The 137,799-nt window shown below is 46.6% G+C and overlaps 3 protein-coding genes and 1 long non-coding RNA gene across 4 annotated transcripts; 1 reads left to right on the top strand and 3 right to left on the bottom strand.

Annotated features, from left to right (window-relative positions):
• Window positions 1–7,778: 7,778 nt before the first annotated feature.
• SLAMF8 (SLAM family member 8) lies at window positions 7,779–29,738 on the bottom strand. The gene is made up of 4 exons (XM_060252155.1): window positions 29,354–29,738; window positions 27,358–27,666; window positions 17,568–17,681; window positions 7,779–7,957 (listed from the first exon to the last, which is right to left on the bottom strand). Exons 1-4 carry the CDS (start codon window positions 29,736–29,738, stop codon window positions 7,908–7,910), a joined length of 858 nt encoding a protein of 285 aa, XP_060108138.1. The 3' UTR covers window positions 7,779–7,907.
• An 11,455-nt stretch (window positions 29,739–41,193) lies between these two features.
• On the top strand, window positions 41,194–58,813 carry LOC132588184 (V-set and immunoglobulin domain-containing protein 8-like). Its single transcript, XM_060260531.1, has 7 exons — window positions 41,194–41,242; window positions 43,831–44,006; window positions 46,106–46,472; window positions 51,899–52,048; window positions 52,929–53,051; window positions 54,332–54,467; window positions 58,375–58,813. Exons 1-7 carry the CDS (start codon window positions 41,194–41,196, stop codon window positions 58,811–58,813), a joined length of 1,440 nt encoding a protein of 479 aa, XP_060116514.1.
• Window positions 58,814–89,204: 30,391 nt separating this feature from the next.
• LOC132588178 (uncharacterized) lies at window positions 89,205–91,814 on the bottom strand. Its single transcript, XR_009556496.1, has 2 exons — window positions 90,306–91,814; window positions 89,205–89,800 (listed from the first exon to the last, which is right to left on the bottom strand). It is a non-coding gene; the product is annotated as an uncharacterized LOC132588178 (long non-coding RNA).
• A 202-nt stretch (window positions 91,815–92,016) lies between these two features.
• LOC132580992 (V-set and immunoglobulin domain-containing protein 8-like) lies at window positions 92,017–134,961 on the bottom strand. The gene is made up of 7 exons (XM_060252037.1): window positions 134,878–134,961; window positions 115,190–115,368; window positions 111,018–111,219; window positions 108,403–108,564; window positions 106,156–106,275; window positions 101,078–101,294; window positions 92,017–92,491 (listed from the first exon to the last, which is right to left on the bottom strand). The coding sequence occupies exons 1-7, from the start codon at window positions 134,924–134,926 to the stop codon at window positions 92,017–92,019; spliced, it is 1,404 nt and encodes a 467-aa protein (XP_060108020.1). The 5' UTR covers window positions 134,927–134,961.
• Window positions 134,962–137,799: the final 2,838 nt, after the last annotated feature.

The following is a 137,799-nucleotide window of genomic DNA, read 5'->3' as shown; positions in this document are numbered from 1 at the left end:
CCAAGCAGGAGAGCTTCCCCCACGGGACTCTGTATGGGCTCAGAGACATGTTTTAAACAGTGTGTGGAAGTTTTAAAAATCTCATGGCCTAGTTTAACCCTCATGGCTACTGGCGGTATCCACAGTTTGTACTCAGCTGAGGAAGGGGGGGGGGGGCGGTTATTTATGACCTAACATGTTTTGACCTCAAACATTTCAGGGCCTGAGGCAGGAAACTCCAAAACATCATTCTCTCATGGTAGAAATAATAATAATAATTCAACAAATGCCAATTGGGCCACCTTTAATGGCATCCCACCAGACCTAGACACCTGGAGCAGTGCCCCCCCCCCCGCCCAATATTCATACAATGATGCTAATTGTAGGGTTAAGTTTTCAGGCATGAGGGCAGAATCATCAATAAAGTTGTAAACTGGAAGGAAGAAGTTCCTCCCCACCGCACTGGTGCCCGGCTCCTGAGGGAAAGACATCCAAAAAAGCAGCTACTTTGACAAACATGTTTTCCTCTATCTACAAAGTGAGGGGAAAAAATAAGGTCACTCCTCAGTGGGATGCAGCTGTGTGAAACTGTGGCCAGGACCATTGGGATAAAGGTAAAACATTTGCCTGAAGTTGGCTCTTTTTCAAGTGAAGTTTGCGTGTCAACGATGATGTGTAGGCCAAAAGCCTTGCTGAAATCAATTATCACTAAAGCATTTATGCCAGTAAAGAGACCTGGGTTTTTTTGGCCACTGTGTGACACAGAGTGTTGGACTGGATGGGCCTTTGGCCTGATCCAACATGGCTTCTCTTATGTTCTTATGGATTGGCTGACTGACACTAAAGCAACAAAATGACCAAGCTATGTCCATGGCTAGAGTGGGAAAACTGGAAAAATCGCACCAATTCATATTTTCATCCAGCAAAAGGAATAGCACCTCTTTAAAGAGACATTCCTTTTTGATAGCGGGTTGCAACTCTGAATGAAGGAATACCTGGAGATTTGGTGATGGAGCCTGTGGAGGGCGGGGCATAGGGAGGGAATGGACTTCAATGGGTTATAAGGCCATAAAGTCCACCTTCCAAGGCAGCCATTTTCTCTGGGGGAACTGATCTTGCTCATCTGGAGCTCAAGAGCAGGAGGTATTTGTTGCTTGCTAAAGCAACAAGAACATCACTATCCAGTGTATTTCTCTTTTAGCTGTATTGACATACTCAAATAGGGATATTGACGGTTTATCTCATTACATATACTAAACCCATCTTCCACTAAATTTTAATCTTCCACTAAATTTTAAATTTCTTCTAATGGCAAACTATAAGTATGTTACATGTTAAAAGGTAAATTAGTTGGATGGGAAAAACTTCTGAGAAAGAAATGCCCTCATTCTGGTCCAGGCTTATAACAATACAGTGATTAGCAGACATTCTCACATTTTGACATGTTATTGTTTTATTGGTTTCTCAGGTTCATGTTACCCAGGTTTGTTCAATTTGATAATTTTGCTTTTCTGACATTGGATCTTAGATTTGTACCATTTTGCATTCTGAACCACTGCATACCAGCTATGTGTAGCTCTGCTCACTGCACCTGTTTCCTTGTGCTTGGAGCACACGAAAGCTTACATTCGGAATAAAAGTCTGTTCACATGAACGTAGCCGTTTCCTTGGTGCATGTGGCCACTAGGGGGTGCTATTGAGAAGCCAGAACTGACTGACAGGTGGTGAATTGAAAATGAAAGGGGAAAAACAGTTTTGTAGAACTGTCCCGTTTTGCTTAAAACTGAGGAAGGGAAAAATGTGGCGAAGCAAAATACGTGTCCCGAAGACACCATTTTCACCCATTCTGTCCTTACAGAGCATGACTTTTCTCACAGTCCTGGACCAATTCTACCCCACCCTTCTTTGAAAGTCATATGAGAACACAGTACTCTGATAAACAAAAGAGGGTTGCTTTCCTTTTTCCGAAGCAAACTTTGTCCTCTGTGAGTGGCTTACTCAATAACTGTGAGAGTGTAACTTCCCCTCCCCTGAAATCCTTGTAGGGACAGGAAGTGAATGATTGTGACAACGAAGATGGTGAGGGGTCTGGAGACCAAGTCCTGTGAAGAAAGGTTGAAGGAACTGGGCATGTTTAGCCTGGAGAGGAGGCGGCTGAGAGGTGATATGATCACCATCTTCAAGTACTTGAAGGGCTGTCATCTAGAGGATGGTGTGGAATTGTTTTCTGTGGCCCCAGAAGGTCGGACCAGAACCAATGGGTTGAAATTAAATCAAAAGAGTTTCCGGCTCAACATTAGGAAGAATTTCCTGACCATTAAAGCTGTTCTTCAATGGAACAGACTTCCTTAGGAGGTGGTGGGCTCTCCTTCCTTGGAGGTTTTTAAACAGAGGCTAGATGGTCATCTTGGTGTAGTGGTTAAGTGTGCGGACTCTTATCTGGAAGAACCGGGTTTGATTCCCCACTCCTCCACTTGCACCTGCTAGCATGGCCTTGGGTCAGCCATAGCTCTGGCAGAGGTTGTCCTTGAAAGGGCAGCTGCTGTGAGAGCCCTCTCCAGCCCCACCCACCTCACAGGGTGTCTGTTGTGGGGGAGGAAGGTAAAGGAGATTGTGAGCTGCTCTGAGACTCTTCGGAGTGAAGGGCGGGATATAAATCCAATATCTTCTTCTTCTTCTTCATCTGACAGCGATGAAGATCCTGTGGATTTAGGGGGAGGTGTTTGTGAGTTTCCTGCATTGTGCAGGGGGTTGGACCAGATGACCCATTTAGGGGAGGGACGGTGGCTCAGTGGTAGAGCATCTGCTTGGTAAGCAGAAGGTCCCAGGTTCAATCCCTGGCATCTCCAAAAAAGGGTCCAGGCAAATAGGTGTGAAAAACCTCAGCTTGAGACCCTGGAGAGCCACTGCCAGTCTGAGAAGACAATACTGATTTTGATGGACCAAAGGTCTGATTCAGTATAAGGCAGCTTCATATGTTCATATGTTCATGACCCTGGAGGTCCCTTCCAACTCTATGATTCTATGATTGTAAGCCACTCGGAGACTCCTTTAGGGAGTGAAGGACAGGGTATAAAATAAACTCCTCCTCCTATCTTTCTTAGGTGCTGGCATTTGGCAGGGAAAAGAGAAAGTCTCAGTGTGGTGGAATTCACCAGATTTTTTGCCTAGCCAATGTTCAATTGAAGACAACTGGGTAACAAGCTTAAAGATTTATTTGCCTGGCATATGTGTGACCCCAGATGCTACTAATCACACCCTTTTGGGAAGCATACTTACAGATGTTGGTTACACAGCATGAGACATGCACAATCAGAGCTTTGGTAGGGAGTTTCCGCTGCTTGGAATCCATACATTCTGTGAGATCTGTTCAGGGAAACTGCACACTTCTCAGACAAACTCAGTCAGAGAGTTGTTCCGAAACAACTTCAGCACAGTCCTTGTACTTACTTCAGCACTCTCTTTCATTCCGAATTTTTCTGAATCTGGTGTATGCTTCAAAATCACTCACTAAATTGCAGGCATGCATAACTGCTCCTGGATTCTGAAGTACATATCAATTTGGTGTGGTGAGAGCCAGTTTGGTTAGGAGAGTCTTGTGAGCAAAATCGTTAGGAGAGTCTTGTGAGCAAAAATTTTACGTCATGAGCTACTGGCATTAAAGCTGTGAGCTACTGTATAATTTACTTTGTTCTGGGGCTATTTTTTCTGAACTAAGAAAAAATGTGTGAGGTGGAGGCTAAAAAACTATGAGGTAGCTCACACTGACTCAGCTTAGAGGGAACACTCGTGTGGACTCTAATCTGGGAGAACTGGGTTTGATTCCCCACTCCTCCTTCACATGCACCTGCTGGTGCGACCTTGAGTCAGTCACAAGTTCTTTCAGAGTTGATCTCTCAAGAGCTCTCTCAGCCCCATCTACCTCACAGGGTGTTGTGGGAAGGGTAAGGGAAAGGAGACTGTAAGCTGTTTTGGGACTCCAAATGAAGGGTGGGGTATAAATCCAATATCTTCTTCTTAACTTGCAAGCAGATGCTGGAATGACACTTGCAGGAACAAACAAATCTGCCCCCCCCCCCGTCTTAGAATCCTTAAATGAAGGCCAAGCAACTGCACCATAGGGGAAAGGAAACAAGATAGTACCTGTTAATTTGGACAAACTGCTAAATGTGTCCTATTCTGTCTGCTTCAACCTGGCTTAAGTTAAAATGCCATTAAATGGTTTTCCGAGAGGTGAATACAAATAGATTTTTATCCTGCTTCTGTTGAACAGCAGCTTGGTGCTTAAGCATTTATGGGCAATATGGCTTATTACCATGCATGGCAGTTCTGTACAGACTTAGAATGGGCTGCTTTCCACTGTGCAAAAGGCCCCCTTAACAAAAAATCCCCCATCTACCCCAATTTCTGGCTACAGGCCTGTTTTGCACATTCTGAGCATTCAAAGGGTTTCTCCCCTTTGTTGTTGTCAGATGCTGTTGAAGATTGCCACTGTTACTGACTCTCTTTCCAGACGCTGAGCAATAGAAAAGTTTCTCCCCTGCGTGGGTTCTTTGGTGCAGTTGAAGAGTTCCCCTCTGACTGAATCTCTTTCCACACACTGAGCATTCAAAGGGTTCCTCCCCTGTGTGGGTTCTTTGGTGCAGCTGAAGATCACCACTCCTACTGAACCTCTTTCCACACTCTGAGCATTCAAATGGTTTCTCTCCTGTGTTAGTTCTCTGATGCTCTTGAAGATGGCCACTTGTTCTAAATTTCTTTTCACACTCTGAGCATTCAAAAGGTTTCTTCCCTGTGTGGGTTCTCTGATGCTTTTGAAGATTGCCAGTCCTCAGGTGGGGGTCAGCTCCAACCGACAGATCTCCTGGAATTAGAACTGATTCCCAGCCCAGGAGACAGAAAACAGCTAGTGGCAAGGTGGAATCCATGAGATTATACTCAGTGGAAATCCCACCCCCAAAATCTTAGGTATTTCCCACTTGGGAGTTGGCAATCCTAGGCAGCTGGCTAGAAATGTTGCACACAAGAGGTGGGGTGTCGAGGTGTCAGTAAGCAGATCCCCTAGGTTCTCAGGGCAAGAGCACAGAATAACCAGTCCGATGATGTTATTATAAAAATAATTATAAAGTTTATTGGAAAAACAGAAAAGTCAATATAAACATAGCCAACAGATTACCAAAAGTCACCCAGGACATAAAACAATAAAGTTATTTTCCATCTACATAACACTACTGAAGAATTGTGTTTGGCGGTACCAGGGGGTTTTTTGGTAGAAAAAGCCCAGCAGGAACTCATTTGAATATTAGGCCACACCCCCTGACAGCACCATTGTTCCACACAGGGCTTTTTTTGTAGAAAGGGCCCAGCAGGAACTCATTTGCATATAGGTCACACCCCATGACACCAAGCCAGCCAGAACTGCGTTCCTGTATGTTCCTGCTCAAAAAAAGCATTGAGCAGTACTAACTTACACCCAAATGAAGGCCTCTAGCCTGAGAAGCTACAATTTCAGCAAGGCCAGATTGAAGGCCACCCGAGATAGGGCCTTCTCTATTGCTGCTCCACTGCTGTGGAATCAACTCCCGGAGGAGGTGCGGGCCCTGCGGAGTTTGGAACAATTTCGCAGGGCCTGTAAGACCCACCTCTATAAACTAGCCTTCAACCAGTGATAAACTAGGAAATGCCTTTAAAAAATTGCTCTTGGTTACTGAATTTTATGGAATTATTGAAGATCGAATGTTTTAGCACTATATTGTACATTGTAAATTTTAACTTGTAATTTGTCTTAACTTGGATTTTATTTGCAATTTATGTTATTTGATGTATAATGTATTTTATGTTGTGAGCCGCCCTGAGCCTGCTTCGGCGGGGAGGGCGGGATAGAAATTAAAAGTTATTATTATATTATTATTATAACTGCTAAGCATGGAATCTGGCCTCTGTCCATGAAGTCTCAAAGCAGGCTGGAGGGATATTCTGATGCTACTTTTCGACCCCTCAAGTCAGGTGATGGTAGCATCCAACCTTAACAAGAGAGTTCTCCAAACTTCACATCATCTTTTGGTCTTCCCCTCTCCCGACGGTAAAACACGTCCTCATGAGAAGCCAAGGGCTCTGACCTTGGAACTGATAAGGTGCCAGGCAGGCCAAAATGCTTAATTGGCAGCACTTAATTAGCAGCACTTGCCTGGAAGAACCAGGCCTGTTATTATATTAATTAATTCTTGTGTGTGTGTGTGTGGGGAGGGGAGAATGATGCTTCGCCTCACATGGAGGGGGGAGGATTAAAGAAAATGCATTTGGGGTGGGTGGGTCCTTAGGGCTCGGCAGGCTCCCAGGGAAGGCAAAGCAGCCCCTTCCCAAGCTGCCAGTCCTCAGTGAGGCCACCTGCTAGGAGGAACTGTGCAATGGTGTGGGAAAGGCTGATCCTAAAATGGATCCTGGTCTCCAGTCACAGCCCTCCCTCTCCCCCAGTGCCACTACTGGCATTAAAGTTGTGAGCTACTGCATAAATTAGTGTGCTTTGGGGCCATCTTTCGTGAGCTAAGTCAAAAATGTGGGAGCTGGAGGCTAAAAACCTGTGAGCTAGCTCACGCTAACTCAGCATAGAGGGAACACTGCAGGTAAGTGATGCTTATTTGATTGCAAAATCCATCAAACCTCCCCCCACAGCACCGCTCTTCTCTGTTCTCCTAAATTAGGTTGCTAACCAGCAGGCGTGGAATTCTAGCAGGAGCTCCTCTGCATATTAGGCCACACACCCCTGATGTAGCCAATCCTCCAAGAGCTTACAAAAAAGAGCCTTGTAAGCTCTTGGAGGATTGGCTACATCAGGGGTGTGTGGCCTAATAAGCAAAGGAGCTCCTGCAAGAATTCCACCCCTGCTAACCAGCCTGGATGGCCCAGGCTGGCCTGATCTTGCCACATCTCAGAAGCCAAGCAGGGTCAGCCCTGGCTAGTGCTTGGATGGGAGACCACCAAGGAAGTCCAGGTCTCTATGCAGAGACAAGCAATGGCAAACCACCTCTGTTCGCCTGTTGCCTTGAAAACCCTACAAGATCACCAGAAGTCGGTTACAACTTGATGGCATTTTCCACCACCTGCTGGTTGTCATTTCGTTAACTCAGCCAGCAAAACGGCATTCTGGAAAACTCTGGAATCCAGCCAAACCAACGATTTCTGATATCTGCCCAGGCTTCAGCGACCACATTTTCTTCTGCTGCCACCAGGCTACCCCCTCAGGTCTCTCCCCTAAACATATGAACAGGGGTGGCCAAACTGTGACTTGGGAGCCACATGTGGCTCTTTCACACATATTGTGTGGTTTTCGAAGCCCCCACCACCCTGTCGCCAGCTTCAAGAAAGCATTTGACCCTCTAAATCACTTCTCCAAGCCAAACCAGCTAGAAGCTTGGAGAACGCATTTAAAGATGCTTTCTTTCTTCTTCTGCCTCTCCCCCCCTCAACTATTTTCCTTCCTTCCTTGGCTAAATATTTTGCCCTCGAATTGGCAGCGTCCCTTGATTGTATCCGGGAGAGTCAGGTCTTTTTCTGCTCTCTGCTAGCTGAGACCCTTGGAGATGCCAGGGATTGAACTGGGGACCTTCTGCATGCAAAGCAGACGCTCTACCAGCGAGCTACAACACCACCTTGAGCTCTGCCCTGGTTCCACATCCACCCATCTCAGTCCTTCCCAAGGTAGCAAAAATGCATGTATTTTAAAAATTAAAAACTGGCAGTTCAGAAAGCCTAGTTTCTGTCTTTCCCCCATATCCAGGAGAAAGGCAATCCGTACAGTTCCAAAACTCCCAGCCAAGTGAATGAGGCATTTCTTCCCAAAACAAAGTCTAAATGTTGTCAGTTTCTCCCACGGCAAGCACGAGGACAATTCTGTGGAGAGGGCAGCTCTCTGCTCGCAGAAGAACCAGCTAAGCAGGAAATGGCTCATTTGCTGCAACTGTATATGACATTTGTTTTCCTGTGAGAGAAAAGAAGAAAAATACAGTAATTATTCATCTGGAGGAGTATGTGGCTGTGCTGTCTGTATTTACAATTACCTTGTTCTTATTAATTATTATTTATTAGTAATATTGCATCATCCATGTGAATGATACTGTACAGAATAACAAGAACCTTTGCTCCAAGAGGCCTATAAATCTAAAATTTGATGCAGAGGAAATGACATAAGAACATGAGAAAATAAGAATGGGGAGTGGTTGGGGCTTAGTGGTAGAGCATCTGCTTGGCATGCAGAAGGTCCCAGGTTCAGTCCCTGGTATCTCCACTTAAAGGTTCAGGTAAACCCTGGAGATGTCAGATTTTGAACCTGGGGACTTCTACTTACAAATTATGGGCTGGGGCTCAGTGGCAGAGTGTCCCCTTGGCATGAAGAAGGATCCAGGTTCAATCTGTAGCCTCTCCAGTTAAAAAAAAATCAGGCAGGGTTTTCCGGGTTTTGGCATCTTGGGCTCGGCGGGGTTTGCAGAGCTCACTGGCAGTGGCCCCCCTGAACCGGGCGGTAGAAGATTCTGGAGGGTTCTGTATCCTCCCTACAGGAGCCAGGGAAACCTGTACCCTACAGGAGCCAGGGAGATGGCGGCAGCCGATCCCTGTCTCTTCTGTCTGCCCCGATGCTCCTCCGTCGCGGTTGCCATAATGGCAGCAAGAGATGAATACCTGACTGCTTTCTTTTTCTAACAAGCTTCTACTATACTATATCATATTTCTACCTTAAACATTGAGATGCTACAGTGCAAGTAGGTCTTTCTTTTTATTACCACCAACTAATGGATCTTCTGGTATAACGCCCATCGGGACAGTTCAAAAAAAGGGGGAAGAGGAGGCTATTCCCCCCCCCCTTTCTCTTTTCTCAAGTGAGGCTTCAAAAAGCCAAAGAACAAACTTAACAACTCTTAAGAATTTAAATTGATCTGAACAGGGATATTTGAATGGATTTGGCTTACAACTAAACAAGCTACAATAAGAGTATTATTTTATCTTAATATGGTCTGAAAAGTCACGTATATTTTTAAGAGAAATGCTTCTGATATCTGATTGGGATGGAACTGATTACAAGCGGACTGTAAGAGGAAAGCACACAGCCGGAGGAGATTCAGAAAGATAGATTATCCGGGACTTGGAGTTGGTTTTTTAACTTTGATTACTAGACTGAGTTTAACTGTAGAGAAGATGGCGATTCAACCAAATGAAGCGTTTGAAAAAAAAAAAAAGATATTATGGCTGCCATATCTTTCTTTAAAGCAGAAAATTGGTCTGTTGACAGAGTTAATATGGGACAAGGTGGAAATCTTTGTTTTAAAACACAGCGAGATGGAAAATATATATGAGTGGAATGATGAAGGGATCCCAGTGATGTCTATGGAGATGAAAAAACTGGATAAAGACCCAGTAGAAAAGGAGTTGAAAGAAATCAAAATGGAGACATTGTGTGTAGCTACAGAAAGGAGGCGGAAATCAAGCTGGATTAAAGTTTTTGCAGGAGGAAGTGACGGCGTGGAGATCTCATCGTTTTCAATAAAATGGATATATGTGCTAAAGGGAGAAAAGGCAGACTACTTTAAGAAGATCAAGTCACGGAAAGCTTTTAAAAAGAAGGGATTATAGATTGTTGGTCTTTCTTGTAATTGGCTAACATGGAATTAATAAAAGGGAACTGGCGTACGGCCTTGAATGTTTCAGAAACGACAAGCGAGACTTCCAGAGAAGCGGGACTTTGAAATGGCAAAGAGACTCTTAAAATCAGAATGCTTCTTTTCTGTTTGCTATTTGATTTATGAAGCGCATATTTTAAAAGTTAAATAGAGCAATTTAATAGAGAGTGGATTATAGAGAGGTATGATTTTTTCTATGGGTTAAAATAAATACGGGTGAAAGAGGAGGCCGTTTTCACTTAGAGATTCTATTTTTTTAAAAGTCAAATAGAGTATTTTAATACAGAGTGGATTATGGAGAGTATATGATTTTTTTTATTTAAGAAAAATAATAAGTATGGACAGGGCCTTTTTTGCAGGAAAAGCCCAGCGGGAACTCATTTTCACATTAGGCCACACCTTCTGACATCACCATTGTTTAGTATAGGGCTTTTTTGTAGAAAAAGCTCAGCAGAAGCTCATTTGCATATTAGGCCACACCCCTTACGCTAAGCCATCTGGAACTGCGTTCCTGTGCGTTCCTGCTCAAAAAAAAGCCCAGAGTATGGAAAATGAGACTGTCATTGCTTATTAAATTTGTCTCTGTTGTTTTCTCTCTCAGGGTAATATGGAAATAGGAGATATAGTCTCCAAAAAGTTTAATGAAGTTACATACTTAAAGTTAAATACTTAAATATCTAACAGATAAATAACTAATTTGGGTCAATTTATAATAATCTAGACAACACAGGTATTTGGAAGCTTTAAAGATCTGCTCCTGCTTATTTTTAATTTTTTTTAAATAATAGATCCTATTGATATTGTAACAGATAAAGTACTGTCTACTAGTTTTATTTTGGTCTTTTGTTATTTCTATTTTTATTTTTTTATGTTGGAAACAATTAAGGTAGTATTAAGGATAAAATGATCTTCTCTGCTTATGATTATGTTTATTACTGTTAAAATTAGTACTTATCCCTAATATGGTCAAGATTACTTAGTGGCTTTTATTTTGTGGTTGGCTTTGATGCTTTTCTCATTTGTTGGTATCAAAGATGAATAGTTTAAATTCATTTTATAAGCATAAATAGCAAAAAAAAAACCCTATAATAAAATAATATGACTGTAGAATGTAATGGTTGTATTGGATTAAAATGTAAGACTTGCAGGTAGAAAAAAATTTAATATCAGGTTTGAAAGGTAGACATGTAACAGCTATATCTATTGCTTTTCTCTGTTTTGTTTTCCCCCCAATCCCCATCCTTCTTTGCTTCTGTATCCCCGCATTTTCCCCCTTTATACTGAAAACTAATAAAATTTTTAAAAGTAAAAAAAAAATTAAAAAAAATCAGGCAGTAGCTGACATGAGAGACCTTTCTGCCAGAGACCCAGAGAGCGGCTGTCAGTCTGAGAAGACAGCACTGCCCTTGATGTACCAATGGTCAGCTTTAGTATAAAGCAGCTTCATGCATTCATTTGAATTGCCTTGCTGGATCGGGCCAAAAATGCATCTGGTTCAGCATCTTGGTTCCCACAGTAGCTCATCAGATTCTGGCGCATCAGCAGAGTATGGAGACCAATACCTCCCTGTTGTTCCCCCATCCCACAAATGGCATTCATTCAGTCAACATGACTAACAACCACTCAGGGCCGGATTAACAATTAGGCCAAGTAGGCACTGGCCTATGGGCCCCCACGCCTTTAGGGGCCCCTGGCCAGCTCCCCCCCCCCCGGTTTTCCCCTCTGCTTACAGCCCTTGGAGTCTGTATGCACAGCCAGCAACTGAGCCATTCTTTGCCCGACTTGCCTGGTGCGGCTGCTGCTCATGTTGCCAAGTTTGCCCCTCTCTGCCTCTCCCCCGCAGCTTTGTCAAGGGGGCTGTTAAGAAGGTGCCTGCAGGCTGCAGCTGGGGGCCACGGGCGGCAGCGTGGGTGCTCTGACTCTGAGATAATTTGCAAGGGGGCCCCCAAGATTTTCACTGCCTCGGGGGCTCCACAGGGTTTAATCCAGCCCTGCAACCACTGATGACCCATGAATTTGTCTGAACTCCATTTATACTCAACCAAACTGAAAGCCATTGCTACATCTTGTGGCAGAGAATTCCTCAGGCTAATTACAGGCTAATTGGGAGATGATGCACTTCTAGCAAATGGAGGTGAGGGGAAATGGGGTAGGGGGATCATCCCTTTCAGTGAAGGTACTTAATATTTTGAATTTAAATGTTCAATGCACTTTATATACATTATCGTCTATTAATACATACAAGTGCCCTCTAAGACACATCAGTAGAACTATACACCCCTATTGCAGATGGAAGGATGAAACTGCAAGCTTTTCTGCATTCTCATTTTCCTCACTTGTAAATTCCTGTTTAGGAATATCAATATTAAGTTGATATTACAATACATATCATATCCACCATAAAAACCTGCAGTATACATCTGCAGGGAGATATGCCAGACATAAACTGGTGTATTATCCAACCAGCCACTAGAGGGAGCAAAATACATGTGGAACAGACACCTTCCCCCAACATAAAAAAGCAGACAGTTAAAAGTCATGAAAATGAAACTGTGGAAAAGCCCTGAGAGAGTTTGTGTGGATCGTCTTAGGGGGTTTGTGGCAAAGGCAAGAATTAAACCAGAGATGGAGATTGTAGTTCTTTTGGGCCAGGATAACTTGAAAAAGGGGATGAAGGATTGTTTGGTGTAGTGGTTAAGTGCGCGGACCCTTATCTGGGAGAACCGGGTTTGATTCCCCACGCCTCCACTTGCAGCTGCTGGAATGGCCTTGGGTCAGCCATAGCTCTCACAGAGTTGTTCTTGAAAGGGCAGCTTCTGTAAGAGCCCCACCCACCTCACAGAGTGCCTGTTGTGGGGCAAGAAGATAAAGGAGATTGTAAGCCGCTCTGAGACTCTGGTTTAGAGAGAAGGGCGTATAAATCTGTGGTCTTCTTCTTCTTAAGGGGATGACCCAAAAGTTTTGCAGAAGAATTGGAGCTTGTGGGGCTGGGGCAGTGGGGGGAGACTTGAAGGAGAAGTGAGAATCTGTATCAGGAGCAGACCGGTAAATTAGAACTACCCTGGTCAAATTTAGCCAAATGGCCTCTCTAGCATTGGTTATACCACAGGGTTGCTTCACTGAGACCTGTGAAATGCACTCCTCATACAATTCAATATATCACAGTGAAATTTTTATGTGTTATATACAACAGTAAATATAAAGCTATATGCAATTACTCTATTTATATATCTCCAGTAGTACAAAATATTCAAATCCTATGTCTCCAACAGTAACAAAGCACTGATAAGTATCCAATCCACATCTCATTAAAGAAGTCCACTCTATAAAACAAAAGTCCTTCAAACAGAGTGCTCAAAGAATGATTTAACAAGACAAAAAACTCCGGCAGACAGTGAAACTCTCAGAAAGATGCTGAAGTCTCTTGCTCCTGGGGTCCCCTGCCCTACGATCATTTCCACTGGAAGTATGGTCTTTTTCAAGCGCTGGGATTTCCTCCTCCACAGTTGCAAAAGTGGCCACCCTGACCTACAGTTAAAGAATCTGACATAGAATTTGAATATTTTATACTACTGGATATATTGGAGTAATTGCATATAGGACTTACCTTTTTTATATTTACTGTTGCATACAACACATAAAATTTCACTGTGATATAAGATATTGAACTGTATGAAGAGTGCATTTTCTTGTGTTCTATAATGCTGTGTACTGTTTCAACACAGGAGCCCATTTTTGCTATTGTTTCACTTAGACCCAGCTAGCACAGCTGGAAGAATTTATCTCCACTGCTGCAACCACTGCCTGGGGCCAAAGTGAGTGGTCCCTCTGACCTGTGGCTCTTTTGCGCCAGGATAACTTGAAATTATTAGCTGACCCTTAGCTGCCCTCCAGGGTAGCTGCCCACTGTGAATTGTCTGGGTAGGTGAAAGGGCCAGTCCATTCCTGAGCTGCATAAGTTAAGTGTTCTGAATGGGTGGCCTCACCACCCGCAGAAAAGCATATAGGGTTAGCTCCTACCTGCTTCTCAGCTAGCCAACCAGGGAAGAGGAATCACCCCAAAGACTATGTCAGCCATCATGTGACCCGCATGGTGCAAAATCCATGAGGGATCATGAAGGCTGCAATGTGGAGGGAAATTTGGGTGAGATCAAGGGGAAAAATTGGTTGAATCCGACCTGTACTTTCAAATTGCATCAGACTTTGCTCTGTGGTAGGCTTGCCAGGTGCCTGCTAAGGGTGGGGAAACTCATTACAATTTTGACCAGTGTCTACACTCATAAGAACATAAGAGAAGCCATGTTGGATCAGGCCAATGGCCCATCCAGTCCAACACTCTGTCACACAAGTGGCCAAAAAAACAGGTGCCATCAGGAGGTCTATCAGTGGGGTGAGGACACCAGAAGCCCTCCCACTGTTGCCCCCCCTCCCGGCACCAAAAATACAGAGCATCACTGCCCCAGACAGAGAATTCCATCAATACGCTGTGGCAAATAGCCACTGATGGACCTCTGCTTCACATGTTTATCCAATCCCCTCTTGAAACTGTCCATGCTTGTAGCTGTCACCACTCCTGTGGCAGTGAATTCAATGTGTTAATCACTCTTTGGGTGAAGAAGGACTTCCTTTTATCCGTTCTAACCCAATTGCTCAGCTAGGTGGCAGGTGGAAAGAGGCCAGACAAAAAGGAGAGGTGGAGATCACTGCCCTATGACATCACTTTCAGCATGATCTGGAAGTGTTGACGATTATATAGCACTCACCTCAAAACCACAGCATTTTTGGTTGGGTGCTAGAGCATCACCTAAGATTGTCACCTCTGCATGGAGAAATACCTGGAGATTTGGGGGGTGGAGCTTGGGGAAGGCTAACAAGGCTACTTCAAGGATAACCATGGTTAGATGGTGGAATTATCAGTGTTAAGCCTTGAAGTAGCATCGCACTGTGAAATTTCTTTGGAGGAGCTGAATGAGTATTTGCATTAGGGAGCCAATTTTCCTGAAGAGACCGGAGAAAGGACTTTTGTCATACAGCCAGGGCTTTTTTGAGCAGGAACACAGTTCCAGCTGGCTTGGCATCAGGGGAGAGCCAGTTTGGTGTAGTGGTTAAGTATGCGGACTCTTATCTGGGAGAACCGGGTTTGATTCCCCACTCCTCCACTTGCACCTGCTAGCGTGGCCTTGGGTCAGCCATAGCTCTGGCAGAGGTTGTCCTTGAAAGGGCAGCTGCTGTGAGAGCCCTCTCCAGCCCCACCCACCTAACAGGCTGTCTGTTGTGGGGGAGGAAGGTAAAGGAGATTGTGAGCCGCTCTGAGACTCTTCGGAGTGGAGGGCGGGATATAAATCCAATATCATCATCATCATCATCATCTTCTTCTTCTTCTTCTTCTTCTTCTTCTTCTTCTTCTTCTTCTTCTTTATTTATTTATTTATCTGGGATTTATATCCCGCCCTTCCCATCGAGTGGCTCAGGGCGGCTTACAACATATATAAAACTAACATAAAGGTATAAAATTACACTTTAAATTAACAATTCACAATATATAATTAAAATAAAACATTTGTTATAACTATACATAATTAAAACAGCCAGCAGTCGTAAAGCTACACTCCATTCAGCTTCAGGTAAAAATTCAGTATACAATATACAGCATTCGGTAGTCGGTATACAGGGCCGTTAGTTGTGGGCCAGCCGGAAGAGGACTGTCTTACAGGCCCTGCGGAATTGGGTGAGATCCCGCAGGGCCCTTACCTCCTCCGGCAGCTGGTTCCACCAAAATGGAGCCATTACAGAGAAGGCCCGGTCTCTTGTGATCTTCAAGCGGGCCTCCTTTGGCCCGGGGACAACCAAAAGATTTTGAGATCCCGATCTCAGTGCTCTCTGGGGAACATGCGGGGAGAGACGGTCCCTCAGGTAGGCAGGTCCTAGACCATATAGGGCTTTAAAGGTAATAACCAGCACCTTGTATCGAACTCGGTAGGATATTGGCAGCCAGTGCAGCGCCCGAAGTCCCGGCTGAATGTGCTCCCACATGTGCTGCTTCTTCTTCTTCTTCTTCTTCTTCTTCTTCTTCTTCTTCTTCTTCTTCTTCTTCTTCTTCTTCTTCTTCTTCTTCTTCTTCTTCTTCTTCTTCTTCTTCTTCTTCTTCGCAAATAAATTCTTGCTGGGCTTTTTGTACAGAAATCTCCCAGAATTACAATTTACCTCCAGATTACAGAGATCAGTTCTCCAGGAGGAAATGGCAACTTTGGTGACAACTAGAGATCTGCTCTTAAAATTGATCTCCAGACAACCAAGAGGGACATGATAGGATTATACTCTTCTGACATCCCTCCTCTCCCCAAACCCTGCTTTCTGCAGATTCTACCCTTTAAATTTCCAGGTATTTCCCAAGCCAGAGCTGGCAACCCTACTGGTATTTGGGCAAAAACTCTATGGCAAAACCAATTTCTGCCATAGAGTTTTTGCCCAAATACCAGAGTGTCACTGGTGTGATGATGTCATCTCCCGTATGACACCAGTGACATGAACCAGGCAGCAGGGGATCCCCAACTCCACTAAGGGATTCTGGCAACCCATCAGTTGTGAATTGTTTGCTTTTTATACTTTGCATTTTATACTGTTTTGCTTTTTATACTTTGCATTTTATACTGTTTTGCTTTTAACTACATTTGCTACATCTGTTTTGTACTGCTGTGAACTGCTCAGAGCCTTACTTTGTGAGGGAGGGGCTATATATAAACTGAAACTGATTTGATTTATTTGATTTATATCCCGCCCTCCCCGCCTAAGCAGGCACAGGGCGGCTCACAACATATAATAAAATCACAATAAAACAGTTAAATTGAGCGTTAATGAAACAATTAAGACAATTAAACAGTATAAAACAGTTCAGTGCTAATTACCGTTTGGTTACAGATGGCCTTCAGTACTCTTATGCATCCTTTAAAGCTGATATATCAGCAGTTTCAGTTAAAAGGTAACTGAAATAATGTTGTCTTGCAAGCCTTGCGGAACTGGGCAAGGTTCTGCAAGGCTCTGACCTCCTGCAGCAGTTGGTTCCACCAAGGGGGAGCAGCGATTGATAATTAATAAATATATAAAAATAATCAATCCGTCTCCTTTTGTTGCCATCTTCTGCCACTAGGTGAACACTTTTGTTTTGTTTTGTATGAAGAAGAAGACTGCAGAGGTGGGTGGGGCTGAGAGAGCTCTGACAGAAGCCGCCCTTTCAAGGACAACTCCTGCGACAGTTATGGCTAACTCAAGGCCATTCCAGCAAGTGTAAGTGGAGGAGTGGGGAATCAAACCCGGTTCTCCCAGATAAGAGTTCGCACACTTAAGCGCTATACCAAACTGGCTCTGCTCTAAACTGGCTCTATGGCCTTCCCTCTATAATCCCTCCATAATCCCTCCTTCCTGATCCTGTTTTTAATGATGCATGGGGTTTTTTCGGAGGGGTTGGTTTTAATTGTCTTAAACTGTGATTTTATCCTGCATGTCTGAAACTGTTAGCCACATCAGTGACCCTTGAGAAGTCAGAAAAGTAGATAACAATATTGTAAACAAATAATAAATAAAGCCTACCTCACAGGGCTGTTGCAAGGACAAAAGGTTTAGGTTTAATTAGATTTATATCCCGCCCTCCCCGCCGAAGCAGCCTCAGGGCGGCTCACAACCCATAAAATCACAATATACATAAATAACACATCATAATTAAATTGCAATTAAAACATTAAACAGTGGCAGTGGGAAGAACCATGATTTTTAAAAAATGGATAAAGATGATTCTGATAGCTCTTGGAACAAAAACAAACTACCATGTTCCAGGAAGCAACTCCAGAGCCTGAACACAGAGCCCTCTCTGTTCTTGACACACTACATGTAACCATATTCCTAGAAAGGCGACATTTTTACCTGAGTGATGTTTAGAGCGTATGATCAAGATGGCTGCCACAGACAGGAGTAAACACGTGAGGGGCACTACGATGAGGAGGATGTCCCTATAATCATATGCCATGTCTTCAGCACCTGGGAACAAAGAATAAACAACACTAGGTCAGGAATTGGCATCTTTCACTGGCAAAGCCTCACCCTTTGCCATGGAAACCACCCGCCCCTCGGTCAGGGTACATGAGGAAAGAGGGCTCTGGTCGATGCGCAGAGAACCCTCACGCACCCAGCCAATGGCTAGTCTTTAAAAGCATCACGTTAATTGCACTCAAATGGCACTTTTAAAAAATTGCTCATATAAGGTCAACGGAAAGTCCCATTTGTGAGACAGGAAGCGAAAGGGAAACACCAACGTTTCTTTCTCTGCAGAAGGGGAAACCTGTGAACGGGAAAAGAATTCAAGGAAGCCCTTTGGGGTTTCCATGTGGTGTTTTATGCAAGACAGACAATTGTTTTGGTTAAAACAATTTTATTTGGTAACATATGGTAACAAATTATATTTCTTTCATCATTAATAACTTCTTTTATCTATCCCATATATTACTTTCTACCCACCCCTCCCCCCGTTCCTTGACCCCCGCCGGTGTTATTTACTTAAAGTTCTAATGTTTAAAGGTACCCTTAACTAATACAAACAAAAATTTATATTCTTCTTTTTAAAACTTAATCATTATCAAAAATTGTCCAGTGTCCTTTTATTTTCCACTCTTTTTCTACATATGTTCTGAACTTTTAAAAACTTCTAAATCATAGTCTCTTAAAATTCTTGTTAATTTGTCCATTTAAATCCATGTCCTAACTTTTACAATCTAATCCCATTTCTCTGGTATTTTTTCTTGCTTCCACAACTGCGCATATAATGTCCTAGCAGCTGAAAGCAAGTACAAAATTATAGTTCTATCTTCTTTTGGAAATTTTTCCATTTGTAATCCCAACAGAAAAGTCTCTGCAACTTTCTTAAATTCATATCCCAAGATCCTAGAAATTTCTTGTTGAATCATCTGCCAATACTTTTTTGCTCTTTCACAAGTCTACCACATTTGATAGAAAAAACCTTCATGTTTTTTACATTTCCAACATCTGTCTGGCATCTTATTATTCATCTTTGCCAATTTCTTAGGAATCATATACCATCTATACATCATTTTAAAACAGTTCTCTTTAATACTATGACACGTCGAAAGCTTCATAGAATTCTTACACAAATATTCCCAAGTTTTCATCTGTATTTCTTTATTACATTAATTGCCCACTTAATCATTTGAGATTTCACTACTTCATCTTCTGTAGACCATTTTAAAAGTAATTTATATAATTTTGAAATTAATTTTTTGTTGTCTCCAAGTAGAATTTTTTCCATTTCTGTTTGCTCTTTTCTTATTCCTTCAGTTTTAATGTCACTCTCCACCAAACTCTTTATTTGTTGCATTTGAAACCAATCATATTTATTATTCAGCTCTTCAGCAGTTTTCAATTCTATTTTACCACTTTGTATTTTTAATAGTTGATTATATGACAACCACTTTTCTTCACCCGTCTCAGCTGTTATTTTTATCACTTCGGCTGGCACTATCCATAACGGTTTTCTCTCATCTCTATAGTTCTTATATTTCATCCATGTATTTAGCAAGCTGTTTCTTATATAATGGTGAGAGAAAAAGCCGTCTATCTTTTTTTCCCATAGTACATATAAGCATGTAGGGTTGCCAAGTCCAATTAGAGAAAAATCTGGGGACTTTGGGGGCGGAGCCAGGAGATTTTGGGGGTGGAGCCAGGAGACACTGGGGGTGGAGCCAAGAACAAGGATGTGACAAGCATAATTGAACTCCAAGGGAGTTCTGGCCATCACATTTAAAGGGACAGCACACCTTTTAAAATGCCTTTCTTCCATAGGAAATAATGAAGGATAGGGGCACCATCTTTTGGGGCTCATAGAATTGGACCCTCTGGTCCAATCGTTTTGAAACTTGGGGGTATTTTGGGGAGAGGCACTAGATGCTATACTAAAAATTTGGTGCCTCTACCTCAAAAAATAGACCCCCCCAGAGCCCCCAATACCCACGGATGAATTCCCTATTATTCCCTATGGGAATCGTTCTCCATAGGGAATGATAGAGTGCCCAGTAGACATTTCCCTTCCCCCCCACGCTTTCTAAAGGGGGGAGGGCCTCCAAACCAGGGAATCCCCTGTCCCCTCCCTCTCTCACACACACAAATACTTACCAGATCTTCTTCCGGAGAACCCTTGCTGTGAAAACGAAAGCAAAAGAAAGGGAGGGGCCGTTCTCCCAAGCCCTTCCTGCTTCCTGCCCAGCCTTAAAGGGGCATACATTTTACAAACGGCTCAGGAGCTCTATAATAACATGAAGCCTACAGGTATGTTCTCCCCCCCCACCCCCGCTTCCCAATTTTTGAAGAGCGGGAGATGAGGCTGCGAACCCGCCAGAGCGGGAGGTTTGGGAAGCCTATAAGCATGCCAGCCAAATTTATTTCCATGACCTTCCAACGCTAAGAGTTTTTTGTTTAACAACATTATCCATTCTTTTATCCATACTAAGCAAACTGCTTCATGATATAATTTTAAGTCTGGTAATTGAAATCCGCCTCTCTCTTTTGCATCTGTTAAAATTTTCATTTTAATTCTTGGTTTCTTCCCCGCCCACACAAACTCTGAAATTTTTCTTTGCCATCTATTAAATTGTTTACTGTCTTTCACAGTTGGAATAGTTTGAAACAAATACATTATTCTGGTAGAATATTCATTTTAATTGCGGCTATTCTACCTAACAGTGACAAATTAAGTTTATTCCACTTTAACATATCTTCATACATTTTACGCCATAGCTTCTCATAATTATTTTTGAACAAATCAATATTCTTCATTGTTATCTCCACACCCAAATATTTTACCTTGGAGGTAACTTCACAGCTCTTTAGTCTCTGCAATTCTTGTTGCTTATTTATTTGCATATTTTTACATAGAAGTTTTGATTTTTCTTTATTAATACAAAGTCCCTCCAACTCCCCATATTCTTGTATTTTGGCTAGCAACAAAGGTGTGACTTGTATGGGGTTTTCATTTATAAACATTATATCATCTGCACATGCTCTGTATTTATAATTGCTGCTTCAATTTCTATTTTTTTCAATTGGATTGTTCAAAACTTTTTGCATATTTTCTGCTAAGGGTGCTATTTTTATCTTTTGTAAGTACTCATCCATCTTTCCTTTCCTTATTTTAACACCTTTAAATAACTTGGCATAATACTTAAAGAATTCTCTTTTCATTCCTTCTTGATCTACCACCTCTCTTCCATCCACCACAATTTTATTAATGATTTTACTTTCTCTCTTTTTCTTCAGTTGCCAGGCCAAATATTTTCCGGGTTTGTTTGCTCCTTCGAAAGATTTCTGCTGCAATCTTTTCAGATTCCATTCCAGTTCTTTATTTAACAAATGTCTCATTTGCGTTTGTAATATTGTAAACTCCCTTATAATTTTCTTTTTCCCTGGCCTTTTTCTCAGTTCCCCTTCTTTTTTCTTTATTTCATTTTGAATGTCCAACATCTGTTTTTCTTTTGCCGTCTTATCTTTGTTATTCAATCTAATCAATATTCCTCTCATTACTGCTTTATAAGCATCCCAGACCATCTGAAATTCTATATCCTCTTTATCGTTTGTTTGGAAGAAAGCTTTAGTTTCATTTTCTAGAGATGTCACTATTTCTTTATTCTGTAGTAAATCTTTATTCAATCTCCATCTTCTCAACTTCTTAGACAATTTTGTAATCCACATTATTGGGTTATGGTCAGCCCCAATTTTAGGTAAAATCTCTATTTTCTTTGTTATAAGGCCTAAGTCTTTAGTGCCCCACAACATGTCAATTCTGGAAAAAGTTTTATGTCTTGCAGAAAAAAAGGTATAGTCCTGCACTTCAGGATTAAATTTCCTCCATATATCCTCCAAATTTTCTTGTTTGACCAATTCAAAAAAAGACTTTGGCAATTTTCCCTCCTTATTATTTTTTTTTACCCCCAGACCTATCCAGTGTGTTCTTAATTGTTCCATTAAAGTCCCCCATTATCAAAACTTGGTCATAAGTCAGTTCATCAAATTGTTGTATAATGTCTTTTAAAAAAGCATCCTTTGCACCATTTGGTGCGTACAGTCCCAATAACAACGTTTTTTTTTGCATTTAATATTATTTCTACCGCTACAAATCTTCCATCTTTATCTTTAAACACTAATTTCGGCTCCAATTCTTGTTTAATATAGAAAATCACTCCACTTTTCTTCTGTTCAGCCAATGAATAAAATTCTAGTTCCAGTTGTTTATTCCATAAAAATTTGTAATCCTTTTGCTTGATATGCACTTCTTGTAAACAAACTATATTACAATTTTGCTTTTTAATCCAATGAAATGTTGCCTTTCTTTTTTGTGGTGAATTTAGTCCATTTACATTCCAAGATAATAGTTTGTAATCCATCACGGTGCAAATTCTTTATGTTATTCATAAAACCTACGCAGTTCCTGTGTGCTTGTAATTGTAATCCTTTTACCTTGCAGCTCAAAACTCAGACCTTCAGGTATTATCCATGTATTATCCTCATTTCATTGTCACATAGTTTTTCTGTCAATTTTTTGTATGCTTTTCTGTCATTTATCACTTGTCTTGGCAATTCTTTCATGATTCTTACTCTGCTGCCTCCCACTATCAATGTCTTTTCAAAATTTTTATTCAAGATTTTTCCCACCGTTTCTTTTGTCATATATCTTATAACCACATCTCTTGGTAGATTATTTTTCTTGGCATATAGTGAGTTCACTCTATACATATAGTCTATGCTTCTAGTTCCTTCAGGATCTTCCTCCAAAAATTCTGCAATTATTTTTATTATATATCCTTTCAAATCAGTCCTCAGGTACTCCTCTCAGACGTATCTGGGTTTCCATCAATTTGTAGTCATGAATTGCCACCTTTTCTTGCATTTTTAGCAAGGTGGAATCATGTACTTTCACTCTTTCTTCCACCTCTTGCACATTCTTTGATGTTACCACAGTCTCATTTCTGAGATCTTCTGAGCCGCCTTGGCGGGAAGGGCGGGATATAAATTGAAATAAACAAACTATATCTTTCCTTAGCTCTTCAATGTCTTTTCTAATTTCTTTTTTAGAAGCAGTTATCATGTCTCTCACCCCTTTCATCATCCTGGCTTCCATTGCTTCTAATTGCTCTTGCATTTTCTCCATTGAGGCAGTCCTTGCACGGGTTAACTTATGCTCTGACATTTAAAAAAACACCAAAATTTCTGACCTCTCCAAATTAAATTTAAACTATCAGGTTTGATAGAGTAAGGCTTGCCCTTTTCAATAAGCCTAATTTTGCCGTCTTCAGAGCCTCCTGGGCTCAGATATTAATTTTTAAAGTTTTTATTTCTTCCAAAATGGCAGTCGTGACTTTCTGCTTCCCTTTAAAAAAATTTTCCTTCAAAAGGCTTCTAAAATAATTGTCAGCGATAATGTCCAATAGTATTTACCTTATAATTGTCACTTCTGTCAGCTTCACTAATTTTTAATGTCCCTAACACTTTAAAAACTTTGTTTAAATTTTGACCTCCTAGCAATGGCCGCCGATGTTTTTCTATGATATTATAGTCCTAGAGTAGGCTAGCTGCTTCAATGATTTCCCTTTTCCATCCGACACTTCCTGCTTTTCTTGCCACCAAATCCCGTTTTCACTGGTAAAAAGATCTCGCGATGTTTGACGTATTTCCTGTGTTGGCTGTGAGAGCTGCAAATCTGTGACGATGGGGCTTTTCACCAAAACCACAAGTAGACAAAACAATAAATTCCTTTCCACTTTTTAGCATTGTCCTTTAAATTTACAAAGTTCAAATTTTGCCCCTTCTCCCCTTCTTCTTCCAAACTTTCTGAATCTCTATTTCCCACCTTCTGATTTTATTTTGTTTAACTTTAAATAGTCCCGGAATGAAGATAGTCATCAGTACCTTTTTCTGCAGTTATCGAGATCCAACACCGGTCTTGTATAGCTTTAGACGTTTAGCAGTCTCAAAGAAGGTTAGGATCCTGTCGAGCTTATGTCAAATAAATGACTCTGGAAACTTCTGCAGATGATGAATATGCAACTCGTCTCTGGAGACTCCTCAAAGCCTCAAAGGAGCCCCCCCCCCCCCGGGACTCCCTTTTAGCCAAGGTAAATCTCCTCAGAGTTTCCTGTGCATATCTTGGACTGATCTCTGACTGAGAAAAGTAGGCAGTAGGCATTAAATTGCCCTCCACTACCCCGAACAGAAGCCCCAGCCTGCTCCCCTTCTGAGAAGCAATTCAGCTCAGCATTTCCCAATCCCAGAAGTCCCATCAATAAGACAGATAATCTTTTTGAAGAGATATGAAGATAATTCCAGGGGCAGCTTAATGATATGTACACATTCCGCAGTCTCAAAGCATTTGTATCATGTGAGGGCAAGGAGGAATACCATTATACCAATTTTATGACTGAACTGAAAGAGGTATTCCTTCCTTCATATTAGGGAAGAGAGAACTCTTTTCAAATGATGTTAAAAGACACTATCCTGCGTGTGACACACAGAAGAATACCTCCTCTCAGATTTTTAAAAATTAAAATATTTCTATCCCTCCCTTTCCCCATATAAACAGAGTCTCAGAGCTGGGTGAAGGATGACATGTGCCACTCACAGCTTTGTGGAAGAGTTTAAAATTATGAGAGCCAGATATATAGCAGTTACAGCGGGCACCCCCAGCATCACCCATGGGCCCCATGGTACCTACCAGCACCTTTTCTGGTCATTGCAAAGTATTTTTGGGGGAAGCAGGCAAGGCCAGCAAGGCTTCTTATTGGGTACTGGAAATTTTACTAGCTATGAAGGTTTTAAAAAACTTTGCTTAGGCAGCAGCTGTCACCATACCACAAGGATCTTCACTGCGTGACTCAAAGGGGAACAGGATTGTCTCCCTGTCCTGTGATGGCTACATTATGGCAGCAGTTTTGTGACTGTGTCCTAGGGTTGCCAAGTCCAATTCAAAAAATATCTGGGGACTTTGGGGGTGGAACCAGGAGACATTGGTGGTGGAGCCGGGAGCAAGGGTGTGACAAGCATGATTGAACTCCAAAGGGAGTTCTGGCCATCACATTTAAAGTGACCACACACCTTTTAAATGCCTTCCTTCTATAGGAAATAATAAATAGGGGCACCTTCTTTTGGGGATCACAGAAGTGGACCCCCTGGCCCAATCTTTTTGAAGCTTTAGGGGTATTTTGGGGAGAGGCACTGAATGCTATACAGAAAATTTGGTGCCTCTACCTCAAAAAACAGCCCCCCCCCCCAGAGCCCCAGATACCCTGGATCAATTCTCCATTATTTTCTATGGGAATCAGTCTCCATAGGGAATAATGGAGTGCCCAGCAGACATTTCCCTCCCCCCCTGCTTTCTGATGACCCTGAAGCTGGGAGAGGGCCTCCAAACCCGGGGATTGGCAACCCTACTGGTGACCTCAGGGGTGTGGCCTAATATGCAAATATGTTTCTGCAAAAAAAAAAGCCCTGATAACAATCATATAATTGTCATAGTCATGGAATGGTCTAGTCCAGCTCTCTACTCAGTGCAGATTCTCTTGTGTTCCCAGCTTTTGGGGTGTGTTTGTATGTTTAAATAAGCCTTTACCCCTTCCATTGTAGTTGTGGAGATATAAGGGGAAAGGTGTATCACTGCAAGTGAGGGAGATAGAGACTTACTTTAAAAAACAAAAGCTGGGAATTCACATATTGCACTAATTGTTACACATATTGTTACAACATTATCACAATATACAATTGCTGTTTTTAAAAAAAAAAAAATAAAAAACAAAAAGCCTCTATCCAGTAGTGGGAGGAGGAAGTGGTCGCCATGGGAACAGGGAATATGGCTGTCATGTAAATGGGAAAATCCCAACTTAACTGAACTGTCCAGCAATTTTCCCCCAAACTGTGGAGCAAAGTAGGTTTGAGAAAGATGGGAGAAAAGCAGAAGAATGCAAAATGATGTTGCAGGGAAACAGGAAATAAAACCAGATTTGCAAAAGCACATTTCAACACATATGAAGCTGCCAGATAACTGAAATACTGTGTACAATTCTGGTCACCGCACTTCAAAAAGGATATTATAGCATTGGAAAAAGTGCAGAAAAGGGCAACTAGAATGATTAAAGGTTTGGAACACTTTCCCTATGAAGAAAGGTTAAAATGCTTGGGGCTCTTTAGCTTGGAGAAACGTTGACTGCGGGGTGACATGATAGAGGTTTACAAGATTATGCATGGGATGGAGAAGGTAGAGAAAGAAGTACTTTTCTCCCTTTCTCACAATACAAGAACTCGTGGGCATTCAATGAAATTGCTGAGCAGTCAGATTAAAACGGATAAAAGGAAGTACTTCTTCACCCAAAGGGTGATTAACATGTGGAATTCACTGCCACAGGAGGTGGTGGCGGCCACAAGCATAGCCAGCTTCAAGAGGGGATTGGATAAAAATATGGAGCAAAGGTCCGTCCATCAGTGGCTATTAGCCACAGTGTGTGTGTGTGTATGTGTATATATATATATATATATATATATATATATATATATATATATATATATATATATATATATATATATATATATATATATATATATGTGTGTGTGTGTGTGTGTGTGTGTATACACACACAAACACACACACATATATTGGCCACTGTGTGACACAGAGTGTTGGACTGGATGGGCCATTGGCCTGATCCAACATGGCTTCTCTTATGTTCTTATGTTAGAGCAGGGGTGTCGAACTCATTTGTTATGAGGGCCCTATCTGACACAAATGAGAACTTGTTGGGCCAGGCCATGTGTATGCCTATTTAAGATTAGGTAGCAGAGATATAAACTTTGTAAAGGACACAGACCAACACAATCATTTTTTTTAAAAAAAAACCAACATTAAAACATACTTAAAATGTTAGCGCTCGTTGGTCTTAAAGGTGTTTTCTTTGTATTTCTCCCATGGGATCGAGGGAACAGGGCAGAGGAAGCTCTGGCTCTTTCCTTCCTTCCTCAGAGGACTGGGGAAGAGCCTCAGCCTGAGCCAATAGAAGGAAGAGAGACTTGGCTCTGCAGTTCGATTGAGAGAGCCTGGAAAAACAAGCTCTGCCTTTCCCCCTTCCTCTCCAAGGGAGGAGCCTTGACCAGCGGAGAAAATAGAGATTTTGCTCTGTAGCTTCTGTGCGATTGAGCAAGCCTTGCAAAGCAAGCTGTTATGCAGAAGGAAGCAAGAGAGGGAGAAGGAAGCAGATGACAGCCTATTGCTCGGGAGCTGGATAGGAGCCCTTGGTAACATGTTTAACACCCCTGATCTAGAGAGCCAAACATTCTTTCCCAACCACTTGTTGAAATCTAAAATAGCACCCCTGCTTGTCACCCACCTGATTGTTTCTGGTCAAAGCATTCCTCTCCAAGGGAGGAGCCTTGACCAGCGGAGAAAATAGAGATTTTGCTCTGTAGCTTCTGTGCGATTGAGCAAGCCTTGCAAAGCAAGCTGTTATGCAGAAGGAAGCAAGAGAGGGAGAAGGAAGCAGATGACAGCCTATTGCTCGGGAGCTGGATAGGAGCCCTTGGTAACATGTTTAACACCCCTGATCTAGAGAGCCAAACATTCTTTCCCAACCGCTTGTTGAAATCTAAAATAGCACCCCTGCTTGTCACCCACCTGATTGTTTCTGGCATGGCTCCTGAATGTTGATAGTAACAGATCTAGTGCTGACTGCATTGGCAACAGTGCAGGTGTAGCTTGCTGGAATCTCCTCTGAGGGGTCCAGTTTTGCCCTCAGTACCTGGCCATTCTCAAAAGCAGAGTGTTTTTCCACAGTCAGTGCCTTGCCCCTCGGTCCTGCCCAGCTGTAGGTAGTATTGGTCCCCCTAGACGCTGCACAGGCCAGGAAGAATTCGCAGGATCCCATTTGCCTGTTTGGGTTGCTCTCCTCGCTGAACACTCGGATGGTTGGTGTGGAAATCACATCTGGAAATAGAGCAGAGAGATTGGAAAAGAACCCAGAATTTCCACTTCACAGGGCGTGACCCTTCCCTATCCTTTCTGCCGTGACCCTTCCCTATCCCTTCTGCCGTTTCTGTGCCAAGCGTTTCCCTCCAAATGCCATAAACGGTGCAAATAAATCACACTTAAGTAGCAGTTGCAGGAAATGACAGCAGGGGGAAATCACCGGGGTTGTATGAGATGGGGATAGGGTTGCCAAGTCCAATTTAAGAAATATCTGGGGGCTTTGGGGGTGGAGTCAGGAGACTTTGGGGGTGGAACCAGGAGACTTTTGGGGTGGAGCCAAGATCAAGGCTGTGACAAGCATAATTGAACTCCAAAGGGAGTTCTGGCCATCACATTTAAAGGGCTATCACCTTTTCAATGCCTTCCTTCCATAGGAAATGACGAAGGATAGCGGCACCATCTTTTGGGGCTCATAGAATTGGACCCCCTGATACAATCGTTTTGAAACTTGGGCGATATTTTGGGGAGAGGCACTAGATGCAGTACTGAAAATTTGGTGCCTCTACCTCAACAAACAGCCCCCCCAGAGCCCCAGATACCCGCGGATCAATTCTCCATGATTTTCTATGGGAATACATCTCCATAGGGAATAACAGAGTTCCTAGCAGACATTTCCCTCCCCTCCCCCCGCTTTCTGACGACCCTGAAGCGGGGGGAGGGCCTCCAAACCGGGGGATCCCCTGCCCTCACCTGGGGATTGGCAACCCTAGATGGGGAGATGACATTGCATGCAGAAAATTTCCCACTAAAAAAGGATTGGAAATATCTGCCAATCCCAGCCTACAATTTCTCATCCTTTTAAAATGTGGTCTTGAAGCTTATGAGAGTTAGAAGCATCATTTCAAATAATTTTTTAAAACCCGAGATCCAAGAATTCAGATCAATGAACTCCTGATAACATTTCACATGTCCAGGATCTTAAGGGGCATACCTAAAAGACAAATGTCCTAATGCAGGGTTGTCAAAAATGCACCGCTGGGGCCAGATCAGGCCCCCAGAGGGCTCCTATCAGGGCCTCGAGCAACTGGCTGTTGTCTGCTTTCTTTTCCCTCTCTCTTGCTTCTTTCTGTAGCACAGTTTGCTTTGCCAAGCTTGCTCAATCGCATAGGAGCTACAGAGCAAAGCCTCTATTTTCTCCATTGGCTGAGACTCCTCCCTTGAGGAGGAAGGTGGGAGGGAGAGCTTGCTTTGCCAGGCTCTCTTAATTGCACAGCAGAGCTACTGAGCCAAACCTCTCTTCCTTCTATTGGCTGAAGCTCCTCCCCCTCCTGGTCCCCTGGGGAAGGAACTCTCTGTCTGGGGCAGTGATGCTCTGTATTCCTTGTGCTTGGGAGGGGCAACAGTGTGAGGGCTTCTAGTGTCCTGGCCCCAGATAGACCTCCTGATGGCATCTGGGTTTTTTGGCCACTGTGTGACACAGAGTGTGGGACTGGATGGCCTATAGGTCTGATCCAACACGGCTTCTCTTATGTTCTCTTATGGACACATGAATCTGGCTTATAATAAATAAGGCCCTTGGTCCATCAAAGTCAGTATTGTCTACTTGGACTGGCAGTAGCTCTCCAGGGTCTCAGGCAGAAGTCTTTCACACCACCTACTACATGATCATGACCCGCCACATCTTTCTTCCTCTGGGGGATCGTACCGTAGATCTCCAGATGGAAGATCTGCTTCTCAGTCTCCCCCGTCGTGTTCACCAGCAGTGCCGAGAAGATCCCGCTGTCTCCCAGGGCCGCTGGACTGATCTCCAAAGTGAAATTAGTGTGAAGTTGGTTCCTCCCATAGAAACGGGACTGGTACTGGATCTCTGGGGCTCCCTTGAAGGACATGGCCACCAGCTCTTCCGTGGGTGTCAGGAACCTCCAGATGGTATCCCTGACATGGAAGCCAGGAGGGACTTTGGCTTTCAAGAACACGGGCTGTCCTTCAATTCCTAAGATTCGTACCGGGGCCTGTGTAAGAACTGCCAGCACTGCCAGAAAGGAAGTTACAAGAGATGTTATTATTAGAGAGCGAAGGACACTGTTCATCGCTATCTGGATCAGCACAAGGACAGTTCATCCCCCTGGAATTATGCTCGGTTTGCAAAATTTCTGAAAAGCTTTGTGGGTGGAGATTTGTTTATTTCCTTTATTCGTTTTAAATTTCTATATGCGGTCTTTCCACCCAGGGCAGTGAACATCAACACATTTCAAAGGTAACCAAAGGTAACCTTGGAGGTTTTTAAACAGATGGCCATCTGACAGCAATGAGGATTCTGTGAATTTGGGGGGAGGTATTTGTGAATTTCCTGCATTGTGCAGGGGGTTGAACTAGAGGACCCTGGAGGTGCCTTCCAACTCTATGATTCTATGAAAAAGGCTGGAACAAAGAAAAAGGAAGTAAACTATAGCTAGGCATAAACTGCAAATGTACCAAATTTTAATTTAATGTAATTTAATTTGCGATTTATACCCCGCCCTATCCCGCCTGTGTAAGAACCATGTTTGATTCCCCACTCCTCCATATGCACCTACTGATGTGGCCTTAAGTCAGCCAGAAGTTCTCACAAAGGTGTTCCTGTCAAGAGCAGTTTCTGTCAGAGCTCTGTCAGGCTCAGGGTGGCTTACAACATTAAAACATTGCAATAACAATAAATAAAACATATAAACACAACAAATTTAAAATCTCATAAACATAATACATACAGATTACAATAGAGGACCATAACTCCAACAATAATACAGCCAGAGGCCATAGTAGTGCATATAATTTAATGATACATGCAGAAGTGCTAAAATATCATTTAAAAACAACCAAGAGTCATTTTGTAGGGAAAAAGGTGCAGGAGCTCAGTAGCATCTCATTTGCATTTGCGCCGGGATCTGTGTGCAGCAGGGAGAGCAATCTCCACTTCATGCAGACCCTGACTGGAGGTTCAGGAGCTGTGCTCCTGTGAGCTCCTGCTGAATTCAAACCCTGAAAACAACAATCCTATGGTTAAGCATATAACTACCTAATCCCAATATAAAGACAACTGTCCATTTACATAAATACAGGTTTAAAAGTACATATTGTCTCCGTATGCGAGAACCAATACCAAGTGTGCTTCAGCACCTGGCCTTCCTCATTGATATAAGTCAAACTGAACAATTCACTCATTTAACAAAGATGTACACAAAACTGATCATGTACAGCATGGACCTGATCAAAACATTTCAAACAGAATTAGCATCTTATCTCCAGTCTACAGAAATCAGTTTCCCTAGAGAAAATGGCATTGCACCCCATTGAGGTCCCTGGCCTCCCCAGCCTCCATCCCCAAATCTCCAGGAGTTTCCCAACCTGGATCTGGCAACGTAGCCTCCATCCCCCCATAACCAACACAGAGGGAAAGAGTTAATCCTTTTGCTATGCCCCCCAATCAAAATCCCTCATGACTACATCTCTAGTTTGGTGCAGTGCAGTGGTTAAGTGTGCTGACTCTTATCAGGGAGAACCATGTTTGATTCCCCACTCCTCCATATGCACCTACTGATGTGGCCTTAAGTCAGCCAGAAGTTTTCACAAAGGTGTTCCTGTCAAGAGCAGTTTCTGTCAGAGCTCTCTCAGCCCCACCTACCTCACAGGGTGTCTGTTGTGGGGAGGCAAAGGGAAAGGAGATTGTAAGCTGCTTTGAGACTCCTTTGGGTAGTGAAGGGTGGGATATAAACCCAATCTCTTCTTTCCTTCTTCTATGGCTTATATTTTTATTCCACCACTCCTCCAAGAAGCTCGGATTGATTAACATAGTTTCCCCTCCTTCATTTTCTCCTCACAACAGCCCTGTGAAGAAGGTTAAGAGGAGAAAGAATGACTGGCCCAAGAACCCCCAATGAGCTGAGGCGGGATTTGAACCCGGATCTCCCCCGTCTTAGGATAGCACTCAAACCACAAACTTAAAGCGTTTATCTTAATTTTTTTTTTTTTAAACCAGGAAAGGAGAGGGGAGTTTGGTTTTTTTCACTGAGAGGTGGGCAAGAATCAACAGTTATCTAGAGAGCAAAACATTTAAAACTGAATGTTAGGAATGTTGAGGGGAAAAGAAAGATGGATTTTTTAAAAGGCAGTTGTCTCCATACCTGTCTGCAGCACCAAAATGAGCAGAATCAACCCCATCACACACCACTGCTTCGGAGCTCAGCCACACAAAGAGTGAGGGGAAAGTGTCAGGCAGGGGTGACCTCTTCATGAGGCTGTCCCGTGATGGATGAGCTTTCATTTTTCCCACAGAAAACCCCCTTGTGTTTCTCTGAAGGGGGGGGGGGAATCCCACATGTTTATCAAAGTCTACAACAGAAAGCAGAAGTGAGGGGACGGTGTTTGCCAAAAATGGTTGTGGAATCCTTTTTGGCTGTTGGCCACTTTCAGGAAGAAATAAGGGCTGTCGTGTTAAAATATTGTTCCTGTCACGGTGACTTGCTCATAGGGCTGCCCTTCAAGGTTCTACCCCTTTCCCAAAATCTCCAGGGGTTAAACCACTAAATGGCAACATGGACAGGTCTTGTTTCCTGTGCACAGAATTAGGGCTGCCAGCCTCCAGGTGCTGGCTGGAGATCTCCTGGAATTACCAGGTGGCAGAGATCAAGTCCCCTGGAGAAAATGGCCATTTGTAAGAACATAAGAGGAGCCATGTTGGATCAGGCCAATGGCCCATACAGTCCAACACTCTGTGTCACACAGTGGCCAACCCCCCCCCCCCCCAGTGCCATCTGGAGGTTCACAAGTGGGGCTAGAAGTCCTTCCACTTTGTCCCCCCCCCCCCAAGCACCAAGAAAACAGAGCATCACTGCCCCAGATAGAGAGTTCCAACAATATGCTGTGGCTAATAGCCACTGATGGACCTCTGCTCCATATGCTTATCCAATCCTCTCTTGAAGCTGGCTATGCTTGTAGCCGCCACCACCTCCTGTGGCAGTGAATTCCACATGTTAATCACCCTTTGGGTGAAGAAGTACTTCCTTTTATCCGTTCTAACCTGACTGCTCAGCAATTTCATTGAATGTAGGGTGGGACCCTATGGAATTATACCCTGCTGAGGTCCTTTCCCCTCCCTAAACCCTGCCCTCCCTGGGCTCCACCCCCCAAATCTCCAGGATTTTGCAAACCAGGGCTGACAACCCTAGTACAGACATCCTGAGGGGAGTTTATCCAGTTAACCCCATTGAAATGAATGGGCTTAGACTGGAGTAACTCTCCTCAGGATTGCACTGTAAAACATGTGGTGGGCAGCCTGTCATTGTATGCTAGGGATGTTTAAATACCCTCCAGTTTTTCTCAGGTCCTGTTTTTCAGTTACAAACATGTCCTTGGTTGTGCAGGAAACCTCGAAGGGGGTTTTCAAGGCAAGAGACAGTTTGCATGGCTTGCCTCTGCGACACAATCCTGGACTTCCTTGGTGGTCTCCCATCCAAATGGTAGCCAGGGCCGACCTTGCTAGTTTCTGAGATCGGAGGAGATCAGGCTAGCCTGGTCTGGGCTGCTCAAATCCTTATGTAGCTCAACTGTTAAGCTTCCTTGGTTGACCATCGGTCTGTCACTCTCTTGCTCAGCCTAGCCTCCCTCACAGGGTTGTTGTGAGAGAAGAATGCAGGGAAGGGGGACGCCACATAAGTCATCTTCAGCTCCTGGGAGAAAGGGTGGGATAAAAATGTGATAGATAAGGGGCTAGCCCAGGGGTGGCCAAACTGCGGCTCAGGAGCCACATGTGGTTCTTTCACACATATTGTGTGGTTCTCAAAGCCCCCCCCTACCCCGCTGACTGGGTTGGAGAATGCATTTAAAGTTAAAGTTCCTTTCTTCCCACCTCACCCTCCCTCCTCCTTTCGCCATCTATTTTCCTCCCTTCCTCCCTCTCTTCCTTCCTTTTCTTCCTTCATTCTTTTCCTTCCTTCCTTCCTTCCTCCCTCTCTTCCTTCCTTCCTTCCTTCCTTCCTTCCTTCCTTCCTTCCTTCCTTCCTTCCTTCCTTCCTCCCTCCCTTCCTGTCTTGTGGCTCTCAAACATCTGATGTTTATTCGATGTGGTTCTTATCTTAAGCAAGTTTGGCCACCCCTGGGCTAGCGCAAAGCCAACCCACATAGCAGTCAACAAGCAGAGTATGTCCTTCAGTGTGATAATGGCAGGGAAATCCTGGATGCAGGGACGGCTTGCCACTAGGCAAAGTAGGCGATTGCCTAGGGCACCAGCTTTCTGGGGGCACCCCCAAGTGACTCAGTGATGTTATCAGTGTGGGGAGGGGGGCGCCAGAAGTTAGCCTCGCCTAGGGTGCCAGACGGTCTAGGACCAGGCCTGCCTGGATGTCCTCAAACTGTGTTCCTAAGTATGACAACCGGAGTGTTACAAGCCGAGCCATTCATTTTTATCTGTGATTTTCATCAGGAGACGGCATCAGGAGAGGAGCACCTGCCCTGTGTGCAATGAGAATGAGGTATGAAATGAGTAATCAAAATGGTGTTAGTGAGTGAATAATATTTCAGCAGGACATCTATTGGCACCTATTAAAATAATGTTAATGCTTTCTTTTTGCATGATGTCATGTCTGGGTTTCCCCAGAAAGAATGCAACGCCATTGCTGATGGCTAACCCCCTCACCTCCGATGTCCCTGCCCCATCTCATCTCCCACTGGTTGCCAGGCAAGTAGAGATCTGAAAATGTACCAGGTGGCCTGGGTTACAACTGTCCTCCTTAAATTAGGCTGTTAAAAAGCCCCTTCCCCCTATCTGCTGGATGCTGTAGTGCAAATTTGGTGCCTCTACCTCAAAATTTGGTGCCTAGCTCAAAAAACAGCCTCCCCCCGAGCTTCAGATACCCGCGGATCAATTCTCCATTATACCCTATGGGAATCAGTCTCCATTTTGCCTCCATTAGCAACAGAGCAGCAGCTGCAGAGAAATTGGGTTGAATCCTGCAGTTTGTCATACGCAAGGAGGGAGGAAGTGAAGCCCTGCCTTCCACTGAATCACCTTCACAATGACACCTCTGGAAAGACATGTTACCGTCGTCCTAGAGGCTCATACTCCATTCCCCAATGTCATCCATGCTCAAGTGACATAAATCTGGGAGGGGCCGCAAATACTTCTGAGGACGGTCTAATAAATCCTAGGATGATCTCAAATGGGAGGGCTGAGTGGACGAAACGATTTCTGATTCATTTATTTAAAACATGGTTGTGTTACCCTGAGGTATTTAGAACAGTTCCATTTATTTATTTTTTTTAAAAATCCACAGCTAGAAATAATAAGATAACTAGCAGATATAACAAACTGCTACCAAAAAAACCCCAAACCCAAACGGAGACAGAGGAAACCAATGCACACTTGGAAGCCAAGTTTACAAAACATTCAGGAAGAGGGAGTTAGCTGTTTATAAAGAGGGGGAAAAAACCCTTAATCACCACAAATCCACAAACTAAACCACCTCAAAGTAAATCACCACAAATTAGGACAGATTTTACCTGATGACAAAAAGATGGCAGAGATGTTACTGGATCCCTGAGTGTGTCTTGGATAAATTTACCTCACGGATTCAGGTGCGTAGCTGTGCAAAGCAACAACACAGTTTGAGTCCAGTGGCACTTTTAAGGCAACAAAGTTTAATTCTGTGTATAAGCAGAAGTGTCCTCTCACTTTTCACATGACCTTCCATGGAGACACATGACTCTGCACGTCTCTCCTGTAGAGACAATGCCCTCATACTGCTACACACAAGTTGTCCATTTGTGATAGGGAAAGTACCCTTTAGATCAGGCTTCCTTTCTCTTCTTTTGTCTGCATCCTGAATAAATGCAACCTTACCTTTTTTTTTTGCAATATACTTCTTGGGAGATTTATATACTTCACTCAGTATCACACTTCTGTGACTGGGCAAAACTCTGCTATATTAACCAAATGAAATACCCCAATATTCTCCACCTGGCTGTCCTACAGGGGAAGGCTACCCTGGGCCACATGAAGCAAGCTGAAGAAGCACGAATACACCACAAAGGCCAGAGAGAGGATTTTTAACCTCACACTTCCATGTATCAGCTGCTGCTGGAAACAATGGCCACCATCCCTGCCTTCCAAGAGCCAGTGAGACCCAGCATTGTACAGTCATTTGAGTGATGAAACTAGACTGGAAAGACCCTGGTCTCAGTTCCCAGTCAGCAACAAAGCTGTTTGGATATCCTTTACCATACTTGTTGTGAGAACTGATTTATAGCATTGGAGAAAGTCCAGAAAAGGGCAACTAGAATGATTAAAGGGCTGGAACACTTTCCCTATGAAGAAAGGTTGAAACGCTTGGGGCTCTTTAGCTTGGAGAAACGTTGGCTGCGGGGTGACATGATAGAGGTTTACAAGATAATGCATGGGATGGAGAAAGTAGAGAAAGAAGTACTTTTCTCCCTTTCTCACAATACAAGAACTTGTGGGCATTCAATGAAATTGCTGAGCAGTCAGGTTAAAATGGATAAAAGGAAGTACTTCACCCAAAGGGTGATTAACATGTGGAATTCACTGCCACAGGAGGTGGTGGCGGCCACAAGCATAGCCACCTTCAAGAGGGGTTTAGATAATAGAAATATGGAGCAGAGGTCCATCAGTGGCTATTAGCCACAGTGAGTGTGTGTGTGTGTGTGTGTGTATATATATATAATTTTTTTGGCCACTGTCTGACACTGTGGCCGTTTTCCCACTGAGCTTACCTCGGAGCGACGTCCCTCTTCACCGTGCAGCGTCTGCGCGGATTTCCCACCAACTGCTCTGAGGCTGCTCCGAGGAACCAGGAAGTTCCCGAACTTTTGCGTCACAAATGGAAACCGCTAAAAGCCAGTTTACATCTGTGACGCAAAAGCTGCGGCTCTTCCTGGTTGTGTGCAGCAGTTGGTGGGAAATCCGCGCAGACGCTGCGTGGTGAAGAGGGACGTCGCTCCGGAGTAAGGTCAGTGGGAAAACGGCCAGAGTGTTGGACTGGATGGGCCATTGGCCTGATCCAACATGGCTTCTCTTATGTTGTTATTTGTTTTATTTCATATAGTTCTGTGCTGCTTCTTCAGAGACCTCTGTGAGGTGGCTTACAATTAAAAATCACAGGATTAAAACACAAGCCAGTTTGGTGTAGTGGTTAAGTGCACAGACTCTTATCTGGGAGAACTGGGTTTGATTCCCCATTCTTCCACTTCCAGAGCTCTCTCAGCCTCACCTACCTCACAAGATGTTTGTTGTGGGGGAGGAAGATAAAGGTGATTGTAAACCACTCTGTGATTCAAAGTGAAGGGTGCGGTATAAGCCCAATATCATAATCATCACCATTGGGCATAAGCACAAAAAACTATTCATCAAACAGAAGCAGATTGTTAAAAGATAATAAGATAAAAACCCTAAGTAGAAGTCTGGGCCAAAAAAAAGCGTCTTTTGGCTTGGCATCTAAAAGACAAAGTAGGTAGCAGGTGTGCCTCAAGGTGGAGGGCATTCCAAAGGCAAAGGTGCCCTCACCAAAAAAGCCCTGTCTCTAGTCACCAACATGCCTTGCCTTTAAAGGCGGGCACACAGAAAACAGGGTTTAACTGATGGGCTGGACAGTATGCGAAAAGGTAGTCCTTTCGGTACCCTGGCCTAAAGCCATTTAGGACCTTAAAGGTAAGAACCAGCACTTTGAATTATGGCTGGCAACAGATGGGTAGCCAGTGCAGATCTTTCAGCAAAGGGGGGATTCCATCCATGTAACCAACCCCGAATAGTGGCCCGGCCATGGCATTTTGGACCAACTGAAGTTTCTGTAACTGTTTTCAAACCATGTACACAGTCCGAATTCCTTCAAAATTATGCCTGCTCTCCAGTTTCATAGCCTGAGTCTAACTCTTAGGGAGTCACCCAAACTCATTTATTACAAGGCCTGGGAATAATTGCAAGGTGGATGAGAGCTGAGCGCATTCACTTCCTGCACAGCGAATGGTAAAACAGACAGAAAAGAGAGAGTCACATCCTTTTTTTACCAAGCAATGCTGACCATATAATGTCCTACAAAGACTTTGGAGCGAGGATTCTTCTGGGTCAAGTCTTAGTCCCAGGAAATAGGTGCTATAGCAGCTTTGTAGTGCTCAGCTGGTCAAGGTCTAGTCAATGCCAAGATGCCAGCCTCCAGGTGGGAGGGCTGGGCTGGCCCTACACTGTCTGGCACCGTAGGCAAGGCTAACTTCTGCTCCCCCCCCCCCCCGCACTGATAATGTCACCCAGGGGCTGTTTTGTAGAAAAATAGATGGTGGACCTCATTAACATAACTCATTAGCATATGCCGTCCCCCTCCACTAGCCAAAAGCAACCTGATGCAAGAAAGGAGAGCCACGGGTGAGTGAGGCCTGCTTGGGCTGGCTAGAGATCCAGCCAGCCCAAGCAGGCCTTACTCACCTGGGGCTCTCCTGGGCTGCCCCCTGCCACAGTCAAAAGGCCAGCAAGCCACCTGTCACCCAAAATCGCATAAGAAGTGGAGAAAGGGTGGCGTGGGCTTCTCCAGGGGTTAATGAGGGCTGCTGGGGGCATGGCAAATCCCCTAGTGGCTGCCCGGCTGCCCGCTCTCCTAATCCAGGGATTGTTATGCAGCTGCACCTACTATTCAATGGACAAGGTAGGTGGGGAGGATAAGGGGGGCGTCAAAAAGGTTAAAGGGCTCCTGTGAGCTCCTGCTGAATCTGAGGCCTGATGTCACCACGTCACATGCTCTGTATTCTTGGTGCTTGGGGGAGAAACAGTGGGAGGACTTCTGGAGTTCTGGCCCTGCTGGTGAACCTCCTGATGTCACCTGGGTTTTGTTGGACTAGATGAGCCATTGGCCTGATCCAACATGGTTTCTCTTAGGTTCTTACTGGCCCTGCTTAGCATCCAAGATCTGACAAGATTGGGCTACACCATGCTGCCTTCCCTCCTGCTACTGGATTAGGTGGCCTATAAGACTCCACCCAGTTTTATGATTCCATGATCATGTCCAGAAAGAGAGTACTAGAGCATATCTTGCTGGCCACTGTAAGTAACAAAACACTGGACTAAAGGAACCTCGGCCTGATCTAGCTGAGCAGTTCTTATGTTCTCATATTCAGTGCAATAGGTGTTAACGACTCCACTTAAAAAGAAGATGATGATGATATTGGATTTATATCTCGCCCTATACTCTGAATCTCAGAGTGGTCACAATCTCCTTTACCTTCCTCCCCCACAACAGTCACCCTGTGAAGTAGGTGGGGCTGAGAGAACCCTTACGAGCAGCTCTCCTTTCAAGGACAACTCCTACAAGAGGCTATGGCTGACCCACGGTCATTTCAGCAGCTGCAAGTGGAGGAGCGGGGAATCAAACCCGGTTCTCCCAGATAAGAGTCCGCATACTTAACCACTACACCAAACTGGCTCTCTTAATATAGTTGTGGGGTCTGGCCTGGAAGAAAACTGAATGTTCAGTCTTCTTATTTCACCTTCAGCCCTTATTGAGTCTTAATGTCTTGTCAGTGAAGCAACGGAAGGGCTGAGGGGCTGTGCTTAGGGTACCAGTGGGCCTTAATCCAGCCCTGTCCCTGTCCTCCACCTCTGTTTGATTGCTGGTCTGTGAGTACAGTAGGGTTGTGCCAACCCTCAAGTGGGTTAACCACCTGCTTTGGGCTACGTTCCCAAGCAACCCAACTCTAAGAGGGCCCAGTTGCGGTTCACTGGAGCTACTCCCCGCCTCACACCATCCGTGGGCACCTCTTCATGGTTTCATGCCCTCTTGAACTCTCTCTTCAAAGTTCTTTTCAACTTTCCCTTATGGAACTTGTTGACTATCGGTCTCATGCAGGTATTTAGCTTTAGATGGAATTTACCACAGAAGAAGAAGAAGATGATGTTGGATTTATATCCCATCCTATACTCTGAATCTCAGAGTGGCTTACAATCTCCTTTACCTTCCTCCCCCACAACAGACACCCTGTAAGGTGGGTGGGGCTGAAGGAGCTCTCACAGAAGCTGCCCTTTCAAGGACAACCTCTGCCAGAGCTATGGCTGACCTAAGGCCATTCCAGCAGCTGCTAGTGGAGAAGTGGGGAATCAAACCCGTTTCAGCCAGTTTGGTGTATTGGTTAAGTGTGCGGATTCTTATCTGGAAGAACCAGGTTTGATTTCCCACTCCTCCACCTGCACCTGCTGGAATGGCCTTGGGTCAGCCATAGCTCTGGTAGAGGTTGTTCTTGAAAGGGCAGCTGCTGTGAGAGCCCTCTCCAGCCCCACCCACCTCAAAGGTTGTTTGTTGTTGGGGAGGAAGATAAAGGAGATTGTGAGCCGCTTTGAGACTCTGAGATTCAGAGTGGTGGGTGGGATATAAATCCAATATCATCTTCTTCTTTGTCCAAGCAACCGGACTCTCAGAAGACCCAGTCCTGAGAAGACCCCACCTTCAGTCGGGGCCTGGCGATCTCCTGGAATTGCAAGTGATTTCCAGACCACTGCTATCAGTTCTCATGAAGAAAATGGCTGCTTTGGAGGATGGACTCCATAGAATTATACCCTGCTGAGGCCTTTCCCCTCTCCATACCCTGCCCTCCCCTGGCTTCCATTGAGTTTTAACAAAAAGTTTATTCAGTGGAAGTTGGTAGCTACTTCAACAGCAAAACGCCACGAGAGAATTTTGAGGGAAGCAAAACCAGGCTGTGCAAAACTTGGTGGTGGTGATACAGAGTGGTGTGAGAGTTAAGGATAGACTAGAATCTGGGAGTCCTGGGTGTGAATCCCACTCTGCCATGAAAGCTGGCTTGAGGACTTTGGCCCAGTCCCTCTCAGCCTCACCAACCAAACCTACAGACAGATTAGAATGCAGAATCTGAAGCCAGAGGATGTAATGATGGCCACAGGAATAAACAACTTGAAAAGGGAATTATATAGATTCATGGAAGATCAGTCTAATCAATGGCACTAAACCTCTGAATCCTAGAGCCAGGAGGCAACGTCAGGAGAAGGAAATGCATATTCCTTAAATGCCACTGAATTTTGCCTGAAGCGAAATTTCACTTTGCATTTGTTTTCATCTTGTTTGGGCAAATCGCTTAAGGAATCTCAAAGAGTTTTCCTTCCTTGTTAGGTGGGATCTGCCCATCCCCTTGAGGTAATTTTTAAAAGGCCGCATCTAACCTTGACCATCCTGAACGCCAAACAGTCACGTTTACCCTCCTGTTAAAATGAGACCCGGCACCGCGAGCGAAAGGATGTCCGATTGTCATTTCGTTGCTGACTAAGAACGTGACTGGCGGGAAAACTAGGTGAGGCCCGGCTCATTCATCTTTTTCAAGTTGCTCTGTCACCTGACAATTCACCCCAAAGGCATCTCCACCTGTCAGGGAGGAGTCAGGCCAGGCAGATGAAAAGTGCTCAGCTCCTCAGGGCTTCTCCTCACAACTCTCCCTGCCTCAGCCTTCTTCAGCCCTCGAGGAAGGATTGTTTGGTGCCACTGTGTGGAGATACCTGTCAGAACCATGGCCGGGATGTGGAGTTTCCAGCTCTTTATTTTGTGTCTAGCACCAGGTAAGGCTTGTTTGGATGGGGGAAGATTGAGGTGACAGTGATGGGCATGAACCACTTTTTTTTTTTGGTTCATAGTTGAACTAAGAACTGAGCCACAAACTGATACAAACCAGGAGGTTGGTTTGTGAACCGAACTGGTTTGCAGCATTTTGTGACCCCTGCTTTCTGCTCCCCACTGCTTTGGCAGGGAGCAGAAAGCAGGGGTTCTATCCACAAAAAGCAGTGGGGAGTAGATGACAGGGGTTTAAATGGCTCTGAGCCATTTAAACCCCTTGCTTTCTGGTCCCCTCCCACTCAGCTTTTTTTTTGTGAAGAGCAGAAAGCAGGAGTTTAATGGCTTTAAATGGTTTAAATGGCTTGTCATCAATGGCGCAGGGCTAGTTCACATAAAGGACTGTAGTAAAATGAGTGACATACAGCATCCCCTCTCCTCAAATCATATTTCAACTTACAATTAAGGGCTCAGGGAATAAAGCTTTCCCTTTTTAACTGAGTGTTCTGGCTGGTTCTAATTTGGACTGCAAATCACTTGCATGGGTGCATTCTTGCATGGCTGCTTAGACACTATGGGTCATGGGCTAGGAAGGTGTTGCGTTGGTTAGGCAACTGTGTGGTGGTCTGTGTTGAGTGGGTGAAGTTTTCTGTTGGTTGGTGGATGCACAAAAATCCAAAAATGGATGGGCAAAACAAAAGCTTTATGCTTTTTCTTTTGTAAGGCCATATATTTTAATCAGGTATGCCCTGCCTCTTTTTTTTAGTTTTAAAACAATTTTATTCCAGTAACATATGGTAACAATCAATTCTTGCATTATTAATTGTTTCTTTTTAACTATCCCATATATTACTTTTCTAACCTCTCCTCCCCCCGTTACTTGACCCCCGCCGGTGTTATATACTTAAAATTCTAATATTTAAAGGTACCCTTAACTAACAAAACAAAATTTCTATTTTTCTTTCTTTTAAGACTTAATCATTATCAAAAATTGTCCAATGTCCTTTTCTTTTCCACTCTTTTTCTATATAACTTCTAATCTTCTTCCACTCCAACTTAAAAGTTTCTAGATCATAGTCTCTTAAAATTCTTGTCAGTTTGTCCATTTCACTCCATGTTATAACTTTTATAATCCAATCCCATTTCTCTGATATTCTTTCTTGCTTCCACAACTGCGCATATAATGTCCTAGCAGCTGAGAGCAAGTATGCCCTGCCTCTTGATGTTGGGCCATTAACTATTATCCCCGGAATTTGATACAATCTAATCATGCACCTACAGAAGCTATTCACTGTTTGCCTGGAATGATGATACGTTAAATTTTGATTATATTTGGCAAGATCATATAAGTAGATACTTTCTCTGGAATACACCACCTCAAAAAGTGTGCACATGTGTGTGAAGTGTGTACATGTGTATGCATGGGTGTGAGAGAGAGATGTTCAGATGCTTCCTCATGGAAAAAAAAATTCCCCGCAGTTAGAAACGTAGTATGTCAAGAAGTAGGCTATCTTGCCTTATTTACTTTGCTATGTATGGAGTTTGTTTATTTTTAAAAAATATAAGATCCCCCACGACAGTTTGTCTGAAGTCATGCAATTCGGGCACACTTTTTACTGGATGATGTACATGTAGAAGAAGAAGAAGATATTGGATTTATATCCCGCCCTCCACTCCGAAGAGTCTCAGAGAGGCTCACAATCTCCTTTACCTTCCTCCCCCACAACAGACACCCTGTGAGGTAGATGAAGATATTGGATTTAGAACCCACCCTCCACTCCGAAGAGTCTCAGAGCGGCTCACAATCTCCTTTCCCTTCCTCCCCCACAACAGACACCCTGTGAGGTAGATGAAGATATTGGATTTATATCCCTCCCTCCACTCCGAAGAGTCTCAGAGCGGCTCACAATCTCCTTCACCTTCCTCCCCCACAACAGACACCCTGTGAGGTGGGTGGGGCTGGAGAGGGCTTTCACAGCATCTGCCCTTTCAAGGACAACCTCTGCCAGGGCTATGGCTGACCCAAGGCCATGCTAGCAGGTGCAAGTGGAGGAGTGGGGAATCAAACCCAGTTCTCCCAGATAAGAGTCCACGCACTTAACCACTACACCAAACTGGCTGTAGCATAAATTGGTGTAAATTGCGAGTAGACAGCCAATGTCATTGAGACTGGATTCTGCAGACTTGTGACATGCATGATACATCAAGTGCTGAATCAGACCCCTTGGTCCATCAGGTTCAACACTGCCTACTCAGACTGGTAGCAGCTCTCCAGGGTCTTGGGCGGAAGTCTTTCACATCACCTACTGCCTGATCCTTTAACTGGAGATGGTGGGGATTGAACCTGGGACCTTCTGCATGCCAAGTGAATGCTGTACCACTGAGCCACAGCTAGATTGTAGGGCGTATGCCAGTTTTAGTTTTCAAGGCTATCCCCTCCCCCATTGGCCAGGACAAAAGACCATCTGGGTCTCTTGTTATGTCAGCAACTCATGTTGGGTCTACCAATTTGAGCATCCCTTCGTGAAAGCACTTTTCCATGATCGGCAGCCAAATCTTCACTCAGGGTGTCATATGCCTCTCTTTCTCCTGCTAGTTCTGGTACCAACTGTGAAAATCAACGCCAAAGGGCGGGAGGTGATCTACCTGGCCAAAGGTGATTCAGTCAAGCTTGGCTGTCCATACGAGTTGGAACCAGAAGACAATGGTCCGAATGCCCTGGACATTGAATGGACACAGATGAACTCTGACCCCACAAGCCTTGATAATGTGGTGAGTGTGTGTGGCCAGCCCCTGGAGGGGATGGCAGGTATGAAGAATCCGTTTTGGGGGGCAGGCAAAAATCAAGATGGTTTGCTTACAGTCTTGCATAGTCTATTTCTTTCTTAGCTAGAATCCCTCTGGCTTGAATATTGAGATTCCAAAGCAAGTATTAACACAGACCGTTGTATGCATGTCAACCGGTTTTTGGAGGAAAGCCTCCTTCTTCCAGATTCCAATGACTAGGCAGAGACGTTGTTCAGAGAAACAGTTTTAATTTTCACTTTTGCAAAAGTGGAGAGGAAGGCCAAGTTTGGATGGCTGTCTCCCTCTGGCTAATTCATGGTCGAGCCTGTGTTTTTATCCATTCCCGACGTCACAAAGTCCCTACCTTCTCCTGTGGCAAACAGCCAATCGAACGCAGGAGGCACAGTCTATCTTTTACGGCCGCTGACTCAGGCTATGACCACATCAAATACAAACATCCTACAACCATATAAGGTAAACATCCTTCAGCATCATTTTCCCTTTGTTTTATTTTATTAAATTCAAAGTTCTAAACCTAATATAACTCTACAACTAATACCTGCCCTAATGGCCTATTTGTTAAAATCATACTGATTTGGCTTACTAAGATTCTAAAAATGCCTTTTGCTTACTATATTTTAAACTTAACCCATAAAGAATAGAAAGCAATTAGAACAGATCTTTAGCTTTCATTTCTACGTTGCTATGAAACTTTAAGAGGAAACGCCTTGCCGCAAGCCACACTGACAAAAACCGGAAATTGCCAGCAGAGAGATAGGTACACAGTTTTAATAGGTCAGAGGAGCGATACTTGGCGTCTCTGCTAGTTATTCATTTATCCTTTTGCTTCTGCTAAATATTGATCTTGCCTTTGTTTCCTTAGCAAGCCTTAAAGCAAATGAGAAGCATTTATATTTACCTTAGATTATATAGGGCTAAAATCTATAAAGAAACAGTAAGCGACATATGTTAGCAAGCTATTAATAAATTTGCAAGAGGAAACGCTTGCCCACAAGTCACAGGAAACTAGCCTAGGCCAGATGCTCTGTGTTTGCGGTCTTGTTTTATAGGCCAGGTGCTATATTTGCGGTCTTGTTTTATAGTTAATCTTCAAATGTCAAAAAGAAGGTGGGGGCTCTCTGACTCCTAGTAGCTGAAACAAACTGCTAACAACACTTCCATAGAATATAGAGAAACATGATTGAATAAATGAACATTCTAATAATCATTATTAATTTCCTAACATGCAGGGGTGGAATTCTAGCAGGAGCTCCTTTGCATATTAGGCCACACACCCCTGTTGTAACCAATCCCCCAAGAGCTTACAAGGCTCTTTTTTGTAAGCTCTTGGAGGACTGGCTACATCAGGGGTGTGTGGCCTAATATGCAAAGGAGCTCCTGCTAGAATTCTACCCCTGGTTGTATGTGTGTGTGCATATAAAGTGCCATGAAGTCACAGCTGACTTATGGTGATCCCAGCAAGGGGTTTTCAAGGAAAGAGAGGCACAGAGGTGGCTTGCCATTGCCTTCCTCTGCAGAGTCTTCCTTAGAGGTCTCCCTTCTGAGTACTGACCTGCTTTGCTTCTGAGATCTGACAAGATTGAGCTATACCATGCTCTTTTCCCTCCCACACACAGGCAGATAATCAAGCTATATTGCGGCCATCTTCTCTGCCTCTCCAGCACTGGGAAGGCTGGTAAAGAAAGCCTCTCCTAAACCATAGGCAAATTTAAGCATGACTGCAGCTAGGGGTATCAATGCAAAAATCCAAAGGTGATTTTGGTGGTCTTTCTCAAGCAACATTTTTCTGGAGAGTAGATGCAGGGGTAGAATTCTAGCAGGAGCTCCTTTGCCTATTAGGCCCCACCCCTTGATGTAGCCAATCCTCCAAGAGCTTACAAGGCTCTTTTTTGTAAGCTCTTGGAGGATTGGCTACACCAGGGGGTGTGGCCTAATAGGCAAAGATGCTCCTGCTAGAATCCCACCCCTGAGTAGATGCTTCCACACCTTCCATAAAGTCCCGGTGCATGGCCCGCATGCAGTGACACAAGCCAATTTGCAAACTTTCTGTGTTGATTCAACAGTGCTGTTCTCTGGTTCCTGCCCACCAGATCCTTAGCTACCAAGGCCAGCAAGTAATCCGTCCCGGATACCCCTACTTACAGCAGAGAGGAGGTTCTGCAGTTCCAGAATCACGGCGTTTCAGTCATCCTGGTGTACAGCAGAATGTGTTAGTCGGACCACCAAGCGGCCACCATCTTGGATCCGTCGGCTCATTCGGCAACTGCTGCTTCGATCTGCAACAGAGAGTGAACTTTGTGATCCCGGACCCAAGCCAGCACGACGCCTCTATCAGTTTGCAGAATGTGGAAGTTACTGACTCGGCAACGTACGAGTGCAAGGTGAAGAAAACCACCGTGGCCTCCCGCAAGGTTACCGTCCAAGTGCTCGGTGAGTCCTGCGAAATTGTGACTGCCCAGGAAAGATACTTTGGGGTTGTGTGGACATGAACTCATGGAGTAGTATAGACAACAGCAAGAGCCCAGTAGCTCCTTAAACACTAACAGACTATGTGGCAGGGGAGGAGCCTTCATGAATCACTGCTCACTTCTTCAGATCCCCTGCCACAAATGTTGTTAGTCTTTAAGGCGCTCCTGGACTCTTGTTCATTTCTACTGCGACAGACACATGAACACGGCTACCCATCATGAAACTAGGGTTGCCAATCCCCAGGCGGGGGCAGGGGATCCCCTGGTTTGGAGGCCCTCCCCCCACTTCAGGATAATCAGAAAGCGGGGGGCGGGGAGGGAAATGTCTGCTGGGTATTCATGATTCCTTATGGAGACTTATTCCTATAGAAAATAATGGAGAATTTATCCACGGGTATCTGGGGCTCTGGGGGCCCTGTTTTTTGAGGTAGAAGCACCAAATTTTCAGTATAGTATTCAGTGGCCCTCCCCGAAATAATTCCTAAGTTTCAAAAAGATTGGACCAGGGGGTCCAATTCTATGAGCCCCCAAAGAAGGTGCCCCTATCCTTCATTATTTCCTATGGAAGGAAGGCATTTAAAAGATGTGCCGTCCCTTGAAATGTGATGGCCAGAACTCCCTTGGAGTTCAATTATGCTTGTCACACCCTTGCTCCTGGCTCCGCCCCAATGTCTCCTGGCTTCACCCTCAAAGTCCCCAGATATTTCATGAATTGGACTTGGCAACCCTACATGAAACTCAAGTGTGCAGCAGAGCTGAAAAAGGCAAATCGAATGCATGAAGCTTCCTTATACTGAGTCCAACTACTGGTTTATCGGCCTGACCTGGATGGCTCAGTCCAGGGCTTTTTTTGTAGCAGGAAATCCTTTGCCTATTAGGCCACACCCCTCCTCCAAGAGCTCACAGGGTTCTTATTACAGGGCCTCCTGGAAGCTCATGGAGGATTGGCGACGTAAGGGGTGTGTGGCCTAATAAGCAAAGGAGCTCCTGCTACAAAAAAAGGCCCTGGCTCAGACTAGCCCAAACTCATCAGATCTGGGAAGATGTGGCCCTGGGTAGGACATGGATGGGAGACCACCAAGGAAGTCCAGGGTTGCTCTGCAGAGGCAGGCGATGGCAAACCGCCTCTGTTCGTCTCTTGCCTTGAAAAACCCATGACAGGTCGCCATAGGTGGGCTGCAACTTGATGGCACCTTCCATCACCAAGGTGTGTATTTAAACAAAAATAAATAAATAAAGCCGGATTTAGACCACGGGTGTCAAACTCATTTGTTATGAGGGCCAGATCTGACATAAAGGAGGCCTTGTCGGGCCGGGCCATGTCAGACTGGGCCATGTATGTTCCTATTTAAGATTAGGTGGCAGAGATATAAACTTTATAAAGGACACAGACAAACACAATTAAATATCTTAAAAAAAAAAACTTAAAGCATGCCTAAAACTTAAAGCATCCCCTAAAATTGGAGGGACGGTGACTCAGTGGTAGAGCATCTGCTTGGTAAGCAGAAGGCCCCAGGTTCAATCCCCGGCATCTCCAACTTAAAAGGGTCCAGGCAAGTAGGTGTGAAATACCTCAGCTTGAGACCCTGGAGAGCAGGGGAGGGACGGTGGCTCAGTGGTAGAGCATCTGCTTGGTAAGCAGAAGGTCCCAGGTTCAATCCCTGGCATCTCCAACTAAAAGGGTCCAGGCAAATAGGTGTGAAAAACCTCAACTTGAGACCCTGGAGAGCCGCTGCCAGTCTGAGTAGACAAGACTGACTTTGATGGACCGAGGGTCTGATTCAGTATAAGGCAGCTTCATATGTTCAAAACATTGGCACCCTTTGGTCCTAAAGATGATTTCTTTGTATTTCTCCCATGGGATCCAGGGAACTGGGCAAAGGAAGCTCTGGCTCTTTCTTTCCTTCCTTAGGGGACCAGGATGGGGAGGAGTCTCAGCCAATGGAGAAAATAGAGGCTTTGCTCTGTAGCTCCTGTGCGATTGAGCAAACCTGGCAAAACAAGCAGTGATGCAGAAGGGAGCAAGAGATAGGCAGAAGGAAGCAGATGACAGCCAGTTGCAGGGGCCTGATAGGAGTCCTCCAGGGGCCTAATTCGGCCCCTGGGTTGCATGTTTGACACCCCTGATTTAGACTTTGATTAGTAGCTCTCTGAGATAGAGATCTTTCATGTCACCTATTACCTCATCTTCATACATCTGGAGATAACCAAAAATGGAATTTGGGGACTCGTTGCATGCAAAGATGTGCTTTCCACTGGGCTGTGACTTCGAGGGATACAAGATTAAAATACCCAGTATCATAGCACCTGTGCCTAAATCAACAATGCAGCCATATTTGGAATATTTTGTACTGCTCCAGTACATCCAGTAAGGCTACTGTAGTAGAGGAAAAGGCGTAAAAGGAAAATGATTGAGGTGCTGGACGCTATCCCTGAGAAGAAAGGCTAAGAGGTTTGTGGCTTTTCACGTCAGAGGAAAGATGACTAAGGGAAGCTGTGAGATTCACTTGTGTTGTTGTATGTTCCTATTTTTTGCCCTTCCACTCTTCTCTTTTCACTTCCCCTTCTGTTCCTCTTTATTAAAAAACAACAACACTGTACAACCTGTGGCCAGAGTTTTGTCCCTTGTAGCTTAATCATTGTAACAGTGTTCAGAATAATAGTAATAGTCAGGGCTTTTTTGTATAAAAGGTCTCACAGCAGCTGCCCTTTCAAGGACAACCTCTGCCAGAGTTAAGGCTGACCCAAGGCCATGCTAGCAGGTGCAAGTGAAGGAGTAGGGAATCAAACCTGGTTCTCTCAGATAAGAATCCGCACACTTAACCAATACACCAAACTGGCTTTTAACCACTACACCACTACACCAAAAGCCCTGCAGGAACTCATTTGCATGTTAGGCCACACTCCTGGACACCAAGCCAGCCGGAACTGTGTTCCTGTGCGTTCCTGCTAAAAAAAAAAAAAGCCCTGGTAATAGTAATACTAGTTGTTGTTATTACATTCTGAACAGTGTGAACAAAGAGAACTATTTATCATTCTCTCATAATATTAGGATAAGCAGGTTCAGGGCCGACAAGGAAAAGTGAGATCAATTCACTCTAAATTTTCTATCCTGCCTCCCCCTTCCCACTGCACCTCACTGATGTCCACAAAATGCTGCTGCTGGGGAATAGAGGAAAAAAAGGCCAACCGGCTCCATGTATGTTTGGCTCACAACCACTTCTTGTAGCTGAAATATTCTTCAGGGGAGGGACAGTGGCTCAGTGGTAGAGCATCAGCTTGGTCAGCAGAAGGTCCCAGGTTCAATCCCTGGCATTTCCAAAAAAGGGTCCAGGCAAATAGGCGTGAAAAACCTCAGCTTGAGACCTTGGAGAGCTGCTGCCAGTCTGAGAAGACAATACTGACTTTGATGGACCAAGGGTCTGATTCAGTATAAGGCAGCTTCATATGTTCAATAAAATCAATTTCACCACTCTTACGTTGCACTTCTCGTTTATTATATAGGCACAACACAATAAGCCATGAAAAGAGTGTGGAATATTTCAAGTTTCTATATATTTCACACCAAATACATTCTCTTTCTCAGGCTGCTTACAAAAGATGCTTCCGCAGCCGCTTAAAGCTGTAGCGGAGCGCTACAGGATCCATCCGTTTTTCCTGTTTCGCTTTTTTGCTTTATCACCAGCATAAGCTTATTCATCCAATGCTCTACTTTCATTCTTTTCGAATCACCAAGAATGAGAGTAGAGCATTGGATGAATAAGCTTATGCTGGTGATAAAGCAAAAAAGCGAAACAGGAAAAATAAAACCGATGGATCCTGTCGCGCTCTGCTACAGCTTTAAGCAGCTGCGGAAGCATCTTTTGTAAGCAGCCTGAGAAAGAGCATGTATTTGGTATGAAATATATAGAAACTTGAAATATTCCACACTCTTTTCATGGCTTATTGTGTTGTGCCTATATAATAAACGAGAAGTGCAACGTAAGAGTGGTGAAATTGACTTTATTGAAGAATATTTCAGTTACAAGAAGTGGTTGTGAGCCGAACATACACGGAGCCAGTTGGCCTTTTTTTCTCCATTCTGTCTGTCTGTGTGACTCTTTGTTGTGGCTGCTGGGGAATAGACAGTTCCAATCTCCAGGTGGGGCCTGGAGACCTCCCAGAATCATGACTGATCTCCCAACTACAAAGATCAGTTCCCCTGGAGAAAATGGCTGCTCTGGAGGGTAGACTCTATGGCATTATCACCTACTGAGGTCCCTCCCTAAACCTCATCCTCCCCAGGTTCCATCCCCCAAATATCCAGAAATTTCCCAACTGGGAACTGGCAAGCCTAGATAGGGGAGCCCAAGGAACAACATAGGTCTGCAGCGGGAAGGGGAAACTGTTGGAAAGCTACCTGATGGGAAGTTCCTGCCCCACATTGTGGAGATGGCCAATAGTTTCAGAGGGGAATAGATTAATTCACTGAAGTCTGGTTCTTTAGCTGCCATCATAAAAACTAGATGGAACTTCCCTGTTTCAAGGCAGTCTACTTTACAGGGGGGGCCAACATCAAGGGAAAGCTTTTGGGGGTTGGAGCCTGGAAAGGGTAGGGTTTAAGGAGGGGAGGGACATCAGCATGGTCTAGTACCATAGAGTCCATCCTCCAAAGCAGCCATTTTCTCCAGGGGGATTGATCTTGGTTGTCTAGAGACCAATTGTAATAGTGGGAGAGCTCTAGGTACCACCTAAAGGTCTGCAGTCCTATGTGTGGGACTTGGGGAGGGCTTCTAGCCCCATTGGTGGACCTCCTGATGGCACTTGGTTTTTTTGGCCACTGTGTGACACAGAGTGTTGGACTGGATGGGCCATTAGCCTGATCCAACATGGCTTCTCTTATGTTCTTATGGCCACTGTGTGACACAGAGTGTTGGACTGGATGGGCCATTGGCCTGATCCAACATGGCTTCTCTTATGTTCTTATGGCCACTGTGTGACACAGAGTGTTGGACTGGATGGGCCATTGGCCTGATCCAATATGGCTTCTCTTATGTTCTTATGGCCACTGTGTGACACAGAGTGTTGGGCTGGATGGGCCATTAGCCTGATCTAACATGGCTTCTCTGATGTTCTTATGGCCACTGTGTGACACAGTGTTGGACTGGATGGGCCATTGGCCTGATCTAACATGGCTTCTCTTAGGTTCTTATGTGACACAGAGTGTTGGGCTGGATGGGCCATTGGCCTGATCCAACATGGCTTCTCTTATGGTCCTATGTTCTTCTGTGTGTTGTGATGACTGAGCAGGGCCATTGCTGTATTTTTTCACAGTATCAGTGTTGACTGCCTTGCTCTCTGATCTGATCTTCACCAGCCTTGTTAACTGCTGTCGCTTCTTTCCATCAGAGAGACCGTCAGTCCCCCAATGTTCAAGAGACGGCCACGTGTCCCTGGGCCGTGACGTCATCCTGCGCTGCTCCTCCCAGGCCGGGTCAGCCCCCCTCATCTACCAATGGTCGAAAGTCGGTAGCTGGATGCCCTCATCCACCACAAAGGGTAAGAACAATTGACAAATGGATGGATTGACTTTGCTTCTTAGGGACTGGAAATGGCTTACATCAGCCTCCTCCAATTTATCCTCACAACAACCCTGCAAGGTCGGTTAGGCTGGGAGGATGCAACTGGCTCAAGGTCGCCCAGCAAGCGCAGTGGGGAATTGGACCTGGGTTACCCAGGCCCAAGTCCATTGCTCTAGCCACTGCACCACACAGCCTGGTCTTAGGTCCTCTGCTGTAGATTCTACAGGAATGCATCCGTGTGTGTAGGGGGCATCGTTTGAAAAGAAGGCAGAAAAGTGGTACAGGAAACACAGACGAGTGGAAATGCAAGACAGAATTCCTTGGAAAACACTAATAGAAATAGTACTCAGCACTCTTGGGAAATGTAACACTTGGCTTACTTATCGCCACAGCTTTTTTTGTAGCAGGAACTCCTCCCTGATGTAGCCAATCTTCCAAGAGCTTACAGTAGACCCTGTAAGAAGAGCCCTTGGAGGATTGGCTACATCAAGGGGGGTGTAATATGCAAAGGAGTTCCTGCTGCAAAGAAAGCCCAGCTTATTGCATCGGTGGCTTGCCAACCTCCAGGTGGGGCCTGGAGTTCTTCTGGAAATGCTATTGCTCTCCAAACTACAGAGATCAGTCTCCCTGAAGAAAATGGCTGCTTTGGAGACTAGATTCTTGGCATCTCTTGCTGTGTTCACTCTCCAACCCACCCTCCTTGGGCTCCATCTCCAAACCTCTAGCAATTTCTCAACCCAGAGCTGGCAACCCTACTTCAATGTGGGATGAAAGTCAGAGCTGTGTCTGGATCTCACATCCCAGGCAGACAAGCATCTTTCTTAACTGTCCTTCTCTGACGTCCCTCTCCCCCGAAGGTCCAAACCCCGGCGACCTGCTCATTCGGAACCTGTCCAAGGACCATGTCGGCTTCTACCAGTGCAGCGTGGCCAACAAAGTCGGATCCACCCAGTGTGTTCTGGAAATCTCTCTTGAAGAAGGTAAGCGACTCGCATTTAGTGCCTGGATAATTAATTCCAAATTGTTTGGTGGTGCCACAAATTCAGGAATGGAAACAAGTGGAGCTACCTTTCTAAGAAGTTAAGCTTCTAGCCCTTGAGGATGTAAAGATATGCCTTAAAACATGTGGGTGATGTTTGGTAAAATCTCTGGAGATGGAGGTCTTGTGGAAGGGAATCGCCAGAGCATAAGAGCATGAGTAGCAGCTGTAGAATAAATTATGCAATATCAAATAGGAAGAAAACAATTGTGCAAAAATATGCAAATGTGATTCATTCATGCTAGGGATGCCAGCCTCCAGGTGGGACCTGGGGATACCCCAGAACTACAGCTCATCTCCAGACTATGGAGATCAGTTCCCCTGGAGAAAATGGATGCTTTAAAACAGTGGTGACCAAACTGTGGCTCAGGAGGCACATGTGGCTCTTTCACACGTATTGTGTGGCTCTCAAAGTCTCCATTGCCCCATTGGCTGGCTTGGAGAAGGCATTTGTTTCTTTGAATCACTCCTCCAAGCCAAGCCAGCTAGCAGCTGGGAGAATGCACTTAAAGTTGTTTTCTTGCAACCTCTCTCACCCCCATCTTCCTTCCTTCCTTAATCTCCCTCCCTCCCTCCTTCCTTCCTTCCTTCCTTCCTTCCTTCCTTCCTTCCTTCCTTCCTTCCTTCCTTCCTTCCTTCCTTCCTTCCTTCCTTCCTTCCTCCCTCCCTCCCTCCATCCTTTCCTTCCTCTGTCCCTTCCTCCCTCCCTCCCTTCCTTCCTCCCTCTCTCCCTTCCTCCCTCCCTTTCTTCTTGTCTTGTGGTTCTCAAAACATCTGACGTTCATGTCTCGTTGCTCTCGGACATCTGACATTTATTCTATGTGGCTCTTAAGATAAGCAAGTTTAGCCACCCCTGCTTTGGACAGTAAACTCTCTGGCATTGTACCCCTCTGGCCTCTCCAGGCTCCTTCCCCAAATCTCCAGGAGTTTCCTAACCGAGATCTGGCAAGTGGCAACCTTATCTTGCCTCCCCTGCCCATGGCCAGGAGAAATCTGGCAACCCTCTTTACTTATCGCAGAATTTGGGCATGAGAAGTAAACCCTAAATTATTCAATGGGGTCAACTCCCAGGAAAAGCATCCTTAGGACTGCAGCTTTGGGGTCAGAATTGTATGTCTATATTTCTACTTTGAAAACCCAGCTAAATTAAGTCATGTGAGAGTCTCCGGTTCTATCTTAACTCAGCGTGCTTAAAAGCCTCCGTCTTCTCTTCCTCTGCAGCTGCCAACCAAGTAGGCCTCATTGTGGGGTCCGTCTTCGGCTCTCTTCTGTTGCTGCTCCTTCTTCTCTGTCTCATCCTGGGGCTCGTCTGGTGTTGCAAGAAGAAGCAAAGCAAAGAGCAGTGCAATCAGATCAGGTGACTGAACAAGAGAGGGAAACTGGGCTCTGTTGCAATGGTTGATGGGAATCCAAGGCCTGCCCATACCCAACTGTTGAAGACCGTAGAGAACCAGTCTTTCTCTTTCATTTCTAGGGTTGTCAACCAACGGTGATAGCAGGAGATCTCTAAGTGACCCCTGGAGATTGTTCCAGGTAGGGCTGCCAAGTCCCTGGTCCGGGTGGGGATTCCCCCACCCAGGAGGTTCCCAACCCACAGGGAACCTCCCCCTGTGTTGCTGGCGCAATGATGTCACCTGCAAGTGACGTCATCAGAATGGCAGTGCGCACGCTGGCCGCTTTAGGCATTTCCGGGAAAACTCTATGGTTTCCCTGGATGTTCTAGCCATTTGGGAGGTAAAACTCTATGGTACAATAGGTACCATAGAGTTTTAACCTCCCAAATGGCTAGAATGTTCAGGAAAACCATAGAGTTTTCCTGGAAACGCTTAGAGCGGCCCACGTGCATGCTGCCATTTTGATGATGTAACTTCTGGGTGACGTCATTTCGTCACTTGCGTGCAAAGAGCACACGCGAAAGTCCCTCACTGGAACTTGAAGAGGACTTGGCAACCATAGTTCCAGGTGTCCCCTAGAGATCTCCAGCTATTATAGTTGATCCCCAGGTAACCAGGAGAAAATGGCTGCTTGGAGGGTGGACTCTATGGCATGCTATCCCACTGAAGTTCCTCCTCTTCCCTGAACCCCACCCTCTTTAAGCTCCACTTCCAAAACCTCCAGGTATTTCCCAAACCAGAACTGGCAACTGTATTCGTTTCCTTCCTTCTTAGCATACCCTAAGTGGGTTCAAGCCTGAACTCTCTCTGGTGGAAGCCAAAATGACTAAACTGAGCTTATCGTAGTTTCATTACACCATGCGAAGACCAGATTCACTGGAAAAGACAATAATGCTAGGGAATTTCAAAGGCGGTAAAAGAAGAGAAAGATCCAGCGTGAGATGGATTGACTCAATCTTGGAAGCCACGGTCTTCAATTTGCAAGACCCGAGGAAGGCTATCAATGATAAGACATTTTGGAGATTATTAATTCATAACCAGGGCTTTTTGTAGAAAAAGCCTGGCAGGAACCTATTTGCATATTAGGCCACACCTCTGACACAAGCCAGCTGGAACTGCGTTCCTGTGCATTCCTGCTCAAAAAAAGCCCTATTCAGAACAGACAAGCCCCCTAGAGTTCAGTCCACTGAAACCCCAAATCTAAGGCAGTTTTAACCATCATGGCTTCCATTTTATGAGAATGCGAAAAAGTCTTGGTTAGAAATCTTTGGTTGCTTCTTACCACTGGAAATCCCATGTTTTTGTGGTTTGGAAGTCTGGGGTCTGGAATTAGAATTGCCAGCTCCAGGTGGGGAAATTCCTGAAGATTTGGGGAGGGAGCTTAGGGAGGGCAGGAGGTGGGGAAAGGGGGACCTCGGCAGGATATAAAGCCATAGAACTCCTCTTCCAAAGCAGCCATTTCCTGTGTGGTCTGGAAATCAGTTGTAATTCTGGGAGATCTTCAGGCTTCACCTGGAGGTTGACAACCCAATGTAGAACAGGGGTCAGGTCAGGAAACCGAGCGAAAAGGGCTCCAAACGGGAAGGTCACTGAGGTGTACGTGACTTTGCAGAACTTCCTGTACAAGGAAGTTGCAAGGGATCATTTCAGTTTATGCATAATAACTAAACAATGTGAGCAACGGAGAACTCTCTAAAGCAGCGATTCTGCCAGATCACAAGTCCTCAAAGCCAGACTTCTGTCTCTGTAACTGTCTATCTCCTGACCAATGTTCCCTCTGAGCTGCAGAGTCTTGTGAGCAAAAATTCTACTTTGTGAGCTACCGGCAGGGCCTTTTTTGTAGAAAAAGCCCAGCAGGAACTCATTTGGATATTAGGCCATGTCCCCTGACACCAAGCCAGCTGGAACTGTGTTCCTGTGCATTCCTGCTAAAAAAAAAAAGTCCTGGCTACTGGCATTAAAGTTGCGAGCTGCTGCATAAATGATTGTGCTCTGGGGTCATCCTTCCTGAACTAAGACAAAAACGTGTGAGCTGGAGACTAAAAATCTGTGAGCTAGCTCGCACTAACTCAGCTTAGAGGGAACACTGCTCCTGACTTTGCCAAATTATATTTGGTCCTTCCCTTCCCTGAATACAATGGGTCACACACATAAAACACACATGAAGACGCCTTATACTGAATCAGATCATCAGACCATCAAAGTCAGCATTGTCTACTCTGCCTGGCAGCAGCTCTCCAGGGCCCCAGGTAGATATCTTTCGTGTCACCTTCCTCGTACTTTTTAATTGGAGATGCTGGGGATCGAACCTGAGACCATCAGCATGCAAAACAGAGGCTCTTCCAATGAGCCACAGCCCATCCCCAGCTATGCCATCCTCCCAGCTCCCCAGCTGTAAGCCATCAGCCACCAAAAGCTATATAAAAACTGGAATATTATTATTATTATTTATTAAATTTATGAATCGCCTAATCCCGGCCAATGCCAGGCTCTAGGCGATGTACAACAAAAGGTACACATAAAATCAATAAAACCAGTAATTTAAAACAGTTGCAACCCAATGAACATATCAAAGATTTCAGGTTTTCACGGCTGGCATCATCATTAGGGTTTGTAGAATCTTTCGGGCTCAAGTGCCGTGTTCTTCTGGAGAAAGTTTTTCTTCCAGACGTTTCGTTCTCGGCTGCGGAGAACATCCTCAGTGGCGTTGCAGCCGGAGCAGGCGCTCTGACCTTCTTGGCTTCTGTGCATTGAGTGAGGCCAGGGCTGCTGGAGAGCTGCTATTTCTAGGCTGGAGGGGGTGTGGTTGCCCTTTCACCACACCACCACCTATTGCCCTTTCACCACACCCCCTCTAGCCTAGCAATAGCAGCTCTCCAGCAGCCCTGGCCTCACTCAATGCACAGCAGCCAAGAAGGTCAGAGCGCCTGCTCCGGCTGCAACGCCACTGAGGATGTTCTCCGCAGCCGAGAATGAAACGTCTGGAAGAAAAACTTTCTCCAGTAGAACACGGCACTTGAGCCCGAAAGATTCTACAAACCCCAATGAACATACTTTATAATGTGCTGTAATTCTGCTTTCCAGGCATTGGGAGCAGTTCCCCCCCAAGTAGAGGGTGGAAGGGGGTGCCAGCCTGGTAGCCGTTGCTGTCCTCAAACAAAAGCCCAGCAGAACATCTCTGCTTTGCAGGCCCTGTGGAATTGTAAAAGAGCCCGCAGGGCCCTGGTGTCTTCCGGCAGAGAGTTCCACCAGGTCGGGGCCAGGAGTGAATAGGTGCCTCTTCACTTGACACATTGCAGTAATTTTCCCGTTATATTACATGCAAGGTGATCGAGTCACGTTTGCAGAGAGTTGCTGTCTGTTTGTGTTTGATTAGTGTGGTCCTTTGTAAGAACTGGTCAAGCCCACTGCAATGTGCAGAAACAGCAAGTGGAGTAATTGCCTGTCTGAATACTGCCTCATGGCAAACTCTTCCCGCAAGCTGGGGATGGGCTGTGGCTCATTGGAAGAGCCTCAGTGAAGTGACATAATTTGTCCCTAAGGTCAGGGGTGGAATTCTAGCAGGAGCTCCTTTGCATATTAGGCCACTCCCCCCTGATGTAGCCAATCCTCCAAGAGCTTACAGGGCTCTTTTTTGTAAGCTCTTGGAGGACTGGCTACATCAGGAGGGTGTGGCCTACTATTCAAAGGAAGTCCTGCTAGAATTCCACCCCTGTCTGAAGTGCTAACTTTCCAAGTGACATTCTGGCTGGGGAAGGATGAAGCATTCAAATTTGCAGGATCTTCTGCTAACTGCAATGTTAAATGTGCCCTATTGGTGTGGAATCCTACCTCAAATTAAACCTTCTCGCCATCTCTTCCTGCTCACAGAGTTGACGCAGCACCACCGAGAACAAAATGTTCAAGCAAAAACAGCAGCCTGAGATCCGTCCTGGGCTACATACCCCACAACCTCAGCTTTTCGCAGCGCCGCAAATACGATGCGCCCAAAGAGCAGGAGGGTGTCGAGATGATCACCCCGGCCAGGGAAGCCGACACCAGCTGTGCTGTGGATTCCAGTGAAGACCAAGATGGCGTCTCTTCCTCTGTGGTCACCACCAAGGCCAGGGTTCACTACGCACCCAGCGTTTCTTCTCATTCACAAGGGAAAGGAACCTCTTCCACACCATCGGCCACAGGTACGAATCCTGGAGACAACAAATCCATGCCTGACCAGGATTCAGCCTACGGGAAGCGAGGCCATCCAAGAATCTACGGAGGAGTCCCTGTGATGGTTCCGGCCCAGAGCAGAGAAGACCTCGTAATATAAGCTCCTACAGCTGAGGATTAACTGTTATACTTTGGATTCAATCATTTCTGAACTCTGTGCCTGGGGCACCATTAACAGCCTGCAAAAGAATTACAGGTGTCCTTAGTAATAATCATTAAGGATGCCTATGAGTCCAGAGCACCCACTCACAAAGGAGGCTCACCGCAGCCTCTCTGCACGATCTCCTGTTCTGCACTTCCAGTGAGCTTTTCCTGGAGATGGTTTATTCCACTGCCTGTCTGCCTCAGATATTTAGTCAGTCACTCCTGATGCAGAAAAGCAGTAGAATAACCCTTGGGGAGGCTGCTTATGTCTTTCTATGAGTCCCTGCGTTTTCCAGCAGTTGGAATTTCCATGGCAGACAGGGCCAGCCTCAGGGCGTTTGGCATCCAAGGTGAGGCCCTGCCTCGCTGCCCCCCCTGTCCCTGCCCCCTTCCTCCCTTGCCCCCAGCAAGGACGAGCACCATGGTGGCAGCACAGCACCTGTGCCTCAGTGTGCGTGCGCCGCCCAGCCACTGACGCTCAGCCCGGCTGCTGTCACTTCTGGAAGCTTCTAGCAACAATGGCTAGGCGCTTGCCCATTTCCCTCACCAAGGAGGTGAGGGTGGGGGAGGGCCAAAATTGGCACCCCCCAGCCCACGCCCTAGGCAGCCGCCTAATGGACAAGCCGACACTGATGGCAGCAACTTGTGCTGCAGTTCTTACTCCTTCTTGTTTTAAAAGAATACCGGAGTGACCGGAGTGCAATAGAACAATTAAAATTCTGAAAGCGGGTGCCATCAGATGGTCAAGAAATATTACACACCAGTTTTACCACACACCTCTTCTACTTACTGTAAGGCCTTCAAAGACCTGGACTGGCCTTAAGCTTTATGGGTTACTTCACTAATGGAACTCCATGCCACAAGAAGGCCTCCAAGTCTGGTACTTGCCAACTTTTAGTTTGCATTCTGCAAGGCGCTCAAGAAGGATAGTTTTATTAGGATCTTGAGGTTGTATCTGGTACTGGTGATGCAATTTGAGTTGTACCCCTGTGGTTTGCGGATGCTTCAGATGTTCTGTGTTTTATTTATGTCACTGTAAATTGTTGTAAAATAATTGTTTGTTGCAACCTGCTTTTGGAAGAAAAGAAGGATATAAATCTTGTAAATAAATCAGTTCATAAAAGAAAGAAAATGGAACCTTCCTCATTCAACCAATGAGACTAGTGAACATAAGAGCATAAGAGAAGCCATGTTGGATCATGCCAATGGCCCATCCAGTCCAATACTCTGTGTCACACAGTGGCCATAAGAACATAAGAGAAGCCATGTTGGATCAGGCCAGTGGCCCATCCAGTCCAACACTCTGTGTCACACAGTGGCCATAAGAACATAAGAGAAGCCATGTTGGATCAGGCCAATGGCCCATCCAGTCCAATACTCTGTGTCACACAGTGGCCATAAGAACATAAGAGAAGCCATGTTGGATCAGGCCAGTGGCCCATCCAGTCCAACACTCTGTGTCACACAGTGGCCATAAGAACATAAGAGAAGCCATGTTGGATCAGGCCAATGGCCCATCCAGTCCAATACTCTGTGTCACACAGTGGCCATAAGAACATAAGAGAAGCAATGCTGGATCAGGCCAATGGCCCATCCAGTCCAACACTCTGTGTCACACAGTGGCCATAAGAACATAAGAGAAGCCATGTTGGATCAGGCCAGTGGCCCATCCAGTCCAATACTCTGTGTCACACAATGGCCATAAGAACATAAGAGAAGCCATGTTGGATCAGGCCAGTGGCCCATCCAGTCCAACACTCTGTGTCACACAGTGGCCATAAGAACATAAGAGAAGCCATGTTGGATCAGGCCAATGGCCCATCCAGTCCAACACTCTGTGTCACACAGTGGCCATAAGAACATAAGAGAAGCCATGTTGGATCAGGCCAATGGCCCATCCAGTCCAATACTCTGTGTCACACAGTGGCCATAAGAACATAAGAGAAGCCATGTTGGATCAGGCCAGTGGCCCATCCAGTCCAACACTCTGTGTCACACAGTGGCCATAAGAACATAAGAGAAGCAATGCTGAATCAGGCCAATGGCCCATCCAGTCCAACACTCTGTGTCACATAAGAACATAAGAGAAGCCATGTTGGGTCAGGCCAGTGGCCCATCCAGTCCAACACTCTGTGTCACACAGTGGCCATAAGAACATAAGAGAAGCAATGCTGAATCAGGCCAATGGCCCATCCAGTCCAACACTCTGTGTCACATAAGAACATAAGAGAAGCCATGTTGGGTCAGGCCAATGGCCCATCCAGTCCAACACTCTGTGTCACATAAGAACATAAGAGAAGCCATGTTGGGTCAGGCCAATGGGCCATCCAGTCCAACACTCTGTGTCACACAGTGGCCATAAGAACATAAGAGAAGCAATGCTGAATCAGGCCAATGGCCCATCCAGTCCAACACTCTGTGTCACATAAGAACATAAGAGAAGCCATGTTGGGTCAGGCCAGTGGCCCATCCAGTCCAACACTCTGTGTCACACAGTGGCCATAAGAACATAAGAGAAGCCACGTTGGATCAGGCCAATGGCCCATCCAGTCCAACACTCTGTGTCACATAAGAACATAAGAGAAGCAATGCTGGATCAGGCCAATGGCCCGTCCAGTCCAACGCTCTGTGTCACATAAGAACATAAGAGAAGCCATGTTGGGTCAGGCCAGTGGCCCATCCAGTCCAACACTCTGTGTCACACAGTTGCCATAAGAACATAAGAGAAGCCATGTTGGATCAGGCCAATGGCCCATCCAGTCCAATACTCTGTGTCACACAGTGGCCAAAAAACCCAGGTGCCATCAGGAGGTCCATCAGTAGGGCCAGGACACTAGAAGCCTTCCCACCGTGCCCCCTCCCACAAGCACCAAGAATACAGAACTAGTGCACAAACACTGACAAACCAACAGCATTAAAATATTGTTGACCTGACCTAGGGTTGCCAGTTCTGGGTTGAGAAATTCCTGGAGGTTTTTTTTTTGGGGGGGGGGGCGGGGGGAGACCCTGGGGAGGATGGGGTTCGGAGGGGAGGGACCTCACAGGGTACAATGCCATAGAGTCCACCCTCCGTAGCAGCCATTTCTTCTGGGAAAACTGAAATTTGTCATCTGGAGACCAATTGCAATTCTGGGAGATCTCCAGGTCTCACCCGGAGGCTGACAGCTCTGTTAACGTTGACTCTCAAAAACAGGTCTACAGGATACAGTTTTAATATAAATCACAGCATGGCTTTTTGGGTAGAAAAAGTCCAGCAGGAACTCATTTGCATATTAGGCCGCACCCTTGATGTCACCATTGTTCCACATAGGGCTTTTTTGCAGGAAAAGCCCAGCAGGAACTCATTTGCATGTTAGGCCATACCCCCATGGCATCAAGCCAGCCGGAACTGTTGAGCATTCCTGCTCAAAAAACATCCTGAATGCCAGAGCTGGTCTGCAGCCAAAACTATTTCTTTATTCACTTTGTTTCTAGCTTGCCTTCCTCAGTGAGACTCATGGCAGATTACAACAGATGTATTTTTAAACAATTGAGTTAGCATAAGAAAGGATGCAATAGAACTTATTTGTTATGAGGGCCGGATCTGACATAAATGAAACCTTGTCAGGCCGGACCTTGTGTGTACCTATTTAAGATTAGGTAGCGGAGATATAAACTTTATAAAGATTTTTTAAAAAAACACTTAAAACATGCTTAAAACATTAGCATTCATTGGTCTAAAAGGTGCTTTCTTTGTATCTCTCCCATGCAAACCAGGGAACTGGGCAAAGGAAACTCTGGCTCTTACCATCCTTCCCCAGCGGACCAGGATGGGGAGGAACCTCAGCCAATAGAAGGAAGAGAGGCTTGGCTCAGTAGCTTTGCTGTGTGATTGAGAGAGCCTGGCAAAGCAAGCTATGCCTCCCCCCTTCCTCCCCAAGGGAGGATCCTCAGTCAATGGAGAAAATAGAGGTTTTGCTCTGCAGCTCTTGTGCAATTGAGCAAGCCTGGCAAAGCAAGCTGCGATGCAGAAGGAAGCAAGAGGGAGGGAAAAGGAAGCAGATGATAGACAGTTGCTTGGGGGCCTGATTGGAGCCCTCCGAGGACCTGATTCGGCCCCTACACCGCACGTTTGACACCCCTGCGTACATTATTCCACTATGAAGAAAGTTGATGACAAGAGTTAATTACAAAGGAGGAAGACCATGCAGTAAAAGCAAAGTGAGACCTACAAGAAGTTTTGCAACAGACTACAATCCTATTCCCTTATAAAAACACCCTCCTGGACTCCTGCATCAGAGAGCACTTCTCATTCCTATATAAAAGTGCTTTCTTAAACATTTCTGTTTCATGCATTCTGCAGAATGATAGAAGCGTGGGAGTCTAGAAGCATAAGCATCTAGAGCAGGGATCCCCAATGTGGTGCCCATAGACTGCAGATTAAGAATGCAGATTTATACCCCACCCTTCTCTCTGAATCAGAGACTCAGAGTGGCTTACAATCTCCTATGTCTTCTTCCCCCACAACAGACACCCTGTGAGGTGGGTGGGGCTGAGAGGGCTCTCACAGCAGCTGCTTTTTCAAGGACAACTCCTGTGATAGCTATGGCTAACCCAAGCCCATAGGAAACCCTAGCTGGAAGTGGAGGAGTGGGGAATCGAACCCGGTTCTCCCAGATAAGAGTCCGCACACTTAACCACCACACCAAACTGGTGCCATGGCTAGGGTTACCAGCCCCTTGCTTGAGGTGGAGGATCTCCCACCTCTGGGTCCTACCACCAGATGCCAATCAGATGGCCAGCAGGGGATTTACCAGGAACAGGAGGGAGGCCCAGGCAACATCTCCGGCAATGAGATGACATCACTTCCAGGATGTACCGGAAGTGATGTAATCATGTTGGTGACATCCCCGTGACACTCTCAGATTTGGGCAAAAACTGTATGGTAGAAGCCCTTTTTACCATAGAGCTTTAGCCCAAATACAAGAGCGTTGCCCAAATACATGAGGAGGGGGCTGGAGAGGAGGCGGCTGAGAGGTGATATGATCACCATCTTCAAGTACTTGAAGGGCTGTCATATAGAGGACGGTGCAGAATTGTTTTCTGTGACCCCAGAAGGTAGGACCAGAATCAATGGGTTAAAATTAAATCAGAAAAGTTTCCGGCTGAATATTAGGAAGAACTTCCTGACCGTCTGAGCGGTTCCTCAGTGGACCTCAGGGCTCGAGCACTTTCCCTATGAAGAAAGGTTGAAACGCTTGGGACTCTTTAGCTTGGAGAAACGTCGACTGCGGGGTGACATGATAGAGGTTTACAAGATAATGCATGGGATGGAGAAAGTAAAGAAAGAAGTACTTTTCTCCCTTTCTCACAATACAAGAACTCGTGGGCATTCGATGAAATTGCTGAGCAGACAGGTTAAAACGGATAAAAGGAAGTACTTTTAGCCACAGTGTGTGTATATATATATGTGTGTGTGTGTGTGTGTGTTTATATATATAAATTTTTGGCCACTGTGTGACACAGAGTGTTGGACTGGATGGGCCATTGGCCTGATCCAACATGGCTTCTCTTATGTTCTTATTTTTGGCTCCGCCCACTACATCAGAACTGAAAACGTGAACGCAGGCTAAATGGGTTGGGGACACCTGGTCTAGAGGCACTCTTAAAGACCTGGGCTTTTTTGTGGTGGTATTGAGTGATATCAGCACCTTAGGGGAAGTGCTCTCCCAGTCCTGAGGAGGGAATTAGTCTAAAGTAGCTCAGCCTTATATATTACTGATGCATATTGTAAAAATAAAAAGCACAGCTAATGACTAACATGTTTATTTTAACAGAAGCTTCTGTTCCTATAAATGTGTCATGCTGGCACATTACTATCTGTTTTTATACCCTGGCCTAAATATTACTTACAGAGAAACTTTCTTAGGAGGTCATTGAAGAGATGTCTTTGCTATGACAGAGAGGAATTAAATAAACCACACAGGGATTTGAATTCATAACTGCGGTCACAGCAGGTAGACAGCCAAAGTGTGGCCTACATCTCATTTTTGTTACACCCTTTCACCGGTTCTCTGTGATTCTGAGGTAGAGATGGCAGCCTCCAGGTGGGACCTGGGGATCCCCTGGAATGACAGTGCATCCCCAGACTACAGAGATCAGTTCCCCTGGCTGGAGGAAATCGATGGTTTGGCGGGTGGACTCTGTGGCATTGTACTCCACTGAGATCCCTGTCCTCCCCAGGCTCCACCCCTAAATCTCCAGGAATTTCCCAACCTGGACTTGGCAACCCTACCCCCTAATTGAGTGGGGATTTGAACTCAGTTCTCCCTGAGTCCCAGTCCAAGAATCAACCCCTTCTCCCCCCATACTGTCTTTTGGACTCTCCCAGACTCTGTCCAGAATAGATTAGGGGTCCCCAACTTTTTTCAGCCTGTAGGCACCTTTGGGATTCTCTGACACAGATTAGCTGTGTCTTAGCCACAAAATGGCTGCCACAGGAGGCGGAGACAACAACAAAGCATCAGGACTTTATGTATAACCCTAATAGTAGCTCTTCAACATTTCAGGCAGAAGCTCTGTGTAACTGGATGCTTTTTTAAAAGGACCATATGATTTTAAGAAAACAAACAGTTTCTTGCATTTACACAGCTTCTCTTCAGTTACAGAGTAAAGATGCTTGTGCTGTGGTGGAAGCTGCTAGTGAGGCAATATTTTTAAAAAAGATTTATTTTATTTATTTATACTCTGTTATATAGTTAGACTACATCTGGGAGAAACGGGCTCGATTCCCCACTCCTTCACTTGCAGCTCCTGGAATGGTCTTGGGTCAGCCACAGCTCTCACAGCGCTGTCCTTGGAAGGGCAGCTTCTGTCAAGAGCCCTCTCAGCTCCACCCACTTCACAGGGTACCTGTTGTGGGGGAAGGAGATAAAGGAGATTGTAAGCCACTCTGAGACTGGTTCAGAGAGAAGGGCAGGGTATAAATCTACTGTCTTCTTCTTTCTTCCCAACGGGTACTCAAAGCGGCTTACAACATTATCCTCTCCTCCATTTTCACCTCACAACAACCCTATAAGGCAGGTTAGACTAAGAGACTGTGACTGCCCAAAGATGAGCTTCCATGGCAAAGTCAATCAAATCTCCAATGGCTAATCATAAGCTCTGCTGGGCAAAAGCCCTGTTGCGCCCACTAATTTTCTAGAAACACTTGGTAGGGACAGAAAAAGGGTACCACTTTGCGAATCTCTTCTCTAGACATACCGATTCTCAGTGACCTTTCTCAGCTACAACAATTTTGAACTGAGAACAGCAGCTTTGAACTCACGGCCCCGTGGTTTTTAACCAGCTGCTTCCGCCCTGAGGGCACTGAGAAACCTCAAGAAAGTAACCTCCTAGAAAGACTCCCTAGAAAGAGTTGCAAGCTGAGGAAGGGGAAAATGAAATATGCCTGTCGGCATCATGCCTATGGAACCCCCAGCGTCACAGAACGGTGCAACTCTGCCAAGTGACTGACAGAAGGTGGTGGGGTTACCAGTCTCCAGGTGGTGACTGGAGATCTCCTGGGATTACAACTGACCTCTGGGTTACAGAGATCAGTTCCCCTGGAGAAAACGGCTGCTTTAGAAGGTGAACTCTATGGTATTACATCCCAATGAAGTCCCTCCTTCCCCCAAACTCCACCCACCTCAGGCTCCACCCCCAAACATCCAGGTATTTCCCAAGTCAGAGCTGGCAACCCAAGAAGGTGGCCCTTTCCGACAGTTCTCAGCTCTGAGCAGCGAAATTCTTGGAGATTTGAGGGTGGAGTCTGAGAGGGTGTGGTTTAGGAGAGGGGAGGAGCCTTGGCGATAGGATAGGATGCCATTTTCCACCTTCCAAAACAGCCTTTTTCTCCAGGTAGGGTTGCTGACTTCAAGCTGGGAAATTCCTGAATATTTTGGGAGTGATTTCCAGGCCCTACTTGGAGGCTGGCAACCGCTCAGGGCGGTCAAACTGTGGCTTGGGAGTCACATGTAGCTCTTTCACACATATTGTGTGGCTCTCAAAGCCTCCACTGCCTCATTGGCTGGCTTGGAAAAGGCATTTCTCTCTTTAAATCACTCCTCCAAGCCAAGCCAGCTAGCAGCTGGGAGAATGCACTTAAAGTCAAAGTTGCTTTCTTGCAACCTCTCCCACCCCCACCTTCCTTCCCTCCTTAACCTCCCTCCCTCCCTCCGTCCTTTCCTCCCTCCCTCCCTCCCTCCCTTTCTTCTTGTCTTGTGACTCTCAAAACATCTGACATTCATGTCTTGTTGCTCTCGGACATCTGACATTTATTCTATGTGGCTCTTCCAATAAGCAAGTTTAGCCACCCCTGCTTTAGACAGTAAACTCTCTGGCATTGCACCCCACTGGCCTCTCCAGGCTCCTTCCCCAAATCTCCAGGAGTTTCCTAACCTGGATCTGGCAAGCGGCAACCTTATCTCGCATCCCCTGCCCATGGCCAGGAGAAATCTGGCAACCCTCTTTACTTATCGCAGAATTTGGGCACGAGAAGTAAACCCTAAATTATTCAATGGGGTCAACTCCCAGGAAAAGCATCCTTAGGACTGCAGCTTTGGGGGCAGAATTTTATGTCTATATTTCTACTTTGAAAACCCAGCTAAATTAAGTCATGTAAGAGTCTCCAGTTCTATCATAACTCAGCGTGCTTGAAAGCCTCCGTCTTCTATGTAGCTCTAACATTAAGCAAGTTTGGCCACTGGTCTGGCTATTGGTTGTAGTTCTGGGAGAACTCCAGACCTCTTCCTTGAGACTGGCAATCCTATACTTTCCTAGGCCAAAGACAGTCAGCAGGCCAGCCTTTTCTCCCAGAATCATTCATCAGACAAAAAGCTCGAACCACTAAACCCTCTTGCTTTCTCCTGCTGCCTCTCTGGCTTCAGCCGTGGGAGGAATGCTGTACAGCCACAAGCTGTGACTCACTTTGAACACTCTCCTTCAAAGGGGACAGTGATCTGGGCTCAGAAAACATCCTTGTCTTAGCACCAAAAATACCTAAGATGCCACAATTAGCAATTCTGCAAGCAAAACTGGTAATGCACATTGTTTTCAAAATGATTCAGCAGGGAGCAGCCGCGATCCTCCGCGTGTGCCTATTTTCTCAGCACGTAATGATTTATTGGTGTTAATAATGTGTGTCACAGATCCTGTGGTTCACATCTGGGCAGTCACAGATTGTTGTGGCTGAGAGGGGAAGGCAAGGGGGGGTAGGGTTGCCAATCCCCAGGTGGGGGCAAGGGATCCCCCATTTTGGAAGCCCTCCCCCTACTTCAAGGTAATCAGAAAGTGAGGGCGGGAGGGAAATGTCTGCTGGGCACTCCATTATTCCCTATGGAGACCGATTCCCATAGGGTATAATGGAGAATTGATCTGTAGGTATCTGGGGCTCTGTGGGGGCTGTTTTTTGAGGCAGATGCACCAAATTATCAGCATAGCATCTGGTGCCTCTCCTCAAAACACCCTCCAAGTTTCAAAAAGATTGGATGAGGGGATCCAATTCTATGAGCCCCCAAAGAAGGTGCCCCTATCCTTCATTATTTCCAATTGAAGACATTTAAAAGGCATGCAGTCCCTTTAAATGTGATGGCCAGCACTCCCTTCGGAGTTCACTTGTGCTTGCCACACCTTTGCTCCTGGCCCCACCCCCAAAGTCTTCAGATATTTCTTGAGTCAGACCTGGCAACCCTAAAGGGGGGGAGGCTGCCTCAAGGCCAGCTGTTGCAGATCCTACGCCAATCCATTTAGCCACCCATATCTCTGTGAATTTCCGCATGTTGGCAGCCTTTTCGTATTTCACCAGCTCTACCAACATTTGGGGCGGTCAAACTCGCAGTCGCCCTCTGCTTGCATTCAGGTTTCTGCTGTACAGTTGTGCTTCTTAGTGAGAGGCAGTGTGATACAGTGGTTAGAGTATCAGCCTTGGCTCCGCGAGACCCAAGGTTTTGGGGTTTTTTTTAGTTCAGAATCATTTTATTTCAGAAATCATACACAAGATAACAAAAAGCCAAAACTGACAGTTTACAAATAGATTGTTACATGTTAATATAAGATATAAAAATAAGTGGTACTTATTACTGCCAAACCAATAAACTAGAATTAGATGCGCCCTGTCCAAAAATACCACAAGCAAAATAATCTGGAAAAGGAAACCACTTAAGAAGAAGGGTATTCCTGCAACCAGTTGAGTACCAGGTCAGATTCAAGGTTTTGGTTATGACCTTTAAGGCCTTGAGCGGTCTGGGACCAATGTATCTACAGGACTGCCTCCTCCACTATGTCCCCGGAAGGGCGTTGCGCTCCAGTAGTCAAAACCTGCTGGTGATCCTTGGCCTGAAAGAGGTATGACTGTCCTCAACAAGGGCCAAGGCTTTTTCAGTCCTGGCCCTGACTTGGTGGAACGCTCCGCCAGAAGACACCAGGGCCCTGTGGGATCTTTTACAATTTTGCAGGGCCTGTAAGGTGGAGATGTTCCACCAAACCTTTGCATGAGGACAGCGGCAGTTGCCGTGCTGGTACCTTTTCCTCTCCCCCCCTCTTGGGAGGATCCCCCCACCGCTGATGTCATCCAATAAATGAATAAGAGTACTTTAAAGACGCCAGGGTTTGTAACTTTAATGTAATTTATATAGATATATATATATCAAAAAAGATATTATAGCATTGGAAAAAGTCCAGAAAAGGGCAACTAGAATGATTAAAGGGTTGGAACACTTTCCCTAAGAAGAAGGGTTAAAATGCTTGGGGCTCTTTAGCTTGGAGAAACGTCGACTATGGGGTGACATGATAGAGGTTTACAAGATAATGCATGGGATGGAGAAGGTAGAGAAAGAAGTACTTTTCTCCCTTTCTCACAATACAAGAACTCGTGGGCATTCGATGAAATTGCTGAGCAGTCGGGTTAAAACAGATAAAAGGAAGTATTTCTTCACCCAAAAGGTGATTAACGTGTGTAATTCACTGCCACAGGAGGTGGCGGCGGCTACAAGCATAGCCAGCTTCAAGAGGGGGTTAGATAAAAATATGGAGCAGAGGTCCATCATTGGCTATTAGCCACAGTGCGTATATGTAGTTAATATATATACACACACATACATATACTGTATATATATATATACACACATACATATACTGTATATATATATATATATATATATATATATATATATATATATATATATATATATATATATATATATATATATATGTATGTAACTGATTTCACTGTTGTCCATCGCCCTGAGCCTGACACTGGCCAGGATGGGGCAATTCATCACATATAATAAATAATAATAATAATAACCTGGTGTGAGACCCAAGTTCATACAGCATTGTTAAGAGGAATTCTCTTGATTCTTCTTTTCTCAATTTTCCCCAGAAGTCCAACAATCCATTTTTCTTCCTCTTTTTAGGAATTTGGCTTCTGTTTCCACCCAATTTCATTTCGATCAGTTCAAAGGGCATTTCCACATTCTCATTTCCCTTGTAAATTCCTATTTCTTTGGGCATTTTGGGGGGGGGGGATTTTTATGTTTTATTTTTGGTTTTACCAAAAATTCCAGATACCTCTGGAATGCCAAAATATACCCCAAAATACTGATAAAGTATTATTTGGGATACATTTTTGACTGGGGTAGATCCGAATGCACACCTCTGGCATATTTTCTGCAGATTCAGATTTCGGGTTGTTATACTGGACAGAAATGAATATCAAATCGACCACTAGAGGGAGCACAGCACAGAAACACCCACCCACAAACACACACCCACACCCCGAAACAGGAATTTACAAGAAAGAAAAATGAGAATGCAGAAAATTACAAAGAGACAGAAAGGGAGATTCTACAGAATTTCAGGATATCATTCTGCTGATGCTCAGATATAGGAAATGTCTTTCCTAACCTCCTGTTAGAGCACATGTGGTATGGAGTGTTAACCAATGACAATTCTGCAAGGACTGAATTTGCCAAAGGGTGCATAAAGGTGTAAAAGAAAACTGAAGAGAAATCAAAGAGAAATGTAAGATACATTTTTTCTTTTGAAAGAGAAGAAAAGTAATAGTTAATAATTATTGTAGGGCATTGTGTATAGTATAACCAGGAGATCCTAAGATTGTCTGGCAGCCGGAAGCACTAGCTCTTTTAGTGCCACACACACCACCAGGTAGTAAGTTATACTTGGATTTCAGGCAAGAGATAAGCTGAGGTGGTTTGCCATTACCTGTCTCTGCATCACAACACCCTGGACTTCCCCGGCAGTCTCCCATCCAAACACTAGCCAGGGTGAACTCTGCTTAGTTTCCAAGATCTGCCAAGATCAGGCTACCCTTGGCTATCCAGGTCAGAGTGAGAAAAAGAGTAAGAGGAAGCAATGGCTATATCCAGGGCTTTCTTTGTAGCAGGAACTCTTTTGCATATCAGGCCACACACCCCTGATGTAGCCAATCCTCCTGGAGTTTACAGTAGGCCCTCTACTGAGAGCCCTTTATGCTCTTGGAGGATTGGCTACATCAGGGGGCGTGGCCTAATATGCAAAGGAGTTCCTGCTACAAAAAAAGCTTCTAAAATATCTTTTAAAAAGCGAATTTCAGGGGAAAAAAAAAAGAAATCCCATTCCTCATGAAAACATTAAGTTCAAATCTCTTCTCGCCATGACATTTACCAGGTGACCGTGGACCTGTCACACACTCTTAGCCTAACCTACCTCACAAGGTTGTTGTGAGCATAAAATGGAGAAACGCTGTAGGACAGTTTGTGCCCCCATTAAGGAGAAAGACAGGGTAGAAACGGAGCAAATAAATAAACAATGTGATTTGTGCACTTTATCTGGCAGACGGGTGTCCCAGAAGGACGTGGGAAGAACGCTACAGGATTAAACTGGTGGTGAGTTTGGTCCAACATTATGTTTCCCTGTGTCTAATCAGGTGACCCACAAATGCAAGCAAAACAGGGCACGGAGCTCAAAGCTTCCCCCTGCAGTTGTCTCCCCCAAACAATATTTATTTATTTGTTTGTTTGCTTATTTATTTATTTCTGTAAATGTACAGTCTGCCCTTTCCCATAGTGGGCTCACAGATACACTGTCTCTGAATGAGGAAGTTCTACTAATAGCCATCGATCCAGGGGTCATTTTGTAGAAAAATAGGTGGTGGAGGTCATTAGCATAACTCATTAGCATACCCCCCCCCAGCCAAAAGCAACCCAATGCAAGAAAGGAGAGCCCCAGGTGAGCAAGGCCTGCTTGGGCTGGTTAGAGACCCATGTGTGGGTCAAAAGGCCAGCAAGCCACCCACCACCCAAAATCACATAAGAAGTGGAGAAAGGGTGGTGTGGGCTTCTCCAGGGTTAATGGGGGTGTGGCAAAGCCCCTGGTGGCTGGCTGGCTGCTCTCCTAATCCAGGGATTGTTATGCAGCTGCACCTGCTATTCAATGGACAAGGTAGGTAGGTGGGGAGGAGGAGGGGGAACCATTAGAAAAGTTTAGGAGCTGTGCTCCTGTGAGCTCCTGCTGAATCTGAGACCTGCATCGATCCTCCATGAATTTGCCAAACCACCTTTTCCCGCCCCACACTCTGGAGCCCGGCTGCCGGTCAGGATGGAGACTGCTGAACTAGCCAGGCCCACAAGCTGACTCAGCATCATGTGCTCTTCAGTGGGAATGAGAAAAAAAATTTAGGCAACGCACATTAAAATGCAGTAGTTCCCGGCTTTATTGGCCAATTAAAAGATCTCGGGTGTTGGGAAAGACCTTTCTCTGCCAGAGGACCTAGGAAGCTGCTGCCTATGAGAGAATACTGATGGGCCACTGGGCCAGTGTGTTGGTGCGGTCCAGGTATCTTCATCTGTGTAGAGGTGGAATCGTTGTGTCCTGATTATGCTGCCATATGTCAGAGTTGAGAGTCAGTTTGGTGTAATGGTTAAGTGCACAGGCTCTTATCTGGGAGAACCGGGTTTGATTCCCCACTCCTCCACTTGCACCTGCTGGAATGGCCTTGGGTCAGTCATAGCTCTCACAAAGCTGTCCTTGAAAGGGCAGCTTCTGTTAAGAGCTCTCTCAGCCCCACCTACGTCAGGGTGTTTGTTGTGGGGGATGAAGGAAAAGGAGATTGTGAGCCACTCTGAGACTCTGAGATTCAGACCGATTTCCCACTCACCTTACGCCACTCTCGAACTCCTCAACGGAACTTCCCTCCGATTTCACACTATCTGCCCCGGGGCTGCAGCTAGCGTCGGCTTTTTCGTGCAGCAAACAGAAACCTTAAACATCTGACCAATTTTGGACTAGACCTTTAACTCTGGTTTAACTCTGTCCCCAAACTGACATTCTACACTAGAATCAGAGACACAGAGAAACCAACTCTATGATTCTATGATTTTGGTATAGAATGTCAGCTTGGGGACAGGGCTAAACCAGGATTAAAAGTCTAGTGCGAAATTGGTCCCAGTTTCTGTTTGCAGCACAAAAAAGCCGATGCTAGCTGTAGGCCCGAGGCAGATTGTGTGAAATCGGAGGGAAGACCTGCTGAGAAGAGACGCTTAAGAGTGGCGTAAGGCGAGTGGGAAATCGGTCTCAGAGTATAGGGCGAGATACAAATCCAATATCATCATCAACATCATCATCTTCTTCTTCTCCTCCTCCTCTTCCTCCTCCTTCCAGGGAGCGGTTGTGGGCAGAAGAACTCCCTGCCATTTTCAACCCTTCAAGTAGCCCTGGTCCCAAGTGACAGTGAACAAATGTACAATCTGAATAAAGCATATGCTTGGTTTTTCCTCTGTGACATTGCCTGGGCCGCCTTCTTCTTTCTCCTGGTAAGCCACCAGCCAGCTGACTGGTGATGGGGAGCGGGGCCTGGTGGCTGAGGAGGGGGGCTGGCAACCCTATCCTGTGGCTATCCTTGCATCCTCTGGCCATCCTCTGGGTTGCCAGGCTGTGTGAGGGAGTGGCGATATTTTTGTCACATAAGCACTCGTGTGCCAACATGATAGTGGGAAAAGGGAGAGACACCATTCCCTGGCTTTCATCTTGCCCATTTCTACTTCTACAGCAGGACACCAGTTTGGTGTAGTGGTTAAGTGTGCGGACTCTTATCTGGGAGAACCGGGTTTGATTCCCCACTCCTCCACTTGCACCTGCTAGCATGGCCTTGGGTCAGCCATAGCTCCGGCAGGGGTTGTCCTTGAAAGGGCAGCTGCTGTGAGAGCCCTCTCAGCCCCACCCACCTCACAGGGTGTCTGTTGTGGGGGAGGAAGGTAAAGGAGATTGTGAGCCGCTCTGAGACTCTTCGGAGTGGAGGGCGGGATATAAATCCAATATCTTCATCTACCTCACAGGATGTCTGTTGTGGGGGAGGAAGGTAAAGGAGATTGTGAGCCGCTCTGAGACTCTTCGGAGTGGAGGGCGGGATATAAATCCAATATCTTCTTCTACCCCTACCCCATTGTGGCAGAGTCCCTGACATTCCATTCGCCAAACTCTGCTGTTGAACCCTTGGCCTCTACTTGACCACATTTTTACTGGTTTGCTTGGTAAGCCATGTATCATAACACCCAGGCCTTAGAGGCCAAAGATTACTTGGGTGGCTGGGTGGCTGGGAACGCTTGAAGCGCCACCCACAGCCTCGTGACGTGGCCAGGCCCAGTTATGGGCCAGGAATGTTTGGTTTTGGCTCATGAGTTCCTCTCAGCATGATGCTGGTTTTCCTCCTTGATTTAACTGGGCCAGTTTTACTTACTAATCGTGTGGGTGTCTTAAGCTTGCTGGCAGAATATGCCTGGCTTATGTGCAACTCTCTCCTTTTGTTTCCCTCAGTGTTTATTTGTTAAAAGATTACCTTCCCTCCCTGCTTTCCTGGTGGTTCAAGGTGGCTTACAGTAAGAAAAATGTTTCCAGTTGAAAGTGGAATAAAATAATAACCCCCAAAGTTAAGAATGCCAAGCCCCGGGTCTGGGTGACAGTTCTCTCGCCTGGGAAGTTCTCAATCTGCCGGCCCACACTGGGCCGGCGGGGGGGAACTTCCACTGACATCACCGGTGCGATGATGTCATCCGTAAGTAACATCATTGCACTGACGACATCGCGAGCTGGCTGCTCTAGGCATTTCCAGGAAAATTCTATGGTTTTCCTGGACGCTCTCGCAATTTGGGAGGGAAAACTCTATGGCACAAAGGTACCATAGAGTTTTCCCTCCCAAAATGCCAGAGCATCTGGGAAAACCATAGAGTTTTCCCGGAAACGCCTAGAGCGGCTGGCGCATGACATCACCAGCATGAGGACGTCACTTGCAGGTAACGTCTTTGCGCCACACATGTTTTGCGCGCGAAACAAGTCCCCCACCAGAGGCTGGGGGGGACTTGGCAACCCTACCCAAAGTAGGGATGCCAGCCTCCAGGTGGGACTTGGGGATCCCTTGAAAATAACAATAATAATAATAATAATAACAACAACAACAACAACAACAACAACAACAACAACAACAATAATAATAATAATAATAATAATAATAATAATAATAATAATAATAATAATAATTTATTTTTATATCCCGCCCTCCCCCGCCAAAGGCAGGCTCAGGGCGGCAAATTAGGGTTGTTAGGTCTGTGTTGGAAAATACCTGGAGACTTTGGGGGTGGATCGGGGAGAGGGCGGGGTTTGGGGAGGGGAGGGGCCTCAGCATGGTACAGTGCCAGAGAGTCCACCTTTCAAAGCAGCTATTTTCTCCAGAGGAGCTGATCTCTGCCAGCTGGAGAGCAGTTGAAAAAGCAGGAGATCTCCAGGCCCCACCTGGAGGCTAGCATAGTAACCCTACCTGAAATTACTGGTCACCTCTAGACTACAGAGATCAGTTCCCCTGGAGAAAATGGATCCTTTGGAGGGTGGACTCTATGGGATTGTATTGTCCTTCCCTGACTCCACCCCCAAATCTGCAGGAGTTTCCCAACCTGAACCTGGCAACCCTATCCCCCACCTCCTGCTGGTATCCAAGGGGAAGCTGGCAAAATGCCTCCCACCCTCCCTCTGTTACTGCCAAACTCCCTGCCTACTTGCTAGCTAGTGCTCGACCACCTCTGGTCCCAGCTGCACATCCTTCCTGGTGCCGCCAGAGAAATGGCTGTGGATGGGGCAGACAACTGTGACCATGGGAGGCAGGAAGGAGACAGGGAGGCAGGGAAGGAGACACAGGCATGTGGGAGACATGAGGATGGATGGGAAAGAATGAAGAGGTGAGCAGAGCCTTGTGGTGTGCAGAGGAGGGGAGGGGGTCCCTGGGAACTCTCTGTCCAGGGCCTCCCAAAATCTGGAATTGGTAGGGTTGCCAGGTCCCCCCTGGTCACCGGGAGTGTAGGTTGCTATATCCCACTTGGGAACTTCTGGAGTTTTGGGGATTGGGTCTGGGGAGGACAGGGACACCAGTGGAGCTACATAATGCCAGAGTCCACTCTCCAAAGCTTCCATTTTCTCTAGGAGAACTGATCTCTGTAGTATGGAGATGAGTTGCAATACCAGGAGATCCCCAGGTCCCACCTGGAGGCTGGCATCCCTAGGAGCCAGCCCTGGGCTTGTCCATATATCATTCCATTTGTTGCAGGCATAACTCATCAGAGAACAAAGCTAGGAGACCTAAATATTAGCCACCAGCTTCAGGACTTGAAAATGGGGGTGGGAACGGGAGGAAAAATTTGGTGGAGGGAGAGAGAAATTAATGAGAAAAGTGTGGGAAAGGGGGAGCTAAATTAAGGAAAAGAGAGGGAAAGGGAAAGGTCATTTTATCTTGCTGCAACACACTACCGCTTTGCAAGAACTGGCCGGGCAGCCAAAAGTTAACTTCAGAGCTGCATGCAAGGACACAAAGAGGGAAGGGACAGGCTGCTGGAGACGTTTGTAGGCTGGCAGGAACTATAGCAGCCGTCAGTCGTGCTGGCCTGTCTCAATGCAGTGATGGAGGTGCCACAGGAGGTGGTGGCAGCCACAAGCATAGCCACCTTCAAGAGGGGTTTAGATAAAAATATGGAGCAGAGGTCCATCAGTGGCTATTAGCCACAGTGTGTGTGCATATATAAATTTTTTTGCCACTGTGTGACACAGAGTGTTGGACTGGATGGGCCGTTGGCCTGATCCAACATGGCTTCTCTTATGTTCTTCATGTTCTTATGGTTTGGTTGATGGGCTTAGCATGATTGGTGAGGGCAGAGAGCTTCATTCTTGTGGGAAGATGAGTTTAACCTGCTAGTCACAGAGCCTTTTACCGTGCACAGACTTCCCTGCGCCCCCAGTGGCTCCAGCCAGAACTGCATGATAAGGAAAATAAACGGAAGGGCATTTGGCTTCAGGGGACCCCTCCGCTGACCTAGACTAGACTCCAGGATTTTTCTCCCGTCAGCCCCCTTCCCCTAGATCAGGGGTGTCAAACATGTGGCCCAGAGGCCGAATCAGGCCCCTGGAGGGCTCCTATCAGGCCCGTGAGCAACTCACTGTTGTCTGCTTCCTTCTCCCTCTCTTGCTTCCTTCTGCATCACAACTTGCTTTGCTCAATCGCAGGGGAGCTACAGTGCTAAGCTCCTTCCTTGGGGAGGAAGTGGGGGCAGCATTGACAGGCTCTCTCAATCGCACAGCAGAGCTACTGAGCCAAGCTTCTCTTCCTTCTGTTGGCTGAGGCTCAACAAGCCAGTGAGGTGGATTAGGCTGAATGTGTGTGTTTGTCTGTGTTCTTTATAAAGTTTATATCTCCCCTACCTGGCGTTACATTTGATGACACACATGGCCCAGCCTGACTAGGTGAAGATCCGGCCCTCATAACAAATGAGTTTGACACCCTTGCCCTAGATGGCTGTGTCAAGGTCACAAGTTCAAGCTTCCCTCAAGGCTTCCTCATCCCTTCTGCATTGGTGGCGCCTGAAATGTCTGGCCAAATACCACATGAGGAAGGATTTCATACCTTCCTCTGTTTCTGAGGAAGTGTGATGTAGTTAGACTGAGAGCCAGCAGTATGTCGTGGTTAAATTGTCGGTCTAAGTTTGAATCTCTGCTCTGCCATGGAAGCTTGCTGGGTGACCCTGGGCCAGTCACAGACTCTCAGCCTCACCTACCTCAGAGTAGCCATTTTAAATCTCATTTTAAATACCCCCTACTATGTAAGCTGTGATGATTGCTACTAACTAGGGATATTCCTAACCTTCCAAGCCAAAAAGAGGACATTTTCAACAGTTTTTTTAAACGATTCCTAAAGAGGACAGAAACTAAAACAAGTGGACATCTTCCCTAAAAAGAGGACATTTGAAGAGAAGAGATTGGACTTATACCCTGCCCTTCACTACCTGAAAGAGTCTCAGAGTGGCTTACAATCTCCTTTCCTGGGCCAGTCACACACTCTCAGCCTCACCTACCTCAGAGGGTTGTTGTGAGGATAAAATGGAGGAGAGGCAAATGATGTAAACTGCTTTGGGTCTCCGTTGGAGTGAAAGGCAGGATATAAATGAATAAATATTAAATTTATATCCCACTTTTCTCCCTCAGGGGACCCAGAGGGGCTTACAACACAATTCTCCATTCCTCCACTTTATCCATATGACAACAGCCCTGTGAGACAGAGACAGAGTGACAGGCTCCAGGTTACCCAGCAAGCTTTCAGACTGGACTGGAGATTTGAGTCCTGATCTCCCAGATGATTCTATGAACCGTTCTATGAATCCTAGTCTCACACTCTAGTCCAGGGGTGGCCAAACTGTGGCTCGGGAGTCACGTGTGGCTCTTTCACGCATATTGTGTGGCTCTTGAAGCCCCCACTGCCCTGTCAGCTGACGAGAAGGCATTTGTCTCTTTAAATCTTTTTCTTCAAGCCAAGTCAGCTGGCGGCTTGGAGGATGCATTCAAAGTTAAAGTTGCTTTCTTTCCACCTCTCCCCCATCTATTTTCCTGCCTGCCTACTCTCAAAACATCTGATGTTCATGTCTTGAGGCTCTCAAACATCTTGACATTCGTGTCTTGCGGCTCTCAAACATCTGACATTTATTCGATGCGGCTCTTGCGTTAAGCGAGTTTGGCCACCCCCTGCTCTAGTCTAACCATTACAGCTACACACTTCTGCACCTCTATGTGGTTCCCCCCACACTGCTGCCCTGAGAAAACGTTCCACTCTTCCTGTGGGAGTTTTTCTCCTTTGCCCCAGCTCTGCTTCCCCTTCCCTGTCCTTCCCTGCTGGGTGACCCTGGGCCAGTCCATTTTGCCTGTCCTTCCCTGTCCTTCCATTTTGCCTTTGCAGCCTCCTCAGTTTTCCCACAGCCATCCCAATTCTCATCCAGTTCCTAACATCAAAGAAGTCTAATGTGGGCACTGCCCAAAGACAATTGAGGTGATTTATCACGTCTGCTCTCGGCAAGGACAACCTTTGACAGTCGACCGTTCTTAAGAATCTTGTCCGGTGTGTGTGTGTGTGTGACCCTCCCTTCAGCGTTTTCCCAGATGAAAGGAGAGGCGTGCTTGGAACATGTCTCATTTCAAGGATCTCCATCCCACTTTGCTGCAGGCCCCGTTCTGACTAGTCTGTGCTTGGTGAATCAACACGGCAGTCGGATGTTTTGTTGTCGGGGTTTAAACACAGAGCTGAAGAACATCAGCGCCCTACAAGATATCATCAACGGTTCAAAATACACTTAGTTGCAGGGTGTGTGAAATAGCAGGATGTGCCAGGTACTTGAGGGTTCATGCCCATCTAATCCCCAAAATTATGCGCTGGAGACAAAAACTCCAGCCTTTCCCCCACTCAACCTCCAGGTGGAGCTGGACTGCTCCCAGAATTACACCAGTCTCCACTTCAAGAAGGGGCTGGATAAACATATGGAACAGCGGTCCATCCGTGTCTATCAGCCACAAGGTATATAGAGGAAACCCTTTGTTTTGAGCAGAGATTCTCTATATTCTTGGTGCTTGGGGGGCAACAGTGGGAGAGCTTCTGGAGTTCTGGCCCCGCTGGTGGACCTCCTGATGGCACCTGGTTTTTTGGCCACTGTGTGACACAGAGTGCTGAAATGGATGGGCCATTGGCTTGATACAACATGGCTTCTCCTATGTCCTTATTTGCTGGTCGCTAACAAAGTGGCAGAGATCCTCAGAGATTTGGCAGCCTGCTTTCTGTCGCTGCTTCTAAAGTATCTTTACCCTCCTATTGATGAAGACATTAGGAAAGACTTGCATGAATACAAGCATTACAACAGCCCTGTAAGGTAGGCCAGTATCTGCATCATCGAAGGGCAACTCGGTGTGTATTGAGGCTTAACAGTATGCCGCCTTACCACCGAGTGAGTGCACGAACCAAGGGCGTCTTGGCTGCCAACTTGGTCTCTTCCTTTTATGACAAGACAGTCAACATTCTTTTTTTTTGCTCTGCCAAGCAAGCAGTGCCTGGGTGATTAGGCTTTCAGAAAAGGGCACACTTGTTTCCCTGAATTGCAGGTGAGGTCGTTTTGCATGGTTAACGTAGCCTAAGCAAAGCTGATCCTAAAAAAATGTGAGGGTGTGCATGCTTCACCAACCAAAAGTTGCCACTTCTTGCCACAAGTATGCGGCTTCATACCTAAAGATACGTCAAAGCAGAGAAGTTTCCCTCCTTTGTGGCTTACCCTGGTTTTTATAAGAGGGAATGCTCTACCCTGTGTGTTGGCTGACTTCTCTTAAGGTAATGGGTGGCATTGCCCTGGTACAGGGAATGCAGGGCTACCCAGCAGAAATGGCAGTGCCTCGTCCTGGCACCTCCTCTATAACAGACTATGATTCACTCTGTGTTGTGATGATGGTACCCAGGTTTGTGTGTGGCCCCAGTCCTGCTGGCGGGAGGCAATGATGCAGAATGGGCATGAAAAAGATGCACTGTTCAAGACAACTAGTGCTTTCACATACACGAAATAGTGTGTTTTCAATGCACTGTGCAGCTGGATTTTGCTGCGTGAAATGGCAAAGTCCACTTGCAGAGAGGATTGAAATTGTAGTATCTTCATGTGTGAAAGTGCTGTAACATATTTAGACCTTGCGTTTCTCCCAAAGAGGGGGGGGGGGGATCCAAAGCAGCTGACAACATTCTTCTCCCCTCTTCTGTTTTATTTTCCTAATAATAACCCTTTAAGGTAGGTTTCCTGGAGAGAGAGACAGACAGACAGACACTGTACCAAAGTCACGCAGCAAGTTTCCTGGGATGACTGGAGAATCAAACCCAGGTTTCTCAGATCCTTCTCTGATACTCTGATTACTACATCACACTGGACTGCAGAGATGGGACCCAGGAGGGAGGGAAAGAGAGAGAGAGAGAGAGAGAAAGAGAGAAAGTAAGAAGGAAGGAAGGAAGGAAGGAAGGAAGGAAGGAAGGAAGGAAAGAAAGAAAGAAAGAAAGAAAGAAAGAAAGAAAGAAAGAAAGAAAGAAAGAAAGAAAGAAAGAAAGAAAGAAAGAAAGAAAGAAAGAAAGAAAGAAAGAAAGGAAGGAAGGGTGTAAATTGCTGAGCAGTCAAGTTAGAACTGATAGAAGGAAGTCTTTCTTCACCCAAAGGGTGATTAACATGTGGAATTCACTGACACAGGAGATGGTGGCGGCCACAAGCATAGACAGCTTCAAGCGGGGATTGGAGAAGCATATGGAGCTATTAGCCACAGTATATATATGTGTGTGTGTGTGTGTATACACACACACACACACACACACATATTGGCCACTGTGTGACACAGAGTGTTGGACTGGATGAGCCATTGGCCTGATCCAACATGGCTTCTCTTATGTTCTTAGTGGCAGGTCCTTCAAAGGGGTTCCAGAGAATGGTTGCTCTCTATATAAGTTTGTAAGCTTTATAAACATGTGACAGCGGATGAGCATGTGTGAGTCACTGCTCACTTCTTCAGATCTGAAAAATACACTGCCACAAATTTTGTTAGGGGGGAGAGAGAGAGAGAGAGTGCACAGGCAAAACATGTCATGTCATTGTTCACTCTTGAAACCCATACTTTCACTTTACTTTTAAAATTATCAAACTTTCCAGATGTTGCTCCACAGTAAAGCTGTCTTAAAGCTTCAGCTCCCTCTTCTCTGTGGCATAGGGCCTAGGAAAAACTGAGACTAGCTTTGGACATTGGGGGGCTGGGCGTGGCTTGATGATTCTGACATTTCCATGAAACCCTTCATCCCCAGCAGCCAGCTCAGTGGTGGAGTATCTGCTTGGCATACAGAAGGTCCCAGGTTCAATCCCTGGCATCTTCAGTTAAAAAGGACCAGGCAGGAGGTGATGTGAAAATCTTCTGCTTGAGACCCTGGAGAGCCGCTGCCAGTCTGAGTAGACAATACTGACCTTGATGGGAAAGGTCCCCTGTGCAAGCACCAGTTGTTTCTGACTCTGGGGTCTTTCACAATGTTTTCATGGCAGACTTTTTACGGGGTGGTTTGCCATTGCCTTCCCCAGTCTTTTACACTTCCCCCCCAACAAGCTGGGTACTCATTTTACCGACCTCGGAAGGATGGAAGGTTGAGTCAACCTTGGGCCGGCTACCTGAACCAGCTTCCGCTGGGATAGAACTCAGGTCGTGAGCAGAGAGTTCAGATCACAGTACTGCAGTACTGCTGCTTTACCACTCTGGCTAACGGGGTTCTTGACAGACCAATAGTTTAATTCAGTAGAAGGCAGCTTCCTGTTTCTGGAACATCTTCTATAGTGTGAAATATCAACTTCAGTTTGGGTAACTCCTGGAGATTTGGGGGTGGTGTCTGAAGAGGGGAGAGGAGGCAGCTTAGTGGGGATGTTACACCACTCTAGGACTTCCATTTCTCCTAGACTCAGTGGTGTAACACACACTACACCCTTCAAAGCTGTGTGTGCCCTTCAGGGAAACTGGTCTTGGTAGTCTGGGGTCCACCGTCATTTCAAGAGAACTCATGGCCCCGACCAGAGACTGGTTAGTCTGTCCCACATAACTAATCCTGGCTACCTTTTTTGTGATTATTTATGTTAGTTATAAGTTTCTGTGAAAAGGTTATAATTTTTCCATAGATAAGATGGAGCAGCTCGAGAATAGAGATGCTAGCTCAGTCTGTGGACCAGAAAGGACATGCATGTCCTTTGTTTCATTAGGCTAAGCAGGGGTGGAATTCTAGCAGGAGCTCCTTTGCATCTTAGGCCACACACCCCTGATGTAGCCAATCATCTAAGAGCTTACAAAAAAGAGCCTTGTAAGCTCTTGGAGGATTGGCTACATCAGGGGTGTGTGGCCTAATATGCAAAGGAGCTCCTGCTAGAATTCCAGCCCTGAGGCTAAGGGTTCCTGGAGGAAAAGCGGCATGGTATAGCCCGATCTTGTCAGATCTCAGAAGCTAAGTAGAGTCGGTACTTGGAAGGGAGTCCACCAAGGAAGACTCTGCAGAAGAAGGCAATGGGAAACCTCCTCTGCGTCTCCCTTGTCTTGCAAGTCTCTTGATGGGGTCACCATAGATTGGCGTGTGAAATAGTGTGGCAACAAAGGTCAGAAAGATCCCATCAGATACTGCGATGAATTCACAACAGGTTTAACTGTTGCCCTGTGGACCAATGCACCTATTCAGGAGATTGCAAGCTGGTTCCTACTCCGATCTGACCATCTCTTTTGTTCCTTTCACTGAACCTCCTTGCACTTCATCCACTGGTGAGGTCATATGTTTACTTCTTCTCTCCCCTTCCCCCTCCCTCTCTCCCCTCTCCCCCTTCTTTGAGACCCAGTGTGATGTAGTGATTAAGTGCACAGACTCTTATTTGGGAGAACCGGGTTTGATTCCCCCCCTCCTCCACATGCACTTGCTGATGGTGACCTCGTGTCAGTCACAAATTCTCACAGCTGTTCCTGTCAAAGGCAGTTTCTGTCAGAGCTCTCTCAGCTCTGAGGCTCCTTCGGGTAGTAAAGGGTGGGGTACTATTGGAGCCCTCCTTAACGATGGAGGCTCAGATAGCAGCCACTGCCAAGTCCGCGTTTTTTCACCTTAGGCGGGCAAGGCAGTTGGCCCCCTTCCTGGAACGTGACGATCTAGCAACAGTGATCCATGCCACGGTCACCTTGAGGTTGGACTACTGCAATGCTCTCTGCCTTTGTGCCGAACCCGAAAGCTGCAGCTAGTGCAGAATGCCGCTGCCCGGCTGTTGTTAGGGCTCCCAAGAAGGGAGCACATCCGGCCAGGGCTCCGGGACCTGCACTGGCTGCCGATAGCTTACCAGGTCCGGTACAAGGTGCTGGTTATTACCTTTAAAGCCCTATATGGCCTAGGACCTGCCTACCTGAAGGACCGTCTCTCCCCGCATGTTCCCCAGAGAGTACTGAGATCGGGAACTCAAAATCTCCTAGATATCCCCGGGCCAAAGGAAGCCCGCTTAAAATCGACAAGGGACCGGGCCTTCTCTATTATGGCCCCCTCCTGATGGAACCAGCTGCCGGAAAAGGTGAGGGCCCTGCAGGACCTCGCCCAGTTCCGCAGGGCCTATAAGACAACCCTCTTCCGGCTGGCCTATGACTAGCTGGTACAAGAAACTGAGCGTAGTTATACTGGATGTTTGCTGCCCCCAATGTTTTAAATGTTTTAAATGTTTAAATGGTTCTATGTTTTAAATGGTTTAATATTTAAATGCTCTATGTTTAACGTTTATCTATGTTCGATTCCTGTGTTGTAAGCCGCCCTGAGCCACTTGTTGGGAAGGGCGGGATAGAAGTCATAAAAATAAATAAATAAATATAATCCAATATCCTCCTGCTCCTTCTTGTAAAGTTAGTTACGGAGGGTTAGGCTTCCCAAACCTCCTGCTCTGGCGGGAGACCCCTGGCTTCGCAGCTTCATCTCCCGCTCTTTAAAAATTGGGAAGCGGGGGGTGGGGGGTGGGAGAACATACCTGTAGGCTTCATGTTATTATAGAGCTCCTGAGACGTTTGTAAAATGTATGCCCCTTTAAGGCTGGGCAGGAAGCAGGAAGGGCTTGGGAGAACAGCCCCTTCCTTTCTTTTGCTTTCGTTTTCACAGCAAGAGTTCTCCGGAAGAAGATCTGGTAAGTATTTGTGAGTGTGAGAGAGGGAGGGGGCAGGGGATTCCCTGGTTTGGAGGCCCTCCCCCCTTTAGAAAGCGTGGGGGGGAGGGAAATGTCTACTGGGCACTCTATTATTCCCTATGGAGAACGATTCCCATAGGGAATAATAGGGAATTCATCCGTGGGTATTGGGGGCTCTGGGGGGGGTCTATTTTTTGAGGTAGAGGCACCAAATTTTTAGTATAGCATCTAGTGCCTCTCCCCAAAATACTCCCCAAGTTTCAAAACAATTGGACCAGAGGGTCCAATTCTATGAGCCCCAAAAGATTGTGCCCCTATCCTTCATTATTTCCTATGGAAGAAAGGCATTTTAAAAGGTGTGCTGTCCCTTTAAATGTGATGGCCAGAACTCCCTTGGAGTTCAATTATGCTTGTCACATCCTTGTTCTTGGCTCCACCCCCAATGTCTCCTGGCTCCACCCTCAAAGTCTCCTGGCTCCGTCCTCAAAGTCCCCAGATTTTTCTCTAATTGGACTTGGCGACCCTACGGAGGGTAGCTGTGCTGGTCTGCTGTAATAATTAACAATTATTATATGGCATTGTGTGTAGTATAGCCAAGAGGTCCAAAGATTGTCCGGCATCATTAAGTTCTAACTCTTTTAGGTGGCCACTAGGCTTATTTATTTGGACTGACAGTGCTCTGAGAGCTGTGACTGACCCAAGGTCACCCAGCTGGCTTCATGCGGAGAGGGCAGAATTGAACCTGGCTCTCCAAAATAGTCTGCCACTCTTAACAACTATACCATGCTGGCTCCCTTGGTCTACAGTAGAACAGCTAGGTTCTGGACCCGACCAACAAGATTTTGGGGAGATGAGCTTCTGAGATATATGGTGAAGTTGTGACTCTCAAAAGCTTATACCTCCCAAATATAGTTGGACTTTATGGTGATACTAAACTTGAATCTAGCTTGCATAAGTTATACCAGGGGTGGCCAAACTTGCTTAATGTAAGAGCCACATAGAATCAACATCAAATGTTTGAGAGCCACAAGACATTAGCGTCAGATGACTGAGAGCTGTAAGGAAGGCAAATAGATGGCGGGGGGAAGGTGAGGGAATAGTGGAAAGAAAGTAACTTTAACTTAAAATGCATTCTCCAAGCCACTCGCTAGCTTGGCTTGGAGAAGTGATTTAAAGAGAGAAATGTCTTCTTTAAACTGGCCAACAGGGCAGCGGGGACTTTGAGAGCCACACAATATGTGTGAAAGAGCCACATGTGGCTCCCAAGCCGCAGTTTGGCTACCCCTGAGTTAGAGGATAGTAGAGACCCAATTTGGTGTAGTGGTTAAGTGTGCAGACTCTTATCTGGGAGAACTGGGTTTGATTCCCCACTCCTTCACTTACAGCTGCTGGAATGACCTTGGGTTAGCCATAGCTATCACAGGTGTTGTCCTTGAAAGGGCAGCTGCTGTGAGAGCCTTCTCAGCCCCACCCACCTCACAGGGTGTCTGTTGTGGGGGGAGAAGATATAGGACAGGGGCGTCCAACAGTTACTCTCCAGATGTTTCTTGCCTGCAACTCCCATCAGCCCCAGCCATTGGCCATGCTGGCTTAGACTGATGGGAGTTGTAGGCAAAAAACCTCTGGAGAGCTACCGTTGGCAACCCCTGATATAGGAGATTGTAAGCTGCTCTGAGTCTCTGATTCAGAGAGAAAGGCGGGGTATAAATCTGCAGTTGTCGTTGTAGAAGTTAGGATTTATAGATCATGGTTCTAGTGTGTGTGTGTGTGTGTGTGTGTGTGCGCGTGTGCATGTGCTCATGAGCACTTATTTTATATTGTATTCGCTCCTAATATCCTATGCTATTATAATTTTCTTACAGAACTATTAAACAGTCCACCTATGTCTGTTTTTTTCCTGGAGACAAAGCGGTGCTCAAATCCAGAACCCTGGTATATACCTGGCTGAAGGTCACAACAATAAGTGCTCAGGATACACATGCACAGGTGTGCTTGACACATACGGGGGACACACACGTGTTGGTCATTTGGGTAACAGAGCGTGTGCAGAAAAATATTACTTTGACAATAAAGAACCCAACCAACCACATTCTGAGGGAAATGGAGCATGTTCTAGAGATACTGAATACTAAGAGCATCTGAGAGTTGGTTAAGAACATAAGAGAAGCCATGTTGGGTCAGGCCAATGGCCCATCCAGTCCAACACAGCGGCCAAAAGAACCTCCAGGTGCCATCAGGAGATCCACTAATGGGGCCAGGACACGAGAAGCCCTCCCACTGTTGCCCCTCCCAAGCACCAAGAATACAGAGCATCACTGCCCCAGACAGAGAGTTCCATCAATTACGTTGTGGCTAAGAGCCACTGATGGACCTTTGCTCCATTTGTTTATCCAATCCGCTCTTGAAGCTGTCTATGCTTGTAGCTGCCACCACCTCCCGTGGCAGCAAATTCCTTGTGTTAATCATGGTTTAAAAAAAAAAAAAGAGGGGAAAAACAGAGAAGGCAGTTGGCTTGAGACATGGGGGCTGCTTTCAGCTGATAGTTTTACCAGAGTTTCTGGCGATTCCTAGAGCAGACTGATGTCACTTCAGGGACGTGATGTGATACAGCTAACAGCAATTTTTCAATGACTCCCCCCCTCTCCCGGCCTCTGGAATGGCAGTGGAAATAGGAAAATGGGAAAGGGATTCCCCTCTTCCCATTGAGGTCCTGGCAGCCTTACTTTTTAAGGGGCCTCACAACTCTTCCTTGCTTTAGCTGAAACAGGCTGTTGCAGAGAGGGCCAAATAGTTTCACTGTTACATAATAGCCCATTTCAAAACCCCAAATAGCAATTACTGATGCTTAATATGTTTTGTGTTCTAACTTCTAAGAAATTAAGCAGCAGTTAGAAATTAAATCCCTGTCCATTACTACCTAGGGTTTTGAAATATAGTATTATGAAATCAAATCATCCGTCTTTTTCAAGATAGGTATCCACGTTATCTTTTTGCAGGGAAAATAAAACATGTACTGTCACACCTTCAGCGCTAATAGGATGTGGTCCAGGTTTTCATGGCAAAAGAGCCCAATTTTAGATGCTTCTGTACGGGTCTGATGAATAAGAGTGGGGTCTAGACCAGGGGTGTCAAACATGTGGCCTGGGGGTCGAATCAGGCCCCCGGAAGGCTCCTATCAGGCCCCTAAGCAACTGACTGTCATCTGCTTCCTTCTCCCTCCCTCTCCCTTCCTTCTGCATAACAGCTTGTTTTGCAAGGCTTGCTCAATTGCACAGGAGCTACAGAGCAAAGCCTCTATTTTCTCCATTGGCTGAGGCTCCTCCCTTGGGAAGGAAGGGGGGGAGGGAGAGCTTGCTTTGCCAGGCTCTCTCAATTGCACAGGAGCTACAGAGCAAAGCCTTTATTTTCTCCATTGGCTGAGGCTCCTCCCTTGGGAAGGAAAGGGAGGAGGGAGAGCTTTCTTTGCCAGGCTCTCTCAGTTGCACAGCAGAGCTACTGAGCCAAACCTCTTTTCTTTTTATTGGATTGAAGCACCTCCCCTTCCTGGTCTGCTGGGGAAGGAAGGAAAGAGCCAGAACTTCGTTTGCTCAGTTCCCTGGATCCCATGGGAGAAATCCAAAGAAAGCACCTTTAAGACCAAAGAGTGCTAATGTTTTAAGCATGTTTTAAGGTTGTTTTTTAAAAAAATCTTTAATTGTGTTTGTGTCCTGTAGGAATGCAGGTTGAACAGCAGATAAATTTAAACTGCGCCACAGATTGTAACTCATGCAAGCTTGTTAGTGTTATCAGAGAAAACATGCTAGTTGGGAGATCTGCGCAGGTGTAATTTGTGGTCACGCTGACCAGAGTACGATAATTAATTGGTGGAATGTTGTGACGTTGTGTTTTCAATAAATGCTGGACGGACAAAGGCAGGAGGGGTCCTGTGAGAGGAGTCTTCTAAGACCACAGATTCCCTCGCAACCTTTGTGCGCACTTTTCTTTTAACCAGATGTCTCCCGGAATTTCTGTTGTCTCTTAAATCTCTCTTTCTACACCTGATGTTAGAGCTGGATTCTCTGGCAGTGTCCTTTATAAAGTTTATATCTCTACTACCCGATTTTTAAATAAGCACACGCATGGCCTGGCCCGACATGGCCCAGCCTGACATTGCTTGGCCCAACAAGGTTTCATTTATGTCAGATCCGGCCCTCATAGTAAATGAGTTCGACACCCCTGGCCTAGACTGTTTCCAGCTTTTGAGGTGCTGGACAGACAGAGGACTGCCAGTTTTCACTCCCTTTGCTAAAACACGAGACAGTCTTAAAGGGGCAACAGCAGATTTATTTGACCACAAAAATATTTGGAAGTCCAATACTGTTCAGTCTATACAATCTTTTTTTTTCTCTCTCTCCAGACAACTATCTTGGCAAAAAAAATAAAATTATCCATATTAAAATGATAGCAGGAGACTAACCATGTACAAATCTTATCACACAGAGAAATGAAGACAAATAATACTGAATCTTGGGTATAGTTATAAACACAGTCTCCCGGACTGTCAAGGCTTCAAAATAAAAACATTTGCTATCAAAAGGGCTCGCAAATGGATAAAGGTTTAACGGCTATGATCATGTACAGACAGAGAGAGCACGTACACAAATGGATCTTGCTACAGAGAGTTTACAGTCTGCAATCGCTGCGGTGGATTTCTTCTGTTTCCAGATAGGTATATATGCCTCTTTAGAAGACACACTTCCTTTTATAATATACATGTACAGTTTGTGGTGAGAGAAGGCCAAAGAGCACAAGACCACATCTGAAACACACATTCGCTCTTCCCGGACTACAAGTTATGAACAATCGCAGGGGCCAGGGCCAATTCACACATTGCAAAGCCCTCCTGTCCCCCATGGGTCCTATTGATAGGGTTGCCAAGTCCAATTTAAGAAATATCTGGGGACTTTGTGGGTGGAGCCAGGAGACATTGGGGGCGGAGCCGAGAGCAAGGGTGTGACAAGCATAATGGAACTCCAAGGGAGTTCTGGCCAGCACATTTAAAGGGACTGCACAATTTTTTAAATGCCTTTCTTCCATAGGAAATAATGAAGGATAGGGACACCTTCTTTTGGTGCTCATAGAATTCGACCCCCTGGTCCAATCCTTTTGAAACTTGGGAGGTATTTGGGGGAGAGGCACTAGATGCTATACTGAAAATATGGTGCCTCTATCTCAAAAAACAGCCCCCCCAGAGCCCCCAATACCCGCGGATCAATTCCCCATAATTCCCTATGGGAATTGTTCATAGAGGTGCATGATGGCTCTGGGGGCGGGGCTTCCCCCGCCGGCCAGCTGGCTGGGGGAGGGGGGAAGCCTGTAAAACCAGGGGATCCCCCTCTGGGACCTGGGGTTTGGGAAGCCTACCTATTGACCAGATGTGCTCTATGAATTCTGTGCTCAGAACAGCTAGATTCCACTCCAGCAGCCCGTTAGAGACCACCAAGATTTTTGGGGAATAAGCTTTTGAGAGTCAAAGCTCCCCTTGCCAGATACAAAGAGGAACGGAGATCCCTCTTATAGCCCAGTCAGAAAGTTAGAGGAGGATGGATATAAGAGCTGAGGTAACTCCGTTCCTGACAAGAACTTTGACTCTCAAAAACTTACACACTGGGCTTGAATCTAGCTATTGCCTGCAGACCCACCCTATGAAACTGTGCTCAGAATATAATTGCTGAGTGCATGCAGGCCTAACTTGGATTGGGACCACAGTCTACAGGGCCCCAGTATTTGTCCCTTGGGAGGAACTTCAGTCTCCCCAACAGGGCAAAAGAGATTCTTCCAGGGCTGTTCTAAGATGGGAAAACAGCACAGAGAGAAAACCTCAGCCTTCTCTCCCCACAGGCCACAAATGTGATCCAAATCAGACCTGTCTGCAACTGGACATGAAGTTCCAAGCATAAAACTCCCACAAAAAGTCTCTTGACAGGATACGTGAGACCTGAGCACTTTGTAATGTGTGAATCAAATACTGTATGCTCTACATCATTTAATTATTATCTTGATTTGTTATTTTGTTGTGAGAACCATCTGTTGAAAAAAAAAACACCTGCTATTTATCAGTGCTATACTTGTAACTTATCAGATGTCACTTTGAGAGAGAATTTGGCATCATGGCCTTAGATTCAAAATAGTCTTGAAGAAACCTCTCTCGGAGGACTCACATATATGTAAATAAAGTCAGAATTGCAAAAAATGCCATAAATCATCATAAGAAGAACAGCCCTGCTGGATCAGACCAATAGTGCATCCAGTCCAGCATCTTGTCTCACATAGTGGCCTCGACCATTTCCTCTGGGCGGTCAACTTCTGAGCATAGAGGCCGAGGCCTTCCCCTGATGTTGCCTCCTGGCTCTGGGATTCATAGTGCCTCTAAATGTGGAGATTCCCCTCACTCGTCAGTGCTCTCTCATCCAAAGGAAACCAAACCCGAGTGAATGAAGCAGGGAGTCCATAACATGGGTGGCAGCGGTGGGATTGTATTTCCTCGGAGAGAAGTAGTGAGTGAGCCAAGGGGGAGTAAGTTATGGTCACACAATAACAAACTTGGCACACTGTGCTCATAGGAGACCCTGCTGCCCATGGTCCTTCAGGGACCCTTGAAACTTTCCTTTGCCCACATGGAAATGGCTTGTCCGCAGCAGGGAGCGGATGCTGCTGATTCCATAAGGAAAAGCAGTGCAATTGGCTCTTGCCCATGTGATCGTTTCATTCACACGGTACCCAACAGCCACTCATAGAGCAGCAAATCCAATACAGTTATGGAACAACGTTGAAAAGGCCCCCTTGCTCGCTTAACGACAGAAGGTCTAGCTCTTGCTTGCCATAGAAACCCTTCCCTGCTTTCCCCCACACCTCTGCTTAGGTACCGTGGAGGTCTGCAGGCCGATACGCCACTTCCCTAATAAATAGATTAATTGACCATGTCCCACGCTGGCCGACAGGCTGAAATTTCATTTCCTGACCTGAAGGGCAGAAAGACGGCAAAGCCTTCTGCAAACGTCAGAGTCATTTCCACACACACACCCTTCCTCCCGTTCCCTCCCCCAGAGCCCTCCCCCCGTACCCACCCCGAGGCTCATATCAAAAGCCCTTCCTTGCTCGCCGATCGCATCATGACCACTGCGCCGTTGTAAGATCTGGGTGTGCTTCTGTCGTTCCACTGGGTGCTCTCCGAGTCCGAAGGAGGGTTGTAATTGCGCGGGTCGGTGTAGATTTGGGCTGGGGAAGGCGAGTTGTTGCATTGCCTGCCCTTGGTGTAGATGGGAGAGGAGTTCACGGGAGCGTAGGCCGACCTCCCTTTGATGTAGATAGGGTCAAGCTCATCGCTCTGATCGGAAACATTGGGAGATTGGATGTCAGCGGCTAGAATAAGACTCAATTCACTGGCAGGGGGAGAGGTCATCTTTACCTGAACGATGGGGGGTATATGCTTGCGGCCTTTAGTGTACTGGACTCCGTTCCGTGTTTGGTAGGGGATGAGGGAATGCATGCTGCTTGCTCGGCTGAAGGCCTGGCTACCTGGTCTGCTTGGGGGAGCTTCGGCATCCACGCTAGGGGTGGGAAGAAGACAAAAACAAGGATTACCAGTTAGCATAAGAACATCAGAAGATCCCTGCTGGATCAGACCAGTGAGGGTCCATTTAGTCCAGCATCCTGCCTCACACAGTGGCCAACCAGTTCCTCTGGAGGGCCAACAACGGGGCACAGAGGCCAAGGCCTTCCCTTGATGTTGCCTCCTGGCTCTGGGATTCAGCAGTTTTAGGCCTCTGCATGTGGAGGTTCCCCTCAGTCACCATGGCTAGTAGCCCCCGATAGACCTCTCCTTCATGAATCTACCTCATCCCCTTTTAAAACTGATCATTCTAGTGGCTACCACTGCATCCTCTGTCAGCGAATTCCACATTTTATTTATTTATTGATGCCCCTCTTTTCTCTCCATGTGTGTGTGGGGGGGGGGCTACAGCAACATTGTTCTCCCTTCATCCATTTTATCCTCACAACAACGCTCTGAAGCAAGTTAAGCTGAAAGAGAGTGACTGGTTACGGTTGCCCAGTAGTCTTTCATGGCAGAACGGGGATTTCCCAGATCCTCGTCTGACACACTCAGGGGTCTCCAGCCTTTCTGTGCCTGTGAGCACCTCTGGAATGTTGAGGGTTGTGAGCGACATCCCAAAATGGCTGCCACAGGAGGCAGAGCCAAATGGAATAGGTCCCTCCTCACAGGTCATGGGAAAAAAAGGTAGTCCTGAAGGGGGACTGAAATAGGATTGCCAGATCCCCTTGCCCATCTGGAGGGGGATTTGGAGGGCATTCCAACAGTTGGCAGGGATGTTGTGTGTGGGACACTCTGGTTTTTGGACAAACTCTACGGTTAGATTGGGCTTAAACCATAGAGTTTGCCTCAAAACCAGAGTGTCCCCCATATGATGTCCCCAATGCGATGTTACTTCCAGGTAATGTCAGCACATTGGGGATGTTGCTACTGTTGTTTTAGAGGAATAGCGGACGTTTTCAAGACCAGAGGTGAAAGCAGGCGTGTAGAGTTTGAGCGCAGTAAACCTGATAAGGGGACAAATGGACAAAAATTCACAGCAAACAGAACTCAGTATGAAGTGGTTCCTGTATTTTGGGAACCAGTGTGGTGCCGTGGTTTGAGTGTCAGAGCAGGATTTGGGAGACCCAGATTCAAATCACCACTCTGCCAGAAACCTCAGTAGGTGACTATGGCCTAGTCTCCCCTCAGATTTACTTACCTCACAGGACTGGTGTGAGAGTAAGATGGAGGAGGGGGAAATTCTGTAGGTTGGGAGAAACACACTAAATAAAACTGGCTGTACCAAGCGCTGACAATCATAAAGCTCCATTCTACCTTCACTCCTTTCTTTGCCTAGGACTTTTTCAGGTGCTTTTTTTAAAAAAAAGATGTATCTTAAAAACTACACTATTTACTCAAATACAATAAATACATCAAGAAAAGAGGGGGTCATCTTAAATTGGCATACAAGTTACAATTACACCCAGTAATATAAATTCTTTCTGCATATAACATTTTACGGGATGGTTGTATCACATTCAGGATGGTCTTCTTTTGGAATAAATACGATAAGCCATCATCATCATCCTTCTTTACAATCCAAAAATCAAGCCACATTATAGGGACATAATCTGCTCTAGCATACACAACATAAGGGCATAAGCTAGGGTTGCCAGCCTCCAGGTGGGGTCTGGAAATCTCCTGCTTTTACAACTGATCTCCAGCTGGCAGAGATCAGCTCCCCTGGAGAAAATGGCTGCTTTGAAGGGTGGACTCTATGGCATTGTACCATGCTGAGCCCCCCCCCCCCCCCAAACCCTTCCCGCTCCCAGCTCCACCCCCAGTGTTTCCAGGTATTTCCCAACAGAGACCTGGCAACCAATGTTCCCTCTAAGCTGAGTCAGTGCGAGCTAGCTCACAGTTTTGTAGCCTCCAGCTCACACATTCTTGTCTTCGCTGAGGGAAAACAGCACCAGAGCAAACTAATTTATTCAGTAGCTCACCACTTGAATGCCAGTAGCTCACAAATTAGAATTTTTGCTCACAAGACTACACAGCTTCGAGGGAGTATTGCTGGCAACCCTAGCAGAAACACTGAAAAGAAAATAGAAGAGAAAAACCTTCCTATACTTGCTAGGAATATTTAAATAGATAAACACGTTGAAGTGGGAGGGAGGAAGAAGTGGGGAGGTGCAAAAATCCACACTGGGGCCAAAACAGGTATGTGTCATATCCTCCAGCATTTTGCAAATGAAACTAAAGACAAGGTTGCTCAGTTGACAGCCGCATTTGTCTCACAACAGCCTCCCACTGCTGTCTAAGGCTGAAAGCTCAACGAGAAGCTGAGAGTTCTATTGCTCTTCGCTCTCTCTCTCTCTCTCTCTCTCTCTCTCTCTCGGCTTGGCTTCGCGAACGAAGATTTAAGAAGGGTGCAATAGTCCACGTTTGCTGCAGGCTCGCTGGTGGCTGACAAGACCAATGCGGGACAGGCAGGTCCGGCCACAGTGGCTGCAGGGAAAAGTCTGATTTGGGGTTGGTGCTGTAGCAGTGCGATTCTTCCTCAATCTCCTTTTGTCCTCAAGACCAGCTATGCGTGCGTTCTCAAAGGCAGAGCTCTTACTGTGTTAAATTTAGCCTGTAATACCCGGGTCTTCCGTTGCTTTAAAAACCAAGAGGATACTGGTTGTTTCAATTCAAGGACTACTGAGAAAACACAAATTGTCCTGCCAGATGCAAAAATCAGGAGACAACTGGGACATTGAGGGACGAAAACCAAAAAGACAAGAGAGACGGGGCTTTTTCACATGCTTAGTTTACGCTTGACATTCTTGGCAACTGATTCACAAGTGTTGGAATTGACCTTCCTCTACATTTTCACAGTTGTGGACTCAGTGAATTTTCTCTCATGCAGGGATTTTTAAAGAAACATGCTGTTGCCATCAGTGGTGCCGCAACACCCGCCTTTTTAAAAAAAGGGTCCCGAAATATCAATATATTGGTAGAGCACTGTAACAAGAAGGTTAGCTGGTTCTCTGAATTTCCAGCTTTCATTAGAAAAAAAGTAAGTCTCGATCCTCCTCCCATGTGGAGATATGCCCTTTTCCATGTATCTGCAAGGGAATGAGCTAGAGACTGACATTTTAAAAAAATGAACGTCGGGAGAACTTGCAAACCCTATTGTTACAGTGCTTCAGCAATATATCACTATTTTAGGAACTTTAAAGGAATGAATTCAAAACCACTTGTCTTCAGGGAGGGGCTGGGAGGAGAGGAAGTGGTTTGATCATGACAGTTCAAGCATCAAAAAGTGGGCTGGAGGTGGGTAGGAATGGGCAAGACAAAGAAAACCAATTATGCAACAGGAAAAAGTAGAGCTTGGTGGATTGGTCAATGTACTTCTGGGGAAATTTCCTGATGGGCCACTGCCTTGGAAGACCATTGGAGCAAGCCAAGCCAAACCCCTCTAGTTTTTGAGAACCAGTGACCCAGGGGCTCCTTAGCTCAGACTTAGGCGACACCCATAGCTGCTGCCGCCACTGTCCAGGTCTAAGACCTTTGGTTGAGGTAGCGGGCATCCTACTCCATTGGCTGGCACTATGCTACGGTACCATCTCCACTGTAATACGAATTTCATTTCATTGTTTAGACAAGGGGTGGCCAAACTTGCTTGACGTAAGAGCCACATAGAATAAACGTCAGATGTTTGAGAGCCACAAGATATAAACATCAGATGTTTGAGAGCCACAAGACAGGAAGGAAGGAAAGCGAATAGATAGGGGGAGGAAGAGAGAGGTGGAAAGAAAACAACTTTAACTGTAAAAGCATTCTTCAAGTTGCTGGCTGTCTTGGCTTGAAGGAATTGTTTACAGAGACAAATGCCTTTTCCAAGCTGGCTGGCGGAGCAGTGGGGCCTTCGAGAGCCACACAATATGTGTGAAAGGGCCACATGTGGCTCCCGAGCCACAGTTTGGCCAGCCCTGGTTTAGACTCTCAGTATATATAACAGGGGTGGCCAACGGTAGCTCTCCAGATGTTTTTTGCCTACAACTCCCATCATCCCCAGCCATTGGCCATGCTGGCTGGGGCTGATGGGAGTTGTAGGCAAAAAACATCTGGAGAGCTACTGTTGGCCAGCCCTGAATTATATAACATGTGCCAAATTGAGCCGCCATCAAACTGATTGTTCAGACTGTATTGTTTACACTGATTTCATTTTTAACTGTGGTTTTATACCGTTTTTAGAATGTTGTTATCTGCCCGGAGCCCATTTTTGGGAATGGGCGGAATATAAATTACCTGAATGAATGAATGAATTAATGAATGAATGAATGAATGAATGAATAGGCTGAGTGGCCTTGTAGAGAAAGCTTGTAGGGCTGCAAAGGCCTCTGGGCCATTTCTACCTCCCAGTTTGCTCCTGCCATAGAAAACCTGCCTCTAGTCATGGAGGGAGCAATGTCCATCCTTGCCTTAGCTCTGGGTGCCAGCATGCACAGCCTGCATAGCTGTGAATAAATGGATAGGGCAAAAGCAGGGTTTTTTTTGAGCAGGAATGCACAGAAACACAGTTCTGGCTGGCTTGGCATCAGGGGGTGTGGCCTAATATGCAAATGTTCCTGCTGGGCTTCTTCTACAAAAAGCCCTATGTGAAGCAATGGTGATGTCAGGGGGTATGAGTTCCCACTAGGCTTTTTTTTTTTTACAAAAAGAAAGCCCTAGGCAAAAGTACCCTGAGTGCCTGGTTTGGAGACCCTCCCTCTACTTCAGGGTTATCAGAAAGTACAAGAAGGGGGGAGGGAAATGTCTGCTGGGCACTCCATTATACCCTATGGAGACCAATTCCCATAGGGTGTAATGGAAAATTGATCTGTGGGTATCTGGGGGGAGCTATTTTTTGAGGTAGAGGCACCAAAATTGCAGCGTATCATCTGGTGCCTCTCTTCAAAACCCCCTCCAAATTTCAAAAATATTGGACCAGGAGGTCCAGTTCTATGAGGCTCAAAAGAAGGTGCCCCTATCCTTCATTATTTCCAAATGGAGGGAAGGCATTTAAAAGGTGTGCGGTCCCTTTAAAAGTGATGGCCAGAACTCCCTTTCGGAGCTCAATCGCGCTTGTTGCACCCTTGCTCCCGGCTCCGCCCCCAAAGTCTCTTAAAGCCACAGAGACCAGGCACAGGGTTTCTGACTGAAAAACCTAGCAATTTCACATTCACAGTTCTCGCGTCACCAGCTTGACCCATTTCTCCTCGCAGTTTCTCTGTTGACATAGCAAGGTGATGGGTGACAAAGCTATAAAAGCAGCAAGTCAAAACTGCTCTTTTTTTAAAAAAAAAGAGATACAGCAATTACTTTTCTGGTTTTCAGTGAGACATGAAAACAATATTTAATATGTGTTAAGCGCCTTAACCACCGGGTGTGTTACCAACAACTGCGCAATAGGCCTGATGGGTCTACCCTCGGGCTTCCAATCTTCCCGAGAAATAACGTGACAAGGGAAGGAAACCAACAGGTGATGATGGAGAAGAATGAGAACCTAATTATGAGCTAGGAGGAGTCAAACAGAGAGAGAGGGGGAGAGAGAAATGGAACCGCCCGTGTGGATCAGAAGAAAGGAACGAATAGGAAATGTGCAGCGTTGAACCGGGAAACGCAGAAGTAAACAAATAATCTTGAGGGAGGGGGAGGGAATAGCTGGCTGTGCATTCCTCCACTGGCTGTAATGCTTTGTAATGTCTCCCAGTTGGAAGTTCTCAGGAGGAAGCCACGACTGGGCTCTGATAGGAGTAGGTAGCGTTGCCAAGTCCAATTCCAGATGTATCTGGGGGCTTTGGGGGTGGAGCCAGGAGCAAGGTTGTGACAAGCATAACTGAGCCCCAAAGGGAGTTCTGGCCATCACGTTTCAAGGGACTGCACATCTTTTCAATGCTTCCCTTCCATTGGAAATTATGAAGGATAGGGGCACATTCTGGGGCTCACAGAATTGGACCCCCCTGGTCCAATCCTTTTGAAACACGGAAGGTATTTTGGGGAGAGGCACTGGATGCAATGCTGAAAATTTGGTGCCTCTACCTTAAAAAAACAGCCCCTCCAGAGGCCCAGATACCCACGGATCAATTCTCCATTATACCCTAAGGGAATTGGTCTCCATAGGGAATAATGGAGTGCCCAGCAGGCATTTCCCTCCCCTCACCCCGCTTTCTGATGACCCAGAAGTGGGGTGAGGGCCTCCAAACTGTGGGATCCCCTGCACCCATCTGGGGATTGGCAACCCTAATAGTAGGAAATGCCTGCTGGGCACTCCATTGGCAACCCTAATAGTAGGGTTGCCAGGTCCAACTCTAGAAATATCTAGGGACTTTGGGGGTGGAGCCAGGAGAAATGTTGTGACATACGCTTGAACTCTGAAGGGCCATCACTTTTAAAGGGGCTCCTTTTAAATGCCTTCCCTTCATTGGAAATAATGGAGGATGGGGGCACCTTCTTTCGGGGCTCATAGAATTGGACCCCTAATCCAATCTCTTTGAAACTTGGAGGCATTTTTTTGAAGAGAGGCAGCAGCTGCTATGTTGAAAATTTGGTGCCTCTACCTCAAAAAATAGTCTCCCCCAGAGCCCAGGATACCCACAGATTGATTATCCATTGTACCCTATGGGGACCAATATCCATAGCATGGTAGACAAGCTTGTTTAAAGTAAAAGCCACATAGAATAAATGTCAGATGTCTGAGAGCCATAAGACGTGAATGTCAGGTGTCTGAGCTCCGCAAGGAAGGAAGGAAAATAGATGAGGTAGAAGAGGTGGAAAGAAAGCAACTTTAACTTTAAATGCATTTTCCAAGACACCAGCTGGCTTGGCTTGGTGAAGTGATTTAAAGAGACAAATGCCTTCTCCAATCTGGCCAATGGGGTGGAGTGGGATGGGGGCTTTGAAAGCCACCCCTGCTCCATAGGAGAATTCAATTTATACCCTTCCTTTCATTACTTAAAGAAGTCTCAGAGCGGCTTGCATCTCCTTCCCTTCCTCTTCCCACGACAGCCACCTTTGCGAGGTTCTCACCTCGCAGAGCTCTGAGGCAACTGTTCTTGAGAGAACAGCTCTGAGTGAACCAGGACTGGCCCAAAGTCACCCAGCTGGCTGCACGTGGAGGAGTGGGGAATCAAACCCAGTTCTCCAGATTAGAGTCCCCTGCTCTTAACCATTACACTGAACAGGCTCTCTGTGGAAGCCAGTTCCTTTGCACCTAAAGTTGTCAGCTCTGGGTTGGGAAACGCCTGGAGATTTTGGGGTGGAGCCTGAGGAGGATGGGGTTTGGGAAGGGGAGGGGCCTCAGCAGGGTATGATACCATATAACATCCTCCAAAGCAGCCATTTTCTCCAGTGGAACTGATCTCTGTCATCAGGAAACCAACGCAGGGCTCTTTTTCTAGCAGGAGCTCCTCTGCATATTAGGCCACGCACCCCTTACGTAGCCAATCCTCCAAGAGCTTAGAGGGCTCTTCTTACAGGGTCTACTATAAGCTCTTAGAGGATTGGCTACAGGGGTGTGTGGTCTAGTATGCAGTTAAGTTCCTGCTAGAAAAAGAGCCCTGACCAGCAGGGAGATTTCCAGGGGCCACCTGGAGACTGGCAACCCTATTTGTACCCCCCCCCCATGTACCTGTCTGAGACAAAAGTCAGGCACTGGAAGTCAAGGCCTCGGTGACTTTCAGTGGAAAGACCTTCCCAGGATCATCAGGACCCAAACTAACCTAAGAGTAATTTCGAAAATCCTTCCATCATACCACCTGCATGGGGTGTGTGTGTGTGTGGGGGGGGAGATATTTGTGAATTTCCTGCACTGTGCAGGAGGTTGGACTAGATGACCCTGGAGATCCCTTCTGACTCTGATTCTATGATCGCTGTTTCTTTGCAGCTACGGGGCCTGAATGTACATCAGCATCTCCCCTCCCTGAGAAATACTAATCACAGAGTAGACTTGCCCAGATGTACAAAAAAAGGTCACTACTCACCTCAGGGTTGGCAAGGTTTTCTTGAAGCTGGAATCTCCCACCTGACACCCCTCCCCACCCCTGTACCTGAGATGACAGTTGTCAGTCCCAGTGGCTTTAGAACCTGGCAACGACAGGGTGCCCTGGATCTTTTGGCACTGAGGTTGCAAGTCTCCAGGGCCTTTTTTTGCAGCAGGAACTCCTTCGCATATTAGGCCACACACCTCTGATGCAGCCAATCCTCCTGGAGCTTACAGTAGGCCCTGTGTTAAGAGTCCTGCAAGCTCTTGTAGGATTGGCTACATCAGTGGGGTGTATAGCCTAATATGCAAAGGAGTTCCTGCTACAAAAAAAGCCTTGCCAGTCTCCAGGCAGAGCCCGGAGATGTCCCAGAATTACATCTGACCTCTCAACTAGAGATCAGTTCTCCAGGAGAAAATGGCCGCTTTGGAGGGCGGACTCTATGGCTATTTTGTCCCTGCTGAGTCCCACTTCCTTCCCAAATTCTGCTCTTCCCAGTGACCGCCCTCCTCTCTCCAGGAATTCCCCGAACTGGAGTTGGCAACCCCAAACCACCCCAGACCTGTGGATTTTCCCAGAAGAGAAACGCTTACCGGATGTCGTTGCCTTTGGTCCCCTGGTACTCCGGCTCATCCTCCTTAACGTCCCCACTGCCCCAGCAACAGTCCCAGCAGTAGCGGTCTCCACAGTAGCAGCTGACCCCCGACCCCCGGCAGCACCAGATGCCCCAGGAGATGAAGCCGATCATCAAGGCCGTGCCGAGGACGCCGCAAAGGACTGATCCCCCGATGATCCACATACGGCTCCACCCTGTAAGGGGCAGAAAGCATAAGAATGTCACTCTGTGTCACACAGTGGCCAAAAAACCCAGCTGCCACCAGGAGGTCCACCAGTGGGGCCAGGACACTAGAAGCCCTCCCACTGTTGCCCCCCGCAAACACCCAGAATACAGAGCATTACTGCCCCAGACAGAGAGTTCCAATAATAAGCTGTGGCTAAGAGCCACTGACGGACCTCTGCTCCATATGTTGATCCAGTTCCCTCTTGAAGCCATCTATGCTTGTAGCCACCACCACCTCCTGTGCCAGTGAATTTAACGTATTAATCATTTTTTGGGTGAAGAAGGACTTCCTTTTATGCATTTTAGGCAACTCTCGGCATTCCCTCTGGGTGAAAGCGAGCGCTCCCTCGCGTGCGTGCGAGGCAACCATTAGGGTTGACACCCCCATTTCGGGGTGCAGTCCCTTTTTAATTTCAATTTTAAAATATGCATTCTATTTTATATAATAAAACATTACATATGTTATCGTATAAAATGCATTATATTTTATGTTATAAAATATATAGTTATAATTTTAAAATAGACGCTATACAATAAGGAAAGGAAAAAGCAGAAAAACAACAGACTGAGTCACTTGGGGTAGCTTTTAGCATTCAGTTTGGTTAGAGTCTCATAGCAACTTAAATCATAGAATCACACAGCTGGAAGGGACCTCTAGGGGCATCTAGTCCAACCCCTGCACAATGCAGGAAAAGACCAACATTTTCAGGTAGGTATGCCAGCCTCCAACGTGGACCTCGGGACCCCCCCCCCCTCCAGTACATCTTATCTTCAGACTATAGAGCTCAGTTCCCTTGGAGGGGAAATGGATAATTTGGAGGGCAGACTCTGTGGCCGTGTCCCCCACTGAGGTCCCTGTCCTCCCCAGGCTCCATTCCCAAATCTCCAGGAGTTTCCCAACCTGGATCTTGCACTGCTACCTCCCTATCCCTTGCCATTGGCCAGGGGGGACCTGGCAGTCTTATTTTCAGGATATAAGCCAGGGGTGGCCAAACTTGCTAAGAGCCATGTCAGATGTATAAATGTCAGATGTTTGAGAGCTGAAAAACATGAGGTACGGGAAGGGTGCAAAGTGTTCTCTTCACGACAACCCTGTGAAGTAGGCTAGACTGAAAGGCAGAAACAGAGTGTTTGTGATTGGCCCAAGGGCCTCCAATGAGCTTTATGAGTGGGGGATTTGAACCTGTGTCTTTCCTGTCCTACTTCAGTGCTTGAAGCGCTACTGTGTACTAATGCTTGTCTGTCAGCCCGTTTATTCTCACAATGGGTGGGTTATACTTCTTACAGAATATCTGCAAGGCAAAGATACTCAGTAAATATCATTATTACATATTATTCGTAAAGAACCACACACATGGTTCTTTTGGCAGAACATTCAGGCCTCTATCCTGAGAGCATATGAACATATGAAGTTGCCTTATACTGAATCAGACCCTCGGTCCATCAAAGTCAGTATTGTCTACTCAGACTGGCAGCGGCTCTCCAGGGTCTCAGGCTGAGGATTTTCACGCCTATTTGCCTGGACCCTTTTTAGTTGGAGATGCCGGGGATTGAACCTGGGACCTTCTGCTTCCCATGCAGATGCTCTACCACTGAGCCACCGTCCCTCCCAGGTGAGAGGTGGAACAAGAATGACTTGGACTAGCATTTTAAAATCACTTCAGAATGGTGGCAGTGTTCTTGTGGTGGACATGAGGATGCTGTCACGTCTAGTTTGGATTTGAGCCCTACGGTTAAAAGTGCTGGGCCTGAGGAGACCTGGGTTCAAGTCCTTTCAAATAAGCCGTCCTATTTATAGAGTGGCCCTGAACCAGATTATCTGAGCCCTTTCAGCCTCAGAAGGTTGTGAGGATAAAATAGGTGACAGCAGAATTACGCTACACCCTTGCAGGAATGGAGGGGGAAAAGGTAGTTTCTGAGGAGAGGTTATCTGGAGTGAAAGAGAATGGAGGGCAGGGAAACAGCTCAGGCATTTCTTCTACCTACGAGTTTTTCTGATGCATTTTGATCATTATCAAGATGTACATAGTTTTGCGGCACCTCTGAGATAAACAAGTTTTGTATGTCATTTTATAGCTTGTTAGACTGAGGTTTTAGAATTTGGGAGGTGCTCTGAGAGAACTTAGGTCAAGAGGCAGAGTGGAAATAACATACATATATAACAAATCTGAGGAAAATATTAAAAGGATCTGAATTAAACAATTCCTTCCTTGTTTTGTTCTGAGAAAATTTGTAAGACTAACGGACACATTTACAGATTAGGATCACACTGTTCGTTTCTTAATATGTTTCTTAATCTGCCCATGCTGGAAATCTCCACTGTCCTAAATGTTTGCTTAACATACCACACGCTGCCATACTTTGTTAACATAGGTTAGCTCCTGAGAGATAACAGATAGTTCTTTGCCACAAGTTAGCTGGAAAAGTTATTGACCTAGGATGCAATGAAGAATGAATACTTTTCTAAGTAACCTATTCCAAATTTTTTCAGAACAGATCTGCTGAATACTCTATTCTTCTTGGCATTTTGAATGATCCTGGTGCTTTCCTGAAGAGATTGTAGGACTATGGAAAACAGTATTTGATAAGAACCTTGCAGAAGAGTTTACCTAGTTGACTACTCTGTTTCCCCACAGCGGAGAGCCAGAAGCCCACAACTAGGCCCTGAGGGCATCTGCCTCCCCCACCCACCCCTGATGGCTACCCCACACAAAAAGTGGTTTTCAGAAATACTCTGTCTTGGTACATAGAGGTTCCATTTTATAGTTATGTGTAATAGCCAAGGATGGATCAACTTTGCTCATGAATTTGTCTATGCTCCCTCTCAAAACAATCTAAATGCGATGGTTTACACCTTGTGGCAGTGAATGAATAAATATTTTCTTTGGCCAGTCCTGACTGCACTGCTGATCAATTTCCTGGGGCGGGGGGGTGTCTAGGCTGGGGGGGGGGGCTCTAGGCCTAGGATTTGAAAAGATGGAGGGGGGGGGGGAATTGCTGTATCTACTTTCTCCACATGTGGCATAATTTTATAAACTTTTATCATGACAGATCATCCCCCCCACCCCCACCCCTGAACTGAAAAGCCTCAAACTCTTTAGCCTATCTTCATAGGAAAGATGCTCCAACAGGTGATGATTTTGGTTGCCCCTTTCTGCCTCTTTTCCAGCAGTACAATATGCTTTTGGAGATAGGGGTGACCAGTAGGGTTGCCAAGTCCAATTCAAGAAATATCTGGGGACTTTGGGGGTGGAGCCAGGAGACATTGGGGCGGAGCCAGAAACAAGGGTGTGACAAGCATAATTGAACGCCAAGAGATTTCTGGCCGTCACATTTAAAGGGACAGCACACCTTTTTAAATGTCTTCCTTCCATAGGAAATAATGAAGGATAGGGGCACCTTTTTTGGGGGGGGGGGTCATAGAATTGGACCCCCTGGTCCAATCGTTTTGAAACTTGGGGGATACTTTGGGGAGAGGCACTAGATACTACACTGAAAATTTGGTGCCTCTACCTCTAAAAACAGCTCCCCCAGAGCCCCCGATCAATTCCCACAGAACCTCCAGATCAATTCCTCGTTAGACCCTATGAGAATCGATCTCCACATAGGGAATAATGCTCAGCAGACGTTTCCCTCCCCCCCACCCGTTTCTGGCGACTCTGAAGCAGGGGACTGGCCTCTCTACTCACGAATTGCTGCCAGCTTCTTCACAGCAACACAGACACAGCATCCCAAGAGGAAGTCTTTCAATCGGAGACTGAAGCCTCCGGAGGTGCAAAGGCACGTGGTCCTTTGGGGGCGGGACTTCCCTCCCCCCCCCGCCAGCCAGCTGACTGGGGGCGGGAAGGAGTCTGGGAAAGCGGAAGATCCCCCGCTGGGACCTAGGGATTGGCAAGCCTAGTGACCAGAACCGTACATATGACATATTCCAAATATGGCCGATACTTCAGACAAGGACATTTTGGTATTACCTCTATTAAACCTGACCCTAAAACCTCCTAGTGCAGAAATTTGCCTTTCCCTCCAAAAAAGAAACAGCATCAGGACTTCTCTCCCACAATTTCATCAGGATTATCTGAGTTTTGACAACAGGTTTTTCATACCTAGGGTAGCCAACCTTCAGGTGAGGTCTGGAGATCTCCTGGAATTACACCTGATCTCCACACGACAGAAATCAGTTCCCCTGGAGAAAATGGCTGCTTTGAACAGGGCTGACTTATCCATTAGCCACAATGCCTAAGGTCCATGATACTTTTAGAGACTCACAAAAATGTTTTAATTTCTTTTAAAATCTGAAGAGGGTGGGGAAGAACTTTTAAGGTTTTAGGGCTCACAGAAATTTTGCCTAAAACAAATTTTTGGGGGGAAGTATTTAAAGTTATATCAAAAATAATTTTAACCCTGACCTGGATAGCCCAGGCAAGCCTGATCTTGTCAGATCTCATAAACTAAGCAGGGTCAACTCTCTCAAGTACTTGGATGGGAGACCTTGGAATACCAGAGCTGGAAGCAGGGCAGGTTTTATTCAGCCATCTCTTTGAATATTCTCCAGGCCTCCAGTAGGAGTCAGTCATGAGAGGCCACCATGACATTCAGGTACTCACGCACACACATAAAAAACCCACAAAAAATATTTGTATAGTGGAAGGGGCAAGGCCCACAAAGGCAAAAGTGCCTAGGTCCCATGAAAGCCGTAATGTGGCCCTGGCTTTAGAGGGTGGACTCTGTGGCATTATACTCTGCTGAGGTCCCTCGCCTCCTCAGGCTACGCCCCCCCCCCAACCACCAGGCATTTCCCAACCCACAGCTTGCAAGTCTAGCCACACCTACCGCCTATGGTGATGTCCACGGTGCAATAGGCAACACCTACATTGTTAGTCACGCTGCACCGGTAAGTGCCCAGGTGCTCTTCCCTCAGGCCGAAGATGTGAAAGTCACCAGGCACAGATCCTATTGGACAGAAAGAGAGAGGGTTGAGGACAACCCAAGGGCTTTTGGCACTTTCAGCCGGCCCCAAGCAGTGCCTTCCCACTCCAGGAAGCATCTTTGAGTGCCCTTGATGCTCTCCTATCCTCTGGTGCCCTAGGCTATTGCCTAGGTCCTCCTAATGGGTTGCCCCTGGAGAAGAAGAAGAAGACGACATTGGATTTATATCCTGCCCTCCACTCCGAAGAGTCTCAGAGTGGCTCACAATCTCCTTTCCCTTCCTTCCCCACAACAGACACCCTGTGAGGTAGATGAAGATATTGGATTTATATCCCGCCCTCCACTCCGAAGAGTCTCAGAATGGCTCACAATCTCCTTTACCTACCTCCCTCACAACAGACACCCTGTGAGGTGGGTGGGGCTGGAGAGGCTCTCACAGCAGCTGCCCTTTCAAGGATAATCTCTGCCAGAGCTATGGCTGACCCAAGGCCATTCCAGCAGGTGCAAGTGGAGGAGTGGGGAATCAAACCCGTTTCTCCCAGACAAGAGTCCGTACACTTAACCACTACACCAAACTGGTTAAAGACTGGCAGACTTTCTGATTTTCAAAAATTCTGGCACCGCAGGCTGAATGTCTCCAAACAGTCACATGGAAAATCCGGATGAATAAGACTCCACTGGAATTTTACACTGAGACGTTTGATTAGGGAGGGGCATGAACCAGGAAAATATGGTTCGTGACAGCTCATGGATTGTGGCATGCCTTGTTTGTGAGCCATGAACCCTCAGGAACTTCTAGGCACCAAGAAAACCGGTTCAGTTTCTGATGTGATAGAAGCCCACCGCCCCCGTGTGCTAGAGTCACCAAATTCACAGGGGATCACCGGCTGATTCTCTTCTACTCCACCCCCCATCCAAAGGTGAGGATTAGATTTATGGGTTCTGAGTTATGGTCCCCCGAAGAAAAAGACAGAAGAAGATAATTGAATTTATATCCCGTCCTCCACTCTGAATCTCAGTCTCAGAGCAGCTCACAATCTTCTTTATCTTCCTCTGCCACAACAATCACCCTGTGAGGTGGGTGGGGCTGAGAGAGCTCTGCCAGAAGCTGCCTTTGCAAGGATAACTCTACATCAACTATGGCTGACCCAAGGCCATTCCTGCAGCTGTAAGTGGAGGAGCGGGGAGTCAAACCTGGTTCTCCCAAATAAGAGTCCGTGCACTTAACCACTACACCAAACTGGCACCCAGGAAAGTGCTTTCTGGGGAAATGATAGCTGCAGGTTCAGAAGTGTATAGAACAGACTATGGGCAAACTAGAGACATCAGACTTGCAGAGGACCTTCCCCTGATGCTCCTCTACCTGCCCTCCAATTCTGCCCCCCACCGCGGTAGCTCTGAAGGTTGGTATACATTTTGATTGAGCAAAGACAGTCTGTCTGGAAATGTATCTATTCACACATTTGCTATGAACCACTTGAAAGTTCGTGAAACGTTTGTGCCAGTTGACCTGCCAGAAACTTCTGTTCACGAAACAGCCAGAATTAATCACACACGGAGAGCCAGTTTGGTGTAGTGGTTAAGTGTGCGGACTCTTATTTGGGAGAACCAGGTTTGATTCCCCACTCCTCCACTTGCACCTGCTGGAATGGCCTTGGGTCAGCCATAGCTCTGGCAGAGGTTGTCCTTGAAAGGGCAGCTGCTGTGAGAGCCCTCTCCAGCCCCACCCACCTCACAGGGTGTCTGCTGTGGGGGTGGAAGGGAAAGGAGATTGTGAGCCGCTCTGAGACTCTTCGGAGTGGAGGGCGGGATATAAATCCAATATCTTCTTCATCTTCTTCTTTAGTTTGTGAGCTGGTTTGTGTCCATCCCTAACTTCTGATATACCTTTTTGGCTTTGTGACCACATCTGTGAAAAGAGCAATACTGTTGACCCACTCTTCTGGCCACTGAGGGGTGTGTGTGGGGGGGGGGATTACCAACAGCGTAAATAAACCTAGGCTGGCATTGCCAGCAATGTGGCAGCGTCACTTCCGGCGTGCACTGGAAGTGACATTGTTGTCTTGTGGCGATGAGTTCCGCAAGTATAATGCTGCACTGTTCCTCTTTCCAAATAATGTCCTTTGCTTCTCCGGGGCCTTTGTCACTTACCTATATCACTGGGAGACATCCAGTCTCTGAAGCTCGACCCGTGCGTCATGGTCCAACGGTAGGTGAGCGGTGGGGAGCCCGCTGAGGCAAAGCAGCGCAAAGTGATGTCGTTCCCATAATCCACCTCACCGACTATCAAGCACTGAGGAACCGCTGGCCGCTCTGGTTGGTGGTGAGGGAAACAAGAAGCCAGTATCAGGACAAGTTGGGTTTTATGCCCAAGGGAGATGCCTACTGTTAGAGGGCTTCCTCCCTCCCCCTTCGAACTGTATCCAGGGATCAGCAACACATCTCCCTTTTTCTCACACCCAGGGCTTTTTTTAGTAGAAGTCCAGCAGGAACTCATTTGCATGTTAGACCACACCCCCTGACATCACCATTGTTTCACACAGGACTTTTGGGTAGAAAAAACCCAGCTGGAACTCTTTTGCATATTAGACCACTCAGGGGTGGAATTCTAGCAGGAGCTCCTTTGCATATTAGGCCACAAACCCCTGATGTAGCCAGTCCTCCAAGAGCTGAAAAGGCTCTTTTTTTGTAAGCTCTTGGAGGATTGGCTACATCAGAGGGGTGTGGCCTAATATGCAAATGAGTTCCTGCTAGAATTCCACCCCTGCTGCCAAGCCAGCCAGAACTGAGTTCCTGTGCATTCCTGCTCAAAAAGAAAGCCCTGCTCACACCAAAACTCTCTGACTGATTCCCGTCTTGCACAAGGATGACCTGGTAGTCTGGGGTTGACTAGGCATGCAGGCCCAAGTAGGCTTAGCGAGTCTGGCCTGGGAATTTCCTGGGGATTTTGGAGTGATGTAGGGTTGGCAACCAGTAGGAGGATCAGGAGGTGGGGACATGGGGGACCTGCAACATTGTCTGCGTTGCTGCATCACTTCCAATGGAAACCTGAAGTGACATAGCGGGCCTCTTGCCCGAAAGTCTCTGGTAAAACATGGAGTTTCTGTCGATTCCTAGAGCTACCCGATGGGCTTTCCCTGGAAGTGACATCATGGTGCAGCTGACATTGCCTTAATTCTTTTTTCTCCTGCTGCCTCCCCAAGTGGCGTCAAAAACTAGGGCTGCTACTGGAGGACAGAGTTGGGAGAAAGGAGGAACCACAGAGGGACTGAGGTACCGCTCTAGGAGTGCTGTTTCTACTAGACTCTCTGGTGTACCATAGAGTCTGTCCTCTAAACCTGCCATTTCCTGCAAGGGAACCAGTCTCTGTAGCCTGGAGATCAGTCGTAATTCTGGGAAAACTTCAGTCCCCGGTTGATTTTTAACAGCAAGCTATACATTGGTGGTGGGGAGTGCCGTCAAGTCGCAGCTGACCTCTGGCAATCTCGTAGGGTTTTCAAGGCCAGAGGCGTTCAGAGGTAGTCTGCCTCTGCGTAGGAACGCTTAACTTCCTTGAAGGTCTCCTATCCAAGTACTAAACAGCTTCTGAGATCTGATGAGACGGGGCTACCCTGGGCCACCCAGTTCAGGACAAAATATGCATTAGGGCATTTTTGGCACCAGGATTCAGTTTCTTGGAAAACAATTTTTCCAGGGACTGGTGTGGGGGGGGAGTACTGTGGTTTTTGCCGCCTCCCACCCGGGCCCCTGTCCCTCAAGAGGGTCTGTAAATGGGGGAGGGGGGCTGGGGTTCTTCCGCCACCTCCCTGCTAGGCAACGAAAGAAACAAATACCGTGATGTACTGGCTAACCATATTTAATAAACCCATTTAAAAACCTTTTAAATATCCTTTTTGTACTTCACAAGAAATAACAATTTCACGGAACAATTTTATCCCAGAGGTCCATTCTCACATTCCGATATTACAAGAAAGGTCCTACGAGCACCCGGATATAGGCTCATTTCATCAATGGACTTCCTCAGGAGTAATCCTTCCTATATTTCTTCCAGGGTTGCCAGCCTCTTGTAACAACCCAATGTTAATGCTCTTCTGCAACATCTTCTATCTTAAGTCTTCTCATCCACTCAATTACACAAGTGCATATATTTATATTAGGCGCTTAAGCCAGTCCAAACGTATTCATTTAAGCAGATGCACAAGCTTTCTGGCGTTTGCTGGCCAAATAGCTCTCTGCGATATTTTTATTAGAAGCAAGCTGTTCTTAAAGATGGCCAATTGCTCTTACAGCCTCTACAATAATGATTCGTTCATTCATTCTTAATTTTGAGCAAGCCGTTCTTTTGACAGCAAATTAGCTCAAAGCCACTTAACGTGTAAAATTTTAAGCAGGCCAGTACTATCCCTCTTCTACAACTGAATGCAAAAACCTCTTAGAGGCTGCAAGGGGCAGAAGCAGCTGATCTGCTTCCCCCTCCCACTTAAAGACCTCTGCTGATCAGGCAGGGGACTTTAAAGGAGGGGTAGGGGTAGGGAAAGGTCTCCTGCAAGGGGAGGTAGCTTCAGAGATCCTGGGTAGCCAAAAAGGGGCAGTGCGGCCCAGTTCTATCAGGCCATGGACTGGTGCTAGTCTGCGGCCTGGTGGTTGGGGACTCTGCATGAGGGGATACAATTATAAATGCCAGAACAAGAGAGTCCTTTGGCTCTCAACCCTTCTTGAACTGGGGTGGGGGGGAACCTCACACATCCCACAAAAAACCCCCCCACCTTGTACGGCAATGGTCACTTTGTGGGTGGCCTCGGTGGTTTTCTTCACTGTGCATTCGTAAGTGGCCGAGTCGGTGACCTGCACATCGCGAAGCTGCATAGAGGCGTCGTACAGGCTGGGATCTGCAGAAGTGAAACCGACCCTCTGTTGGAGATCTGGAGGTCCAGGACGGACGATCTGGTGGTCATGGTAGCTCAGGAGCTTGTGGGAACAAGGAGGAGAAGATGAAGGGGGCACACCCTAAATGAAGCCAGCCAGAACTCTGAGAAAGGGTGCATAGACGCCATGCCCACCCCCTAAAACGCAAAACTGTCCACAGAAGCCAGCTTCTTACGAACCTCAGCTTCTGTTGCTCAAAGCAAGTTTCTAGCCCTCATGAAGGTAGTTTCAGAGGGTAGCCATGTTGGTTTGCCATAGAAGATCCGGACCCAACAAGTTTTTGAGAGTCAAAGCATCAGATATCGGATTGAGAGAACTCTGACACTCAAACGCTCATACCTTGAAAATTTTGTTGGTCTCTTCCAGTGCTACCGGATTCAAATCTAGCTCTAATCCCTAGCTGAATGCACTGCCCTGTGCTACCGGAGAAGGGCATGCAGTTACTGCACAATGGTGGAAACATTTCTGGTGGCCACTGTATGTAGTGTCCTACACTGTCATTGAAAGGGTAAGAGGTGCATGGTTTGTGAGCAGGCCAGAAGAAGAAGAAGACTGAAGATTTATACCCCACCCTTCTCTCTGAATCAGAGACTTCGATTGGCTTACAATCTCCTATATCTTCTCCCCCCACAACAGACCCGCTGTGAGGTGGGTGGGGCTGAGAAGGCTCTCACGGCAGCTGCCCTTTCAAGGACAACTCCTATGACAGCTATGGCTGACCCAAGGCCATTCCAGCAGCTGCAAGTGGAGGAGTGGGGAATTAAACCTGGGTCTCCCAGATAAGAGTCTGCACACTTAACCACTGCACCAAACTGGCTCTCATGGGAGTATGTAGTGGGGTGGGCAGGAGGGGAGTGCAAGCAGAAGGACTGGGGGTATGCAGGGGATCCTAGGCACTCTCCTCAGAGGCCACCCCTAAAAAACCTGGAACTGGCCCTGTACACAAACATATGAAGTGGCACTATATAAAGTGGCACTATATTTATTTATTTATTTATGTTATACTTATATCCCGCCCATTCCATACAGACTCAAGGCAGCTAACAGCATAAAATAGACAGTAAACTAAACAATATTAAAACAATAGAACAATCAGATAAATAACAATGGTGCTACTTCAGGCGAGCCAGTTTGGTGTAGTGGTTAAGTGTGCGGACTCTTATCTGGGAGAACCGGGTTTGATTCCCCACTCCTCCACTTGCAGCTGCTGGAATGGCCTTGGGTCAGCAATAGCTCTGGCAGAGATTGTCCTTGGAAGGGCAGCTGCTGTGAGAGCCCTCTCAGCCCCACCCACCTCACAGGGTGTCTTTTGTGGGGGAGGAAGGTAAAGGAGATTGTAGGCCGCTCTGAGCCTCTGTCCTTGAAAGGGCAGCTGCTGTGAGAGCCTTCTCAGCCCCACCCACCTCACAGGGTGTTTGTTGTGGGGGAGGAAGGTAAAAGAGATTGTGAGCCGCTCTGAGACTCTTCGGAGTGGAGGGCGGGATATAAATCCAATAACTTCTTCTTCTTCTTCTAAAGTCAGACCACTGGTCCTTCTGGTTTAGTAGATCTGCTTGCTAGGGTTGCCAATTCCATCTTGGGAGATTCCTGGAAGTTCTGGAGCAGTGCCTGGAAGGGGAAGAGTTTGCAGCAGGGATGCGCATCATCGCTCTAGGAATTCTGTTTCTGTGTCTGACCAATTTCCCACAAGTCTTATACCGCTCTCACACTCCTCTTCTCCATGGGCTTTCCATCGGATTTCACACTATCTGCCCTGGGGCTGCAACTAGCTTCACCTTTTTCGAGCAGCAAACAGAAACTAGGTTTTAGAGGATCTTGTTTGCTGCGCGAAAGAGGCAGAGCGAGTTGCAGTCTTGGGGCAGCTTGTGCAAAATCCAACGGAAGCTCGCTGAGAGTGAGAGCAGGGTAAGGCTAGTGGGGAAACGATTTCTGTCGAACACCACAGAGCCCATTCTCCAAAGTTGCCAACTCCTCCAGGGGAACTGATCTCTGTAGACTAGAGAGTTATTGTAATTCTGACACATCTCCAGGCCCTTTCGGAGGTAAAAAGGTGAACAAGTTTACAAAGAGATAACAGTATTAACTATTTTTATTAACCACTTAAGATACTCTGGGGAGGGACGGTGGCTCAGTGGTAGAGCATCTGCTTGGGAAGCAGAAGGTCCCAGGTTCAATCCCCGGCATCTCCAAAAAAGGGTCGAGGCAACGAGGTGTGAAAAATCTCAGACCCTAGAGAGCCGCTGCCAGTCTGAGTAGACAATACTGACTTTGATGGACCAAGGGTCTGATTCAGTATAAGGCAGCTTCATATGTCCATATAATAATTTTTAAAATTCACGTGCAATAAATTCATCCACATTTGTATAAAGTGGAATCTGTCTTCTCATCATTCTGAACTTTTGTTCCTAAAATTCTTACGGACTGTATTCAGAATTACTCCACAAGCACTTTAATGGACTGAGAGAATTTGCATTGGAAAGAGATGTGCACTTTATTTTATTTATTTACATTATATTTACCGTATTTTTCGCACCATAAGATGCACTTCCCCCCCCCAAAAAAAGTGGGGGGGGAGTGTGTGCGTCTTATGGAGCGAAGGTACGTACCTTCCTCCGGGGGGGGGCGCGATCCGCTGCCTCCGCCTCTGATCCCGGCACTTCCCCCGCGTCTGCCTGCCTGGCTCCAGCTCTGATGCTTACAGCAAGTGCCAGGATCGCTCCCTCCGCCCTCTGATCCCAGCGCTTGCTTTAAGCATCAGAGCTGAAGCCAGGCAGACAGGCACGGAGAAAGCACGCCGCCCCCTCCACAGCCAGCACTCGCGAAGCGCTGGGTTTGCGGAGGGGACAGGTGCTTCCCCCGTGCCTGCATGCCTGGCTGGGAGACAAGCGGCGAGATTGCTCCCTGCGAAGTGCTGGGTTTGCAGTGGGGACGGAGGGAGCGATCTCGCCGCTTGTCTCCCAGCCAGGCACCTGCGTCTAATGGTCCGGAGTGTCTAATGGACCGAAAAATATGGTATATCCCGCCCATTCCATACAGACTCAAGGTGGCTAACATAAAATAGACAGTAAACAAAACAATATTAAAACAATAGAACAATAGAACACAGGGCTTTCTTGTAGACAATGCCCGGCAGGAACTCATTTGCATATTAGGCCACACCCTGATGCCAATCCAGCCGGAATTGCGTTCCTGTGAGTTCCTGCTTTAAAAAAGCCCTGCTTTTAGGACATGAAAGCTTACATTTAGAATAAATTTTTGTTGGTCTTAAAGGTGCTACTGGGCTCCAACTTTGTTGTCCTGCCCCAGACCAACATGGCTGCCCACCTGAATCTTTTTAGTAAACTTATTCATGGCATATGCTGTGAACCTCTTCTTGGTTATTTCCCCCCTGGAGGCTGGCAACTCTGCATTCACTAAGACTTGGAAGCGCATCTTCATGTTTGAGGAGCAAAGCATTAAGATGGTATTAAAATGAATTAAATTGAGATTTACCAAAGCTATAAATACAGGTTGCCGTGAAAAGATCAGATCTGTGTTAACCTCAGCACGATGAGTTAGTAAGCTCTCTGGGCTCGCTGACAGGGAACGGTCTTTCCCAACACCGAGATCCTTTAATTGGAGACGCCAGGGAACAAGCCTGAAAACTTTGGCATGCAAAGCAGATATTTCACCACTCCTAGATTCAAGCTGACTTCTCCTAGAAATGTTGCTCATTTCCACTGATAAGAACACGATGCCGGGTCAAACTATTGGTGCAGATAACTCAGAACTGTCTACTCTGACTGGTAGCAGGCAAGAAACATCTTTCCCAACAGGGAAGGCCGAGGCTCAGTGGTAGGCTTAACATGCCAAAGGTTGCAGGTTCAATCTCCGGCATCTCCAGTTGTCCATCTGACAGCGATGCGGAACTTGTGAATTTAGGGGGAGGTATTTGTGAATTTGCTCCATTGTGCAGAGGGTTGAACTAGATGACCCTGGAGGTCCTTTCCAACTCTATGATTCCCACACTCACCGGGTTGCTCTGAGGATACTGTCCGGGCTTCACCTGCGTCCACTGGATATCCCAAGCGCTGTCGGGAGTGTTGTCTTCTGGGTCTGTTGAAAAGGGGCACCCCAGTTTGACGGACTCCCCCCTGGGCAGGTAGATGATTTTCTGCCCATCGTCAGTGATCCTCACGGCGGAACTCAAAGCTAAAACAGGAACCAAACAGCATCATTAAAACTGGTTTCTCCAAGGGAAAGAAGCCCTCCACTGCGGTGCCTTTAACAGTTATTGACACTCCCGACAGGATAGCGTCTTTGCCCAATCCTTTTCCAGCCTTGGATTAAGAATGCAGGAAGAGTCCTGCCGGATCAGAGCAGCGGTCCTTGTGGTGCAGCATCCTGCATCACTAAGGCACCAAGGTGGCCTCCTGGCCTGGACCCGTTTCTTGCCATGGCTTGATGGGGGTAGCGAGAGAGGAATAGGGGGCATTCAGCATTGTGCCAATGCCGTGACATTACTTCTGGTGTCATAATAGGATTGGCTACAGCTCTCCAAGATCTCAGGCAAAGAATGACCTCTCCAAACTCTTGCTACTGGGAATTTGTCCCACGCAAAGCACATACTGTACGGATGAGCTATGGCCTAAGTTGCAAACCAGAAGTGACATCATCACACTGGCACAATATTCTAGGGGTCAGCCAGAGGTTGGGTGACTCCTAGAGTATAGGGTTGCCAGCCTCCAGGTGGGGCCTGGAGATCTCTCGCTTTTACAACTGATCTCCAGCTGGCAGAGATCAGCTCCCCTGGAGAAAATGGCTACTTTGAAGGTAGGGTTGCCAAATCCAATTCAAGAAATATCTGGGGACTTTGGGGGTGGAGCCAGGAGTCTTTGGGGGTGGAGCCAGGAGACATTAGGGGCGGAGCCAAGATCAAGGCTGTGACAAGCATAATTGAACTCCAAAGGGAGTTCTGACCATCACATTTAAAGGGACGGTACACCTTTTCAAGTCCTTCTTCCATAGGAAATAATGAAGGATAGGGGCACCTTCTTTTGGGGCTTATAGAATTGGACCCCCTGGTCCAATCTTTTTGAAACTTGGGGGGTATTTTGGGGAGAGGCACTAGATGCTATACTAAAAATTTGGTTCCTCTACCCCCCAAAACAGCCCCCCAGAGCCCCAGATACCTGTGGATCAATTCTCCATGATTTTCTATGGGAATAAATCTCCATAGGGAATAACAGAGTTCCCAGCAGATATTTCCCTCCCCTCCCCCCGCTTTCTGACGACCCTGAAGCAGGGGGAGGGCCTCCAAACTGGGGGATCCCCTGCCCCCACCTGGGGATTGGCAACCCTATTTGAAGGGTGGACTCTAGGGCACTGTACCCTGCCGAGCCCCCACCCCTCTCCAAACCCTGCCCTCTTCTGGATCAACCCTCAAAGTCTCCAGGCCTTTTCCAACATAAACCTGGCAACCCTACTACAGCATCACACTGACGTGATGATGTCACTTCCGTTCTGCACTGGAAGTGATGTCATGGCATCAGCATGACAGCAATCACGTAAGTTCCCCACCTCCTACAATTTCCCACTGGTTGCCAGTGCTGGGCTGGAAACCCAAGGTATCATACCATGGCTAACTCATTGCCCCAGAGGGCAAAGAGTCCAAGGTCTTCTCTTGATGCTGCTTCCTGGCTAGGGTTGCCAGGTCCAATTCAAGAAATATCTGGGGACTTTGGAGGTGGAGCCAGGAGCAAACGGAGGTCTTGCCATCACATTTACAGGGACCGCACACCTTTTAACTGCTTTCCCTCCGTTGGAAATAATGAAAGATAGGGGCACCTACTGGGAGGGGGCTGTTTTGGGGGGAAGAAACACCAAATTTGCAGCATAGCATCCGATGCCTCTCCTCAAACTCTCCAAGTTTCAAAAGAATTGGACCAGGGGGTCCATAGCATCGGATGCTATGCTGCACATTTGGTGTTTCTTCCCCAAAAAACAGCCCCCTCCCAGCCCCAGATACCCACAGATCAATTCTCCATTATACCCTATGGGAATCAGCCTCCACAGGGAATACCGGAGTGCCCAGCAGACATCTCCCTTCCGCCCCCTCTTTCTTATGACCCTGAAGTGAGGGAGGGCCCCCAAATCGAGGTATCCCCTGCCCCCACCTGGGGATTGGCAACCCTATTCCCAGCACTGGTATTCAGCCTCTGTACATGGAGGTTCCCTTTACTCATCATTGCTAGTAGCCTTTGATGGACGTTTCCTCCATGAATCTTATTCCCCTCGAGGCCACCTATGCTCACGGCCATCACCGTGTCCACTGGCAGTGAATTCCAGTTTCATTACCCGTTGAATCCAGAAGCATTTCCTTCTATCTGATTGTATTAGCATCGCGGTGATTAACACAAAACATGTGAGCCACAAGCAAAACGCATCTGGTTTGCAGATCCCATTTGCTAAGGAGCTCTTAATGATTTTGTGCGTAATTTAAAACGAGACGCCTTTAGAATATATTTGCATCTGCCGCGTTAGCAGCAATAAGCAGCTGGATGCGAGGCACCCCTTGTGGGCGCATGAGCAGAACTCCCTGGGCCATTGGGGTTGATGGGAATTGTAGTTTTCTAAGCCTTCCTATGCAGTTTTGGGGGACTGCGGGGGTGACCAAAAGTTATGTACAGGGCCGGTGCGTGGGAGTAGGCAAAGTAGGCAGTCGCCTAGAGCGCCACCTGGCCTAGGGGTACCACTGACACCCCCTCCCCGATGCATGATGACTCTGGCTCCCGAGCACTGTCACCTTGTCCTCTCCCATCACCAAGCTGCCCTCAACAAAGCCAAGCCACCCCCCCTCTCCCCGATGTGTGACTTGGCCTCATCCTATCCCGCCATCCTCCTTCCTGGCGTAGCCGGCAAGCACTTATTCCCACCATTTTTAAATAACTTAGCATATTTTTTTTTTGGAAAAAATTAAAATTAAAAATCAGTAAATTAAAAATGTGAAAAGTTTCAAGTTTGGCGCTCTTCATTTTCCCTATATTTTTTAATAATGTTGGGGGGGAGCACTAGTGGGTGATTCGCCTAGGGAGCCAGAAAGCCTAGCACCAGCCCTGGTTATGCAAGGAAAGACCGGGAAGAATTGGGATTTGTCCTCTGTACGAAGAGTCAGTCCCCTCACATCAGGTTAAGCCTTCCCCTTTGGAAGGACAAGGTTTGTGGCTTGAGCAGCAGGTTTAGGGTTGCCAATCCCCAGGCGGGGGCAGGGGATCCCCTGGTTTGGAGGCCCTCCCCCCGCTTCAGGGTCATCAGAAAGTGGGGAGGGGGGAGGGAAATATCTGCTGGGCACTCCATCATTCCCTATGGAGAGTGATTCCCATAGGGTATAATGGAGAATTGATCCGTAGGTATCTGGGGTGCTGGGGGGGGGCAGTGTTTTGAGGTAGAGGCACCAAAATTTCAGCATAGCTTTCAGTGCCTCTCCTCAAAACACCCGGCATGTTTCAAAAGGATTGGATCAAGGGGGTCCCATTCTATGAGCCCCCCAAAGAAGGTACCCCTCATTATTTCCTATGGAAAGAAGGCATCTAAAAGGTGTGCGGTGCCTTTAAATGCGATGGCCAGAACTCCCTTTGGAGTTCAATTATGCTTGTCACAACCTTGCTCCTAGCTCCACCCCTAAAGTCTCCTGGCTCCACCCCAAAGTATCCTGGCTCCACCCCCAAAGTCCCCAGATATTTCTTGAATTGGATTTGGCAACCCTAAGCAGGTTGCCAACTCTAGATTGGAAAAATTCCTGGAGAATTGGGGGCAGAGACTGGGGAAGGTGCAGTTTGGGGAAGGAGAAGGAGTTCAGCAAGGATGTCATGCAAAGGACTCCAGCCTCCAAAGCTGTCATTTCCTTCAAGGGAGCCAATCTCTGCAGTCTAAAGATGAGCTGTAATTCCACGAGACCCACCCCAACCCACCCCGGTCCCATCTGAAGGTTGGCAACCCAGAGGCTGTGCTAGATGCACACATCTGGTTCATATCCCGTTGAGCTCTTGCAAAAGGCCAACTATTTGGGGACTGTTTGAACGGGATCTTTGCCAAAACATGCACACTTTTGGAACCATCTAGGGATGTTAGTTTGAAAGACACTACTGGGCTCTTTGCTATTTTGCAGCAACAGACGAACACGGCTAACTTCTCTGCATCAGAATCCATCTAAGTCAGTATTGCCCACTCAGACTGGCAGCAGCTCACCAGGGTTTTAGGCAGAGATCTTTTACATCACCTACTGCCAGATCGTTTAACTGGAGATACTGGGGATTGCCAATCCCCAGGTGGGGGCAGACGCTCCACCACTGAACCACGGCCCTTCCCACCTTTCACAAACACCCATGATGCAGAGGCAGGCAATGGCAAACTACTTCTAATCATCTCCTGCCTTGAAGGGTGTTTTTACATTCAGTTTGATCTGGAGTTTTAGAGTTTTCAAATCGTCTGCCACCGTTCTGCTTTAATTATTTTCCTTTTTCATTTCTGGATTTGCTCTGCTCATTTTGCGTAGCCAAACTTCTATATCGCCCGCTGAAAGTGTTTCAATTTGGGGGTGGGGGGGTCTCTGATCAGAGGGCAGCCAGAATACCAGTGCTTAGTTAAATGTATACAATTGCTTGGAAATCATGTCAACACTGCAAAAACCATACAAATTTAAATTACAAGAGGAGGCAAGCAATGATATGTTAAGATTTCAAGCGCTGTCAGTTCTCATGCAAATTACTGCGCCTTGTGGCTTTTGGAGGAGTCTTTTAAAATGCATGAAAACTGCAATACAAGTTTGAAACGCCTGTAGAGAAACGAACGGATCACAACTAGTTTCGAGAAAAACGTTGCAGCAGCAGCGCCGGAACCCATCTCACTGAAGCAAATGTAGATGCTTCGGGCAGCAGTGATGCAAAACAGTTGTGAGAACGTTAGGTAACGTAAAAGGTGAGTTTCCAATGCAGTGATAGAGAGTCACAAACTGTCCCCAAAAACACCCCAAAAAACGATGCTGTAAGTTGTCTGCAACTTGATGGCACTTTTCACCACAGCTGTGGAAGATTGGAAAATAGCTTTCATTCTCACGCAGTAGGAGATTAGCAAGTGGACTCGTGCCAGTGTTGCGAAACGATCCCTGCTTTATGTAGGATTCTTATCTCGCTTTACTTGCTGGTTCCAGCATGAATTTGGGGGGGGGGGGGGGGGAATTGTTCCTCTTTTGCATTTATTCAGCTGAACTATTTCTGCTCTGATATTTTTGACCCTTGCAGATAGATTCAAGTGGGCATCTAGGCTTCCCAATCCCCAGGTCCCAGAGGGGATCCCCCGGTTTTACAGGCTTCCCCCCTCCCCTAGCCAGCTGGCTGGCGGGGGAAGCCCCGCCCCCAGAGCCATCATGCACCTCTATGAACGATTCCCATAGGGAATGATGGGGAATTGATCTGCGGGTATCGAGGGCTCTGGGGGGGGCTGTTTTTTGAGATAGAGGCACCAAATTTTCAGTATAGCATCTAGTGCCTCTCCCCAAAGTACCTCCCAAGTTTCAAAAAGATTGGACCAGGGGGTCCAATTCTATGAGCCCCAAAAGAAGGTGCCCCTATCCTTCATTATTTCCTATGGAAGGAAGGCATTTAAAAATTTGTGCAGTCCCTTTAAATGTGATGGCCAGAACTCCCTTGAAGTTCAATTATGCTTGTCACACCCTTGCTCTCGGCTCCGCCCCCAATGTCTCCTGGCTCCACCCCCAAAGACTCCTGGCTCCACCCCCAAAGTCCCCAGATATTTCTTAAATTGGACTTGGTTGGCAACCCTATGGGCATCCGAGTTGGTCTGAAGCAGTAAAACAAAGTAGGCGTCCAGTAGCACCTATAGTTTTATTCAGAATGTAAGCTTTCGCGTGCATGTATACTGCATCAGATAATGGAATGGGATACAATGAGCAGAACTACCCACTGGCTATAAGTAGCTCTGCTCACTGTACCCCATTCCATTGTCTGATGAAGTATGCATGCATACAAAAACTTACATTCTAAATAAAACTTTGTTGGTCTTAAAGGTGCCACTGGATTCCTGCTTTATTTTTGGCCCTTGACAGAGAGATGTACCAATCGGCATCGACAGCCAGCAGACTAAATATAGAACAAGCCCTATAAAAGCAATGAATCAGCAAATTCGGGCAAGTGTGGACGTATCTGCCTTGCTGATCTTCAAGTCGTTCTAAACGCACACCGTAATTAATTCCAGCTGCCAATTAGCATCTTTCATTCCTTTTCAACTGCTAATAAGGGACCGAGAGCAGACCAGTAATTTACTAACTTCATTACATCCATTCAAAATAATAATTTTTTCCCCTTGTGGACATCCTGACTCAAATAGCGATGCCAACATTATGCAAAGCGATTCCGGGTTTCATAATAAATACGAATGTTGCTTGGGTGTTGCCAGCCTCCTCGAAATCATTCCAAACAAATAAAAATAACCATCGGTAAACAATTCCCAGATCTCTGGTTGTGTGATTGAGCGGATCCATTCAGACGTGCCATCAAATTAATCCGTACCCTCTAATAAAGTAAATGATTTACTATGCGATGCTGAGTTCCTGCAGTGTGTGTGGGGGAGGTATTTGTGAATTTCCTGCATTGTGTAGAGGGCTGGACTAGATGACCCTGGAGGTCCCTTCCAACTCTATGATTCTATGAAACCCCCCCTGGCATCAATGAGTGTAGACTGGAGTAACTGTGAAATGAGATCGTGCTGTTAAAGAAGCCATTGAAATATCCTTTCATTGCAGGACTTTCAGTCCAAAATGGACCTTCAACGGCAAGAGTATATATCACAGGGGTGGCCAAACTAAGAGCCACATAGAAAAAATGTCAGATGTTTTGAGAGAAGAAAGGAAGGAAGGAAAATAGATGGGAGAAAAGGTGGAAAGAAAGCAACTTTAAATGCAGTCTCCAAGCTGCCAGTTGCTTGGCTTGGCAAAGTGATTTAAAGAGAGAAATGCCTTCTCCAAGCTGGCCAACGGGGGAGGGGACTTCAAGAGCCACACAATATGTGTGAAAGAGCCACATGTGGCTCCCGAGCCAGTTTGGCCACCCCTGGTATATCAGTAGCTGAAGGGGAGGGAACAACAGTAGTTTCATTATGCCGCAACCTGTTGTGAAGAAGCTCAGAGAAAAACCACTGCTGTGTGCATAGGGTTGCCAAGTCCAATTCAAGAAATATCTGGGGACTTTGGGGGTGGAGCCAGGAGACTTTGGGGGGTGGGGCCAGGAGACATTGGGGGTGGAGCCAGGAGCAAGGGTGTGACAAGCATAATTGAATTCCAAGGGAGTTCTGGCCATCACATTTAAAGGGACCGCACACCTTTTAAAATGCCTTTCTTCCATAGGAAATAATGAAGGATAGGGGCACCTTATTTTTGGGCTCATAGAATTGGACCCCCTGGTCCAATCCTTTTGAAACTTGGGAGGTATTTTGGGGAGAGGCACTAGATGCTATTCTGAAAATTTGGTGCCTCTACCTCAAAAAACAGTTCCCCCAGAGCCCCCGATAACCTGCAGATCAATTCTTAATCATTCCCTATGGGAATTGTTCATGGAGGTGCATAATGGCTGTGGGGGTGGGGCTTCCCCCGCCGGCCAGCTGGCTGGGAGAGGGCGGAAGCCTGTAAAACTGGGGAAGCCTGTAAAACTGCTGGGACCTGGGGATTGGGAAGCCTCTGTGTGAAAAGGCCCTCACACAGTGCTTTTTTTGTAGAAAAAGCCCGGCAGGGACTCATCTGCATATTAGGCCACACACTCTGATACCAAGCCAACTGCTCAAAAAAAGCCCTGGCCCAGGCTGGTGCAAGCATGGCAGATCTTGGAAGCTAAGCAGGATCAGCCCCGGTTGGTATATGTATGGGAAAGTCTATGCAGAGGCAAGCAATGGCCCACCACCTCTGACCATCTCTTGCCTTAAAAACCATACAGGGACACCGTACGTCCTCTGCAACTTGACAGTACTTTCCGCCGCCAGTTTTGTGACACTGTGAGCCTCATGCCTTATTCATCAGTTAATCCCATTAGAATAGGGGAAGGATGGTTGTGCATTCCTGCGTTAAGCAGCAGCTGGATTAGATTACCCTTGGAAGTCTCTTCCAGCTCCAGGCTTCTGTTTCTTAATACGCTTGCATCAGGGCTGGATTAACAATTAGGCAAAGTAGGCACAGGCCTATGGGCCCCATGCCTTTAGGGGCCCCGGGCCAGCTCCCCCCCGCCCCCCATTTCCCCCCTGCTTGCAGCCCTCCCAGCCTGCATGCACAGCCAGCAACTGAGCTGCTCTTTGCCCGACTTGCCTGGTGTGGCTGCTGCTGGTGTTGTCTCCAAGTTTGCCTCTCTCTACTTCTCCCCCACAGCTTTGTTAAGGGGGCTTTTGAGAAGGGGCCTGCAGGCTGCAGTGGGGGCTATGGGTGGGGGTTCCAACTCTGAGATAATCTGTGAGAGGGGCCCCCCGAGATTTTGACTGCCTAGGGGCCTGCACGGGGTTTAATCCAGCACTGGCTTGCATCCTTTAAAACATTTACACACGGTCACTATAAGATTCTCTTGAACCAGCTTTTAGCATGAAGAACTTGACTAAATTTTGTCCTTTGCCAAAACTTTTAGCCTCGCTCTGCACCTGTTCAAAACTGCACTAGATTTCTGAGCTATTGACTTACTTATTTAGAGACTTTTGCAAAAGTATTTTTGTTATTCAAAGGGCTGGATCTCGCGGCGACACCGCCGATGTGGCAAGCCTGGGCTGTCAATGGGTGTGTTTCTAGGACTGTGCTTGGCAGGGCTTTTTGTAGCAGGAACTCCTTTGCATATTAGGCCACACACCCCTGATGTAGCCAATACTCCCAAGATCTTAGAGTAAGTCCTGAAAGAACAACCCTGTAAGCTCTTGGAGGATTGGCTACATCTGGGGGGGGGGCAAGGCCTAATATGCAAAGGAGCTCCTGCCACAGAAAAGGCCCAGCCTGCAAGAGATTCCCTCCACCTACGGCTGCCAATCCCCAGGTGGGGACAGGGGATCTCCCGGTTTTGAGGCCCTCTTCCCACTTCAGAGTCATGAGAAAGTGGGAGGGAGGGACAGAAGTGTTTGCTGGGCACTCCATTATTCCCTAAGGAAACCTAATAGAAAATTGATCCATAATAGAAAATTGATCCATGGGTATCTGGGGCTCTGGGGGGAGGCTGTTTTTTGAGATAGAGACACCAAATTTGCAGCACAGCATCCAATGCCTCTCCTCAAAAGACCCTCCAAGTTTCAAAAGGATCGGACCAGGGGGTCCAATTCTATGAGCTCCAAAAGAAGGTTCCCCTATCCTTCATTATTTCTAATGGAGGGAAGGCATTTAAAAGGTGTACAGTCCCTTTAAACGTGAAGGCCAGAACTCCCTTTGGAGTTCCATTATGCTTGTCACAACCTTGCTTCTGGCTGCACCCCCCAGTGTCTCCTGGCTCCACCCCCAAAGTCCCCAGATATTTCTTGAATTGGACTTGGCAACCCTACCTCCACCTCAAAACTTCAAACCTAGGTATGTCCAACAGGCTTTGGATTGTGACCACAGCACACAGGGTTAGGATACTTAAGCCTTCTCCCTCTACCGTTTTCCCAACCTGAAATGCTCCAGGGAGCTGCTCTTTATCGCACTGGGAAAACTTAACATGTAATAATAACTACACGCAAGTATTCCCCATCTTCCTGGGACTGTTCCAGGTTGGGAAACTGGGGGGAGGGGCTTTAAGAATCTGGTTCTGATCTGAATCAGACCCTCATGTGCCCAGAGTTTCCAGTCAAGAGCTCACATTTCATGCCTTGCCAAAAGGCCTTGTGGTGGCTATGTATCCACCCAGCCTGAGGACTTTGTAATTTGCAGATTGACCCTTGGACTTTTTTTTTGTAGCAGGAACTCCTTTGCCTATTAGGCCACACACCCCTGATGTAGCCAATCCTCCTGGAGCTTACAGGGCTCTTCTTGCAGGACTTACTTTAAGATCTTGCGAGTATTGGCTACATCGGGGGGGGGGGGGGCATGGCCTAATATGCAAAGGAGTTCCTGCTACAAAAAAGCTCTTGTTATGGATTATCTGAATGCACCATCCTGGTTCTCACCCAGTAGCAACCTCATGGGAGCCATCAGCAATGGCTGATGTAGGGTTGCCAAGTCCAATTCAAGAAATATCTGGGGACTTTGGGGGTGGAGCCAGGAGACATTGTGGGCGGAGCTGAGAGCAAGGGTGTGACAAGCATAATTGAACTTCAAGGGAGTTCTGGCCATCACATTTAAAGGGACTGCGCAAACTTTTAAACGCCTTCCTTCCATAGGAAATAATGAAGGATAGGGGCACCTTCTTTTGGGGCTCATAGAATTGGACCCCCTGGTCCAATCTTTTTGAAACTTGGGGGGTATTTTGGGGAGAGGAACTAGATGCTGTATTGAAAGTTTGGTGACTCTATCTCAAAAAACAGCCCCCCCCCCCTGAGCCACAGATACTCGCAGATCAATTCTCCATGATTTTCTATGGGAATAAATCTCCACAGGGGATAATAGAGTTCCCAGCAGACATTTCCCTCCCCCGCTTTCTGACAACCCTGAAGCGGGGGGAGGGCCTCCAAACCGGGGGATCCCCTGCCCCCACCTGGGGATTGGCAACCCTAGGTTGATGTGAAAAAGATGCTGGACTGGAGGGGCCACAGTTTTATCCAGTAGGCCTCTTCTTATGTTCTCTGTGTGCCCCAAGGTCAACGATGGTGAAATACAAACCATACACATTAAAAATCAAACAAACTAGAAGAACCATATCGGTAGCCACCCCCCAATAAAATTATTAGGAGACGCCATAGCATTAAGATCAGGACAGTCATGGAACTAAGTCATACAAGGAAAACCCTGAATGGTAACAGCAGAAAGATCAAGAAGATATCTGGAGAGGCAGGACAGAAAGATGCTAAATAAATAACACAAAACCAGACTCGAGAAGCTGTTGTGGAATGAAAAAGCAGGAAAGAAGATGATAGAAGATATTGGATTTATATCCTGCCCTCCACTCCAAATCTCAGAGTGGCTCACAATCTCCTTTATCTTCCTCCCCCACAACAGACACCCTGTGAGGTGGCTGGGGCTGAGAGAGCTCTCCCAGAAGCTGCCCTTACAAGGACAACTCTGTAAGAACTATGGCTGACCCAAGCCCATTCCAGCAGCTGTGAGTGGAGGAGGGGGGAATCATACCTGGTACTCTCAGATAAGAGTCTGCCCACTTAACCACTACACCAAATTGGCTCTCAAAACTTGGAAGAGAATATAGTGGAGGAGAACACAAAAGCAGGGTCCTGCTTCGAATCCGTTCCCCCTCCTGGGCTTGTGAACCCCAGAGGGGGTACCAGTCCCTGGGAATTAGCCAAGCCATCCCCTGCTGCGCCTTGGAGCTGTCTCAGTTTGCCTGCCCAGCGGCTGCTCAGGTGGCTTGCTAAAGAACCAGCCCTGGGAAAAAGTTAGCCAATGCCTGGAGAGAAGAAAAACATCTTCCCCTGGGGCTGAGGTTTCCAGCTCTAGATTGGGAAATACCTGGAGATTTTGGGAGCAGAGCTTGAGGAAGACAGGGTTTGGAGAGGGCAGGGCCTTCCACAGGGCCCAGAAAAATGCCAGGTGATTACAGAGCAGCAGTTTGGGCCAATTCAGAGACAACTCAGAAACTGACATGAAGTACCCTTCCAAACACTAACATCTGCTGCCCGATCCCATCCTGGACTCACCCTGACCTCTGGCGTCCTCAGAACGGCTCAACAAGCTACCCCTGTCGAAGTGGTAGCAAATTTTTGAGCCGCACCTCAGTTGCCTCTTAGGCGTCTGGACGCGAAAGCACTAGGGTTGCGAAGTCCCCAGCGTTGCCTGGCGTGGGACATTCATGCTAAAAATGAAAAGTCAGATAGGAGTCCAGTAGTACCTTTAAGACCAACCAAGTTTCATTCAGAATGCAAGCTTTCGTATTCATGCATACTTCATCAGACACTTCTTCCCTGAATAAAACTTTGCTGGTCTTAAAGGTTCTATTGGACTGTTTTATTGCTTCAAACCAACACGGCTGCCCGCCTGGATCTATTCTTCCAATGCGTTTCTAATAAATCTCTGTCACATCCTTCCAGATGTCTCGTCTCTTTCGATATCTAAAGTGCCGCTACCTGGCATCAGATCCAGGGTTACGGGTTGCCAGATCCACATCTGATAACTCCCACATCCAATTTGCCTATCATGACCAGGGTTACGCACCGTTTATGACGAGCCAACTAACAAGTTGCCTTCCAGCTATAGTTCAAATGGCATTATCTAACTTCATTATTTATTTTTTTTAAAAGCATCCCGCTTTCGATGTGTTAATTCCTTCCCTTGCACTCCTAACTCTGTCTGATGTTTTCCCTTCGACTGCCAAATCCTGCTGGAGCTGTGATTCACATATCCTGTTGATTTATAAAACAAAACAAAAACTTTTGCATTGATTTGAAGTGCTTTGAGAGCTTTTCAGAGACAAAAATCTGACAGTCGCTTGAAGAAACCTATTGCGTGTGAAGTGCTGTAAAGTCGCTTTCGACTTCCGGCAATGTTATGAATTAATGCCTCCCCCCCCCCCACTCCAAGTCCTCTTTCACAGCCTTGCTGAGGGCCGTGAGTTCCTTGATTGAGTCAATTTATCTGTTCTTGGGTCTTCTAGTAGGACTGCTATTTGGTCCTGATACTCCATTGGACCGCAGGTTATTCCAGAGTCAGTTTGGTGTAGTAGTTAAGTGTACGAACTCTTATCTGGGAGAACTAAGTTTGATTCCCCACTCCTCCACTTGCAGCTGCTGGAATGGCTTTGGGTTAGCCATAGCTCTTGCAGGAGTTGTCCTTGAAAGGGCAGCTGCTGTGAGAATCCTCTCAGCCCCACCCACCTCACAGGGTGTCTGTTGTGGGGGAGAGAAGATATAGGAGATTGTAAGCCGCTCTGTCTCTGATTCAGAGAGAAGGGTAGGGTATAAATCTGCAGTCGTCTTCTTCATCATCCGAATTTTGAAGCCATTGTATTGCAAATAAATCAGATAAATCTTGGGAATAAGGTAGGCTGACCAGAGATGTCCTCTTTTGGGAGGACCTGGCTTTTATTTTTATTTTTTTGCTGTCTGTCCTCTTTTGAGCTCTTTTAAAAAAAAAATGATGGAAAAGGCGACTTTTTGGGTTAGGAATAGATAGATAGTTGCAATGATCACAGCTTAAATAGGAGGGGTATTTAAAATGAGATTTGCCACAGGGATCACTTGTTTGATGTAGTCAGTCGGGAAATATTTCTTCTTTTTTGCTTTAGGGCCTAGAGATCAGGTAGCCAAGCTTTGTTTCTAAGACTTTGCTCACTTGGTTTTGCACTCTGCAGAGGCAAAATTAGGGTTGCTAGCAGGGGTGGAATTCTAGAAGGAGCTCCTTTGCATATTAGGCCCCACATCCCTGATGTAGCCAATCCTCCAAGAGCTTACAAAAAAGAGCCTTGTAAGCTCTTGGAGGATTGGCTACATCAGGGTGTGTGTGGCCTAATATGCAAAGGAGCTCCTGCAAGAATTCCACCCCTGGTTTCCAGCCTCCAGGTGGGAAACAGGAGAAGCTGCACTTCCGTGTGCAATGTCTAAGCAAACTTTTAAAGAAATAAATACCAATTACAACAAAAAACTAAGATTCCTTAATAGTGCATCGCAAAAAATGTACATTTCAAAAAGACAGAACATCACATATGGACGGGGAGAGGACAATCAAGCCACAACCTTGCACAACAGTTCAACAGGTAAGTCCAGTTTCCTTTTCTTTCCTAGGTTAACTGTCCACTCCTCTTGCTGCATGAGACTGAAACGACGGACTTCAGGACGCAAGAAGAACAGAGAACTTCTGTCCTGAAAAATTCTTTGCTGTGCAATAAATCTTTCAAAATCCTCTCTAAAAGCTGAACGGGCCCTCCCGGGACATCTCCCAGTGGAGAGCCAGTTTGGTGTAGTGGTTAAGTGTGCGGACTCTTATCTGGGAGAACCGGGTTTGATTCCCCACTCCTCCACTTGCACCTGCTGGAATGGCCTTGGGTCAGCCATAGCTCTGGCAGAGGTTGTCCTTGAAAGGGCAGCTGCTGTGAGAGCCCTCTCCAGCCCTACCCACCTCACAGGGTGTCTGTTGTGGGGGAGGAAGGTAAAGGAGATTATCAGCCGCTCTGAGACTCTTTGGAGTGGAGGGCTTTATCCAAACTTCAAATACATGACAAGGCAATTCCAATCGATCCAACACTTCAAATTCTTACACTCCCCAAAAGGTTTCAAGATTGAAAGTCCCCCCTGGTCCCTCCCACTGTCTAAAAGCACTTGGCAAGTGTCAGGAAAGGCACCTGGGTGTGTGCACCGTGGCTCCCATGGGTACTACATTGAATACCCCTGGTATGCTGCCATGGGAAAAGAGGATTGAAATGCTTCAGTAAATAACACTGTGTCTGCCTGGCACAGTTTTGAAAAAAAGGCTCTGGCTTCTTTGAGTCATAAGCAACTTTCAAAGCAAAACATCGTACTTCAGAATTAAACTAATGGGGGGGGGGGTGGATTCTAGCAGGAGCTCCTTTGCATATTAGGCCACACACCCCTGATGTAGCCAATCCTCCAAGAGCTTACAAGGCTCTTTATTGTACGCTGTTGGAGGATTGGCTACATCAGGGGTGTGTTACCTAATATGCAAGAGTTCCTGCTAGAATTCCACGCCTAAAACTACATATCTTTAGAGCAGGGGTGGCCAACGGTAGCTCTCCAGATGTTTTTTGCCTACAATTCCCATCAGCCCCAGCCAGCATGGCCAATGGCTGGGGCTGATGGGAGTTGTAGGCAAAAAACATCCGGAGAGCTACCGTTGGCCACCCCTGCTTTAGAGGATTTCTAGGGTTGCCAAGCCTGCGTTGGAAAATACCTGGAGGCTTTGGGGTAGGATCTAGGAGACGGCAGGGTTTGGGGAGGGGAGAGGCCTCAACAGGGTACAATGCCCTAGCTGATCTCTGTCAGCTGGAGATCAGTTGTAAAAATTGGAAATATCCAGGCCTCACCTGGAGGCTGGCAACCCTATCAAATATCTGGCCCTTCTTTCATGGAGCTCAACCTTTCTTCACAGAACTTGGTCTCCAGACCCCTCACCATCTTCGTCGCCCTCCTCTGGACCCGTTCCAGCTTGTCTATATTCTTCTTAAAATGTGGTGCCCAAAACTGAACACGATACTCCAGGTGAGGTCTTACCAGAGCAGAGTAAAGCGATCCCATCACTTCACGTGATCTGGACACTATACTTCTGTTGATACAGCCCAAAACTGCATTTGCCTTTTTAGCCATCACATCACACTGTTGACTCATGTTCAGCGTATGATCCACTTGACCCCTAGATCCTTTTCGCACATACTACTGCTAAGACAAGTCTCCCCCATTCTATAACCATGCATTGGATTTTTCCTACCTAAATGCAGAACTTTACATTTCTCCCTGTTAAAATTCATTTTATTGGTTTTAGCCCAGTTTTCCAGCCTGTCAAGGTCATCCTGTATCCTGTTTCTGTCTTCTTCTGCGTTTCCAACCCCTCCCAATTTAGTATCATCTGCAAATTCATATTATCTTCACAACAACCCAGTGAGGCAGGTTAGGCTGAGAGGGAATGACTGATGTCTGATGTCACCCAGCAGTGTTTCCTGGCAAGGGTGGGGACTTGAACCCAGGACTCCAGCTCAACCCTGCAACCAATGTACACAACGCTAGGTCTATTTCTTGTTTCCAGAATTAAATCAGTAATCGTCGACTGCAGGGAAAATAAAATTACTTCTGCAGTTGTAGTTCTAGCAAAAGAAAAACAACAGCCGTATGGAAAGAAGGCTTAATATATGCAGTAAAAACATAAATAATCACTGAATGCATCAGAAGTTACTCTGTTGCATCTCAATGGTTTTGCAACTCAGTGAGGGGAATGGCAACATGGATGAGTGAGGGGGTGTTGTGAGGTTTTCCTACAGGCTAATCAGATTAAGTGTATACCTCTATGTTTTTCAGGGATAAGATCTTGTACTGGTTAAGTTCTCAATGTACAAGCACCAGGGAGCCACTGAATTTCTGTTTTCAGTGGGATTTGGAACTGTGGACCTCTGCTGACCAAATTATGAATGAATGAAAGGCAACAACTCTGCTTTGCTGCAAAAGGGACAGAACTGACAGAAAGCTGCCATTCAGTCTGGCATGCTGCCCTTACTAAGCCTCCCTGGAACCCCCGATGGGGCTTCTCTCCTGCCATCCTGTAACTCCCCCCCCCCCCCCGCCATGCCTACTCATTGCTGAAACAAAAAACATTGTATAACGTGGAGAATTGTAAATATCACATCAGGAGGCTTAAAGTTAGGGCCCCTTTCTGCTCCACTTTGCCAACATTAGTTGCTTACAAGCTGAACATCTGGGAAGGCGGTTTCCTGTCCTCTGATTCTTCCACTTGATAAGTAGTTTTGTGGAAACACAGATCCTTGTGTCGTTATTGCCTAAACCTGCCCTGAACTGAAATTGCTACCTAGCGTAATCAAGGGCTACAATAATTCGCTAGGAACCAGCAACCTGTTTTCCAGCTCCATCTAACAATTAAAATTAGGGTACAGCAGACACTCCAACTGGCCTTGTTTACAGTGAACCTATCCTGATTTTCAGGTTCCTGCCCCTGATAGATCTCAGCTCCTCTTTCTATCCTATGAAAGGTACAGAGTCCACAAAGGAGCACCTCTATATACCTGGGCTTCCCCCCAAGTTGAGAAACCTGTTCCAAAAGAGAACCCCGAGTGTGATATAGCCCCAGTCAGATTCTCTGCAACAAATTTAATCCGTTTGAGCAGTGCAAGCAGAAAGCTGGATCTTTAGAATAAGAAGAAGATATTGGATTTATATCCCGCCCTATACTCTGAATCTGAGTGGTCACAATCTCCATTACCTTCCCCCACCAAAAAAAAAGACACCTTGTGAGGTGGGTGGGGCTGAGAGAGCTCTTACAGAAGCTGGCTTTTCAAAGACAACTCCTGCGAGAGCTATGGCTGACCCAAGGCCTTTCCAGCGGCTGCAAGTGGAGGGGTGGGGAATCAAACCCGGTTCTCCCAGAAAAGAGTCCAGGCACTTAACCACTATACCAAACTGGCTCTCCTTTATAGATTCTTCTCTCTCTTTACAGATTCTTTGACCCATTTCTGTGACTTTTGACTTTCCATTTTTTAAAAGTTTATCTTCTAGGGTAAGAGATTTTAGGAAAAGGAGATACCCATTAAATTGACAACTACATGAACAAAGCCAGAGTTGGGAAGACCTGGGTTCAAATTCGTCCTTCAGCCAGAACCCTGATTAGGTAACCTTAGGTCAATGATTTTTCTCTTAAACTAGCCTACCTTACAAGGTTGTTGTGAAGGAACAGGGCTGTTGCATGGAGGTTCAGGGGAGGGCCAGGCAAACAGATGGTTAAGAAGGATACACACCCACCAGGCATAAAGGAACAAGCAGGCACAGCGCCACCAGATCTGGGCTCTGCCTGTTGGTAATCTCTGATTGTCAGTCCGTGGAAGTCCCCCACACACACACACATGGAACAGCAACAAAGGGCAGCAGTAGCCAAACTGATGAAAGCCAAACAGATGGACAAAGGGTAGAAAGACACAGGGAAAACTATTTATGAAGTTGGTGGCCTTTATGAATTCTTGTACACTGCAGCAGCTTCTAGACCAGGGGTGGCCAAACTTGCTTAACTTAAGAGCCACATAGAATAAATGTCAGATGTTTGAGACCCACAAGACATGAACGTCAGATGTTTTGAGGGAGGGAGGGAGGGAGGGAGGAAGGAAGGAAGGAAGGAAGGAAGGAAGGAAGGAAGGAAGGAAGGAAGGAAGGAAGGAAGGAAGGAAGGAAGGAAGGAAGGAAGGAAGATAGATGGGATGGAAAGGTGGAAGGAAAGCAACTTTAAATGTATTATCCAAGCTGCCGGCTGGCTTGGCTTTGAATACAAACTGAGAGAGGTCACTATAATGGATAACACAACAAAAAATGCAAACTAGTGACCAATTTACTAAGAAATGTATAGAAACCAGTCCAAATGTCCAAAACATGTACATTCAAGTCCCAAAGTAGTGTGGTGACAAGCCAAGAAGCCTCATACTGAGCTGTAGCCGATGTGAAATTGCTGTTGGAGACGCTCTGCATTCCCTTTTTTAAAAATTATGTAAAGAATCTATATAATTGAATCAATATTGGTCCCAGGTCTGATGAAGACTGGAAAGAAACAAGTACTTAATCAATTGGTTTGTCACTTGAATGTACATGTTTTGGACATTTGGACTGGTTTCTATATATTTCTTAGTAAATTGGTCACTAGTTTGCATTTTTTTTTTTTTGGCTGACTTGGCTTGGCAAAGTGATTTAAAGAGAGAAATGCCTTCTCCAAGCCAGCCAATAGGGCAGTGGGGGCTTTGAGAGCCACACAATTTGTGTGAAACAGCCACGTGTGACTCCCGAGCCTCAGTTTGACCACCCCTGATCTAGACTGAAGCAAATCCAGATTTTTGTACTCGTCGTTCCATTTAATACATATGCTCTGTGTATGCTGTTTGCCCTGACCTGGATGGCCCAGGCTAGCCCGACCTCATCAGATCTTAGGTCTGCCCCATTTAGTGCTTGGATGGGAAACCACCAAGGAAGTCCAGAGTCGCTATGCAGAGGCAGGCAACGACAAACCATCTCTGTTCATCGCTTGCCTCGAAAACCCCATAGGCTTGGCATGTCCTCTGTGACTTGATGGCAAAAAAAGTGGGGGAAAGAAATGAAACGCGCTGTTTGTATCTCATCGGATGAAAGAAGTGGCTTGTAGGATCCGTTCTGCTGTTGGGGGCGCTTTCCCCCAGTGCAAAGATATGGGAGATCCAACCCGTTCATTTTCCTTGTGGTAATGATCAAATGATAAAAAAAATAAACAATCCCTGCCACCTTATTGCTCATGAACACCATCTCCAAAAGTGTACTGGGAGCATCATCTTCCTCATATCCCTTCTCAAAACTAACCTTTCTTGCTATCGCAAAGCCCTCGAATGTAAGTTCTCGATCCTTCATTCCTCTAGCTGCAGCTAAGCTTAAGGAAAAGGATTTGTATTTGCTCCTATTCAGTCCCTCCCTCCTTTATCTGATTCTCCTCTTCCCTCCCTTTGCCCCCCAACCCTCCCCCGCCCCCAAATCCATCAATGAACATATGAAGCTGCCTTATACTGAATCAGACCCTGGGTCCATCGAAGTCAGTATTGTCCACTCAGACTGGCAGCGGCTCTCCAAGTTGCTGTCTGCCTTTTCCACAGTGTAGTCCATCTGGGCAAAAAGTACATTTCCAATACAGATCTGAACAACGACGCACGCACGTATTTGTAACAAAATAAGAAAGAAAAAAGCTTTAAAAAGCCAAATAAATCCAGTTGCACCTTTAAGAATCTAGTCTAACAATCCACGTTTGCGACTGGAAGCTCCTTGCGGGCAGGGAACTCTGTCCACTGACCGAGCTTTGCAAACTATCATCCGCTTGAATATCCCTGTAGAAGGTCAAATTCTGAAAGAAAAGATTCCCAGGAGAAGAGGCCGTACCTGAAATGATACACAGCAGCACGAACCGAAAAAGCCTCTTGTGGGTCATGACCGGCAGGTGGATCTCGCTGTAAAGATGGGGAGAGATTGTCAGGTAGATCCCACGCAGGCGGCCGTCTGCCAGAGGCACTGAGCACGTCTGGAGAGGCTCTGCTGTTTTGATCTCTCAAACACGCTCAGTCTCTCCCGGCAAAGATTCCTTTGGGTTGACTGAGGGAGGTGACGGAGCACCTCGGAGCTGCAAGACGAGCCACTCACCCATCCCAGTTTCCTTCAAACTCGGTGCACGCCGGCCAATTAGGTCATACTTTCATCTCAGCTCTTGCCCTGGCGGATGCAGGAGCTCTGAGTCCCGTGCCAGGATATGGAGAGCAGCTTGGGGCATGGCCTGAGGGCTCTGGGTAAGCCCAGGGGGGATATTTCACAACCCTTTTGAGTCTGAGCAGGGCTGGATCTGGGGGAGGGCAGAGGGGGGTGCTTGCCCTGGGCACCAATGGAGGGGGGGGCGCCAAATTGGGTATGGAGCCCATAGGGAGTGTAAGATAGAATGGCCCATAAGGGGGTGCCATTTTTTAATCCCTCCCCCCTCAAAAAACATGTAGATTCGGTCCTGAGTCTGAGCATCCAACCCTCCTGCAGCACTGCAGACTGCTTGGAATGAGGGAATCTTTGGTTTGACTTCCAAAGCCTTGGCTGCTTCAAAGCTAGAGATTCTTTAGTCTGACATACAAACCTGGCCTTATAACAAATCAGAGCATCAATCTAAACACTGACTTTCTCACTGTTGCCAACTCTGCAGGGTCTCATCCAGACACCTTCCCCCCCCCCCAACTTTGTGACCTATGAGTTTTTAACTGGAGGCAATGGGAACTAAGGATGTCAGCAAGCTAGGAGAAAAATATCATGTCCCTTGAACAGAGATTTAATGGGAGCCAGCCTGGTGTAGCGGTTAGAGAGCATCAGACTAGGAAAACCAGGTTCGAATCCCCACACTGTCATGGAAGCTTAAAGGGTGACCTTTGGCCATTCATATCCTCTCAGCCTAACCTACCTCATAGGGTTGTTGTAAACAGGGCATTGTTTATCGAAAAAGCCCAGCAGGAACATATTTGCATATTAGGCCACACCCCTGATGTCACCATTGTTATGCACATGGCTTTTATTTGCATATTAGGCCCAGGGCTCTTTTTCTAGCAGGAGCTCCTCTGCATATTAGGCCACGCCCCCCAGATGCAGCCAATCCTCCTGGAGCTTACAGTAGGCCCTGCACTAAGAGCCCTCTAAGCTCCTGGAGGATTGGTTACATCAGGGGGCATGGCCTAATATGCAGAGGAGCTCCTGCTAGAAAAAGAGCCCTGATTAGGCCACACCCCCTGATGCCAAGCAAGCCGGATTTATATTCCGCCCTCCACTCAGAGTCTGAGAGCAGCTTAAGTTACAATCTCCTTTATCTTCTCCCCTCCCCCCCCCCCCCCACAACAGATGCCCTGTGAGGTGGATGGGGCTGAGAGAGCTTTCCCAGAAGCTGCCCTTTCAAGGACAACCTCTGCCAGAGCTATGGCTAATCCAAGGCCATTCCAGCAGGTGCAAGTGGAGGAGTGGGGAATCAAACCCGGTTCTCCCAGATAAGAGTCCGCACACTTAACCACTACACCAAACTGGCTCTCTTTGGAAGTCCCTTCGCATGTAGATCTGTCTGTCTTGCTCTATCGGCAGGGCCAGCCCTAGACTAGGCAAGGCTAGCTTCTGGTGCCCTTCCCCCGCACTGATAACAGCACCAAGTCACATGGGGGGTACCCAATTTGGTGCACACAGAAGACTAGCGCCCTAGGCAATCACCTAGTTTGCCTAGTGGAAGGGCCAGCCCTCTCTATCAGGATAAATCCAGGTGGGCAGAGGTGTCAATCTGAAGCAGTAGAACCAATGTTGTTATTGTTGGCTTGCTGCTAGCTTGACATTGTTGTTAGGCCTTTGCCTATGTCAAAACATCTCCGTTCAATCGTATGCTAATTTGCAGTACACATGTAGAGGCGCCTGCCTCTATATATGAACTGTTACCTTTCGTTCCAATGTGTCATTCCAATGTGCTTGCACACAAAAGCGCATACCTTGAATAAGACTTTGTTGGTCTTAAAGGTGTCGCTGGACTCGAACTTTGTTCCCTCTATCGGTGCCTTCCACCAGCAGGTGAAAACTTTTGTTGTTATTGCATCTAACATACCCCCTATCAGGGCTTTTTTTTTGTAGCAGGAGCTCCTTTGCATATTAGGCCACACACCCCTTATGTAGCCAATCCTCCAAGAGCTTGCAGGGCTCTTAGTGCACGGCCTGCTGTAAGCTCCATCAGAGGGATGTGGCCTAATACGCAAAGGAGTTCCTGCTACCCAAAAAGCCCTGCTCCCCATAAAGGTTACTGGCTCTCCTAGAGTTATTCGCTTATGTGGTTTTTAAATTGATTCCTAAAGATATTTTAAGTGCATTTTTAATTGCTCAGGTGTTATAATGTTTTAATGATCGCTGCCTTGAGGACCCCGATCAGGTGGACAGGCAGCATAAAAATGTTTTTAAGTCAATCCGTATATAGCTTGCAGATCAAGACGATGAGCCAGTTTAAAAGTGGCTACTCTACTGGAGGGAGGGGCCTGTATTGTTGCCAGCTCCAGGCTGCGAAACTCCTGGAGATTTGGGGATGGGGCCTGGGGAGGGCGGGGACCTCAGTGAGGTACAATTCCACAGAGCCCACCCTCCAAAGCATCCATGTTCTCCAGGGGAAACACCAGTGTAACAGACGCTTAACAATGGTTACAAATAATTTTCCAAAAGAGCTGTGATGATGCTATATGAAGAAGATGATGAAGAAGAAGATATTGGATTTATATCCCGTCCTCCACTCCGAAGAGTCTCAGAGCGGCTCACAATCTC

The sequence above is a fragment of the Heteronotia binoei genome, chromosome 1 (genome assembly GCF_032191835.1).
Source record: "Heteronotia binoei isolate CCM8104 ecotype False Entrance Well chromosome 1, APGP_CSIRO_Hbin_v1, whole genome shotgun sequence".
Classification (NCBI taxonomy): domain Eukaryota; kingdom Metazoa; phylum Chordata; class Lepidosauria; order Squamata; family Gekkonidae; genus Heteronotia; species Heteronotia binoei.
Note: the sequence above shows the minus strand (reverse complement) of the source record. Positions and strands in the feature narration are given on the sequence as shown.

What these genes read in the sequence shown, in the direction of transcription:
- SLAMF8 (XM_060252155.1), bottom strand. Translation starts at nt 29,738, where the DNA reads ATGAACAGTGTCCTTCGCTCTCTAATAATAACATCTCTTGTAACTTCC. An exon ending in CTTCCATCTGGAGATCTACG is followed by an intron (nt 27,667 to 29,353) that starts GTACGATCCCCC and finishes CTCTATTTCCAG; the next exon opens with ATGTGATTTCCACACCAACC. An exon ending in ACGCTCTAAACATCACTCAG is followed by an intron (nt 7,958 to 17,567) that starts GTAAAAATGTCG and finishes TTTCTCTCACAG; the next exon opens with GAAAACAAATGTCATATACA.
- LOC132588184 (XM_060260531.1), top strand. Translation starts at nt 41,194, where the DNA reads ATGGCCGGGATGTGGAGTTTCCAGCTCTTTATTTTGTGTCTAGCACCA. An exon ending in CCACAAGCCTTGATAATGTG is followed by an intron (nt 44,007 to 46,105) that starts GTGAGTGTGTGT and finishes TTGATTCAACAG; the next exon opens with TGCTGTTCTCTGGTTCCTGC. An exon ending in GGTTACCGTCCAAGTGCTCG is followed by an intron (nt 46,473 to 51,898) that starts GTGAGTCCTGCG and finishes TCTTTCCATCAG; the next exon opens with AGAGACCGTCAGTCCCCCAA.
- LOC132580992 (XM_060252037.1), bottom strand. Translation starts at nt 134,926, where the DNA reads ATGACCCACAAGAGGCTTTTTCGGTTCGTGCTGCTGTGTATCATTTCA. An exon ending in AGTATCCTCAGAGCAACCCG is followed by an intron (nt 111,220 to 115,189) that starts GTGAGTGTGGGA and finishes TGTTCCCACAAG; the next exon opens with CTCCTGAGCTACCATGACCA. An exon ending in GATGTCTCCCAGTGATATAG is followed by an intron (nt 106,276 to 108,402) that starts GTAAGTGACAAA and finishes TCTGTCCAATAG; the next exon opens with GATCTGTGCCTGGTGACTTT.